The sequence below is a fragment of the Lycorma delicatula genome, chromosome 6 (assembly GCF_047948215.1).
Source record: "Lycorma delicatula isolate Av1 chromosome 6, ASM4794821v1, whole genome shotgun sequence".
NCBI lineage: Eukaryota > Metazoa > Arthropoda > Insecta > Hemiptera > Fulgoridae > Lycorma > Lycorma delicatula.
The window spans coordinates 4031972-4176150 of record NC_134460.1 but is presented as its reverse complement, the minus strand read 5'-3'; the positions used below and the strand labels follow the sequence as shown (position 1 = coordinate 4176150).

The following is a 144179-nucleotide window of genomic DNA, read 5'->3' as shown; positions in this document are numbered from 1 at the left end:
AAAGTGCGTATCTGGGGATCAGAGAATCCTCACTAAATATTGCTGCTGCGTGAACGAGATGCGCCAAAACCTAAGGTTTTTTGTGCCGTATCCCGACGACAAGTATACGAGCCGTTCTTTTTCGCGGAATTAAGCGTGTCTGGAATGAACTAACTTCATATGCTACAACTACGGCTCTTTCTTGAACTGCACTTCATTTACATTCATACATGTCTATTTTTTTCTGTTTAGCCTCCGGAAACACCCTTAGGTATCGCTTCAGAGAATGATATGTATGAATTGTCTTGTACAGCCTCATGTCGACCGTTCCTGAGATGTGTGGTTACCAAAGAACACCGGTATCCACGATCTAGAATTCAAATCCGTATTTAACCTTTACTAGGATTTGAACCTTAGAATTCTTGACTTCGAAATCAGCTGATTTGCGAAGACCAGATTCATACTCGTCATCTTCTGAAGTAATACCTTACAGCGGTTCCGGAGGCTAAACAGGAAAAGAAAGAGTTTTGAGACTAAATACAGGCCTACATACAAACTTACATACGAGAATGTACAAATGTCCAGTCTGACAATAACAGATTTTTTGAACTTAGAAGCACTGGAACAAATTTTTTTGCAAAAAATTGTTTACAATCTATTTAAATTTTTTTTCAAAATAATTTGTTTTCACCGTCTCTTAATGCAAAAAATAAAAAAACAAATTTTTATTAATTTTATCTTTTTTTTTGAGCTTTCTACATATACTTTCCTGTTATGGTTGCAGCTGCTGTATATTGCTATAGTCGGGAAAGTAAAAACTGAAAAAGGGTTACATAACTTTTCCGGTTTGTTCTTGATAGATTTTTATTTCAAAGAGTTTTTGACGATAATTCACTAGTTGATTCAGGGTAATAATTACCTCGCATCGATTTGTAATTCTAATTACATAATTGTAATTATTTGTAATTTAGCGAAATATTTTAGTTAAATTTCGAGCTTTATTGTAAAATCCGTTTAACGGTATCAGAAGAAAACTAATAATTAGTGTACCATTTTACCCGGTTTCTGTAGAAATCTAACAACACGATTAAAATCTCATACGCAGAAATACTTTGGCCTAATTTCGTGCTTAACAGTTAAGCCGGTTTAGAAATATTAAGAAAAATCTAAAAGAGAATTGTTTTGAATATGACCTCTTTTGAGTATCCTCTTGGCGGACGACGCCAAAATTTAACAGATGTTTGAATTTATGTAGACTAATATTTTTTCCGAGTTTCCTAAGTTTTTAATAATCCTTTTTGTAAATACGAGTATGTAAATAAAACAATTAAGCTAATTATTTCTACATCTGATCGAATTTAATTTACAGTACTTTAAACAACTCATATACTATTTACCGCCGTATCGAATTTTGACTTCCCACGATTCTCTACAAAAAAATTTAATTTTAATATTACGGTAAACACCCACCCCACTTGTCCAATTAAGTTCAAAATTTAATGGCACAATGACCCTTGTATAGAAATATTTGAGCCAAATTTCAAGTTTTAATATCCAGGCAGTTTATATCAAAATATCAGGCAGCATTTATCAGAATACTAGGCAACATACATACGAACGTATGTATACATGTACATCCTTTTATTTGGAATTTTACATTCGTTTTTTTTATGTTTACCCTTATAGGGGATCCTGAAACTTGGAATTTGCAAACCTCCTACACCCAAAATTCTGACATTTCACCGTACTTTCCCTTACATCTATAGCTACTGAATCTTTCGGGGGCGGGGGTAAGAGAAAAAAGATTGGGTACCAAGATACTCTCTGGTCAGATGGGGGTCTAAAATCAGGCTAAATCTAGGATATATAGCCATTTCAACTTTTTTTTCGACGGTTTTTTTTAAATATGTGAAAAAACTGTTTACCTTCCTTCGGTGTTGATGAACTGCTTGATAAAACTTTAAAAGGAATTATTTCTTTTTCACAAAAATTTTAACGATTAATCAAAACTAGATGAAATCAGCTCTAAATACAATAATTTTCTTTTTAATGTAACGGTAAGTCCATCGTCTAGCGGGCTTAATTAAATTTATCTATTAATCGGATAATAAATTAATAAAATATTTTATTTTTTTCTGTTTAAGATATGAAATACGTATTATATTGTTTGCCTTCAAAAAATATAATATATTAATGCTGAAGTCTATCGGTTAACTTGTCGCAAGTTGTTTTTTAACAGCTGATTTTCGAAGTCGAAGGTTCTGAGATTCAAATCCTAGTAAATGTTAGTTGCTTTTATACGGATTTGATTGCTAGATAGTAGGTATACTTTTTGGTCGGGATTTAATTAACCACAAGTCTCAGGAACGGTCAGTCTGAGTTTGTGCAAGACTATATACCTCATTTACACGTCATACATATCATACTCATCTCATCGGCCCGTGGAGATTGTTCGCTATGGAATGTACACAATAGAGAAAGATCTTGCGCTTTAAATTTCGTTTTAACTAATAGTTTAAATTTTTTTAAATTCATTAACCGTAAAGGAGTTGAATTTGCAATAGCTGATAATAATTAAACGGAAGGTAGAATTGGTACTCAATATTGTATCGGTATCCTTGAGCCGGTTCGACCAACTACTTTCATTTTTTACTGTGGTGCTTTTTGAATAGTAATGTAATCTTTCAGAGTTTGATTTTACGTTATAACCCGTATTTGAATCTTGGATCAAATCGCATTTGTAAGCGATACACCTTTACAGTGAAAAATAAAATTAATCGTTTATTTCAATTTAAGATACCGATAAAAAGAATATTTCCACGTTACGAAAGTTTCAATAAACAATATTTTTATGAGATGTTTATGCAAACGATATAGTATTTCACATTTTAAATACGAGTAGAAAGCGATAAAATATTTTATTAATTTACTATCGAATTAAAAGATAAATTTAAACGTTAATTATTTTTCATCGTTTGAATTTCTTGCGGTCTAAAATGTCTACAGTACAAAGAGGACAAATTTGAAATGATTTTGACATATTCATAAGCGTGCAGAAGTAGTTTAAAATTTTGTTTGAAAGACATTCTTGAAATATTATTCTTAACTGTTGCTAAACGCTACTGCGATTGCGAACGAAGAGGATTCACAAAATATATTTAGATTAAAAAGAAATTTCATTTTTTGTACTTAAATAATAGCCGCTAATTATAAATTTGTAAAAGAAATTACTTTTGTTAAAAGTAAAAGTAATTTATACAAAACGGAACGTAATTATCGGATGCTCATATTATTAAAAGTGTTAAAGGGCTTATATAACGATCATATTATAGCTGCATACATTAACTACATTGAAAATGGAAGTGTACTGCAGCAGGTAACTGGCCAAGTTAACATGTCGCTTTATACAGTAAGTAAATAAGTTAGTAAGCAACAGTACTTGTGACACCCCCGATTTACATTCAGGTTGGACACAACAAGTGAAAACGTATGTGTAATATGAATGACGGAACGAATGCTCTTTGTCTTGACTAATAAATAACCACCGACTCGGCCAAGTACGTGAATAGATTCTATTACGTGTTAAAGAAATTCATTTATTTAATATAATAGCCAAGTTCGTTGTCGATATTCAATATTTTTCTACCGATATTTAAATTTTGGCCGTATATTTATTTAAAATTTAAAAGGGGGTTCCATCCTCATTTTACAATGAAATAATTATATTCCGTTTTTATTTATCCCTTTGATGTATTTTGGATTAATAATTTCTCAGACGAGCTTAGAATCAAAAGAATATTGGAGCAAGTGTCTAGCTTCCATTATTTAGAGTGTACAGTTTCCTTTATACACGAGAGGTTGTAATAACAAAATTTAATAAATTTAAGTTTAATAGTGGAACTATTCAAAGAACCCTTAAGCACAAAACCAGGAGAAAATCTGGATTGATGCTCTTTAGTACGACGGCAGTATCAGTTTCCTTCTGTAGAAGTGATACGTGGACATTGTATAAAAGAAAAATATCTGGTGTGGACACATGACTTCCTTCTACCCCTATTAAATTACTCATATACATTTTTTTTTTTTTTTAATGAAAAGTACATAAAATTTTATTATATTAATAACTTCTGATATTTTTATATATATATATATATATATATATATATATATATTATTGAATTGTTATTTATTGTAAAAGTCTTTTTAAAATCACGGGTTAATAATTATTAATAAATCAATATATTAAAATTAAAAAAAAAATTAAAAAAAAGGAGACGTAGTCGTACTTGAACCGATGTGCCTCCCCTTGTAACATCCGAATATTTCATTAATTAAAATTTTATTTGTCTATAAGTCCGAAACCGATGAAAATAAGTACCACTTATGATATATCGTTGAAAAGCTTTCAATGAGGGTTAAGAAAAAATCCAAATCCAAATGTTTTTCGATTTTGGGCTTTTTTGGACATTTTTGATTCAGTCGATCGCATTCAAAAGGTGAGGTGCACAACTAGATGTTACAACAGTCCTAAATCCAAAATTTCAACATCCTATGGCTAATCGTATTTGATTTATGCGAGATAACATACGTACGTAGAGTCGTCATTCCAAAACTAGTCAAAATGGATTCAGGAATGTTCAAAATGGTTATTTCCGTTGAAATCTGAAAACCGAAATTTCGCGATCACAATACTTCCTTTACTTCGTACAAGGAAGTAAAAAGATCAAGTCAGACCGGCAGAAATGAGATTCCATAAAGCAGTGAGGGTCAGCAGGCTATTGGAAAAAATCTACACCATTAAAAAAATTGACTTTGTAGGTGTGTGTGCGCGTGCACGCGCAACGCTAATTTGAAATCAAGCAAGAAAATGTTATGTTCTAATAGAGGACCTGATGACATCGATCAGTACTTTAAAACAAAATTGAAAGCTTTAGAAATAATCGAGGTCAAAGGTCAAATAAAATAAATTTTATAGCGCTTATTTCATTTATTTTAGTTTTTCAGTAAATTTTATATCAAATAATTATATATATAAGTGCGAAAGTCTGTCTGTTTGTTAGCAGCAGTATCACGCGAAAACCAACCGACCGATTGCTTTCAAATTTACACGATACATTCGCGTTTAATTAATCGTTTTACTTCATCATATTTCTGTCACTATGGTAAAACAAATACAATGAAGGAAAAGAACTGTTATTATTTCTTTAATGATTATCTGAAAAATAAATAATATTCTCACAATCATGAGGTTAACGAAATCGTCGGCGTCCAGGTGCCGGAGTCCTTCGGCTAGACGGTCAGGCGAGCGAAGCGAGACCAGACTGGCTAGTATAAAATGAAAATATTAGACAAATTTGAAGATTTTTAATCTGAAGAAAAAATGAAAAAATACAAATTAAATTAGTGTGGACACCTGCACAATATAGCATAGTATGCAGGCAGATAGATTACCTCACCTGGCTTTAGAATATTGGCCAGAAGGTTATAGAAGCATCGATCGTCCGATGAGAAGATGGTTTTCAGAACAGGCAACATTTCCTAATCCTTAAATTAATGAAAGACTTAAAATCCGTAAATTTGTTGAAAATTTAATTTTTAATGATAAAAAATAAAGCTTATCAAACAAAATTTCGATATTTTGCAGGCAGGTTAAACTTTATTTATCTTATTTTATCTCTGAATAATTCTTTTTAATGTAAAAATTAGATAAGCTTAGATTGTTTATCGTTTAATAATTCAAGCTTAATAATTTAATTCATAACGATTATAATTAATTCGACTGTAAGCTGAATTTTAAGTAAAACTATAAAACAGGAGAGTAATATAAATTGAAAAGTAGCTGAATGTGTTATACCGCAATCAATTTTATGATAACTTTGCAATTTTATTTCATTAGCAACATCTTTAAAAAGAAACGATGAAAAAATGAAGAATATAACATTTTTTGTAATAGTTTTAATATTGTTCAATTTTACAGCCGAGTGGAACGCGTAAAAAGATGTTAAAGATATTTCATTACAACTACCAAACAAATAACAGTTTTACATCGCCCCCGCCGAATATTTTTTTTTTAATTTAAAGGAAATTCATGTCTTTTATGTAAGTTGTATAAGAAAAATTATAGTAATTAAAAAAAGTCATCATTACATATAGTATTTGTCAATAAAAAAATATTAATAATTAGAAAATTATAAAAAAATTAGATTATTTTGCGTTAATTCGGATTAGATCGCAAGGAAGTTAAAACGGACACTTTTCTTTACTTTTATTAAAGATAAATATTGTTAATATTATTTTGCACCAAAAATAAACCATTTTTATTAAAAAAATATCTTTAAAAAAGAAACCGGCAAAACTTCCCGACTACGACGTCAGGTCTTACTTAAATCATTATTCTGGTAATCGTTACCAAAATAAAGATTTAAACATCAAAATTCCCAAATTTTGTAAAAAAAGGTTTTTAGTTTAGGGAGTTCCTTACTCTGTAGGGAAAATTTAGAAAAAAGTTATTTAAAAGAATGATCCCAAACAGAAATAAATTTTAAGAAAATTGTTAAAAATTATTGAAAAAAGTACGCGTATTACTTTTATTGAAAAGAATCGCTTCTCATTTTAGGTGCCAAAGCTACTTTTATTTTAATAGCCCTTTAAGTGATGATGACAAATAAAAAAAAAAATTACAATAAAAATTAAAAGCATTGGAGACAAAAAAGAACAATACATATTTTTTTGAGGTGGAAAATAAATTTTAAGAAAAACCCTTCTAAAAATACCCTTATATAAGATAAGATTAACAAAGTTGATTAGGTAAAGTTTTTTTCTAAATTTAACTCCTTTTTCAATAGGGGCTAAAGTAAGAAAATGAAAATTTTCAAAAACTTTTCTGCATTTTAGATCTGGAGTTTATCATTTAAAAAATTGTAGATCCTTCTTGGTAATATATGAATTATATATATATACGAATTCAAAAAAATTTTGAAAAAATTTAAACCGCAGTGAGATAGAGCAAAAGAACAAAAAATATATTTTAGTTTTAAAAATTTCGGGTTGATTTTAGATTATTTATATATACTTAGTACGTAAAAAACTTTCTTTATCAATTTTTCTCTAAAATGCTTCTGAAGAAAATCGAAATTGTTTTTTTTACCCCTTAACGAATTTTGAATAAAAAAAATCAGTATGATCAATGACTCATGTATACCTGAGCTAAATTTGAAGAGAATCGGTTGGATTAAAAAACAGTGCGATACACGTATGTACTTATATAAATACAATGTTTCTTTTTCTGTTTACGTGGGCTAGTTGGAGCCTAAAACGTAATGATTTGCAAAAAAAAATCACGATACTCCATTTTTGATATGATCACCGTACTTTCCCCTTTCATATAGCTGTTCTAGCTATATAGCCGAGAAAGTAAAAATGCTTGAATGATTGCGGTAATACAATGCGTTCAGAAAGTTGCTGTGAAGTGTGCTTCAGAATTACGCGGAGCATTCTGTACTTTCGGCGTTAGGTTGGTTGCCCGTGGGTTCGTCGGGCGTTGCTCAGTAATAAACCAAGACGTCTGCTGTCAAGTCGACGATTGAACGAACGAACAAGTACTTCGTGAAGGCGACAAGTATACTGATTTAGTTAAGTACACGTTCCCTGAAAAGTTTCCTTATGATCCTTTCTCACGAAAATGAAGTTCGAACTCTTATCGAATAACAGGCTTTGTTAAAGACGCTCATCGAGGAGGAAGACCGCCTAAACCAAACGAACAGAAGCCGCTTGATATTTCGGATCTACGGCCAAAGGTACATCAAAGTCAAAGCGTAAGTTAGCACGATGCAATATACCAGGATTCACTAATTTATTTTAGTAGATATCTTTGACATTACGTTTCTTACAGATAAAGCGTAGTTCTTTTGGGAGGGTATATTAATTCACAAAATACACGACTGTGGTCGACAACTAACCCCGTGAATTACACGAAAAATCTTTACATAAAGCGAAAATTAGAGTCTGGGTCGGTGCGATTTGAACGCGCATTGGTTGTTCAATATTTTTTTGAAAAAAAAAAAACAGTTATTAATGATTGTCATCGTGATGTGTTAACAAAGTTTATTAATCAATCCCGGTTTTTTCAAGCTGTTGGCCGCAGCGCAAACAGCTATTAAGTCAATGACTTTTTTACGAAATGTCTTCGGTGAACAAATCATTCGTGGTCTGCACGATCACCCGATCTGATTTCCCCAGATTATTTTTTACGGGGAGCAGCGAAACAAGCAGTATATCGCATCAGACCACGCACGATTGACTAAATAAAACCCGCAATAACGGCATACGTATCAGATATACCAGTAGTTCAGCCGGTTAAAGTGTTGGAAAACAAATCGAAACGTTTGAAGTGCTGTATTGACGTTGAAAATGTCATTTTCAATACCTATTATAAACTATTCCGGTTGTTATAACATCCGTTTTTATAAAATAATTAAGTAAAGATACAAAGTAATAATTAAGAAAGCTTACCGTCATTACTCTTCCATAATTCTACTGCACAGCAACTTTCTGAACGCTTGGTATAATGAAGAATTAAAAATTCTGCTATTTGAGAATATAACTTTTGTATTCATCTTCCGATATTAGCGGTTCAAAAATTGTTTTATTCGTTATCGCGAGTGAAGTATTTTAAAATTTATAAAAGAAGAAGGAACAAAAGAACTAAACGATGAAAATTAATTTATTACAAATATAAATAGCATTTTATTAATAACAGCGTATATTTGTTTTAAAACGTTAAGAACGAAAGTTAACTTGTTCCCCAAACATACGTATGACAATAATACGATTACATATAAGTTTTTAATTAATTATATTAATTTTAATTAATTAATTTATTATTTTCTATTATATTTTAATATGAATTCATAACTACGTAACTATTCTGAATGAAATTTTACTCTTTTGATATACGCGTAATATACATACGTCTATGACACGGCAGTTATCTGTAGCATTTTCTAATAATATGTATTTATTTTTACATCAAACGTACAGAAGGCTCTTTGTTTATGAAAGTTATACAGGTTATGGTCGTAAAAGCAATTGAATACAATTTTTAATTAGTTTATTACAAAAGTGATCGAAAAAATTACGTAACTAAAAAAAGTGAATCGTAATTAAAGCTCCGAATCTACCCGTAAAATAATAATTAAAAAAAAAGTTTTATTCGATGACAGTACAAATCCTGAAAATTCCAGTGAAAATTTCTTAAAATTATATTCTAAATGTAACTGAGAGAAAAAAGTAAGCGCTGTAAAAAAGTAAAAACGTAAATGCTTTACGGTACATTGTATTTTTATTTTTCTATATTTTATTTTATTTTATTTTATTCTCATTTTTAACTGTAACATTCGATAATATTTTAATCGAGCTACAGTATTAATTCGATCGGTATTGTTTTTTTAATTAATCCCTTTATGTACGAAGTAACGTTTGCTTATAACGCGCGTATAACAATTGTCTTGGGATGAGCGCGTTGTAGCTGGGTTTTATTATATACCGAGTAATTTACGTAGTGTTACCGGCGCTTTCTCAGGTCATTCTGCTGTCGAAAATTATGAAAAAACGCTTCGTTAGTGTGTTACGGCTAGCGAAAGATGTTGCCCTGATTCCTATGAAAAAAGTAAAATAATACAGTACTGAAATTCTACGCAGCCAAATTAAGGAGTAAAATTAATGGTTTTTGTGGCTTTTGACCTGAAAAATGTAATAAAACAGATTTCAGAACCGTTTCTCTAGTAGTTTTCATAATAGACGTAAAGAAGAAAAATCCGTTGTCTAAAAACATACTGCTTTTATTCTTTTAATATAAAAAATTTGTTAAACGACTAATAAATCCGTAAAATTTATTATTAAAGTTTGTAAAAAATTTAATTTTGAGAAAATTGACTAAAATAGCCCGATAAAAAACAAATACAAGTTCCAGAAATTTGATTCTATTCCTAACACTTACCGTATGAAGACGAAGGGATTAGCCCACAAAGCAAGTTTGCTTCCCTACAAAGGTTAACGATACAAAAAATGTGTCGTATTAAAGATAAAAATAAAATTAAACAATTAATAAAATAAGAAAACCAGTACTGATGTTACTCCGACAATAATGTTTACGTATCTTTCTCGAGTTCACTATCGAATTCAAAATTTGTTACAACAGAGTGATTTACTTATTGAATCGCAATAACAATTTAAAGTTAGATTTATCTGGTCCTTCATTCCACTATTCCAAGAATAAATAATTAAACTAAATTTTCCTACCGTATTTCAAAGGCTCTAAAACTAACTAACATTTTTTTAAAGAAATATTATGTAACTGTAGAAGCTACATATTACAATCGATTAAGTTTTTTTTTTAATTTTTTTTATTATAGTCTCAAAGTTTATTTACAATCGATTGCATTTATTTATTCAGTTTACCTTTAGTAAACTGAATCGCATTCCTAATCACACGTTAAGGAATTATCAGCGAAACATCTCAAAAGGTACACGTTAATATTGCAAAGAACTTTTGTGGAAAGCAACGCTTACTCTAAGTAATCATGAACATTTAACACTTAGCAATAGAACAAGAGAAATAAAAATAACAGAAGTTATAAATATAAGAAAAACGACGAGAAAATAAAAAGAAAGAGAAATGAATACGAAATAAATTTGAAAATAAAAATCGAAGAGATAACGCGTAGCACTCACACTTGAAGTTAACTTAGGACGCTATAGAGTAACTAATTGAGTGAAACTTAAATTAATAAACTCATATTATTCAAAACGGCGAATACCCGGGCCTAGGCGGATACTGGATCTTTTTCGATTAAAGTCGTAATGGAAAAATAAAATTGAAATGTCGAACTTATTACAAAAATAGTAAAGAAACTGATTATTTGTATAGTACAATACACCAAATGCAATAAGATATTAAAAAATTATTATTTAATATTTTTACATTCTCGTATTAGATTATATAACCACCCGACCGATGATCTCGATCAAGAGAGGAGTTACATGTATTTACATTTCCTATCGTTATATTTTATTCGTACATAAATCACGCAAGAAGATTTTTGCAGTTGCAATAAACGATAAAATTTATTTTAGAAAACGATAGGTTTCAATAAAATATTTTTAAAAAACTCATAAGATTCTATGTAGGTAATCAGTTGATTTGGAAGTCGAGAGTTCCAGCGTTCAAGTCCTAGTAAAGTCAGTTATTTTTATACGGATTTGAATACTAGATCGTGGATACCGGTGTTCTTTGGTGGTTGGGTTTCAATTAACCACACATTTCAGGAATGGTCGAACTGAGGAATTACACTCATACATATCATCCTCATTCATCTTCTGAAGTATTATCTGAACGGTAGTTACCGGAGGCTAAACAGGAAAAATAAAGAAAAAGGTAAAAGATATTCAATAATTATACGTATTATTAAATTTCACATTTCGACCAAACAGTGGGAGAGACGGTACACACGTTAGATATATAAATTTCATTTTCTCTTTTTTTCAGTTTTTATTAATTCATAAAATTTTTGTAAGAAAGCAAATTTCATATATAAAAGGAAAAAAATGTAACAAACAGTAAATTTAATAATTTAATTACATTATAATAAATAACATTTCCGTAATTTCTTATTATCTTTTAAAAATGTGACTTCAGAAGAAAAACGTGAATTAATTGTGCTAAACAGTTTCTTTGCGATTAAAATACAGTTGAAGAATCCTTTTAGGAATCTGTATCTTTAATAAGTGTTAAAAAACAGAATACCAAAGATAGATTATATTTATATCGATATGTTATTGGACAGTTCACTTACTACATCACTTAAATAAACAGCCGGCAAAGGAATGCAAATTAGGGTAGTAATATTTATCAACAGTGAAAATAGTGTTTTTATTGGATCGCCTGAACGAGTGCAGGAAGCAGAGTTAATTCACAATTGCGAAAAAAATCAAAACGTTCAATTAAGAAAACTGGGTCCGACTGGATCCCCTTGATCAAATTTTTGTTTTTATCTTAAAAATTATGCACTATTACAAAGGGCAAATGTAAAATAATTGAGAAAAACACAAAAAAATTCTTTGTAAAAAATGAGGGTCAAAAATAATGATCGTTTGACTGCCTTTACCAAACGACATTTTCATCATTCAAATTATATTTATTTGGAGTATAATTACTAAAAAAAGAAAAAAAGAAAATTAAGCAAAAAGTTTTGACAGCTTCCTCATAAAAAAAAAATAATAACAGCCACTACAAATCAGAAATTAAAAAATTCGAAAAAAAAAATGTTTAAATTGTTTAATTCAAATTAGATTCAGTGGGATTTTAAATTTTGAAAACAAAGGTAAAAAATGTATATTTTAAGTAAGGGTTCCATTCAGGCCGCTTCTAATTTTGAGCTTAATGCTTATTACCGGAGTAATTATTTATTTCAAATGAAATGGTGAAATGTTATTCAACAAGCCGAAAAAAATCATAGTTTACTAAAAAATTAACTACGGATACCTTGATGTCCGCTAGTCCGATGGGATCGAAAATCGAGCCGAAGTTGGGATATTTGTACTAAATATTTCAGCCAAATTCCATTTTTTTTTTTGTCTACGGATTTTCGAGATACGAGGCAAAAATTCTTTAGAATTATTGTTGAACATCACCTCGAATATTAATTTATAAACACTCTGGTGTTTTAAGCAGTTAATAAATAAGCCAGAATAGATTTCATCGTACTAAAGCTCAAATTCTACGACCTGTAGATAAAAATAAAGGATGAAAATTGCGGAAAAATACTATTTTAATCATGTCTAAATTTTAGTGCAATCAACGTGCGAAATTTTGAAAATTTCTGGATCTTTTTCGAAGAATTTGTATCGAGCCGGTCCGAAAATATTAATTAAAATTCAGGGCACCATAAAAACATACGTATGCTTTTCGAATATTTGCATAATTCTTTTGTGTTATTTGGATTAAGGGAATCTTGAAACGTTGTCGTTTGCAAAAAACCCGTTACCCAAAATTTAGAATAATTTCAGATATAATTTTATAACAAGATATAGAGATCAAAATACAAATAAATTCCATACAAATCAATACGATTCAAAAAATTTATTATCTAAGATTAATTCACGGACCGCTTGTTTTGTACACAAAAGATACAGACTTTTTCAAATTTCGTAAAAAAATTGGACTTTAACACGTTTCCTTTAATCCGTACGGGCCTAGTTATAAAAATATAATCCTAAAATTTTGCTTTTCCTAGCCTCCTGTTATTTTTAACAATATCGTTGCTTCGGTTCTATTAATCGGCCATTACTTATTAGACTTTAATTAAACATATATCATATTTTATTACTATTGTATACCGTATCTGTAAGATTTCAAACGGTAGCGATGTACACTATCACATCGCGAACGGGAAACGTAGTCGCTTACGGTTCCGACCGACTTCAGATGTCAGCAAATATCAAATTATCAAATTGAATTATTGTAATTTTATTTCTCATTTTCGGTGAGGAGCTGTCGAGTCGAGTCTTAAAAAGGTAGAATAGTATCTTTCTAAGACATCTGAAGAGAGAAAAACAAATACAGGAAAAACAAATAGTTCAGTTTGTACGCAGTATTGAAGAATCGATTTTAAATGTTTTTATTATAACTAGGCCGTATAAATGATTATGTGCAAAATACTAAAAACTCACTCGTATTTAGCTTAAAAATAATTTAAATTCTGTTTTAGAAAGGAGTTGATAAAAATATGTTTTAAAATAATTTTTTTTCAGGCGGGTTTATTTCAAAAAGGTTAATTTAAGAAAAAAAAACTTAAAAATATAATCTTACTTTATACTTTTAATAAATATCTTTAATCGATTTCTTCTTTTTATGTCGTATGACACTTTAAAAGGGATTTAAAAGAAAATGAATTTTAAAGTTAAATTAAAAGTTTGTTATTTCATTTTATTATCGATAAAAATCATGAATTTATAATTTTTTAATTAATAAATATTGAAAGCGTTCTGTGATACCTGTAACATGACATTTTATTCAAAGTAATGTAGTTTTGTTTATTATGTATTAAGTATATACTGTTCAGTTACGTAATTGTAATATGAAATAGATAAATTAAATTTAAGTTAAAACTAAATCGAGTAGTAAAAACAATAATAATAGCGACAATATAGTAAAGAAATGTAAATTACATGTATTCCTGCACATCGTGAACTAATCCTTTCGTGTATTTTTTCCTTTTTTTTTAAACTTTTTGTCAGGCTACAATTTATTCATTTAGTTTTCAATCTCCCTCTTCTTCTAGTTTACGTTATGTAATAAACGTTTCTAGGTTAAATTACTCAATTTTTTTTTTTAAAACGAAAATATCGTGTTTTTTTAAATTACTAATCTTTCGTTTTTTTTATTATATAATAATTATTTTCTTTGCGAGATTTAAAATTCATCGGATAATTTATAACATTAATAAAATACATTTATTACGAAATGATAAATGTATCTTGCTATCTTATATTAATACATGAGGTTCAAGATTCGGGTTTAGTCATAATAGGAGCTTAATAAAGCGATCGGATAGGAAATCGATTTCCAGAGAGATGCGTAGACAAGATACATTTACCAAATTTCACAGAGGACATACCTATCCTAAAGGTCCCGCATATTATCGAGATCGCTCTAACGAGGGCTCTTCAGACTTACAGAAATCAAACCGGGGGTAAAAGTGACGGATGGTGATCGAGGAAAAACGAATTTCGTACACAAACTGAGATAAAAGCAATCTCTAGTCGATAGCTTCAAAAACCCCTGCTGGATACAGCCGTTATTAACAGACATGACTTGTGGAACCGCGAAATTTGCAAGTAAAAATTGTGATGATGTGCTGTTGCTATTATAATTTACAAACTTTTTCGGCGTCCAGCTTAAATATAATACGACGGTAAACTGCTTTTCCTCTAAAAAGGAGAGTGAACCGAGAAACGACTCGAATTTTGTACAGAGATTCCCTCTCTCACTCCCACAAATGTTTCCTAACTAAAAGAAAACACATTGTACGGAGAGATATTTTCCTTTTGTTTTGAATTAATATACGATTGATCTTACCGACGATGAAAAAACAAAAAAAAAATTAGCGAAATAAAAATCGATTACTCCAAATCATTTTCGTGAGCCGTCCTCCGTGACGCGACTGGTAGCGTCTCGGTCTTACATCCGGAGGTCCTGGGTTCGAATCCCGGTCAGGAATGGCATTATCACACGCTATAAAAATTGTCACTCATCTCATCCTCTGAAGTAATACCTAGCGGTGGTCCCGGAGGTTATAAAAAAAAATAATTTTCGTGAAATTGTAAAAAAGTAATTAATAATTTCCCTAGTACAATCTTCTCTGTAGGCTTCTGTGTTGAATTGATTCATCAAGCCGAAAAAAATAAATCAAAATCGTAGCTTTGAAAACTTAACGATTCATCTCCCGTTTCGAAGTATCGTAATAGAAGTTTTATAAAAAGTAAACGCACCATAAATTCCTGAGAAAATGTAACGTTTTTTTTTTTTACTTTTTGAATTAATATTTCGCTATCAATTAATCGGACCTACTGTTTATTGTTTATAGGATGTCCTTTTTATTTCCTTTTCTACTCTCTCATTCTTATCGATTAATACTTTTTACGAATAATTCTTTTGAATATATCACCCGTTCTCCTCCTGATGCGACCCAAAAATGGATTTTAAAAACCTCTTTCTATCGGCTTGAAATTTTGATTTACTCGATTTAAATCTCGTATAAATACTTGAAACTTTCACCGTATTCTACGTACTCGTTAGTGTATTGTATCTATTCCTTTTTCATAAATGTTTTATTTATTATACCGCTACAAACATGCTTTTGCACATATTTAAAAAAAATTACGGGTGAAATGGGAGTGAAAAGTACCACATCCTTGCGAATCAAACCCCAGACTAACCGATCAAGATAGTACAGCATTCTAATAATTATACCGATACCGACTGAACGACCAGTTTTTTCTAACATATATATATATATACAATTATATTATATTTTATGTAGCATACGTACTCCCACACAAGTGTTCTGATGATTAGCTCAATTTTTTTCCAGTACATCCGTTAAACCGACTTACTTATAAATTTGGTATATATCTAAATGACTAAAAATTATTATTGAATTATTCACATATCTTACGTAAAAAAAAAATACAAAATATTACGAAGCCTTTTTTAATCTTTTGATGGGATTTGCCATTTTTTATACGTATAGTAGTAGAAATATTAATTTTTCGTCACAATCGAAGTATTTATGTTAGGTGTTCGGTTAAACAGATCCTGACATACGAGTATAGTACTACCGAAGAATGATAAAACTGTTCTTAAAAATAGTAAGAACTCTGTACAAAACTTAATAAGAAAAGTAAGAAGTAAAGCAGTTTTCAATCGGATTTTTTTTAGGCTGTTATATTACTACATAGGCATATCCCTACACATGATATAATAAATAAAAAGTAGTTTTCTTATCTATCCTAATTTATATAATTCGACCGGTGTTTATTTACAATCGGTCCCGCAAAAGCTACTCCAGCTTTTATAGGTTTACTCCATAGAAAACAACTCTAATCGTAATGCTTTGTACATAAAATTCTTTAAATGTGCTACGATGAAAACAAATTTTTTGCAAAAAATCTGTCTGAATTTTATATGAACTGTTCCGATTTAATTATAAAATTAAAAGGAAAAAATGTGGAAACAAAAACAAATTCAGTAAAGGGGTAGGTTGAATCATGTAGATTTATTTTTTATAAAGTTTCAGATATCAGTTTAGTAAAGTTTTGAATATATCATTCAGAAATGATTATCGGTTGATCATACGCACAAAAAAATAACATGAAATACCAAGTTGTCTGTTTCTGAGAAAAATGTTTTGTTAGGTCAATAATTCTGTAACAGATGACCTGCGTATTTCTGTGTAAGTATTTTATTCTAGAAGTTATTCTAGAAGTAAGTTTATTCTAGAATCGGTGCCTAGTATGTAAAAAACTTAACTAGAGGAACAATAAGACGCATTTTAAATATAAGAAAATTAAATGAAAAAAGAAAGAAAGAATATAAAAGCTTATTTAACAATAAGACAATCTGTGGCCGGGTGTGAAAAAAAAATACACAATTCAAAATTCAAAGAAAAAAAGTTTGAATGTTTTTAGGTATAAAAGTGGACAGTATTATTAGTAAGTAGTAGTTGAAGCAAATCCGAACGAAAAGAGAAAAATAAATAGTAATAATAATGATACGACAAGATTAGTATACGTAATTTTTATCAACTTATTTCTTAAAAAACCTTACCTGAAATAATACTATTCTTAAAAGTATATTATTATTAAACTTAAAATACATTATTCAAGTCCATTTATTAACCGATCGTGGCAAAAATAATACGATTAAGGAAACACGTTTTTTGAGTAAAAAACAACATCATCGTAATAACTGTGCCCCCAGGGCGGCATTCGTGGATTGCCAAGAAGCCGGATGTGTCTTAATTAGAATTTAAAATAGAAGGGTTTTGAGATAACACTGAGGAGCCTTTACCGTTAAGACATAACTAGACCGGTCGGGCATCATACTGTCGGCTACCATTACGGAAAAATAAGTATTAATCGACTGCGCCATTTCTATTAACAAATTTAACGAATCTACGTAATAAAAAACACGCAGAGTATTGCACGACTTTCCCGGCGACACCTTGCACAGCTTTTTCGTTGCAAAATCTCTCCGGCATCGAATGAAATACAAGAAACAAAAAACCTTTCCGGATTTTTAAATATTTTGACTCGCCGTGAAAGTAAAAATTGCATTAAAATGTCGATTTCATCAGTACTATTCATACTATAATCCAATATTACAATACTTACCGAAATCCAAAACTCCGGTTTATTTTATAATATCTCTCTCCTTAAGGACTCAATATTAAGTATACAGGATCCAAAAGCTACTCCTGACCCACATCTATTAAATTTAATATTGAGGGCATAAAGGAATCCTTAATGGAGTAAAAGTATTTTTTAATTAAAATTATATATAATAATACCCCGAAATATATCCATGAACACTGGCCTGAGTTATGATTAAAATGGCTTACCGTTAAATAATGTTGTTTTCTGCACCTAAAAAAGTATATTTGTTTCAATTATTGTGTCGTAACTAAAAATTTTCCTACCTAAACAAATTATTTTTTAATGCACGAGTATAAATGTTAAAAGAAACTTCCTAATTTTATTTTAGTTTATCCTGAAAACAGTACTGAATATTTTACGTAAAATATAATCAATATTTAAACAAAATAATTACAAAGTGATTATGTTAGGATTTATTTCTACGACTGCCCAAAAAGGAGTGTAATGTATTTAGGGTTAATGTATGTATGTTTGTTCCACCGTACCAGCTCATTGGTTAAACCGATTTAGATCTTGGAATCCTCGCGTTGGAATCCTTACGTTACCGGGAGTGTCATAGGACACTCCAGGTAACGAAAATGGTATATATATATATATATATATGTTTAAATAAATTATCTTTAAACAAGTTTGAAAAAATTATACTATATACAACTACTATATGTAAAATTGCCACCCGCACGCTCTTTAATTACCCCTTGTCCTAACTAGTTTCCTTTTCTTACTTCCTGCATAGGTGTTCTTTAATTTTGTTTTATTTGAAAAATTAAATCATAATTTTACCCTTATAAATTGCATCCTCGTAATTCCATTTCCCCGTTGTTTTTATTTTTAACGTAAAAGAATGTAACATTTAAAAAATTATGACGACTTACCTCAAAAACAAAACGTTTAAAGTTTTCTGTTTATTTTTGTAATTTTTATCGATTTAATACACCGATAAAGTTTATCAGAAGCTCTCGCAACAATCTGTATATAGCCTAATGCCAAAAAGATACTCGAGGTATTTTTAAGAATTTAAAAATTAATTTTTTAATTAATTAAAAAAAAGCTGACCTCCGTGGCTGAGTAGGTAGTCTCTCGACATTTCGTGCAGAAATCCCGGTCAGCCATGCGCTATCAATTTCCACCGGAATAATGATCATAATTGTTGTTGCTCGCTCTTTTGTAGAATAAAAAAAAAAATAAAGAAATTTGTTAAAAGTTTAGGGTAAATAATATTTTCTCAATCCAGAAGCTTTAGCTTATTTTTAATACCGGTCGTGTACAAAAATACCTAATTAAAAATGCTTTCACTATACCTTTCGATTCAATTTATCGTTAGAAGTGTTTAAATTTTGTATTAATATCATTACTTACCGTCATAAACAAAAGTTAGAAAATTTATTTTAAATCGTTACTCTTTATTCATTTTCTTACTTTCGTAATGAAACGAGTTTCTTCCTTTTTCAAAAGGGTTTTTTCTGCATAGACAGTATATGTTTTATAAGCCTGCCTGTATTTTAATACAAAATAAAATAAATCTAAAAAACCTGCACTAAAAAGTAAAAAGAAAAGAACACATTTAATTCTTATTTAAATCTTGACTTTTTGAACTCGGCGCAAAATTAATGGGAATACGTTTTGCTTCATTTTTATTTATAATCAAACTCGAAATTTAGACACTATATATATATATTTTAATGTAATAGTTTTTTACTTTTGCTGAGGTCATTTCTTTGTCGGTTTTATTATCTTTTTTGAAGTTTATTTTATTATTTATTACGACAAGTAATTTTAGTGACATATACTTAGATTTTGCAAAACTAACTTAAATAGAAAGAGTAGGTCAAATAAGATTTTATCAGACGTAAAGAATTTTTATGAATAACTAAAATTAATAAGCAAACAGGCATTTAAAGTAAAAAATTCCATTTTAAATAATATACGAGTAAATTGTAGATTTCATGTAGGTGCTGAACACTTATAAAAATTAAAAAAAAAATTACATAATAAAACGTAACATCTGTACGTACCGATTCTTTTAGTGTGTATTTACGTAAACGGTTTTCTACTTTACCTGAAATACCTGGCATAAACAGCAGTTAGTAAACCAAAACTCGGCTTGGCACGGTAAAGAATGAATTACAGAAAGCTATACTACTTAATTATTCTGGGCGTGGATGTTGGACATAACATTTTTCGCTCACGCACGCATATGCACGTGTCAAGGATTCTACGTAACATGTCTTAAAAAGTCGGCTTACTGTTTAAAACACCATCCCCTATTCTTAAACCATTATTCGACTGACAGTATAAATTCGCAACGTTTTACCATTATCATTACAGTTGATTCATCAACAGCAAAGAAGCACCGCAACAAACACCATGTACAAGCTGGTCAGTTTCAAGTTTACTATTTTTATATTTAAAAAATATTTTTAGTTACATTTTTTTTTTTAGCTTTCAGTAATTATCGTAAATTTAATTATTTAATTAACTTTATTTCCATACTAAACTCACATTGCCGGTTCAATTTCAACACCAAAGGTGCTGAGTTCGATTCTCGGCATGGGTCGCCCACTTTTCCATTAGTAAATATTTAATTTTAAAGAAAAATCACCCGTTTAAATATCATAATTTTCTCCGAATTCAGAAAAAGAAAACTTGAATTATTAAAAAGAACTACTTTCTAAATTAACGAACGGAAAAAATATCTTTCTGATACTGAATATTTTTCTCAATTATAACAAATATCATAAGAGACATGATTATAAAGACGTGATATAAAAAAATAATAATTTGGCAAAAATTCATTAAATTTTTAATAATCCATTTGAAAAAAAAAAAATCGTTTGAACAGTTACTCGTATATATTTCAAAACATCATTCTCGTTCAATTTTTAAAATAATTTAAAAAAAATATTTATATATATATATATATATACATATAAACAAATTCTGTATTCCTAGTTGACAGTCAATTCGATTTTCAATATTTTAATTAAAATCTACCAACAAAAGATATCAAAGCGTTTTTTAGTAATTATTTCTAGAAGTGTGTTTGACAATATAATTAACGATCGGTTTAAAACAACAGAAATAAAATGTCAATCAATATTTTTTTGCAATAAAATAGCATGTTTATTTTCTTTGCTAATAAGAGGAGGTTTGTAATGATAACACACACACACACATATATATATATATATATATATTGATCAAGTTAAAATAAATGTATAAAAAATAAACCAATACAGATCATGGTTTATTCTTTAGTACTGTTATTAACAAGTTTTACAAAAGATCTAGACTTCACTAAAGAGGTGTACGACAAGATGATATATTTAATTTTGTTTAATTTGTTTAATTATACCTTATTTATTTATACATTTTTTGGTTAATTTTGTATAAATTAAACCGATTATAGATATTTGGTGACCTGAATATCTTCTCCATAACGGTTAAGGTTTATCACAACTATTAGATTAGGTTTTACGTTTTGAAAATTATAATATATTAAACAACAAAAAACTGTAATGGTCTTTCTGTCACTCAAAATAGTAGCTGAAAAATTTTAATAAATTATTGGTAAAAATTAATCTTTCTTTTTTTTAATATTGCCGGCCTCCATGGCGCGAGCGGTAGTGTTTATGACTTTCATCCCGAGGTCCCGGGTTCGAATCCCGGTCAGGGATAGCGTTTTTCTTACGCTAAAAAATTCTACTTCCACACACATTATTTTTCAAGCTTATGTGGCGACCTCATCAAGCGAAAACAAATTTTTACATCAAATTTAATAATGAAATTTATAAAATGTGGTCTTTTCATTTTGCGATAAATTTACAATAATTTGTTACAGTGGTGCGATTAAATTGCTTATTTATAATAGTTTTCGTGTAAATATTTTTTAATAAAATAGATTATTCAATTTATTTTATTATATTTATTAATATGTTCATAATTGTTTCTAATAATTTTTCAATCGTAGCATTGTTTAAAAAAAAAACAATTGTATTATATGAAACCTTTTTTGAATTCAATTTTCCAAATTTTTTTATTATTTCTTACACACTACCTAATATGATTTTTTTTTTTTCAAAAAAATGTCTTTATTTAAGTAAATAATATATACCGTTGATAATTTTTTCCTCAAACTGTTACATAAACCCTAGAGCTTGAAAAATTAAAGCGATCCATTTTATATCTAATAAAAATTACTCCGGCCGTTCTAAAGTTAATTAATATAGAACTTAATTAATAAAGGCTACACAAATATTTAAATCGCTTCAAATAATCCACCTTCAAATTCCGTTAAAAAGATCTTTATTTAAAAATTTCTTGCGATCAGCTTTGCTTATAATAATCACAGTTTTTTTCTTTTAATTTAACATCATTGTAATTTTTTGAGCGCTGTACATCGTACGTAAAAAACAATAACAAGATTTAATAGACATTTTTATAAAAAATAAATAATGTTTTGAATATTTTAGAAAAAGTTTTTTTTTTGTTAAACGCTTGGTAAGAACCGATAATTCAATTCTATAGTTTAAATATTACCCCTTAGGGTAATATTTAAACTATAAAAGATACTTATATCTTAAAATCATTCAAAATTTCGTTCCTTTCACGTTTTTATGAATATTCAGCTGGTGAGGACAAAACGTTTTATCTGTAACGTTGGGTACATGCATATATATTGATTAAAAACAATTGTTGAAATTGTTTCAGGCATTCTAAAAGCGAAAAAAATCATTAAAAAGCCAATGCAGAAAACTTTTATGTACACATTACATCGTTTGACAAAAAAAGTGATATTTAATTTGTTACTTTGCGCTATCTGTACCTGTCTTCCTTACTGTTGTAACGCGTAAAGCGCATGAGCTTTAAGGAATAGTTGTCAGATTTACTTTCTCTGATAGCAATGTTTTTAATTGTAAAGCCGATCCCCTGTATTGAACAGAATAGAAGTGTTATTTGTGGGACTGAATATTGCCATCATTGCAACCGAGTTCATCGACTCAGAGAAAAATATAATGGTAAACCGTTTCGCTTCAATTTTTCTGATAAAACCTAACGTGAAATGTTTGTTCTGGAAGATGATTATGTCGTTTTCGAAACCGACTTGTGACTCGTATCGGTCTTCCATTACAGTTATGCAACTTAACATAAATTTTACAGTTTATTTTCTCACTTTACGATAAGAAAGCCAACGATACATAATATAATAAGGTAGTAATTCTGAAAACAAAATTACCCAGCTTCTGTTGTAACGGATAGATTGCATTACAACAGGAAAAAAAAATTAGTAACGAAATCTATCGCTTCCAAACGAATAACTAATGTAGGAAAGTAAGAAAATGCGTAATCTATATTCCTTTAATATTTTTTCAAGTAATTTAATCTTTAAATACGCCGATAATTAATTTTTTGTTATTTAATTTTACCAGATCGTTGTATTCGCACTCATGGCTTTAGCCGCCGCCAAACCGTCACCGGCAGCCAAACCAGGATTTTTGAGCGCACCACTCGTTTACTCGGCACCATATGTTAAAGCAGCACCGGTTGTAGCATACACAGCACCAGCCGCCCCAGTAGTTGCAGCAGCATACACCGCTCCAGTCGTCAAAGCTGCCGCACCGATAGTGGCCGCACCAGTTGCATACACAGCTCCTGCAGCTCATTACGCATACGCCGCTGCACCGTACTTCAAATACTCTCCATACGCCCCCGCCTATTACTATTAGATTATTGTAAATATCAAAGAAAAAAACTTTCTGTAAATATTAATTGTATGAAATAAAAAAAGGAATCAATGCATATATGACTATTACTATTTATTTATTTCTTTTAACTTATAACCAAACTAAATATTTATTATGTAATATATATATATATATATATATATATATATATATATATATTAAGCTGCCTGCAGATATTACACGTACAAGTTACGATAAAGATAAAATAACTGTATATTATAGTATGTATATTATAGTATGTATATATTACGGCATCTCAGCAACTCGTGCCTTCGAAGAAGTTCATCTACGCATTGATTTACAAGCGGTAGCCACACGCAAACACCGCCTTGTGGGGGATTTCAATGCTCATAATCCTCTTTGGAGATCCAATCGCTGGACCCCGCTGGAAGATCGGTTAAAGGTTTCTTATCAAACTCAAACTTTGCATTATTATATACCGGTACAGGAACCTACTTTAATGCCAGGGATGGTTCTTTATCCTGCATTGATTTAGCTTTTCCCAGAGCCGCAATAGCGCATAAATTAGATCGGAACGTAAATGAAGATTTACAACGAAGCTTTCAAATCACGGTGTCATTAAATACACCCGTTAAATTGTATCTCGTACATATGGAGTTTTGGCAAAGCTGACTGGATTAGTTTCACTATAGATGTCCATTTTCAAAATCTACCTGGAGACATCAACAGCGATGTTGAACATGTGACAAATGTCATCGCTGCTGCAGCATCACGGCACATTATTCAAACTTCAGAGATGATGCAACGTCCACCTGTTCCTTGGTGGTCGGATGCTGTACGTGAAGCTATTAAGAAGAAAAGGGCTTTTCATATTTTTTAGAAAAGCCCTACGCAAAAAAAAATTAATAAAATTTTTAAAATGCAAGGCTAGTGCCAAAAGAGTTTTAACCGAAAAAAGAACCGTCTTGCAAAAATATGTCTCCTCGATAACAGTACAGACAACTTCGACAGAGGTATGGAGTAAAGTCAAAGCGGTATCTAGTGGATCAACCTAACACCTTTTTTTTTCTCTCAGCTCCCCTGGGCCGGACCGACTTGTTGGTATAACGCCACTCAGGGGAGTGTCTTTAAACTCAGATAGGCCTCCCCACCTTGGGGGCGGCAATGAACATACAGCGAAATAAAAAGAAGTTGAGAAGTGTCCATAGACTGGCATTGCTGCGTGTAGCTGCTAGTTACTGTACGGTATCGTATTACGCGCTGTGCGCACTGACCGGGGTCCTACCCGTAGACCTTCAGATAAAAGCCAGAACCCTCAGACACAGCGGTATGTCGAAAGAAGAGATGGAAGGGATTATAGAACAAGAATGGCAAGAAGAGCGGACAGGGTCCAGAGTGGGAGAATGGACCAGACGCCTAATCCCTAATATTAAAACCTGGAATAACAATAGACTCGGAGATGTCAATTTTTACATGACACAATTACTGACGGGGCACGGCTCTTTCGGTCAGTATCTGTATAGGATCGGGAAGAGAGCCACCCCGCAGTGCATCTATTGTCCAGAGAACGACGATGCCGAACATACGTCGTTCATATGTCCAAGATGGGCCGTTAACAGAGGTCAAATATTAATTAACGGTCTTACACCAGAAAATCTCATAAACCGGTCGGGGTACAACAATGAGAACCGGGAATGGTTCCGCAGGTTCGCCGGGGAGGTCCTGCGGGCCAAAGAGGATGAAGACAGAAGAATGGGAGTATAAACAGTAGGGTAGGGCGGACAGTCACTCCATGGAGGGCCTGTACGTCTTGGTGTGCGGGTACCTGAGAAGGGGGTGAACTCCAGGGGAGTTTGAGTTTGGGTTAAAATAAAAGACCAAGTCCCGGTCGGCGGGGTCGTCCCTGCGGGAGCCTAGGCTCTTTGTGGGGTCGGCGCTGTCGATTAGAGGCCAAAGGCGTAAAGACCGAGTCCCGGTTCCCTGCTGAGGCGCTGGGGGACGGCATAGCCGGACCTTGGCTCTAAAGCGGGGGATTACAGGCAGGCGATGTAAAACAAAAGATCCGAGACCGGGGAGGCCAACCTGCCGTGCCGGACGTATAGCCGGCGGGTGGGGGACGCCTCCTTTGAGAGTAAAAGGACACTCTCCCCGACTGAGTATACTTAATTGGATATCCGGACGGGGAGAGTAGGGGAAATAAAAATAAAAAAATAAAAATAAAATAAAAAATAGGAGAAAAAACCGTTTAAACTGTCGTTTTCAGTTGACCTATATAAAAAAAAATAAATAATACAAATTTTAAGTTATACTCAAATGCTGGGAAATTTCAGCAACAACATTGCCGGATTTTTTTTATAGATAACAATCTACAAGCACGTAGATTGTTATCACCGACATCTATAATGACCCTCGTCTAAATCAAAGATAAAATCAAACAAGGTAAAATACTTTTAAAAAAGTTAGAGGAAAGAACGGTAAGGATCTAAAATTTCTTACTTTTAAAAAATAAATTAAAAAATGTATTACTTTTAATAATATACCAAGTTATGATCAATTTATAATAATAATGACGATAAAATCAAATCCGATGCTACTGTAATTAATCTTATAAAAAATTATAAATTTTATGGTTCAAGACTTTTTTTTCATTTAGCCTCCTGAGACCATCAATGACTCTCCTGGGATGACATAAAATGACAATTTTGTAACGTGTGAAAACGACATGCCTGACTGGGATTCGAATCCGGGATCTCCGGATGAAAGGCCGAGGCGGTACCACTCAAGGGACAGAAGCCGGGGCATAGGTTCTTTAGGTTCTTGACCTAAAGAGGGCGAAAATAATTATAATAATCGTACATCGGTGTAAAAAATTAAATTATTTTTCTCTTCAAAATAATAACAAATAGGTTAATTTTCAGAAGTAAAACATCAATTTAAAATAAAAACAGATGAAAATTTTAACACGGAGTTTCCATAAATATTTACGAACATTAAATCAGCAAATTTTCAGATTACCCGTCGGGTCTGTCGAGTGGTAAAATTCGTCATCTTAAATCAGCTGTTTTCAAAGTCGAGGTTTAAGATTCAAATCCTAATAAAGGTAGTCGTTTTTATTCCGATTCGAGTAATAGATCGTGGATACGGTGTTCTTTAGTGGTTGGGACCACTTTCGAGAACGGTCGCCTTTCGGGGACGTTTACCCGTACCGACCCAGTACACCCACTATCGACGAATGGCGAGGCCCGGGAACGGCATAGCGCCCGGTTACTCCGCCTCAGTGATTTGGGGCAGGCGAATGAGGTGAATAAAAGATACGCTCCCTGGGTTGAGTATTGCTTGAATGCCGATCCGACCCGGTGGAGCAGGAGAAAAAAAAGGTATTTATTTGAGGAGTATTCGCAAGCCCAAATTTACTAAATATTTTTATTAGTATAGTAGGAAACGGAGAAAATTTGCAAACATTATTTAAAATTTTTAACCTTTCTTCACTCCTTTCAAGGTCGAATTTCAGAAAAAATAGAAATTGGTTTTTAGATATTTACATGAAGATTACCCACCAAAAATCAAATTGATATGTTTATTTGTTCTCGAGAGATTAAAAAAATATAATTATAAATTTCATTATTACGCCATTTTAACAGTTAAAATTCAGAATTTCAAGAAATCTTTTCTTAGGGTACATTTATTTACACTGTAAGAAGAACGTGTACAGAAATTTTCATCAATATATCTTTTGTTGGGCGTTGATTATGAATCACCCACGACATGTTCTTATATATACATATGTATGTATAGATAGATGATAACGAAAAGGCTTGGACGGACATTTAGTTTTTTTTATGCCCTATATAAAATATTATGTTCCCAGATTATCCTAGATAAGTCCTAGTTTATTCCACCGTAAGTTTAAATAATAATAAAAATATATATGTCGCTACAAACTTTCAATTTCTTTTACATTATTGATTAAATAAAGAATTAGGAAAAAACACTTTCGTTTGTTTTAACATGGAGTGTGTATATGAACATACATGGGCGTGTTCATTCGCGTGTGCGCGTGCGCACGTTGTTTGTGTGCGTACGTCACAACATGCAAGTCAGATAAGTGATGATAAAAATCTAATCAAAGTTTCTTATTTATTAACACCAACCTTATTAAATAAACGTCTATTGTATATTAAAAATAAAAACGTGTTAAAATCTCTTTGTATTTATAATTAAAGATGAATTATATAATGATAAATTAATAAAAAAGTAAATAAAAAGGACGTATGAATGACTAAGAGTACCCCGGGCGTAATTATCTTCTTCAGGGATAGAGTACAACGAACTTCAATGAAAAACTAGACCGTTGGGAATCACGTGACGCATGGTAGGGGTTTATAAATGTAATGACCGAATCGTGGATGAGCAAGTACTCTGTCAATATCAAGGACATCACGAAGGAAATCGGGTTCCTCATCCTACATCATAATGTACAGACTGGTAAGATTGATTTTATACATTAACATTAAACGTTAGTCGCTTTCATAAAACTGTAATTCTATCTATATGTTTATTTTTATGCGGTATTCCCCACACACATGTTTTTATATAGCTGAGAAAAAACACTACTGTCCTCATTTAACGATAAAGACGCTACACGGTTTTGTTTAATATATTCTTACATATTTTTGTTTAATAAAAACTTGTGCAGTTCAGTTCTGCGCAAGAAAACCGACATTTTGTTTCCGATGCACTATTTCGCAATCAGAAACGCACTGATTTTCAAGGTACAACGCGCTACATATGTTTGATTAACGAGTAGATGCTGCACACAAACATCAGGTTTTAACTCACTCACCCCTGTCACTCGCTGCACAAGCGAGTGTGATTGATACACCTCTATACAGTCAACGTAAACTAAAATCGAAATTATTTTGTTTATTGTCTATCTTAAATTTAGCCTAACTCAAAAACCATTCAACCACCCTTCGTAAAAGTTTCACAAGCACAACGTCAGATAAACGACTACAGCGTATCTAAATTTCAGTGAATTTGATCAAGTAGTTTTGAAGATTTTTGACCGAAAAATTTTATACATATACCTATATAAATAAGAAAATTATATTTGGTGAATGGTATTTTTATATTCCTCACATCTGAAAACGTAAAGAAAATTCAATTTCACCTCCCAATCCTATTATGCGACCAAAAGTAACAATCGAAAAGTCGGTAAAAACTCGAAAGAAGTTATTTCACAAAAAAAGCATCAAGTAAAAAAAAAATATATTACTGAATTTTAGTTAAATGTGTTTCAAATAGTTTCATATTATTAAACAAACCCGCCGGTCTGGTCTAGTGGTAAGTCAGCTGATCTCGAAGTCGGGAGTTCTCGGGTTAGAATCGTAATAAAGGCAGTCGCATTTATTCAGATTTGAAAACTAAATCGTGCTACCGGTGTTCTTTAGCGGTTGGCTTTCAATTAACCGCAGGTCTCAGGAATGGTCGTTCTGAGTCTGTAATAGACTATATATCTCACTCATACGTCATGAGTAAAGGACGCGGCTGCCTACGGGCCCCGAATCCAGGTACGGGTTATGTGAAGATTTCCGGAAAATCCATAAAATAACTAACTATAATTAAGTAGAAAATCTTATATGCAATAAGTGAAAAAATAAAATTTCTAATATGTCAATTTGACATACAATTTTTTTAAATCTGTGTTTAAAATCTTTTGCAGAAATATGTTCTGTTAATACAGAAATAAGAATCACATGTAAATCTTTTCAGGTAGATATGAGCGTTTTTTAAAGTTTATTTTTACTTATAAAGATGTTGAGAATTTTTAATGACTACCTTGCGATGTAGACTTAATATTATTCTTAATGTATAACTAATTTCTTTTTACTCTTATTTCACACTGCAACCGGTATTTTAAAATCTATTATTATTAACGTGAGAAAATATATTTATATGTTTACGGGATCAATATTAGTTTATAAGAACGCAGGAACAATTTGCTTCCCCGATCTCAAACTAGCACATATTTCTCAACAATTCCTTACATCACGTAACATCGAGTTTTGTATGTGACAGTTTGTATAAAGCCCCCTTTCCTCAAGAAACAACAGTTTCAAAATGACAATTTCTGGATAGTTATCTGTCTCCTGCTCTTTTTATTATTTTTAAAAAAGCATTTAATTGTTTAACAATTAACTACAATTTTTGTGATCTGACACCAACGTGTGACATATTTGTTGTAATGAAAACCACACGAGGATATGGAATGGAATGGAATGCAAAGTTGGCGGGAGTTTATACTCCCTTCGGATCGCAGAACCTGGATCGCAGTCCCTTGCTGCTGGATGATTCTAAATCGGGCGTGTTTTTAAAAGGTTTATTTTAAGTGACGGGTCTAATTTTTCAAGTTTTGTTTTATTTAATATTTAGTATTTTTAAGGACGGATTTAATTGCATTCCAATCCGTCGTTAAACCGGCGTTATCGAACCCATTTTTATGGGCCGACCGCGGAAGGCTAGGCTTATGCAACCTGTCCTCTCGACGTAATTCCCCTTCAGATCGTCCACTGAAGTCCTTTCGGTGCTAACGCTTCATAGGCAAGCAGGAATACGCCACAACGGGGCACTAACTATATGGAGGGAGCAATGCGCCCCCTTCTCCGGAGGAGTCGCAATTGCCGGTTTAAGTTAATTTATATGTAAGTTTTAAAGGAGAGGTTAGATAGCAGTTCTTCATCCACTTCTGTTATAGCTGTCTTTCAGAACGCATCTCTGCTGGGCTCCTTTCCGGACTCCAGTCCGTGATGTTGGGACGAGTAGAGGGTCTTCCTGCTTCTTCATCTTCTTCTTCTCCCTCTTCTTCTTCCGATGACCTCTTCATTCTTCTTTGGCCTGCACTTTCCGAGAATTGGCAGTAACCGAAGTTACATACCATTAACCTTAGTATTCCCGTGGCCCCGAGGGCTGAACGGGGGAAAGTGCAGGTTTCTTCTTTCTTCCATGCTGTCAGTGGCTGCTGGGCTCGTTCCCTCATTCTTCTTTCTTGAAAGGAAAAGGAATAGGGAACTTACAATTTGGTGGTACCTATTCGCGATCGCGGTTTTGGGGCGGCGATTGCCTTTTCAGAAGTAAACAGTAGTTCTTCACTCTACATAATATTAATCTCCAGACACACGTGTGTATGGGAAGGGGTTGGGGGGACCGCGTGGCCGCAGTGAAGAAACCATTTGTTTATTGTGGTGGCTGCGGGTATCTGCAACAAAAGAAACAGAACACAAAAAAAAAAATGAATTTTTATTTTTTCGGATGACAGGATTAAAGGAAGGCCGTTTCCCTCTCTATTTCGGTGAGTGCTTAATCAGAGACCAAGACGAGACGACGAGTCGTTCCACACCCACGTCTCTCCCGTTTCTGAAACAAGAGAAACAAACACATGCACGAGAAAAACCGCGTTTTTGGCGGAGCGGAAGTTGCGTCTGGAAAAAAAAAAAAAACAACTTACCGCATTTTGTTAGCCTGAGACCGTATAACTCGCTGAATTGTACAGTTTACACTCGAAAACCATTCACTCGCGACCCCGGAAACGTTTCTGACGCGTTTTTTCTTTTGTGGCTCATGCGATATGGAAACGAGGATAGAATGAAATTAAAGTTGTATACCTACAAATAAAAAAATTCCTAATACTTTATTTTATACTTTTTATTTTAATAATGTTAAAAAATTAAGATTTATTTAGTTAACGGTTTATTTATATTTTTAGTTTATTTTTTTTATACATATTTAAGAAAAATTATTTTGTATTTTATTGATAGCACTATTTTTACCTCTAAAAATTTGTATCTTGGGAAGTAATACCTGATTTAATTTCACTCATATTAATACAATATTTATGGACTTAAGTTTTTTAATTTTTAAAAACTAAATACCAGGAATTAACGCTTAAATTTCAGTTTTTGTTATTTACTAAAAAAAACAAAAATAGTTAAGTTAAAAGGGATCGTTTTTTTTATATTACAAACAATATTCCACCAATTTTGGAAAAAAAGTATGCTCAGTGACTTTCCATAGCAAGAGCTCAGTAAGTTTATCTTCTATTGCCAAAATTGTCTTTTTACGGAACATAAATTAAAAAATGGATATTTTTCGGTCAGTTTTTTTTTTTTCTTGGTAAATATTATTATTACATAGCCTATCCCAATACTATTTATATTTTACACGTATCATTTAACGCGTGGAAATTTTTTTTTAATTTTCTTTTAAATTTTTAACGTACAGTAGTTTCTTAACTTTGTAAAAAGGTATATTTAGATAAAATGTTTTTTTCTGCCGGCCTCCGGGCGTGAATAGTAGCATCTCGGCCTTTCATCCGGAGGTCCCGGGTTCGAATTCCGGTCCTCTGAAGCAATACCTAACGGTGGTCACGGAGGTTAAAAAAAAAAAAACATTTTTACTCGATAAATCTATTATGTTTTTATACGTCTGACATTATTAATTCGTAAAAATGTAGCAGTTATATATTAGAATTGGAGCCGAAATAAATACAAATCAATCGATCCTGTAGAAACCAACCGGCAAAGATCTCATAGCAACGGGTAAATTCTAACAGATTTTAAGTAACAAACCGTACGATTAAGTTTATTTAACCAAAAAAATATCAAAATCTGTAATTTATATCTTATTTTATACGTTACGTTATATTCCTATCGGATGGAGTTATTGCATTAAGAAAAAATATGCGCCACTGGGATGCCGTGAAATCCTTCTTGGGATCTCAAGAGCTAGGGCCATAAAAATTGATTATACTATTTTAAGATGGTAAAAATAACTACATAAGATATCGAGTTAGTATTTGCCGAAAACGTGTTGTGGCCAATCGGAAATCGTTAGATTTTTTCACGTTACCTATTATAAACATTAGGTGAGATACAACATGAAATCTCACGGAAGTAAAGTCGTTAAGATTTATTTGAAAACTCGTCTAACTTGTTAAGTGTCTTAACCACAGATCGGTATTTTTTCCCCGCCGTCGGGTAAATAACAGTATTTCCGGTTACCTCCGTCGACAAAACAGTTCTCACCGATACACAAAAATCCTATAAATGTAGTACGTGAAAATTCTTTCGCAAATTTACCGAGCTCTTTGAAAAAAACCCACACGATAACGCAAGGGAGAATGGGATCGGATTAGTAAAACGGACGGGTCGTGTGAAAGGAAGAGTCTACCCGCAAGATATCTTGAAACGAACCACCCCGAATACAGGAGTCGCATATTCAGTCTTATCCAAACGCCGAGCGACCATCTTGCTTACATTTCTTTGAGAGACCGATATATCTTATCTACGATAGGCACACTGAATTGTTGATAATAGATTTTGGGATTATCGATTTAAATAAATGCTCCGACAATAAAATTTTCTTCAATAACAAAAAGCCACTGATAAGGTATTATTATTTTTTAAGGACAACCTTCACAAACCCCCAAAACTGTACGATGCGAGACAACAACCGACTTCCTCAGCTCAGATTTATTTAAACCGTAAAAAGCCCCGTCGTAATTACATTCTTGTTTTAAATGTTAATGAAAAAAATATATATATTTTTTACAAGTACGGCAAAAGCTTATCGTAATTTAAATTATTTAATAAAAATATATATATATTGTTCATATTAAAAAAAGAATCATAGTAAAAAGTAAGCAAATAAAATAGAATAAAGAAGCGTAAAATGCGACCTCATTCTGAAGGTCAAACTTCTTGACGTTAATGGTTACATGTATTGTTTACGACTACTAGTAATGTTTGTGGTCGCACTACATAAGGTGACGTCAAGCCAACTGTCGTATTAAGAAATTTTACAGCTATTCAATGTTTATTCAAAAAGGCGTTTGATACCGAATTTAGAAATTTTTTGTACTAAATTTTAGTATAATAATCACGTGAAGACATTCGGGTGTTTATTAAACGTAATAAAACATTATTTTATTACTTGACAACATATTAAAAATAATTACCGGCATTAATATAGAACATAAAACCACTTTCATCGATTCACTTTTCATCAGCGATCCGAAGTAAAATAATTAAAAACATACGAAGTTTAAGATTTTTATGCGTAGCCTAAATTTTAAACCGTTATGGCTTTTAAAGGTTAAATGTAATTTACCTCCTTTTTTGTCTTTTAAATATCAATCGTCACCACTGATGACTGTAATTTAAAACATCGTTATGATATTATACATAATTTCTTACTACATAGTATTTCATGTAAAAGAAAAATAAAGTAGAAGTTAAGAAAGGTGACAACGATAATGCAGAACTTACCCACAATTTTTATAGAGCTTAAAATATAACTCGTTCATCATTGATAAAGTTGGAAATTATTGATACTTTTATTAACTAATTAAAAATTAACTAATTTATATTCAATTCTTACTCTTCATTAAAAGGACCGATTTTTACGATTCTTTTTTTATTTTATCGAGGAAGTTTTTTTGATAGCCAGATAATTTAAAAAGTTTTTATTTTATTTTTTTATGTTAGTCTTTTCTTTCTTTCTTTTTCCTGTTTAGCCTCCGGAAACTACCGTTTAGATAATTCTTCAGAGGATGAATGAGGATGATATGTATGAGTGTAAATGAAGTGTAGTCTTGTACATTCTCAGTTCGACCATTCCTGAGATGTGTGGTTAATTGAAACCCAACCACCAAAGAACACCGGTATCCACGATCTAGTATTCAAATCCATGTAAAAATATCTGGCTTTACTAGGACTTGAACTTTTATGTTAGTCTTGGATTACTATAACGTAACGATTCGTAGCTGATGTCATCCTGGTCTACCTCCTTGGCGGAGAGGTAGCGTCTCTGTCTTTCACCCGGAAGTTTCGAGGTATGAATCCTAGTCAGGTTTGGCATAATTCATATGCTAAAAATATTCGTCTAGCATTATAGGGGAGAAGGGGAAAGCCTGGTTTAAAGTAATTTTGTGCGGAATTTCAAGAACAAATTAAGCGAAAAACTTAGAATGAAAACGATGCATATTCTTGCATTCCAAAGAGTTTAGCTCATGCTCGGTAACATACGTACTTTTTTAAATCCTTTTTACCCGTTCTTTTCTTTTTTTATCAAAATATAGCTAAAAAAAAAAATATTTTCCGGCTATTTTAGGAAACAGAAAACTTTAAAAAACTTATTCTTGGTATATTAACATTTTAAATAGAATTATGAAGTAAATAAAACAACATAATAATAGCACCGACATTAAAAACACTTATTTAAACGGCGCCGTATTAATTTTTTAATATTAGACTTAAATGTGTTGGTTTTATTCTTGTAAACCCTCATTATAAATTCTTCAGGACATTTGAGAGTATCACTGCTTCTATATCATACAATACGACCGAGAAAAAATACTCTTCTGAAAGGTTCAGGTGGATGTAACAGAATTCAAAAACTTTTAATACACTGCGCGTTTTCTTATCTTAGTATTTAACATATTTTCCTCTATTTTTATGCATTCTATTATCTCTATTTATTCAAATTTTTTTTCAAATTGATTTTCTAAGTAATACCATACTAGTAGCACCACTCAAGTAGCATACCACTCGTTACTTCTGAATCGTTTTTAATTTCAGCCAAAATGAGGATGAATTTTTGTCCCGTTTGATTAATTTTACTCAGCTCTTTTCTCCTTTTTATACGGATTTGAATATTATATCGTGGATACCGGTGTTCTTTGGTGGTCGGGTTTCAATTAACCACACATCTCAGAAATGGTCGACCTGAGACAGTATAAGATTACGGTGATTCCAGGAGGCTAAACAGGAACAAGCTCTTTTCTTCTCCCTTTTAAACTTAAAATGAGATAAGGCTAAAATGACACCGATTTCTAAATTTCTTCAGTATTACAGTTAGCGCTTCCTCACTTCCTCTATGTACTCAAACATTTATTGAGACTTCAGAGTCCGTAAACCAAATTTTTTTTTAAACCAAAATTTTATTTATTTGTTCGTTTTATCAAATTTAAAACCGGCTGGAACCTCAGTTATTGGAGTGTCACTATCAAATCTGCACCATCATTGCTACTACTAGAGCCACTATTATTGATGTCCGTTTCTCGTCTACTTTTGTTAGTAATACACTGTTCTCGGTCCAATAGAGGATAATTTCTTTCTTTGCGGTTGTAATTTTCTAAAATCCCTTATTCGAACGAGGAAAGAATTGCTATAACGAGAGCTTATGTGCTTTCTGGATCCTTTCAAGAACGGAGTCAAATATTTACAGAAATATTTCCAAATGCCAGTATTGTAGCAAAGAATAACATATTCGATTCGACTAAAAAGTGCTTTAACAGGGTCGATTTCGACTGCAAAACGAAGTAGGCAACCTTCCGTTAGGATTTTTTAATAAAATAGCCGATATTTAAAGAAGAATTTCAGCCGATCCGAAAAAATCTACGCGTAAGTTATCACACCAAAATCGTGTCAAATATCCATCTTGCGCCATAAGATTCTTCACGATTTAAATTTGAAACAATGACGTATAACAACTTAAGAGAACGGATAAACTGAAACGTCTTAATTATTACGACTGGCTTCTCTGTCTTTTTTGATGGATAGATAGATCCGATGCTGTTTTTCACATAGGAAGAGGTACGATTTCATTTTACTTGGGAAGTTCGCATACCAGTTATCGGATGACTGGAAATCTTCACTAGATGTTTGAGCATCCACTTTACGATAAAAAATCTCTGTGTGATATGCTGTTTGTGGTAATCGTATCGTAGGAACAATATTTTTTGACCAGACTGTTTGCCAGAAGTGTGTAGTACAACCTTTTGAAAAATTCAACGATCGGTTAACAGACTGTAAAAAAGTAGGTTTATTCGAAAAACACGGAACGACAGGTAGTTGCAAACCATTAACTAAGCCGCATTCGTGAGGCTTTTACAGAAGAACGAATTTTCAGCAGAGGTTCAATAAATTTGGGGAATGCCTCTGATTTCCCCAAACATGTCTAATTGCGATATTTTCCTAAAAATAAAGATTATGAAAGGTAAAGCTTACTGTCGATGAACCGATTGTCATTCATCATTAATAACAACGTCTTGCGTCAAGACGTGATCTAAATATGATCGCTCGACCATTAAAAAAGGAACATCGCTGCGCCGGGCGCTCACTTCAAATATATTTTTCTAAAGATATGGAAAATATATGAACTTTTGTGTAAATAATTTAAGTACACAATTTAAGTTACATATTCATTTAACTCATAAAATGTTATATGATGCAACTGCGTTTAGTATGTAGCGGTTTGGTTTAAAGTCGCTTACCTACACAATAAACCATTTTATTCTATCTTAATGAGAAGTAAATATTTTCAATGCTTTTCTCACGACTTGTAATCTTATAAATATTAAAAATATTTATAATATATTATAAAATATTAACTCAATCGATATATACTCTTATTTTAGACCGGTTAATAGAACACTTTCTTTAAGGTCAGAGTTCTCAGATTACGATGATTAAGTTGAGATCGGTTTGATTATCAAATTTTTCGGGACGTAATTAAATGTGAATGCGATACACCGTGTTTCTTGAACGAAGAAACTAATAATACTAAAAAACTTGATAATTTTTTTTTAGGTCTTCACCGGGCACTATAGCTCCACGTTTAATAGAAATTATTCCTACTCTTACAAGTTTTTTTACACCATTTTCAGGCTGTGCTGTTTGTTTCTCTTTCTGATCCTTTTTTTATTACTATACTGTCTGTTTCCTTTCTGGATCTCTTCACAGTCTTCCGCATTTTTCCCGAATATATTTCTGTTCTCTATGTCTGTTATGTTTTATACCGGCGATTCTAAAATATTCTTCTATTTATTTGAACTATCTGACGTTAGTTTTATTTCCATTATATTTATCGAAAATCCCTTTGGTTATTCCGTTAAGGTTTATTTTTGTCCAATATCCATAATAGTCTACTCTTCGTTTATTATGACGTCTATAAGTCTGTATTTTTTGACGTAAACTTCATCGTTCTTCTCAATTTTTCAACCCTCATCAGTTCTTTGGTGCAAAATCTTTCTTACTATACATCTCTTGATAATTTGTAATTCTATCTACTTCTTCCTGATTTAATGTTATGCATTCTGTACTGTACAGGACTTCAGTTCGGATTAAAGCATTGTTGTGTTTAATCTCAGCCATCCTAGATATTCGTGTTTTTCTGTTTACAAAAAAATTATACTTTATATATCCCAACATATCTTATTTACAAACGAATAACATCTATCATAGTAAAAAAATTAACATTTCATATTGAACTTTCGTCGCTCAATATGCGATGAAAAAAGAATTAAATTAAAAAATGTATTAATAAGACAATAGAGTACGAAACCGACTTGATGCAGGTCAGAAATTACAATAGATATTCATTCTTTCGTTAAAATAATTGCTTTTTTTATTCCTAGAGTAGCTTTGTGAAGTACAATAGCTGTTCTATTATTTTTTAAAAAGGAACAAAAATCTTCAGTAATAATATTTAAAAATACGCTATCCTATAATAACGTACAATAATTTAAAATTTAATTAATTTTTTTACGCATTACAGTAGTACATACTTTTCTGAGAAGCGATTATTTACACATAGCCCTCAATTAATTAACAATATTGAATCGGATCATCCGAGTTTGTATAGAACTGAATTATATATGTAAAGATACATTTGCAAGGACATACGAATACTTATTCCTAGCGATTCTTACTTTTTTGCTATAAATGATAGAAATGATTTCTATATATTTCAGTACAAATTTTCATTATTTCTCAGCTAATTTCCTTAACCTATTTCCCGGATGACATTTATAATTTTCATCAATACGCTTCAGAATGTATGATTTGTTCCCATGTACAATATTTTTTAATTAACTCCGTGAAAAAAAAATTGTATTAGATAAATCTACGGGATATTAATGATCATAATCCTGTAAAAATGATTCTATCAAAAAAATACTAGTGTAGTTTCTTCGCAACAGAGCGAGCAGTAGGATCATTTAAAATTCTGCTGGAGCCGGTAGAATACTCAACATATTCTAAATAAATACTCTATTCGCATCAGAACGTATTATTCGTTTCTTAGATCTCACGATCGATAGATAGGATAGGATAGAACGATAGGTTTGTTATTCCAGGGGTTTGTTATTCCACAGATAAAAGAATGACTGTTCCGGCTTTTATAAACAAGAAAGACGAAGGAAAACTACGGGAAAATTTTTATCAAAGCAGCGTCGGTTAGATTTAATCGTTAATAAGTTTGTATTAACAAATAAGAATCTTTATTAAATGAAATAACGATAATGAATCTACATTAATAAGATAAAAAAAAAACTTTTATGCTGATCGATGCAAAGTAATAGATTATGCAGATCGCGGGACGATCGGGTAGACGTGCTGCTTCATAAAGTAGGAACTATCCCAGAATTTGCCCGGATGAATCGAGGGAAATAGTACCGCAAGACAAGCAGCTGATTATTTCATAAAAAAAAGATAAAATTAAAGTCTAAATTAATTAATTACAACACAAACACATATAATTATATGTGAGGTAAGGTGAGGTGTGTATGTTTATAAATAATCATGCATGTAACTAAACATAAATAATAACTAAAAAATAATACACGATTCAGAAGGCGTTATTAAAAATTATTTGATCGCGTAGTTATACACGTTAAACGGAATGCAGGTCGTTTTTTAATTATCGAAACACTAATATTATTTTTGTAAAAGAAAATCTTTTACTTGCAATTTGAATAAACCGGCGAGAATAAATTAATTCGGTAATTTATTAAAAAAAGACAACAAAATCAAAATAAGGCTCTCACGAAAACTGAAATATTGTGTCGAGTTACACGAAAACAGTTATGTCGTCTGGTTTGAAAGGAGCGGGTATTAATTTTTAAAAAATAATCGTTTATTCTTTTCAGAAAAATTGCGCATCGGTAAGTATAGACACAATATAAAATATTCTAATAATCTAATATTCTAATAATTTATTATAATCTTACCGTATACGTTCATATATATATATATATATATATATATATATATATATATATATATATATGTATTTCCGACAAGAATACATTTTTTCCTACATTTTGCACCACATGAATGCATCAGGAACCGAAAATTAACCACATCGAGTTTCGTTAGTCTTACACGTAAAAACACATAACATCATGTCACAATATTACATATTAAAGTATTTATTTACAAAACGAACAGAAAATTGTCATGTTATCCGGTCTGAGTTTAGGCCGGATACAAACAAACTAAATCAAAAATCGATAAAATATCGATTTAAAAATATTTTTATATGCGTTTAACAACACATCAGATGAGGTTGTAGAAAATTAAAATTTATGTAATTAGTATTTTTTTAATTTTTACTAAAAACACATATATAGTATTATTATCGGCATCATCAGGGAATGAAAATTATCCGCATCACGTTTCGTTAGTTACACAGAGTCGAGGGCTAAGCCGGGCCTGGTTCTTCTCCTTCCCGTGGTTAGAGGCAGGCAATGCTAACGACCGAGACCCGGTCTCTGGCGGGCGGGCTGGGAACGACATAGTCGGGCCTGGTTACCGTCCGCTGGGGATTTAAGGCAGGCAACAGAAGATCCAAATGGGGGGGCCGACCTGCCGTGCCCGATTTTTAGCCGGTGGTGGGGAGGCCCCCTTTGAGTTAAAGGACACGCCCCCGGGCCGAGTACACTTAATCGGATGTCCGGCCCGGGTATATAGGGACATAAAAAAAAAGAAAGTTGAGGCCTAAACTCAGACCGGATAACATGACGATTTTCTGTTGGTTTTGTAAATAAATACTTTAATATGTAATATTGTGACATGATGTTATGTGTTTTTGCGTGTAAGACTAACGAAACTCGATGTGGATAATTTTCGGTTCCTGATGCATTCATGTGGTGCAAAATGGAGGCAAAAATGTATTCTTGTCGGAAATACATATATATATATATATACGATGAAATATACTGATCAAAAAGTAACCAAAAATTGTTATTTAAGAACTTATGTTAAAAACTCAATATTATATAACAGGAAGTGAAATAATTTCTTAGTAAAATTCTAAATTCCGACGGGCGTAAAAGAACAAAAGTTTGATTGTTTGTTTCTTCTGTATTTTTTTACATATAACAAAACTATGAGGGTTTTCGGTATTTCGGTATACAACTACAAAAGGTAAACGAGACTGACAGTAATGAGATTATTGGATATCCATTAACGTTGATCGACGAATAGGTCATGGATAAAGTGGATCTAAAATGGCAAAGTTGACACAAATTATGCTTCTAAAACATTAAAAAACGATTAAGTCTGTTTACTGCCACCAAGAATTAAATTCGTGGAAATATTTGGTAGATGTAAAATGTCTGCAATCTTCATATCGCTACGGAATAGATTTAAAGAAATATTGTTATTATTGTTTTTTTATTAATTTCCTCAACAATTAATGAGGAGTTCATTTTTAAAACGCGCATTTCTTATTCAAGAAAAAACTGTTTCACGGAATGTTTCAACCGGCTTCTCGATCGCACTTATCCCTAACGTATCTTTTAAAAAATTCTCAAAATAAATTTTTGTGAAAATGAACATAAGAACCCTTATTTCAAAACATGAAATGTGAATACATAGTCGCCGCAAGAAGTTTCTTTTTCAACGATTAATTTTCGGTCCTAATCCATAATGTTGATGGCGTTTTCGGATACTAAACGTTACGCTAAGAATAATTACGAGATATTTCTTTCTAACATTTATAACGCTATAATAATCGATATAACTGATTACCCGGTAGATGTCGAAAAGGAATTAACGTCTCTTATTTCCTAAGAAATATGAAAAATATTTTAATTTTAAAGCTATATTTATATAAAGCGAGGATTGAATTGTCTGTAACTCAGATGTAAATTTATTTTTATACTTCTGAAAATTTGTAATATAAATTTGAAATCTTCCAGAATTTATCATTCTGTACCTACGCGATGCCGCAATGTTTGTATAAATAATTCACGTTCACCGTGGATCGATTGAACTAAGGGATTTGATAGAAATTACATCAATTTAACTTGATCTCAGGTCTTTTTTCTCACGACATTTTTTCTTTTAGATAGTTATAAAAAATAAATCGCATGCCATGAATCGACTTTGCGAACAAAACAAACCTATTTTACTTGGTTTCAAAAAAAAGTTCAGAAGGTAAATATGAAAATGAAATATCTACTACATAATACTTCTATCTTTAACGGTGGACAGGTATTTGCTGGCATTCAGCGGCCTAAGCGTGGCAGTGAATCGCTGTCTTTGATGAGATGCAGTTAGTAAACGTTAGTAATCGTTATAATCTTTAATTACCAAAAGCATTTTAAAACAGAAAATCGTTATAATCTTTAATTACAAAAAATATTTTAAAAGATAGGAAACATATTTTTAAATTTTTTTAAAAAGTATTTGCGACTGACTCCTTTACTTAGCAAACTGGATTATTGTCTACTTATTTTGTAAAAAAGTAATAATAACCGTTTTTACGACCTTCTAAAGGAAAGATGCAAAGTTGTCAAAAGAAGAAAAGGCAACAGTCAGTCACTGATATCTGATACCAAGACTACCAGAAAGATGCCTAGGTGGTAGACGATTTACGAGTATGAAGCTGTTAAATATTAAAATTTGTCACGTTAAATAATTCGCTTAATAAAATGAAATCGATTCCAAATAACACTAAAACTAGTAGTTTTAATTACTGTTTTGTTTAACCGATAATCTTATACGCTGAGAACGACTGTGCTTTAGAGTGAAATTAAAGAGAAAATAATCTTGTGTTGTCTTTATATAATAAATTATGCGCAACCTGTTATGCACAAATTTAAAAATATGTCCTTCAACAACTTTCAATTTAATAAATGAGAAAATTCTCGTATCCTATTTACGGTAAGTTACTGTGTGATAATACACTTTTTATCTATTGTAATAAAGACTAAGTACCGACAAGTCACGATTATTAAGTCTACTGCATTAATGACTGTTACCTTTATAAAAAGTTACTGTACGAAACACTCGCTAGTATGCACATTTTAGCATCACGTTAAAAAATTACGACACATAATGCGCTTTTTTCAAGTTTTATTTTTTACTACAGGAAATTGTACAGCTATGTTTGAAACGGTATACGGGTAAGCGACTTAAAACCGAACCGCTATTAACTAAATACAATTACGACTCGTAATAATTTACGAATGAAATGAAAACGTAAATTAAATTAAAAGCTTTTGTATTTAAATTAGCAAATGATTACATATTCATCATATTTTTACGAAAGATGTTCAGAGTGAGCGTCCTACACAACGATGCACTTTTTTGCTCGTATTCATATTGAGAGTCATCCGACGCAAAATTTTGTCGTCAATGTCGTCTATTTTTAGTCGAAAGATCACCTTAACTCAATTGACAGTGTGGATTCGTTTCATTAAGTCGCAATTTGACGCTCGAAAAATCGTAAGTACACAATCTGGGGAACGCGGAGACAGATCGAATGCCCTCTGCTGACAGTTCGTTCTTCTGTAAAAGCCGCATGTAAACGTGCTAGTGAAATGTTTAATGTGTGACAAGTTGTTTCCTCTTGTTAAAAAAGATGTAGTTTTTTACACGATTTGTTAACAGAGCGTAGAAGTTTTTGAAAAATACCTTCAGAATTCAATACTTGAAACAGAACCTTCGGTACTGATAATCCTATTAAAAATAACGGTCTTGATATACGATCACCAGAAACAGCACGCTTTCCCAAGATTTTGTAAACGTGAAGTGGACGTTCAAATATCTGGTAAGGATTTACATTTATCCGTTACCTGATGTTGTGAAAATTAACACGGTCGGATAAATGAAACCGTGCCTCGTTTGACATGAAGTACAGCATCGTGTATACCTACCTATCCATCGACAATGTTTTTAATAAGCCGTTCGCAGTAATTAAGACGTTTCAGTTTGTCTTTCTCTTAAGTTTTTACAAGACACGGTTTTAAATTTAAATCATGATGAATCTTATTGCACGATGTGTATTTTACACCGTTTCTGTGATAACTTATCTGTAGAATTTTCCGATAGGCAGAAATTCTTCTTTGATTATCGGCTACAGCCCCTGGAGTTCTAACGGTATTTTGCTTACTTCATTTTGAGTTTGAAACCGATCCTCTTGCCATCTTTTAATCGATTCGTGTATGCTAATCTTTGCTGGAATATCGGAATTTGAACATTTTTCCGCGAATATTTGACGCGTTTCTTGAAACGATTAGAATGCAAATAAGCAAATAAACTCTAAAGAACGAAACTATTTTGTGCTGAAGCGTGAAGAGTTTACAACTGACAACAGTATACGAGTAGTTACGTACTTTGCCAATGGTGACGCTAGTAGCAGTAGGAACGGTAATAGCGTTATAGATTCTGTCCGGTCAACTTGCTCAAACTATAAATATGGGCTACTTTAACAAACTATAATAATATCCCGGAATTATTCCTTGTTTCAACGAATTATCGATCCCTTTTCTCTAGTCCAGAATAGCTCGACACAAATGAGAAAGTTCATAACTTAGAGAAAGCTCAAACTTACTCGTCGATAAAGCTCTTATTCGTGGATAGCTAAGAAACTTTAATTTAGTAAAGTTATTTTTTTTTAAAATGGGATGTTTAAGAAATAATAATTTTAAGTTACAAACTTAAAAGGAAGTATCGACATCAGATCTAGATACTTGAAAACTGACAGTGTGTACTAAGCAGTAATCTATCACTTAAAAGGAATTTCCTTCTTTTTTCCTTAAAGGATGAGTGAAGATATTTATTAGAAACACCGGCTCGAATATTACTGAAAGCGTTTTTCTTCCAGGTTTATAATTTTACCTTAAAAATTTTATGATAGTTAAACGAAATAAAAGTTGCATTTTCTAATCGCGAATAAATTTTGATCTCAATAGCATTCTACAAAAGGCATATCAACTTTTCCTTTAAATGATCCCTTAAAAGGAGAAGTCGGATATTTTTTTTTTTGTCTTCAGTCACTTGACTGGTTTGATGCAGCTCTCCAAGATTCCCTATCTAGTGCTAGTCGTTTCATTTCAGTATACCCTCTACATCCTACATCCCTAACAATTTGTTTTACATATTCCAAACGTGGCCTGCCTACACAATTTTTCCCTTCTACCTGTCCTTCCAAAATTAAAGCGACTATTCCAGGATGCCTTAGTATGTGGCCTATAAGTCTGTCTCTTCTTTTAACTATATTTTTCCAAATACTTCTTTCTTCATCTATTTGCCGCAATACCTCCTCATTTGTCACTTTATCCACCCATCTGATTTTTAACATTCTCCTATAGCACCACATTTCAAAAGCTTCTAACCTTTTCTTCTCAGATACTCCGATCGTCCAAGTTTCACTTCCATATAAAGCGACACTCCAAACATACACTTTCAAAAATCTTTTCCTGACATTTAAATTAATTTTTGATGTAAACAACTTATATTTCTTACTGAAGGCTCGTTTAGCTTGTGCTATTCGGAATTTTATATCGCTCCTGCTTCGTCCATCTTTAGTAATTCTACTTCCCAAATAACAAAATTCTTCTACCTCCATAATCTTTTCTCCTCCTATTTTCACATTCAGCGGTCCATCTTTGTTATTTCTACTACATTTCATTACTTTTGTTTTGTTCTTGTTTATTTTCATGCGATAGTTCTTGCGTAGGACTTCATCCATGCCGTTCATTGTTTCTTCTAAATCCTTTTTATTCTCGGCTAGAATTACTATATCATCAGCAAATCGTAGCATCTTTATCTTTTCACCTTGTACTGTTACTCCGAATCTAAATTGTTCTTTAACATTATTAACTGCTAGTTCCATGTAAAGATTAAAAGTAACGGAGATAGAGAACATCCTTGTCGGACTCCCTTTCTTATTATGGCTTCTTTCTTATGTTGTTCAATTGCTACTGTTGCTGTTTGGTTCCTGTACATGTTAGCAATTGTTCTTCTATCTCTGTATTTGAACCCTAATTTTTTTAAAATGCTGAACATTTTATTCCAGTCTACGTTATCGAATGCCTTTTCTAGGTCTATAAACGCCAAGTATGTTGGTTTGTTTTTCTTTAATCTTCCTTCTACTATTAATCTGAGGCCTAAAATTGCTTCCCTTGTCCCAATACTTTTCCTGGAACCAAATTGGTCTTCTCCTAACACTTCCTCCACTCTCCTCTCAATTCTTCTGTATAGAATTCTAGTTAAGATTTTTGATGCATGACTAGTTAAACTAATTGTTCTGTATTCTTCACATTTATCTGCCCCTGATTTCTTTGGTATCATTACTATAACACTTTTTTTGAAGTCTGACGGAAATTCCCCTTTTTCATAAATATTACACACCAGTTTGTATAATCTATCAATCGCCTCCTCCCCTGCACTGCGCAGTAATTCTACAGGTATTCCGTCTATTCCAGGAGCCTTTCTGCCATTTAAATCTTTTAATGCTCTCTTAAATTCAGATCTCAGTATTGTTTCTCCCATTTCATCCTCCTCAACTTCCTCTTCTTCCTCTATAAAACCATTTTCTAATTCATTTCCTCCGTATAACTCTTCAATATATTCCACCCATCTATCGACTTTACCTTTCGTATTATATATAGGTGTACCATCTTTGTTTAACACATTATTAGATTTTAATTTATGTACCCCAAAATTTTCCTTAACTTTCCTGTATGCTCCGTCTATTTTACCAATGTTCATTTCTCTTTTCACTTCTGAACACTTTTCTTTAATCCACTCTTCTTTCGCCAGTTTGCACTTCCTGTTTATAGCATTTCTTAATTGCCGATAGTTCCTTTTACTTTCTTCATCACTAGCATTCTTATATTTTCTACGTTCATCCATCAGCTGCAATATATCGTCTGAAACCCAAGGTTTTCTACCAGTTCTCTTTATTCCGCCTAAGTTCGCTTCTGCTGATTTAAGAATTTCCTTTTTAACATTCTCCCATTCTTCTTCTACATTTTCTATCTTATCTTCTTTACTCAGACCTCTAGCGATGTCCTCCTCAAAAATCTTCTTTACCTCCTCTTCCTCAAGCTTCTCTAAATTCCACCGATTCATCTGACACCTTTTCTTCAGGTTTTTAAACCCCAATCTACATTTCATTATCACCAAATTATGGTCGCTATCAATGTCTGCTCCAGGGTAAGTTTTGCAGTCAACGAGTTGATTTCTAAATCTTTGCTTAACCATGATATAATCTATCTGATACCTTGCAGTATCGCCTGGCTTTTTCCAAGTGTATATTCTTCTATTATGATTTTTAAATTGGGTGTTGGCAATTACTAAATTATACTTCGTGCAAAACTCTATAAGTCGGTCCCCTCTTTCATTCCTTTTGCCCAGCCCGTATTCACCCACTATATTTCCTTCCTTGCCTTTTCCAATGCTTGCATTCCAATCTCCAACTATTATTAAATTTTCATCTCCTTTTACGTGTTTAATTGCTTCATCAATCTCTTCGTATACACATTCTACCTCATCATCATCATGGGCGCTTGTAGGCATATAGACGTTAACAATCGTTGTCGGTTTAGGTTTTGAATTTATCCTTATTACAATGATTCTATCGCTATGCGTCTTGAAATACTCCACTCTCCTCCCTATTTTCTTGTTCATCACGAAACCTACTCCTGCCTGCCCATTATTTGACGCTGAATTAATTACTCTAAAGTCACCCGACCAAAAGTCGCCTTCCTCTTCCCACCGAACCTCACTAATTCCTACTATATCCACGTTTACCCTATCCATTTCCCTTTTTAAATTCTCTAGCCTACCAACCTTTTTTAAGCTTCTAACATTCCACGCTCCGACTCGTAGAATGTTATTTTTTACTTTTCTGGTGACCCCTTCCTTAGTAGTCCCCACCCGGAGATCCGAACGGGGGACTATTTTACCTCCGGAATATTTTACCAAGGAAGGCGCCTCCATTATTGCTTTTGAAAATGCAGAGCCACATTTTCTTGGAAAAAAAAAGCAGCTGTAGTTTTCCATTGCTTTCAGCTGCGCAGTACTCAGAGGACTGAGTGATGTTGATACGGCCGTTTAAGTCGTCCTGACTCACGCCCCTAACAACTACTGAAAGAGCTGCTGCCCTCTTTCAGGAATCATTCCTTAGTCTAGCTCTCAACAGATACCTCTCCGATATGGTTGCACCTTCGGTCCAGCTACTTTGTATCCCTGAGCACTCAAGCCCCCTCACCAACGGCAAGGTCTCATGATTCATAGAGGAGGAAGTCGGATATACGAGAATTATAAGTAAAAAAAAAAGCGTAGGGTTGCTACACTCCTAACCGAATTGGCTGCCATTTATGTTTTTCCTAGCTCTTAAATAACTGTTCAACAGCGAAACAGTAAAAAAAAGAAAGTAAGCAAATACTCCGATTCAAAACCATCTACTTTTGGTATGATACGTAGTTGAGGTGTACAGTAAAAGCTATCTGTGAAGTGAAAAGTATATAATAGCCGCCATTTCGGTTAGGTTTGTCGTAGTTTCTTAATTAAATCACTTATTTTTCTATGCTCTCTAAAATGACGTCACAACCCTACCCTTACTTTTTAATTTCAGGAAACGTAATTTTTGAGTCTATACCCTCTGGCGCCCTAGGGTTATGATTGTCTCATACCGAAAAATATGTTTTGAGGTAGGAACATTTGCTGTTTTTAATAGTAAAAATGTTATTTAAGGGTTCTCCTACTCTTTCTTAATAATGTGTATATATTTATAAGTATACACTCGCGGGCGTACACATAGTCAGGCAAAGAGAAAGAGAGAGAGAGTGAGAGAGAAAGAGAAATGGAAAGCCTTCAATTCCACATTCACCATTAATTCTCTTATTTCCCGAACAGCTAGAAAGCTAAAATACGGCAGAGTCTTCGGCGAAACTGGTTTTAAAAAAGTAAGGAAAAATTATATATGTTATGAATTTGTAAGAATTAAACAATTTTCTGTTTGCAAATGCGTAGAACGGCTAGGAGTTTAATAATTTTAGTAACTGCCTATTAATAAAGAAAAAAAAACGTATATCTTTACGAATAAGAATTTTACTTAAATTTATAGTTTTGAAGTTGATTTCCACACGTCAAATTATCCCCTCTTCTACAATAACAGAGGAGACGGTCGAGAATAAAAATTATAATTTGCCAGTGACAACTATCCTAATGTAATATAAATCTAATTGTAATGAAGACAGGTTACTTTTCGCTTGATCCAATTTTGTTGGACAATAATTCTGAATTTAGTATGTAAATAATACACTAAAAATTTATGTTTTTATTACGTGACAAAACAAAGCTATTTCTTTTAAGATAAGATTATTTGAAAAGTTTTAAATTAGATAAATCTTTAAAAGTTTTGAAATAAAAATGAAAATTTAAAGCCAAACATGATGGATCAAAAACAAATATTGATTTCGGAATGATAATTGTGATACGGAACAAGAAGGTATGTCTGTAGTTCAATGTTACTCTACAATATCAACGATGAAATGTTACTGAAAATAAGATATATTATGTACTAATATTTATTTAAGTTTTTATGATAGCAGTTTTATTTACGTTTTTATCAGTTGTAGAAAAAAGAATATCGATGCTTTAGTTAGTAATAGTATCTCTTAGGTAAGGTGTACTGTGTTGATTTAAGGCTAGTATCAAAGAGAAAAAAACAATTTTAATTGCTCGCACGGCCGTAGATTTCCGCTTGGCAGCGTTAAACATGACATGCTAAACGTTTCCGCTAGACAGAATGGTTGGTTAAAGTACGGGAAGATCTCTTAACCGCACAAGCCGCACATATCCGTTGGATATGTGCGGCTTGTCGTATGGAAAAACTGAAAGCGTTACAGTTTCATTTTAATTTCGATTCGGTATGTAAATCAAAGTTAAGAGATATTTAATAGCTTTATAACAACCCCGGTATTATTTTTTGTACACCTGTGTATCACAGGTTTCAGAATTTTATTACTTAGCGAGTAAAATTGTAAAGAATGGGTGGAAAAAATAAAAATATGTATTACGTGCAAAAAACAAAAGCAGGCATAAGGAGAGAACCTTTCACGCAGGAAAGTGGACGGTTAGTATCTAATTTAAATCTAAGGATTAAATAGACAATCGTAAAAATAATTGTGAGGCTTGTAAATCTCTAACGAAGGGAAATATGAACAATATTAAAAGCAGAAAGGAAAACTGTGGTGTTTCTAGAAGATGTGAAAATTAGACGGTTTGGTAAAGTGCAAATAAAGTAATTTTTTTAAAAATAGGAAGGAAGAGAAATTTTTAGCAAAATCTTGTCAAAAAAAAAACTAAACTAATGGACCCCGTATGGCATCTCGGTTTAGTAAATTTGGTTACAAATGAATGTATAAAAGATAAAAACTACAGACAACGAGAAAGATCAAAGTTCAATAAATAGATTGAGAATTTTTTTTTATGTCGGTTAAAAATAGAATAATATTAATTTATTTAGCAGTACATTTTCAATCGGAAATTGAAGTTGTAATTTTTAAATAAAATGTTAATTTGTAATAAATATTAATATCCTTTTTTTAAGTATGATATTCGTTTAAATATTACGATAAAATTAAACGTTGAAATTCTTTTTCAAACTCTTAAATGTATAAGATTTAAATTGCGTAACCTGTTTGGAATAGGATTCCTAATAATTACAAGTTTGCGTGATAATAGACTTGTTTTTCAGTTAACGTTATTGTTACACGTGGATTAAACTTGTGATTACCTTTAAAGCAATAAATGTGACAGTTAACCGTATTTTTCACTAACCGTATTCGGTGAAAATAGGTATAATAAACAAAAATGTATTATTTATTTTACTATTAATATTTTTTTAAAGTTTAGTTTATAATATTAATAGAAATTAACCGAGTTTTGATTTTTTTTTTTTTTTGTAGACGGTAATAATAATTTTATTGCTTACTACATATTGTTTTATTAAATAGGTAAGAGAATTTCAAGTTTCGTTTTACAGTATTGTATCTATGAGAAAAAAAGTAAAACGTTTACGTAACTCAGGTTTATATATTAAATATAAAGGGAAAGTTGTTGATTTCTATTGATTTACATTTTACACGGTTCTACTATTAAGGAATAATTTTTCTCGCTTTGTTTGATAACTTGCCGATTTATTATGTACTTTATATTTTTTCTAGATAAATTATTTTATATTTCAATAAATAAATATATATCGGATTCTTTAGTCCGTGTATAAAATATTAAAATAATTATTACTCTGTGGTCTCAGTATTTTTTTGTGATCAATATTTGACTGGCTTGATGGTACATCATTTCATTTCTGTTTTTAATTATTTACCTTCAACATTACTATTACGTCGGTACATTCTCAGTTATTTGTATTGTGCATTCCGGTTTTTCTCTTTATCTATAGTTTTTATCTTTTATACTTTTATTTGCAACAAAATTAACTATACCAGGATGTCACGTGAAGCAGTAATTTAGTTTGAATTAAGGTTCTGCTACAAATCTCTTTCCTTTCATATTTATTTTTATAATCTCTTAGTCTTTTATTTTATCACCCCACCTAATTTTCACATCTTTTAGAATCAATGTAGTTTTTATTTTGTTTTCAATTCGATGAGTTTGTTTTTTTGTGTACACTGTTTTTTTTTTTTTTTGTCTTCAGTCATTTGACTGGTTTGATGCAGCTCTCCAAGATTCCCTATCTAGTGCTAGTCGTTTCATTTCAGTATACCCTCTACATCCTACATCCCCAACAATTTGTTTTACATACTCCAAACGTGGCCTGCCTACACAATTTTTCCCTTCTACCTGTCCTTCCGATATTAAAGCGACTATTCCAGGATGCCTTAGTATGTGGCCTATAAGTCTTTCTCTTCTTTTAACTATATTTTTCCAAATGCTTCTTTCTTCATCTATTTGCCGCAATACCTCTTCATTTGTCACTTTATCCACCAGTCTGATTTTTAACATTCTCCTATAGCACCGCATTTCAAAAGCTTCTAATCTTTTCTTCTCAGATACTCCGATCGTCCAAGTTTCACTTCCATATAAAGCGACACTCCAAACATACACTTTCAAAAATCTTTTCCTGACATTTAAATTCATTTTTGATGTAAACAAATTATATTTCTTACTGAAGGCTCGGTTCGCTTGTGTTATTCGGCATTTTATATAGCTCCTGCTTCGTCCATCTTTAGTAATTCTACTTCCCAAATAACAAAATTCTTCTACCTCCGTAATCTTTTCTCCTCCTATTTTCACATTCAGCGGTCCATCTTTGTTATTTCTACTACATTTCATTACTTTTGTTTTGTTCTTGTTTATTTTCACGCGATAGTTCTTGCGTAGGACTTCATCTATGCCGTTCATTGTTTCTTCTAAATCCTTTTTACTCTCGGCTAGAATTACTGTATCATCAGCAAATCGTAGCATCTTTATCTTTTCACCTTGTACTGTTACTCCGAATCTAAATTGTTCTTTAACATCATTAACTGCTAGTTCCATGTAAAGATTAAAAAGTAACGGCGATAGGGAACATCCTTGTCGGACTCCCTTTCTTATTAGGGCTTCTTTCTTATGTTCTTCAATTGTTATTGTTGCTGTTTGGTTCCTGTACATGTTAGCAAGTGTACACTGATGACTCTTTAATGGCTGGACGGATTTTAGCGTATTTGGTCTCATTGAAAGGGGATGATCTCAAGTTAGGTTTACGTTTACACCGTTTAGGTATTTTTATAATATTAAAGCCACTCAGAATTCAAGATTGTAAATCTAAAAAAAAAGTAAAAATATCTTACGGTTGTTTTAATCTCTGCATCTCTCTTAATGTTTTTTCATCGTGTTATTTAACGAGTAAGATATCTCTTACGAGCAGGCTGCTTTGTTGCCCTGTTCTTATTTCAGCTTCGACGAACTTAGAAAACTAAATGAAATAAAAAGATTTTTTAAAAATTGAACAGACTCAAATTTCGTTATCCGAACCTCATTTACTCGAAATTCATTTAAAATTTGTCGCCGACTTCAAAAAATAAGTTTCAAATAAATATTGTATCGCGGGCGTTACAGAAAAAAATTCTTTTTCCTTTTTAGTCCATTTTTAAAATTTATTTTATTTCTTTATAGTCTAAATTTAATTAAAAAATGTTCTTAAACAACCGTAAATAAGATTTCCGATCACCTGTTAACCTTGATCTAGATCAAACGCGACACTTCTGAGTTAAGAGTGTAACCATTAATTTGTCTCTCTATTCAAAAATTCGATTACACGTTACCTGATATGAGAAATTCAAGAAAATCAGCTACTCCTGAAACGTAAGGATGATTTACAAAAGTAACAAGCACCCTAAACTAAGCTTATTATTAGTTTGCTTGGCATTTCTCCCGCCACCAACCCGTTCGGTCGCCCTAAAGCATAAGACCGAATGTCTGTGCCACAAACGGCTATTGAGCCTCGAAACAGTTTAGCGACCAGGTCCTAACCAGCTCCTAGAGCTAACCTAAAAGCGTGAGCGGAATAAACGTGGTGTCATACACCACTCGCTTGCGTGCCCTAACGCACACTTGTCATATATCAAAATGGGTAGGCGCACCGCGTAAACTACTATATGACATCCGTAAATTAAAATTGATTTCGTTTAGATAGCAATTCCCTGCCACGTCTAGGTCGCTGAATGCCACCGAATACCTGTTCACCATTAAAGCGCTAGAAGCCTTAATCTGGTTGGTAGCCAGCCATATCTCTCGGTTAGCTTTCTACAGCAGCGCAGTAGGAGTCTTTTCCCTTAGGTAAACTACTGATGCCGGTTGAAAAAAGCAACCGCATCAAGGAACTCCCACACGGTCCGACAATGAGGCTCTCGCCACATCGACTAGCCACTTGTGAGTGGCCGATTTTCCCCTTGACCTCTATATTCCAGGGTGGCCTAAGTTCTGGGTGGCCTTGAGAAGCATAAACTTCGTCTTGGGCACAGAAATCTTTACATTTTTCATGTCCATCCTGCCCACTGCGGCCGACGAGGCCGCCTGCGCCCGGTCTTGTAGCTGAGGTCGTGAATTATCACGAAGCAAAAGGAGACAGTCATCGGTAAAAGCACGGGCTCTGATTCCTTCTGGAAATGTCAATCCCAGAAATCCGTCGAATACCAGGTTCCATACCAGGGGACTGAAAAAGGAACCTTCGGACTTCCCTTGGTAACGGATTTTTCCACAACTAAATCCCCATCTTTAAATAGAGCCGTACGATTAACAAATAGTCTCTATTGTACCACTGTTGTTAATACAAGGCTAGTTGTTAAAAGTGTTAAGACTAGCGGCATACGAATATCTTCTGTCAATAGAACTGAATTACGGTTTTCATTATTTATCTACCTGTGAATAAATCCTGACGATTAGTAAAATTCTGTTTTTTATGTAATCACTGTCTGTTATTATTATTAATTGTTTTATTATTTCCGTTTATTATTATTATTATTATTATTATTCTTATTATTATTATTATTATTGATTTGTCTTGTTTTACTTATGTTTGTGAACCAATAAATTATAATTATATAAACATTTTCAATTATCAATCTGATCGAGCCGCGAACACGCGACAATACTTATGTTAAAAACAGCAAATATTTACTTTTTATATTAATAAATTAAGCTGCGCAGTCAAGTTGTCACGTATATTACTTTTTTCTTTTAATTGGAGAAAGATACCTCGATCACACGTTTTCAAAAATAAAAAGTACAATGAAAATTTAATTTTTACTCGTGAAACTTACGGACATAATAATAAAATGATCCTACGAAAATCAGCAATGTACGGATAGAATTACAAGTTCAGTAACATCATAAAATAACAGAATACAGGAAAGAATAGAAAGCAGTAAGAGTCCTTGAACAGACAATTAATCTAAAAATACTACTCCTCCGATATTCACACAAAAAATATTATCATAAGTTTGACATATGGATATTAAACCCGATAAATTTGATTTTCACCTATCTGTTTAAAAAAATCAATAATAACAAATTTGTGTAAACGGCACAAAAGTGACGTTTAATATGTTTTATATCTATACAGAACTAACTGAAAATACTCGTACATATAAAAAATAAAGGTATCTTCTGGAATATTTGTTCGTTTTCAAGAAACGCAAAATAATCTCATATTACATCCGACATTTAATGAGAAAGACAGGGTAGCAGCACAATATCTAAAAAAAATATTTTCCTATTGTTTGAGAAGTTTAAACCGTGATTCGATCTAATAAAACAAAAATTTTAACTGCCGTTTGCAGCGGTTCGGTTCGGTTTTAGCGAACTAGTATGATGAATTTAACCCACCGGGTTGGTCTAGTGGTGAACGAGTCTTCCCAAATCAGCTGATTTGAAAGTCGAGAGTTCCAGCGTTCAAGTCCTAGTAAAGTCAGTTATTTTTACACGGATTTGAATACTAGATTGTGGATACCGGTGTTCTTTGGCGGTTGGGTTTCAATTAACCACACGTCTCAGGAATGATGGACTTGAGACCGTACAAGACTACACTTCGTTTACACTCATACACATCATCCTCTTTCATCCTCTGAAGAATTATCTGAACGGTAGTTACCGGAGGCTAAACAGGAAAAAGAAAGAAGAAAGTATGACGAATTTATTATAGAAATTTTAATTAGAATCTTAGCTGTGTATCAATACAAAATACTTTTAAAGAGTACTACCTCGTTGATGTGCATTACGTAAAAATACGAGCATATATTTCTTGTTACGAGATCAGAATTCGTTTGATCGATAAAATTAGCGTTACAAAATTGAAAAAACAAATATTAAAAAAAAAATACGTTTTTGAAATCTAATTCTTTTTGTTTGTACTTGACTTATTAATCTATTTATGTTTCAGATCATCCTAATGTCAGCGTTAACTATGTCAGTTATAAATGGCGCACCTGCTCCCGGTTACATAGCCGCAACACCGATCATACACGCTCCACTGATAACGACAGTTCACACCGCACCGGTGGTACAACACCATATAGCAGCGACTCCGATACTACACGCAGCAGCACCGATTATACCGGCTGCGACATCTTCAGTCGCCTACACTTCCGTCGTTAAACAATCTGTTTTACCTGCCGCTATTATTCATTAAATAATTGAATTTTGTTTTTAAATGAATTAAAATCTTTAAACGTAACTGTATAAAAAAGAATAAGATAAGATTAATAAAAGAAATTCAGATCAGTCTAACGTTTTTTTCCTGTAAAAAAGTACATACGAGTATACATTCCTCGTATACTAAACGTATTTTTAACCGTAGTACTTAAAACATTAAAACAAGAGAGGGCACTCTTGAAACATTAACGATAAGTAAAAATTTAGAATTATTTTCTCGTTATAATTGTTTGTAACTATTATTATCAGTAGTTACCGAAAAAAATTACTAAACAAAGTATTAATAAAAACGTGTATACATATTTATATATATATATGTATGTATGCATAGAGCGATCGAAAAGGTACGCAAGCCGTTTGGAAAAAATATAGGAACCGGTATATGATATACCGGCTTTGTAAAACGATTTCATTATTGTTTACGTGTAAAGTTGTAGCCTGATTTCGCGAACACCCTTTCATATCATGCGACCCCCGTGGGGGCGCTGTAAGAAACGCTGCCCTAAACGTTAGATACATAAAAAAAACGTCAACAATAGACAATAATAATAGAATATTAACGAGTAGTTTTTGTAAAAGTAAAGATTAAATTTTAAAAAGTAATTTTTATAAAAACGGAATAGATATCACTGATAGACAAAAAAAAACGTTTTTAAATGTTTCTCTAAGTGCGATACAATTTCTTGAATTGCTTTTCTGCGTACATTACAGATCTCTAAATCAAATTTTTTATCACCTTTAGTTTTAAATAAATTACGCTTCAAAAAAGAATAAAGTTAAAATATAGTTAAAATCTGTAGAATTTATAATTTTGTATAGCCGTACCTATGTTAGAATGATTTCACTGATGCTTTTATTTTATAAATTTCCTCAGGCACATCCCGAGTTAATGTCCAACAGTAATCGGCTAGCATGTTAGTATTTCTCTTTATAGCAGTTTTCCATCACCGAAATGTCTTGGTGGAAACGTTCTCCATGTTCGTCACTTACGTCTCCGAGGTTGTTGGGGGAAAAATCCAGATATGAGTGGAGGAAATGTATTTTCAAAGACATATTACGTCCCACAGCTCTGTATGAAGTAAAAAGTTGATTAACAATATCGCGGCAATTGTCATATTTTTGTTCGCCGAGAAAAGTTTTGCAAACATCTTTAAATGAAGGCCAAGCTGCACTTTCTACATTATTTAACATACAGTTAATACATCATCTCACACCATCTTTTTTATTTGAGGACAAACAAACAATCCTTCTTTAATGGTTTCTTCACCTACATTCTGCCTGATGTACAAAAATCTGGAACCTGCCTTCTTCATTGCTTTTACAAAACTTTTCATTAGCCCTAGCTCGATATGGTGAGGGGGTAAAAATATTTTTTTTGGTTCAACTAAGGGCTCGTGAATAATATTTTTTCCATTTTTTGTTAACTTGTCTCGTTTCTTCCACTCTTTGATAACATAATGTTTATCTCTAGCTCGGCTTTCCCACTCGCAAAGAAAACACGTGTACTTAGTATAGTCTAACTGTATGCCTAACAATAACTAGCTATAACTTTCAGATAACCACATATGTTCCAGCTATGTTTTTTATAATTTATTTTTTCAAGAACGTTTTTCATCACATCGTATGTCTCTTTCAAATTTATACCATAAGCGATCGGTATCGAAGGATATTTGTTACCGTTGTGTAGTAGAACCACTTTTAAACTGCAGTTAGACGAATGTACGAAAAGGCACCAGTCCTCAGGTTTATGAGCTTGTCTGAAGTACAACATAAACTCATCAGTATTTGCGTAATAAACCAAATTATTTTCATCAATAAAATACTGAGAAATTTCTTTTTGTCGGCTTCGAAAGCCCGAAATTTTTGTATTTTTTTGAAGTAAATTCCAACCTTACAGTCTTAATCCTAACAGTTCAGCTTGATTTTTTGATAAATCTAAATCCCTAACCGAGTCATTTAATTCTTCTTGTGATATAAGATGTGGCTTATTGGAAGATAATTCAAAATCACAGTTGTCTTCTTCAGTACTGCCTGATTCTTCATCGCAGCTTTTGAAACATACATTCATAGATGGCTTAGGAATTGGAATAATTTCACTGTGAGGTACAGAACTGATTGCAGATTGCAATGGATGTTTTACAGTGTGTCTAGAGTTTTTAGAAATTCCAGACACACTTGTTAAACAAAAGTAACAACCGCTTGCATGATCCTTTGGTTCACGCCAAACCATATCTACATCAAACGGCAAAGTCATCGGTGTACCTTTCAGCCATCCTCTTAAATATACAGAACAATTAGTGCATACTATATGAGGAGCTCACTTCTTATCCTGATCACCAGTTTTACACTGAAAGTACAAACGATATGCTTTTTTAATTATAGGTGTAATGTGTTTTATATTTAATTTTACGGCAAATTCACTACATAGTAACAAAAGGCAAACACATTATTTACACAATTTCGAGGTATTATGACACTGCACTGCACTTCAACAAACTTAAGACAGCAAAAAGACTGAACAAAATTAGTTCATTCCTAAATCCAGTGCTTAACACAAACAACACAGCTGTGTTTTCAGCTACATGTTTCAATCTGCACAGACATGATTAATCTTGTCCATGAAGGCTCACTCTTCAGTGTTAGATGTGATGTCATAATATGTAACTATGATATGATTTAATTCTTTGTTTAGTATCGTTTGTTTATAGCTTACAAGTTATGTTAACGAAGTTAAAAAATAAAAATTAGCTAACAAAATACAATATAGGAGCTTAAAATGCTAACTATACGTGGAAAAATGAAAAAAAATCCTTTAATTAAAATATATAAACTTTTAAACGGTGGGTGATAGAAAGATTCTGAATTCATATTCGCTTTCAGCATCAAAAAACAGATTAAAATCATATATCGCATGTTAGGAAACAAAAATTATATTTATCAGTGTATTCTTTTGTACCGGCTTCATCCTATTATTATTTTAAATGTTAATAAATTTCTAAATACACGATAAAACGATTAACAATAATTGTTTGTACTCGTAGCAATTGTATATAATAAGATAATCACCGTTTTGTTCTACTTCTAGGAAAATCCCTTTTCGTAAAAGTATAATATATTCCATACACTTAAAAACTCAAAAGCACTGAGTTTTATTAATTTCTTTATAAATTTATTTATTTATTCTCTTTATAGATTTTTTATTGACTTCTAATTATCACCGGTGGTTCCAAGGGGATAATAAAGATTATAAAATGTTATAATATCATGATCTTTTTTTTAACGTAATTCTGAACAGTCTTTCTAAAGGTACCGAGCAATAAAATTTCACTTACCCTAAAAATATAATTTAATAAAAACTTGTTTCCGTAGTAATTAACAAATAGAAAAATATTTACTTTATAACCCTAATTCAATAGTTTTTTTTTTTTTTTTTTTTGTGTTTTGATAGGCGAAAACGCCCTGGCGTTATCATCGCCGGGAATAAAATGTTTTAAAAGAAAGCAAATAGTAAAAAAAAAAAAAAAAAATACTGCCTTATAAACTAAAACATTAAAAACTTACGACTAATATCACAGCTGAAAAATTTATTTTTAAAAACACTTAAAACTAAATCACAGCCGTAAAATATAAAATTTAAAAAAGCTTAAAACTAAATGTAAAATTTAACAAAAATAAAGTTTTAAAAAAAAAATCTAAGAGGGGTGTAAATAATCCCTACTCGGATAAGGGAAAGACTAGAAAATTCAGATAAAAAACTAATCCTAGTTAAAAACTAAAATATTAAAAAGCTAAAACTTAACAATAACATAAAATATCACTGAAACACTTAAAAATAATATCACTAAAAATAAATTAAACTTCTATCACAGATAAAAAACTAAAAACTGCATAAAATCAACTATGTATATTGAAAACAAATTGAAATAAATATAACGAACTCCGAGAGGAGTGTAAAACGCTCCTTCTCTGATAACAAAAGAAAATAAAATAAAATACATAACGCTATTAAAAAGCGTGTAACATATTAATAGTTCTAAGAAATAGAAACACTAAGATTACTTTATCATTGCTCAGGATTTTACGAATGTTCCTGGGCAATTTAAATTTACGTTGCGATGCCGCATAACAAATGCAATCCACACGGATGTGGCGCACAGTCAAGCGGCAGTTGCATCGTACGCATGTTGGTGCATCCACTTTAATCATTAGACATTCGTGGGTGACCCTAATATGGCCTAACCGCAATCGACAAAGGACTACTTCCTCTCGACGGAGTTTTCTAAAAGACCGGTCCCGTGGCAACACAGTGGTTTTAATGTATCGAAGTTTATTATCCACTGTGGCAGTCCAGTCATCTTGCCGCTTCATTTGAAGAGCGTGTTTTACGCGATCGCTAAAATCGCATGAAGAAACACGATCGGTAAAGGAAGGTCGACTACGAGCTTTCCTAGCAGCAGAATCTGCGCATTCATTGCCTACAATTCCTATACGGCTAGGGATCCAGCTGAAACTCACTTGTGCGTTCCGACGGTTTAATTCGGCGATTGCGTTATAGATTTCGATGACCGACGGATGTCTAGAGTAAAAATATTCCAAAGCTTGGAATGCACTAAACAAATAACGATATGACGATATCTTGGGTTAACGATATTTAAAGCCTTATTGTTATGGCGTACAGTTCTGCAGTAAATGTACTTGTAACCTTAGGTAGACCAAACATATAGATTCTGCTATTAACAACAGATGCACATCCAACGGTATCATTCTGTTTCGATACATCTGTGTATACTATTGCGTCTGGGTTTATTCTGGAAAGGATATCGTGAAAGTTTTGCTCAAAGACGATATGGTGGTGTTCATTGTTTCTTGTATATGGTGAGATCAAAAATAAAATTTATAAGGCTAATTCGCCACAGTGAATACAGGTAGGGATACGTTGGAAAAATAGCAGTTATGTCTACGTTTAAAAACTGTAGTAACCGCCGGATACGTACACCCATAAAGCAGTGGGTCGTGGATGGTCCTCATATCTTTGTAAATTAGGATTCGCAAGAATTGCGGTAAAAGCCGGGTGATTCGGTTGCCCTTTAAGGCGGGCAAAGTAAGATCCTGATACTTGGTCATGTATATCCGAAAGTGACGGTTCACCGCATTCAACAAGCATGCTAGTGACAGGGCTTGATCTAAAAGCCCCCGTAGCAAGACGGAAAGAAGCGTGATGTACAGCATCTAACATTTTCAGCGCGGTATTACGCGCTGAAGAGTAGGCGATACAACCGTAATCTAAGCGGGAACGAGCTAAAGAGTAATAAAATCGTAACATACGTGATCTTTCGGCTCCCCATTTGGTGTTGCTAAGAACTCGCAGCATATCTAACATTTTGGAACATTTCGTTTTTAGTTCTTTGTTGTATCTGACCCGTGTAAGACGATTGTCAAAAATCAAACCTAAAATCTTGATAGTTTTTTCTATCACTCACTCAGAAGTGATATAAATATTTGCTCTCCGTTGAGATAAACTTGCGGAGTAGATGGGTCCCGCAATCGAGAACAGACTACAGATTTTGTTTTCTCAGGTGAAACTGTGAAGCCGGTCACCAAGCTTCAAGGCGAGATATTGTGTTTTGTAGTAGTCTCTCTGCTGTGGCTGTTGAACGGTACGCAATATATACGGCAAAATCATCAGCAAATAACGAACTTGAAACTGGAAGGGGGCCCACAATCAGTAATATTGTTGATGGCTATAGCGAACAAGGTGGCACTTAATACACTTCCTTGAGGGACTCCATTCTCTAAAGTGACGCTACCCGATAGAGAATCTCCAAAATGAACTCGGAAAGTTCGGTCGTTTAAGAAACCTCTAATAAAAACGAACATGTTGCCCTTTACTCCCCATTCTTTGAGAGTATTTAGGATACCACGTCACCAGGCCGTGTCGAACGCCCTCGTGATATCAAAGAAGATAGCGATGAGGCGCTGGCGTAGCAGAAAAGCGTTCTGAATAGCAGTTTCCAATGACACTAAATGATCGATGGATGATCGACCTTGTCGGAAACCGCACTGCTCTGGAGATGAACGGCCATTTCTCTTTAAATACCATGTAAGCCTGCGGTTGATATTATGGTCAACCGCAGGCTATTATTTTATTTTGCATAAGACGCTTGTCAAGGAGATAGGGCGGTAGCTTGACGGGCTTTCTTTGTCTTTATCACGCTTAAGTACTGGTATGACAATGGCTTCTGACCAGATCGAAGGGAAATTTTGTGAGGAGAATAAACCATTATAAATACATAATACGTGTTGTAGCACTGAATTTGAAAGGTGTGAGATCATACTGAGACGAATTTTGTCAGGTCCAGGGGAGGTGTTAGGAGTTTTTAAGTGCGTTTGATAGTTCGTTGAATGAAAATGGAGCGTTTAATTCACCTACCGAATCATTAATGTTGAGTTCTTCCTTCTGTATTTTGTACCTCTGAAAATCAGTACTGTATGATGAGGTAAGAGACACCGAACGGAAAGAATCTGTCAAGTTACTTGCCGCTGCAGAAGGTGATGTAAAATTCCTTCATGAATAAGTCCGAGAATGGATTGTTTTACTGATCCGCAAACTGTACGAATCTTCTTCTACACAGCAGACGTGGGAGTAGTGCGTGAGATGGTGTCCAAATATTTGCTCCATGACTTTCTCCTAGCGTCCAAAAATACTCGACGATATACCGCTCTAGCCTTACGATATAAATCTAAGTGTTCATTTGTAGGCCTGCGGTTAAATTTGCGCAGTGCCTGTCGTCGATTACTAATAGCGTTTCGGCGATTATCATTCCACCAAGGAACAGAAAGAAGTCTTGGGTTTCCCGATGTTGTGGGATATATCTATTAGCATTTTTAAGTATCAGAGACGTAAGAGATGAAAGTTCGTCAAGGGCTTCTACACCATCGTCATACTATGATGGGAAGGCTTTATGATAACCGTTCCAATCTGCCTTTTCAACAATCCATCTCCGTGGCCTTTTATTAGTTTTGCGATCGACACCAGTGTTTATAATAATTGGCCTATGGTCACTGCCGTGAAGATGATCACAAACAGACCAATTAAGACGAGGGAGTATATTCGGTGAACATAAGCAGAGGTCGATGTTTGACAGTGTACCAGATGATGAGGACATAAATGTGTATGACCCATCATTCAGAAGATAAAGGTCTAAGTCTTGTCTGACTCTGTTTATCATATTTCCTCGAGCGGAGCAGAAAGATGATCCCCTGGAAATATGGTGAGCATTGAAGTCTCCTACTATTAACAATGGCGATGGAATTTGCGTGAGGAGATTTGATATTTCTAGAGCATTGAACTCAGAGTTCAGGGAGAGATACAAACTGCAAATATTCAATTTAAACGGGACTGAGATTTTTACACCCACAGAAATGTGGGTGGCCACAGAAATGTGGGTCGGCCTTGTAGCCGACACCTCATTCCCGATGAAAATTGCAACACCACCACTCTCTCTACTATCTACAAGACAATTGTATCTCTCACAAGTATGGCCTCTGAAAGTTATAGAATCTTGTTCTAATAGATGCGTTTCTTGAAAGCACATTATTAATGAATGGTTCATGTGAACGCATCAACAATCTAACATCTTCAATGCGGGACCGAAGACCTCTAACGTTCCACTGAATAATGTTCATAAGAATAGATTTATAAATTCAGAAAAAGTATATAAAAATTAGTCGTATTTGATTCAGTTTTCTTTTTGAATTTTTGATTTTAAAGAACTCCGATGCCCTAGGTGCTTCTTCAACCATATCCTCCAGTATACGGGGTGATGGAGGAGGAGATTTAACAGAATGGGATGCCGCAGATGACATACCAGAGGGGGCGGTTCGGTTACATGGGTTCCCTTAACAGGGAGTTTATTAGATTGCTTACCGTCAGCTGTGACTACTCCTGCCCGTACTGTTTACAAGTATGTAACGTACTGTTTACACAAGATTATGTTTGGTGGTTTTTTCAGATCGACCACCAACCATCAAAATATTTGTATCGGAACTGAAATAAATGTTGGTCGCACGAGTACCGGCGATAAACCAGATCACTCCAGCAGAGCGCACGCGTACTGGAGCTAGAGAAAAATACAACTGGGTTCGCCCTGGTGCCCAGAGGACATCGTTCGAGACTCACTATGTAGAGCCATTCACCCATCGGCACGATAGTTCCCACCCTTGGGTTACGGTCGCGTATCGTGAGATGTCGCAACACCACCAAGTGTAAATGTAAGAAATCAGTGTAGGATGTTGTGTATTTGTGTAAGGGTATATGTTGTAATTTGTGTAGTGTTCTTGGTGTAGTATATATATATATAGTGTAAAGTGTTCTGCAGCTCAGTGTGTAGTGAGAAGAAAAGCTGCAGAGGCTAGGCCCGTGGGGACGCCAACCCCCAAAGTCTTAAAGAATAAGACTCCCCGTCGGGGATCAATAGTATTAAAGGTTTGTAAATATGTAATAATTTTCACCGAATAAATGTAACACGCTTCGATACTACGGTACGTAATACGGTACAGATTCGTTTAAAAGTGTATACGATTATTCATGAAATTAATAACAAAAATTTATAAATATATATATATATATATAAATTAATTAAAGTTAGCGCGTAAGTAAAAATAGATAGTAATAATAACAACAATAATAAGTAAAGATATTATAATAATTATATTAAAAAGAAGGTGAAAGATTTTCACAGTGTTATGTACAATAATACCTGATTAAAAATTCGCACTTCGTTTTAGGTCACAGCTTCAATAAATATAAGAAGAATAGCCCTCAATTTAATTTCTTCTTTGTAAATCCTGATTTTAATAAATAAGCCATTTAACAACATACGATCTATATTGTATTCTCTAAGTCGGTTAACGTGGCTGTTGTATATTATACGTAACACTAAACGAGACGATTATTAATCGATGTCACCTACTAGTCGACATTCAAGATAACCTACAATCTACATTAAGAAAACTTAATCCATTTTTTTTTTTGCAGAACAATCATCGTCATTACAGTGATTAGATATCTATTCATAATTATCAAACTTTCTATTTGAAATTTAAATAACACACAAACACAACTACTCTAATTGTAAAAATTTATGTCACCACTTGTTGTGACATAAATTTTTACAGTCTATTGAAAGTAAAAAAAAAAAAAAAAAAAAAACAGTAAATGTAAACAAAGAGAATATGGTAGTTGTATTTAACACAAGGCTAATTATTACAAATGAATGGGCAGCAATTTATTACAAAGTAAAAAAGAAGCTATTAATTAAAAAATAACGATAATTATTCTTTCAGCTGCAATAACTAAAGTTCTGTAAAAGTGAAAATTTGAATTAATATATGAATCTACAAAGTGAGATTAATTGTTGGCGCACGTTTCCACAGCAGCTACATCTACAAACGATTTCAATCTTCAAGATATCCCGCATATAATAGTGTTGTAATGTTATTTTATCGATTATAGTACACGCAGTCTGTGTAATGTGGAAGCAGTATTTCACTTGTTGCACCGTTGTAAAAAGAATCCGTAAAAAAAATTGTAATTAAACCGTTTCTTTATGGTGTACAAGGAAGTATTATAATCGCGAAAAATTTTGGTTTTCAGATTTCAACGAAAATATCCGTTTTGACCATCCCTGAATCCACTTTGACTAGTTTCGGCGTGACGTCTGTACGTACGTACGTATGTACGTATCTCGCGTAACTCAAAAACTATTAGCCGTAAAATTTTAAAATTTTGGATTTAGGATTGTTGTAACATCTAGTTGTGCACCTCCCCTTTTGATTGCAATCGACTGGACCAAAGTGCCCAAAAAAACACAAAATCCAAAAATTTGGATTTTGGATATTTTATTAACTGCAGTAATAAGCCCTCGTTGAGAGATTTTCAACGATATATGTGGTACATATTATAATAAGTACCGCTATATAGTGGTACTTATTTTCATTAGTTCCAGAGATGTAGCCGAATAAAATTTTAATTAATGAAATATTTGGATCGTAGTTTGAAGCACATCGGTTCGAATCAAAGTTCAACTCCTTTTTTTTCAACTTTTTTTTAAATTTAAATATATTGATTTAGGTACTTTTCAAGAAGATATGCTTGCAGCTGATCTGTAGTTAGTCAGTTGTGATAGTTAGTTATTAGTTGTTAAATGGCGCCACTGAAAGGAGAAAATAAATAAATAAAAATTATAATCTAACTTTTTATAATAAATAAATATAATGTAACAAAATTTAATCTACGCTCGCTAGTCAAGGTGAGCGAGCGAAGCGAGCGTAGGTTACGTTTAGTTCTTTTAAATTTATACTTTTAGATTTATTTATTATATATATATTTAGTTAGTTATATAAATTTATTATACAGTGCACCTTCAATTTACGCGACGTTCCGGAAACTTTTTCGCGTTTTTAATGTATATGTAAAGGTTAGGTTTTTGATAGGTTATACAGTAAATAACCGAACTCAAAAAATACTGTACTTTTTTTTGATTACTATTTGTGTGGATAAAAAGATAAAATAGATAAATTCAAATAGAATCCGACTGTAGAATAAATTAAACAAACACGCAGTAGGGGATAAAATAAACGTTCACAAAATATAAATAACGCTATTATAATTTATAAAAGAATTATTTTCTGCAAGCTCCATAATCAAAAACACTAAATGAAGCAGGTGCGGTGTAGTATTAAGTTATATGCCGTATATATATATTCTATGTAGATTTATAAGCCAAGACATACTAGAGGAAATCAGCGCTCAAATAAATCAAACACCCGACAGTAAATCGGTAAATAGAACCGGTTTTTACTATAATTTATAAAATAAATTTACCAACACACGTATGAATTTACCGGTTCTGGATGCTCAAGAACCCACACATTCTATACGCTCTAAAAAGTATTTATATAACGCGCATATATAGGAGTACTATACAATATTTACACAAATAGAATTATGTACACAGTACATTGCAATGATTATTTCGTGTCAAGGATGAGAGTAAAAAAAAAAGTACGAAAGAACTAAAGAACTAAAGAACTGGACTCGCGACGCTTAACAAAACAAGCGGTCAGCCTACCTTATTAGAATATCAGGCAATAACGTTTCGAAATAAAAAAAACTGGTGTGGGCGTTCCTGTGAGAATATCCCATTCACCTTAACAAGTAGACGCACTGCGTTTTATAATACTGTAACAAACTTACGACATAATACAAAATTATTTATAATCGGTGCGCGGTGTAGAGTTTCATACGACAGAGATAATTATCCCTCTTTTTTGTCTTTTTTTACTAGGTAATAATTACAAAATTGAGATTAGAATATTATTCATGCGTTTACATAATTAATACGCGCATGTTAACCGTTATACTTTCATTATCGTTATAAATATTGATCGACAAGAGGTTTTGAGATTTTAATCGATTTATGTTTTAGATTCATGCGAGGCAATTATAATGAGAGTACTTATAAATTAATCTACACGAATAATCTTTAAAGATTTTAATATCGATTTATTTACGTTTTAATATGTTCCAAATGTTTTTACACTGTTTTGTGATAAGTAGTACATCACAGTACATAATCCAAATGTTAAAATTCTCAAAATAAAACCTCATTTTAATACTCGATAAACTTATTAAAATTGAGAAATTTCAATTTTTATTTGGCCATCAGAAGTTTGACCGGTATTACTTTCCGGTCTAGATAGCGCTATAATTCTAAAAGGAAAAATATTTTAATCGGTCTGATTTGAGAATATGCGGTTTTGACACCTAATATCCGGATGGAAATTTTACGCATGTTCGTGTGAGCGTTCGGTGCCGCCCTGTAAATCACCTTATATCTTCAAAAGTACTGAACCGATATTGAGCAAACTTGTTCAGATTACTTCTATATATGGGGGCTTTGATGACGTAAATTTTCAACTTAAAAGGTCAACGGGGTGTGACTGTAGAGCAAGGTCACCCTCAGTACCTCGAGATTTCGCCTAATTAAGGTTATATTTTTCTTAGGCGCATTTGTTAACGATTTAAGAAATAACAATATTTGCAACAACAAAAATATTTTCGCAAAGTTGCACCCCTACCCCAAAAAAATGCTCTAAACTAGTAGCAAAGTGGGGCGTACTGCGTCAATAATGCCCCCCTTGTCACCACAAGGAGCACTAGTGCAGTGCTGACGTGCGGTTGCTGTAGTCGACTGCTACGTTGTGACGTCACAGGTAAGCGGTAGATTAAATAAAAATTGAGTATAAAAAAGTAACTCGTTTGGCTAAGGTCTCGAACTCGAGACCTTGCGGCTACATCTGTCTGCCGACCGCGCAAGCGAAATTTGTTGTATGTAAGTTGTGAAATTACATTAGTTTAGTTAGTATCAACCGTCCCCGCTACTACCGCCACACCCGCGCGAATTAAATACGGTATGCGGACGCGCTTTAGTTAGAATCATTAAATTAAATAAACGAAAAAATATTATATTTATAAAAATTATAAATACTTTAAATTAACTTGTGTATGTATGTGCGTGTAAGCCGTGAATCAAAAACGACCCACAGTTGTACCACTTTACCCGTCAAGCGGCGCAACTACTAATTTAATAATATTAAATAAATAAATAATATTAATAAATTTTTAATTTTATTAGTGCCGAGGTTCTACTCAAATCTAGATATAAACAACGATAACGCGCCTAAAACGTAATTCCAGATACAGGAAGGGATTAAATGTTTGGCTTCAAGTTCCTACTGTAAATCTATTTTTTTTTTTTTTTTTAATTTAAATATTTTGATATATTACTAGTAATTAACTTGTATAAAAATTTTTGAATTAAAATGAAAAGTACATAAAATTTGATTTCGCTAATAACTTTGATTTTTTTCATATATATTTTTTTTATTGTTGTTATTGAATTATTATTTATTGTTTTTTTTTTTGTTTTTTTTACAATCAGAGATATTAATCTCTGATTAATATTTATTAATAAAGCAATATATTTAAAATAAAAAAGAAGTTAAAAAAATATACTTGTAGGAAGTCTGATTCGAACCGATGTGCCTTCTACTTATAAAACCCAAATATTTCATTAGTTAAAATTTAATTTGGTTGTAATTCTAGAACCAGTGAAAATAAGTACCACTTACGATATATAGTTCAAAAGCTCTCAATGAGGGCTTATTACTGCGGTTAAAATTAAGTCCAAATCCAAACGATTTTGGTTTTTGGGCTTATTTGGACACTTTTGGTTCAGTCGATCGCAATCAAAAGGGAATTGCACAACTAGATGTTACAACAGTCCTAAATCCAACATTTTATCATCCTACGGCTAATCGTTTTTTAGTTATGCGGGAAACATACGTACATACAGACGTCACGCCGAAACTAGTCAAAATGGATTCAGGGATGGTCAAAATGGATATTTCCGTTGAAATCTGAAAGCGGAGATTTTTCGCGATCACTATACTTCCTTTATTTCGTACAAGGTAACAGTAAAAAAGCAACTTTTAGTACGATACTTAAGTCAAATAACGTCAAGTCAATACTTAAGTCAAATAAGTTAAATACTTAAGTCGATCATACTAAACACTTATCGCAAAACTAATAATCGATATTAGTGTAGCCTAAATTATAGCGATCTAATAATATTACCTTGATAGATTTTATAAGTTATTCCTGTTGTTAAACACACATATTTGTATTTAAAATGATCTTGAAACGTACATAACAACTTATTAGTTCTTTATCGATTATATCAAAACGACCTTTCCACCCGATAATTAAAGTCTCCAATTTGTGTCGTAAGATGGCGTCGTAAGTATTACAAATATACAGCACGTTTGTAATACATGCGCTATTGTATGGAAATTATAAGTATTACGATAAATATTTTTTTTAAACTGCTTATGATATTTCCTACCGCTACACACTTTACAATGATAATTTTAAACGTGTTATTTTTATCTTTCTTTTAAGTGTCACGGTTATAAAAATACATACTTTTTTATTATACCATACTAGATGTGAGAATGTAACTAGTATTACCTAATACCCTAATATATAAACTAAGTATCTTACAAAAAAATATTTTAACCGTTTTAGTTGACAAATTCCACTTAGTTTTATTTTTAAACTATTTAAACCTGTTTGTCCTTTTATTCGGATTTTTATTATAAATTAAATAACAAATAAAATTATACGTAATAAAATAGTTATTTATAAAAATAGAGATTTAATCGCTTTATTATTATTTTTGTTCTTCATTACATGTTTGTTGAGTTGCCTGAATTAGAGATTTTATATCGGTGAGGAATACTAAACATAATTCTTGATAATTTAATATGTTTAATTGAAAATGTACGATTTAAGAACTGCGAAAGCGCAGAGAACTTTATTTTGACAGAGGTAAATTATTATCGTTTATCGCAGAGAAAAACATGAAAAAATCTGACAAATTTGTAATACTGCCCTTACATCGGTTATTTACCCTTACGCATTTCTTTATTCTTTTAATAAAATTAAAAATTTAAACAAACCAAAAAACGTTTTAAAAAATCGATATTTTTAAACTTTTATCCTTCTTGCAGCAGAATTCTAGATCTACGATTCCGTGAAAGAAAAGATAATAAAGTGAATGACGATTAATTAAATAATTATATTCTGCTGTTAGGATTCAATTTTCTAAATTATTTACGAATATTAAAATAGATATATACAGAATGTTAATAAATTACGGTAACTTTTAAATAACTTTTTGACCGTTAAACATTTCAACGTTGAACATTAAAATGAAATTTAGCAAATTTTTCTACTAAAAAACTATCTATTTTTCCATATGAGACCACCACACTACGAGCACCCAGGAAGTTCCCGTGAAAAAAAATTTCTCAAAGCTCTTTAAAATTATCACACTCTTTCACTTTTCTCTAAAAAAATGTGAAAGAGAGCTTCGAAAAACAAAGTTTATTTTTTTAAAAACTTAAAACTACGACATTTAATATTTTTCTCAGCTACTTTCAAAAGCGGCCTACAGTACATCCCATGCGCTGATTCTGAGATAGAAACGTTTCCTAAATTTTACTTTTGTAGTGTTTAACCGTTTCTTTAAAAGGTAGAACTATCGTAAACCATTTTTGTAACTAACGGTGTAAAATATTACATATCCGCCGTTTAGGTTAGAGTTACAGTATCTATATTTTCTATGAAAACGTTTTTGTTTTTCAACGGTTTTAAAATGTGTCACGACCCTATCTTTTCCGTTTAAAATTTTTGATTTGCACCCGCAGGGGGCTTTGGGTACGACGGTCTTATACCGAAAAGTAGATCGTTTTGAGGGAGAAATATTTGGAAAATATAATTTTTCTATGTTTAACGGCAGAAACGTTATTGCATATTCAAATGTTCCCACTCTTTGTGATATTCGTTAATTAATTATTCGTTAAGGACTAAGGGTAAAGGCTCTTTTGCTCGTAACAGGGACTTACCACTAGGAGTCGTTGCCACTATTTTCGCCGCGATGAGGCGGGTGCTCGAATAAATCGTGCGCCAGAACACTTTGAATCCCCGTGAAACGGAGTACTATGGTTAACTGGCATTTCTCCCGCCGCCACCCCATTCGGTCGCTCTAGAGCATAGACCAAATGTCAGTGCATAGATACGGCTACTGTGCCTCTAAAACAGTTTAGCGACCTCGTTACCTAAAAGCTCATAGTGAGCTACCTATCAGCGTGAGCGGATTAAGCGGGGTGCTATTCACCTCCCGCTTATGTGTCCCAACCGCTCACTTGTCAAACTAAATCTAGATCGGGGAGGCGCACCCCTTTTTACTAATTACTAAAAGACAATAACGTTAATAAAATAAAATAAACAGCAATTTAGGTTGTCACGCTTCGGTCGCTGTATGCCAGCTATGAAATGGAGTACAACTAGATTATAAACTCAGATACGCTACTATTGAATTAATTGTAGAATTAATTTACGGATTAATAATTATTGTATTTTTCGCCCGCATACGTTAAACAATCTTATTAATTGAAATGCTTAAGTAGAAAATATAAAGAATAAATGGAAGTTTCCGTTTTAAATCTTGTTAATTGTTTATAACTGAAAACCTCCTTGGAATACAACCGATCGATTTTGGAATTACAAAACCATTTAGAAGGTAAACTTGTCAGTAATTAATTTTATTATATTATATTACATTCAGTGCGAATTTCAGTACGATACCGCTGATCATAAAAATTATAATAATAGCCCTTAACTGTCAAAAAGTTGCAATTAAAAGGTTTTCCAAAATAAGGACGCAAATTACGTACACCTGTTTTAGTTAAAATTTTAATGAGTTCTTTTGAATAGCGTTTATGCGTTCTAGCAAATAATCAGCAGCACAACCCCAGCTTGTGACCCCGTAACGTAGCGGTCACTCCAAACCGTGAAATATACAAGACGTCTATCTCGTAGTGGCAAATAAAAATTCGCACGGTAAAGTTTCATCGATGTAACTTGTAATCGTCTGCAAACAAGAAACATATGTCTATCCCACCTATAAAAGCGATCAAAATGAACACCTAAGTACTTATAATCATTTATAGTAATCAACAGAACATACGAACGATCTTTAAAATTACTTGTTATACATTACATTCGCAGATCTCTAACTCCAAAATAAGGGAGAACATCACGACCACAGTCTTATCAGCATTAATAAATAATCAATCCGCGATCTATGAATACAAACATAACTAAATTATTAAAGTCAGTCTGCAACATATATTCAGCCTCTGCCAGGGTTTTATGGGAAATAGCTAACACTCAATGATCAGCATATCGGATTAATTTGCAAAATGTAATGTTACGGCGCATATCGTTGACAAACGGCACATAAGTTAAACAAAACCGGACCAAAAATCGAACTTGTGGTACACCGTTAGATATAAACTCTGATTTAAAAAGTCATGAATCTTATCGTAAGTTTTTCTGTTACTCAAGTAGTTGGATAATAATTTTTTGAAGTCTATTTAAGCCATAATTAGAAATAATATCTAATAATTTAGCGATTAATGGCGTCAAATAATAATAATAAATATTATAACAATTTAAAAATTTTAGTTTAATAATAATAATATTAATGCCCTTTCTTTCTTTCTTTTTCCTGTTTAGCCTCCGGTAACTACCGTTTAGATAATTCTTCAGAGGATGAATGAGGATGATATGTATGAGTGTAAATGAAGTGTAGTCTTGTACATTCTCAGTTCGACTATTCCTGAGATGTGTGGTTAATTGAAACCCAACCACTAAAGAACACCGGTATCCACGCTCTAGTATTCAAGTCCGTGTAAAAATATCTGGCTTTACTAGGACTTGAACGCTGGAACTCTCGACTTCCAAATCAGCTGATTTCGGAAGACGCGTTCACCACTAGACCAACCCGGTGGGTTAATATTAATGCCCTGAGGTAGATAATCCCCACGTCTGGAACATACCACGTATTTTCCACGTACAAGACGGTAAGAGCTGTACATAAGGACAATCCTGACTAACGGGGTCAGAGTATTTTTCGCACTCGTGATCGCTGTTAATAACAACGATTCCGAATGATTAAAAGACTGGACTCTTTGGTCACCTGCAGATGATGTTTATTACTAAATGATTTTGGATACGGATTTACACCGTCATTAAAGCCTGGCGTTGCGGCGACCCTTCCGTTGTCCACATGATTTCCTTAATTGACAAGTATATAATAAGGTGTCCGTGTTTGTCGGTGCACGGGAGCCCCGACTAGGAGCCTGGAGTCGGCGAAGAGATTACGTATCTGCTCGAGAGATTACGTATATGCCGAGACATATACCGGTTTCACCGGAGTACCCGGTTTTACCTCTAAGGTTAGTAGCCTGGAGTCGGCTAGTCTTGCAACAGAAGGGATCAACATTTCAAGAATCTTGAACAACCAAACGTGGTAGAGGGTTCACGTAAACACCCTCGTTTAGAAACAGCCGATTGCCAGAAGCGAAGAGGAAACCGAGTAATGATACACGTAAACTCAACTGTAAGGATACAGATAAGAAATCGACAAGCTCTTTTTTAGAAATAGTGGGCCCAGGTCAAGGCATCTTATTATTACCAGAGAGAAGAACGGTAACTTATAGAAAGTCAGCCAATTCTTGATCGCTCGGGAGATAGTAAACTGTGATGGTGGTCCTGTCAAAGAAATGTATAAGACTTTAACATCTGCTCGTCGAAATTGTGAATGATGGTTCTTAATCGAACGGAAGAAAATAGTAGAGGAAATGTCAAATCAAGGTGTGGCACAAAAAACAAAAAGAAGAAATAAAACAAATCACGGTTGACCGTGGGGAGAAACGGTGAGATCCTCCCTTTTGCTTCGCGTTTGTTAACATTCAACAAACGTAACCTGTCCGAGAAAGTACGTGCTGGCATACATCATCTACATAAGCGTGCATTCATACCCCAATCTATACGATATTTTAAGTGCGAGCGTTTCCATCGAGATCAATTTCCATCTAGTGCCATCTAGATCGGTATTACCGGATGTCGGCTGCAGAACTTCCTTGGTATTGGAGAAGGATGACGATATCATCTCCGAGACCTCAGATACCCTGTCATGTCAGAGATGAAGGCCATCAGGAGGATGAAGAAAAGAAGTAAGAAGGGATGGTCAAGGAAAAACTAAGTAACGAACAAATGTGATATGTTTTCAATATAAATTTTCTAAATTTCCTGATATACTTTATTTTTAAATAGTTGTTTTAATTATCAGAGTGGGAAAGTTTCTTCTTTCTTTTTTTTGATCTGGAAAAATGGCTAATAACCAAAGTAAACGATGCCCGTAACTCCCCCCCCCCCCCAAAAAAAAGTATAATTACTTCACTAATCATCTGAATAAAGAAAGGAGTAACAAATAGTTTAATTTTTTAAGCAGAAGAACGACAAACATGAATTCATTCATTCTCATATATATGTTCATAAACAAAATCTAATTAATAAATCCATGCTTATACTCAAATTTTATGTATATAAAAATATAAATTGAATTAGAGACAATTTCTTCAAACCCTTTCATCGAACATTCTTTAATGAAAAAAAAAAAATCAATAATAAGAAACTTAAGAAATATCCAATTTTTTAGTTTAATTAGAAAAATCAGTCTAAGATTAAAACCTAATTTTTAGTAACGTTTTACGTGCAATTTTTTGCCATTTTGCTTCTGTTGGGACATTTCAACAATATCTTTTGAGATTCAGTCACCTGTATTCAGATGACTACCTCATTATCGCAATATCTGCAGTAGTCATGCAAACTACTGAGCTCAACTACGCGTTTGACAGTTGAGTAGTGCTTTGTACGAGTACGTATGTATAAGTTCTTTGTAACCTAGATTTAGTATTTTTAAATTCAGGAGACCTTAAAACGTTAAAAAATATTAATTCCCAGGAAGAGTAATTTTTTTACCTATAATTAAACATGTTGTTTCCTCTTCCTTCAATATAATATCTCAACAATATAATATCATTTACTACAATATAGTAAATGCGGTTGGAAAGTACACATTTATACTAATGTATAAGAAATAAAAATAATAACAACAAAATTAAGTTCATTTTAACAATTTTTAATTCAACATAAAATTTTGTAACGGTTCATATAAAAAAAAATCGAAAGGCTGAGGAAAAATGTTTATCGGTCATCCAAAGAAGAGAAATCAGATCAAGTAAGTACCGTCATAAGCGACATGATACGCAGCTAAAGGTGCAGCAACTGGAGCGGCTGCAAGTGGAGCAGCGACTGGAGCGGCAGCGAGTGGAGCAGCGATGGCTGGAGCGGCGGCTACAAGAGGAGCAGCGACTGCAGCAGCAGCGAAACCGTTGTAATTTCTTGCGACAACCTGAGAACTATGTGCTGTTACAACACTGGGTGGTGGAACGGCGAAGATTGCTGCAGAATGGATATTTGAAACACAAGACAGCAATACAGCTGTTCCGAGCAAGAAGATGCACTATAATAAAGAAAAAAAGAAAATTATTAGAACGTTAATTTAGAAAGTTTAATTAAGGTTAATTATAGATGATTATTGCTAACCCTCTTTATTTAAAAAATAATAATAATTCAATAATCGAAATCCAAGATTTAGATTTTGTAATAAATTATTACGTCAGGGTTCGCTTCTTTCACCCTTCCGGTCAAGCTAGCAGATGGAGCCCCCTGGACCCCCGCTAGGTTACTCTCATGGTTGTAAGAATAATACTCATAAGTAACAAATAAAGTATTTAGACTTTACAAATACTTGTTAATGAAACTAAATTACAAAAGACAGAATAGTACGGACAGAAAACTACGGTAACTAAAGTGCACAGACTTCGGTCGAGAAAATCTTTACAACTTTACTCCAAAGGAGGCTACAGCGTCAATTTATGACCTAAAACCTTCTCTGGGATAACATGAATGTATCCTTAAATTTGAAAGCAACGTCTTCCGAAATCAGTTGATTTGGAAAGTCGAGAGTTACAACGTTCAAGTCCTAGTAAAGCCAGTTATTTTTACACGGATTTGAATACTAGATCGTGGATACCGGTGTTCTTTGGCGGTTGGGTTTCAATTAACCACACATCTCAGGAATGGTCGAACTGAGAATGTACAAGACTACACTTCATTTACACTCATTCATATCATCCTCATTCATCCTCTGAAGAATTATCTAAACGGTAGTTACCGGAGGCTAAACAGGAAAAAGAGAGGTATAATGTGAATGACAATCAGAGAGCGCCTTTTACATTTACTATTTTTAAAAGTTTTTTCCAATCAAATCCAAATTTAAACTGCAATCTTTAGGTTAAAAAAAATCAAAAATCATTGCTTTATCGATGAAACTGTAATTCCTATTTATTTTCCTACAATTCAGAACATTAATTGATCTTTTTCGATATGAATCGTAATACACATATCGATTGTAAAATCTAATTTTAGGTCAATGCAGCATACAGACCAACAAAACGAGGTTTTGGGTATTTTATCTTATTGTACATGCATATAGAAGGTGTAATTCTTCATCATAGATTAATTAATTGCAGTCCTCTGTTTAATTTTTTCCATCCCGTACAAGAACTATACATCAGAAAAATGTTGGCTCTAACTCGTATAAGTAATTGATTTAATTTATTTATTATCGTTATTTTTTTTATATTATGTATTAAGAGATTATTTTAAGATAAACGCGCGCGCACGCACACCCGCATACTCGCTCACTCTCTCTCTTTCGCGCGCGCGCGAAAGAGAGAGAGAACGCACCCAAACACACATGTCGAGAGTGATTCATAATCAATGCCCAGAAAAAAAGATAAATTGATGAAAATCTTTATACACGTTCATTCTTAAGGTTAAGTGCACTAAAAAAGAATTTTTTGAAATTTTGAGAGATAAAATACAGTAAAAATGGAATTAACAATTTGTTTAATTTCTCCGTAACAACTGAAGATATCAACTTGATTTTTGTTGTATGTAATTTTCATTTGAATATATAAAAGCGAATTTCTAGATTTTTTAAATTCCGAGTTTAAAGCGTTAAAATGGATTTTTAATTATTTGAAACCCGGGTATTTTTTGAATTTACTGGTAACAGATGAAGATATCAACTTGATTTTTGGTGCTTGTAATCTTTATGCGAATGTCTAAAAACCAATTTTTAGATTCTTTGAAATTCAACCTTGAAAGGGTTGAATAAAGGTAAAAACATTTTGTAAAATAGTTTTTCCATTTCCAACCGCACTGAACGAGATATTCGTTCGATTTCGGTTTCCTGATACGCTTCGTATAAATATGCGTTCGTAAAAACTACATGGGTTTTTTGAATTTTAATATTAAAAAAGGTAAAAAACATAATTTATTTTTAAATTTTTTGCCGTTTTATGTTACTCGAGAAATTACAATACAGTGATTACTTTTATAAATTGAACAGACTTTAAACTTTAATTTTTATTTATCATTATTATTTTCATAACCATGAGTTTAATGAAAACAGGGGGCAGATGGCTAGATGGGAAGGCGAGCGGACCGAATCTTGACCAGCTAAACTCCCGTGATTACGACGGGAAACGTAAATAAATAGCCCGGTCAAAACCGCAAAGGGGATTCTAGTATATATATATATATACATCTTTAATTTACATCTTTAATTATTGTCTACAGTACTTTTATTTCAAGTAGTTTGAATTACTAATATGTAAATAATAAAAATAAGATAGAATATTTTACAAATACTACCTCCCTGTCGCAGATTCGCTCAGGTTATACGGTTAATTCCGTTTCCCATAGCACCCAATCTTTTTATTTTATGTTTTTAGTCAAGTAACCGGAGGCAGGTGCAGCCGGTCACACATACAGTAACGGTGGCAGTGGCTGTGTCTGTTGAGCCACAGTGACGAATACCTTCGCATCCCTTAAAAAAAATCGGATTTAAAAATAACCCGATAATGGTTTTTAAATATTTATCTGAAGTATTTGCAAGCTCAAATCTACTGAATATCTCGTTTACTATAGTCGGGCTTGGAAAAATTTACATTAATTGCTCAAAAATCTTTTACCTTTCTCCATCCCTTTTAAAGAATTTAAAAATCGGTTTATTGACGTGAAAATTACACTCACCAAAAATCAGGTTGATTTCTTCATTTATTACCGAAAAAAATATTAGGGTTTCAAAAAAAATTCAAAAATCAATTTTAACCCTTGAATTTCGGAATAAAACTCAAAAATCTATAAGTTGGTTTATAAATCTTTATATTCAATCAGTTCAAACCCAGCTGACACAATGAGAGACACTCACACCTCACAGTTCCTTAATTTAATGCATTAGTTTTTTCTTCAACCGGCATACCTCCAACTACTACATATATATATTTTTTTTTGTTTGAAATGAAATATATCAAAAAGCCTTCTTAGTCTTGCCTAGAAACTTGGGTAAAAATTTAGTAGCGATTGTCGAGTAGTTTTTTGTTCAACCCGAACAAGAAAAACCCCCCTCTTCTTCTTTATATAATAGTATAGCAGTTTTTTTTTTTTAATATTTCAAATAATTTGAATAAAGATTGTAAAAGAATATCTCAATAAAATATTATTAATTAGTTTTAAGCTTAATTTTATTATAAGACCCAAATAAAATTTACATATTATTTTTTTAAGAATATTACATAAAATATAACCGAAAAACAAATTTCTATAACCGAAAATAGTACACATTGTATTCAATTTTAATTTTTATTTCTGTATCAGATATTTAAATTACAACTTTTAAAAGGAGTACGGTTCCTTGAAAAAAATTTAATCGATGAAAGAATTAAACGAATTCCATGTAAAAAAAGACACAATAAAAGTAGTAAAATAACTTAATGCTACTAAGTTTTCTACTTTTATGTAACTTTTCATCTATTTTATTATAAAATTAATTCTGATATTTAAGTTTTGTTAAAACGATTAAGATTTATTTGAAATATTCACGCAAAATGAATATGATGTATGTACCGACGAAGGGTTAGCAAAAATATCTTGCTTATAAACAAAAAAGTAAACTAATTTTACTATTGAATAAAATAATATAAAAAAAAACTAATTTTTAAAAATAAATATATATATAAATATATATCGGGTACTTACCAATTTTGAGTTCATGTTGGAGTCGGTGGTTTTGGTTGCTGTTGTTGAACGATTGTTAAACAAATGATATCACAAATGAAGTTATTGTACGGTTTTATAGTAGTCAATAGTTGATTCGTCTTGAATTATAACTAAGTATTCTTGCCAAATTACAATACCATTGACCGCATTTTCTCTACGATATTGTAATGAGACCATTAATATTGGTCAATAATGAAATAAAACTATCATTTATTGGAAGATATAACGTAATTATTGTATAACCGTTCCCGGAAATGTTAACAATTTAAAAAAAAAACAAAGATATTTCGCAATTAGATTTAATTAAAATTATTCTATTATTGAATAAATACTTAATTATAAAGTTTCATTTCGCTGAGAAATGAAATTAAAAATTTAGTCAAAACTTACGTCGTTAACGTTTTCTGTTGTGGAAAATAAATTCCATATTATGAGCGGGTTTCACATATTTTTACTTTTCCGGTTGAGCATAGCTTTAAAAAAAAAATTTTGGGTGTACGAACTTTTGCAAATATCGACGTTTTAAGAACTCCTCAGTCCAGTAAACACAAAAAAAGTTATAGAAATTTCCGGACGATTTATGTTTGTACGTGTATTGGCCTGTATTTTTATTAATAAATCCGTACTGGCTCCACATAAATTCTTAGAAAACGGTTCAAAATGTTTTTATATATCGGGCAACGGTAGCAACAAATTTTGGATCAAATTAAGAAAGGAGAGGTAGTTTTTGTCATTTTTAAGTTTTGAATTGTTGTGTGGCGATCGTAAAAATTAAGCTTTGGTCCGACAAAACTAATTATTAAGTTATTTAATATTCCAGAGTTTTAAGCCGGTCGAAATAAGGGATGAAGGGGATATTCAACATGATTTATAAACTCTTTTGCACATACCTTGAAAACCCGTTGACCAAGAAAAGTTGAAATTTTGCAAAAAATATTTGGTTATATATGTATTCCAATTTTTAATCAAATTTTCACCTTAACGGGAGTATCACGGTATTTTTTTTTTTTTTTTTTTAGTAAACTATAATCTTTCTATCCTTGTTGAACAACGTTTGCATCAAATTGGGCCGACTAATTAATTGAAATAAATAATTATTCTAATAAATAAACTTTTAAGCTCAAAAAACTCAAGATGTCGGAGCGGAACCTATTGTTAAAATAACAATTTTTATTCAAATTTAATTTTCAAAATTGAAAATTCAACTGTATTAATAAATACGGCTTAAGAATTATTTATTATTTGTTTTAATAAGTTTTGATACTTATCTTCTTTTTAAAACTGCGGCTGTTAGTAAAATGTTATATGAATGAGCTACCAAACAAGAAGTAAATGTGACCCAATTTTTTTTTTTTTTGCAATTACACTCTTAATACAGATTAATTTGTTAAGTTCTACTAAAAAAAAAGATAATAATAATTTAGCCTTTTCACTAAATCAGAAACCGACTAATTAAATGCACAGATTAATTAATTTAATTTGAAGAGTTATACGGAGGAAATGAATTAGAAAATGGTGTTATACAGCAAGAAGAGGAAGTTGAGGAGGATGAAAAGGAAGAAACAATACTGAGATCTGAATTTAAGAGAGCATTAAAAGATTTAAATGGCAGAAAGGCTCCTGGAATAGACGGAATACCTGTAGAATTACTGCGCAGTGCAGGTGAGGAAGCGATTGATAGATTATACAAACTGGTGTGTAATATTTATGAAAATGGGGAATTTCCATCGGACTTCAAAAAAAGTGTTATAGTTATGATACCAAAGAAAGCAGGGGCAGATAAATGTGAAGAATACAGAACAATTAGTTTAACTAGTCATGCATCAAAAATCTTAACTAGAATTTTATACAGAAGAATTGAGAGGAGGAAGGAAGTGTTAGGAGAAGACCAATTTGGTTTCAGGAAAAGTATAGGGACAAGGGAAGCAATTTTAGGCCTCAGATTAATAGTAGAAGGAAGATTAAAGAAAAACAAACCAACATACTTGGCGTTTATAGACCTAGAAAAGGCTTTCTATAACGTAGACTGGAATAAAATGTTCAGCATTTTAAAAAAATTAGGGTTCAAATACAGAGATAGAAGAACAATTGCTAACATGTACAGGAACCAAACAGCAACAATAACAATTGAAGAACATAAGAAAGAAGCCCTAATAAGAAAGGGAGTCCGACAAGGATGTTCCCTATCTCCGTTACTTTTTAATCTTTACATGGAACTAGCGGTTAATGATATTAAAGAACAATTTAGATTCGGAGTAACAGTACAAGGTGAAAAGATAAAGATGCTACGATTTGCTGATGATATAGTAATTCTAGCCGAGAGTGACAAGTGAAGAGGTGTTGCGGCAAATAGATGAAGAAAGAAGCATTTGGAAAAATATAGTAAAAGAAGAGACAGACTTATAGGCCACATACTAAGGCATCCTGGAATAGTCGCTTTAATATCGGAAGGACAGGTAGAAGGGAAAAATTGTGTAGGCAGGCCACGTTTGGAGTATGTAAAACAAATTGTTGGGGATGTAGGATGTAGAGGGTATACTGAAATGAAACGACTAGCACTAGATAGGGAATCTTGGAGAGCTGCATCAAACCAGTCAAATGACTGAAGACAAAAAAAAAAAAAAAAAATTAATTTACGTTGTGTTACGAACTGGTGATAGAAAAATAATTATTAAAAGTAAATTGAGCTTACAATTTTTTCCCTGTTATAATATTACGTAATAGAAAGGAAAGAATGACCTACGGATTACTCAGAAACTAAAGATACTAAAATGTGATTCTTTTATATTTTTTTTAGAGGTGGAGGAACCCCCATTTACGGGCGCCTAGGCAGTGTCGGGCCCGCTACCAGCTTCCACCAGATGTTATTAGGTGCGTATGTGTTCCTGCGCACTACCGACTAAACCTCCACCGCTGGCTAACCACTCCTCCGGGAAACAGCTTATTTCTGGAAGAGGGAACACCCGCTCACACAATCGGACCGCAATAGAGGAACACCAATACAATCACACACTCGACACAAAGATACAAAACAGAAGCAATACTAAGACGCAGCAAAGCACAATTACGCCCACACACACACACACACACACACACACACAGTCGGCCCTCACAGGCAAACACCAAACGCACACAACAGTCAAACAAATTACAGCGCACATACACGCCAACATCATCGCACACCCTCAGTACCACATACTTACACAGAACTTATCAGGACGTCGACAGTCTAAGCTTCAGAAGAGCGGAACTTACCTACGGTTCCGTGCCAGCGGAGTAACCACGGCTTCATTGCATCCAGCCGACCCCCACAAGGTCGGCGCCGTCGCCTAGACACTCGACCGCAACCCTGTCCGTCGCACAGCAACCCTTCGGCACGTAACCCCCTTCGGCCTTCTTCAGCGATACGCAGTTTGTCTACAACTACTTTGGCAAATCTCGCCACTGCGTTCCGATTCTCTTCTTTTGCTAACATAATTTGCTCGAAGTCTTCAAGTAAGAACATATCCCTTCTGCCCGACGTGTACAAGACCTCGCCACTTTACTACGAAAGTATTCGAGCGTTCATGTAGTCGCTCCTAGTCTTTTCCAGTGGACGAGCGGCCTAATAGTAACAAAAAATCGATATTAGAGCACGAATTAATTTATTTCGCAGCGCTACAGACGGTGATTAGTAATCTCTAAAGAAATGAATACTCTGTGTACGGTTTAAATGTTTCTTACAAAAGTGGAACGCCAATTTTTTGGAAGGTTAACTACCCGGACATTTGGAAGTTTAACTATCCGGAGGAATTTAGTCCTGTGTTAAACTAATCGTAAAATTAACTTCTGAAAATATCGATGGAAACATAAATCGGTTAAGCGTGAACCACGATGAAATGACGTTTGTATTTATTCTGACGCGTTTATGCAGTAGATCAAATCAAACGACATCTTTTCTGTATTCTTTGCCTTATATGTTTCATAACTTTACCCGGGGAAGGGTGCGTAATTTTACGATGTCGACTAGAAATCGGTTTTACCCTTCGGGATATTTTAAGCCTAAACCGTTCATTAAACCTCTATAAATTCTACGATCTTAACAGTCCCGTACGCGTAAAAATAATTTAACTATTCGTGTTAACATAGATGTCGATATCGTTACAATTGAGAGTTGTTTTATCAAGGAAAGAAATCTTAGAAAAATTACAAAAACTGTTCATCGGATAATTCGACAAACGCATAAAACAACTAATAGAGGTCTCCATTATTTAAACGGTCTCCATGTAAACGGTTCAATTTTGAAAAAAGAACAAAAAAAATGTTAAACTTCATACTGAAGATTTCAACTACAAAAATTCGGTTACAAGTAGTACTTTTATTTGCTTAGAAATCTGTATATTTAAAAAAAATGTATATTGATAATTATTTCGAATGTATTAATAAATTAAGAAAAAATAATAATTTAATAAAACAACATTATCGCTGATCATTTAATAGAAAATCAATCCGTAGTATATACTTATATAGTAGTATATAGTTCTATGTCATCGTATATATGCCCTATATCAACGGAGATCCTAAATTTTACCCAGAAAAATAAGAAAAGTATTATTAAATTTAATAAAAATTAATTATGATAGTATATAATAAAATTTGGGAACACTTAAATAAATAACGTTTCAATAGTTAAAATTAGAGATTCGTCAAAATGATCCTACCATCGTCTAATTTTCGATATGAGACCACCACATCTAAGCCCTTAGGGGATCCTCATGGAAGGTGCAGCTGAAAGAATTTAAATTGAAAGTGGGGTCATAATAATTAACCTGTTCAAAATAACAGTCATTTAGTATTTTTTTACAGCTTGTATCAAAAGTAGTCTAAAAACACCTCAAGCGTCGGTGTTTTCTACTATATTACCTTTTTACCACAAATTTAAAGCTTACATTAGTGTTTTTTTGTAAAAAATTTAGGTAAAAATTAGTTTAGAACTTTTTCTATGTTTTTAAATTTAAGTTTGCGTATATGTTTGATTTAAGTATATTGAAAGCACTTTCATTATGTAATTTTTTTGCTTCTCTGCTAAGTAACGTCGGCTATTACACACTCCAATATGTTAAAGTTAGATTTACTTTAGAATAACGCCGAGCTCTAGATTTTGTAATATAAATATCTTAGTTTACAAGACAACTGTTTGCTAGGCCTATTATATATGCCTATGTTGCATCCTTTTCTATTCAAAAAGTACTCTTTATATTTACAAATGTAATCGGTAAATCGTTGGTGTGCAGTCTTACGTATCGATAAGAAATCATTATTCTAGAGTTCTTCAAAGAAAATCCTTCCTTTAATTATTCCATCGGGTTATTTTTATTACCTTCCAAAAATACAGTTACTTCGTGCATGTTTATAGGATCTGTTGAGAGATAGTTCTCAAGAGATCGGAGATAGAGATTCTATTTCCGGTTCTTTAAGCATTTCATGTTGGAGCGCTTTCATAAAACTGGTCGCTCTACACAAAATCTTAATTAAATATAAATTAAAAAAAAAAGTAATTAATGTCCAAGAAAATTAAAAGGTGAGAGCATTTTTCCCTGCTAATTTTTTTTTTTAATTAAGAGGAAAACTTTGCCGAATTCGTATAGTTTTAATGTCATAGAACTGGAAGTAGAATCCACTAGAAACTACTAAAGAAGTGAAGCTCATAAAGAAGTATGAGGTAGCATTGAGCTACGCAAACTAATTTTTTCATTCACTGATGTGTAAATAGTATATATTCTTTTATTTTTTAGTCGGTATTGAAACAGATACAACTCTCAACTGAACCCAACTGTTTGTCTGGGCGAGTACAGCATGTAAACGGTTCAATTTTGAAAAAAGAACAAAAAAAATATTAAATTTCATACTGAAGATTATACTACAAAAATTCGGATACAAGTAGTACTTTTATTTGCTTAGAAATCTGTATATTTAAAAAAAATGTATATTGATAATTATTTCGAATGTATTAATAAATTAAGAAAAAAAAATAATTTAATAAAACAACATTATCGCTGATCATTAAATAGAAAATCAATCGATAGTATATACTTATATACTAGTATATAGTTCTACATCATCGTATATATCACCCATATCAACGGAGATCCTAAATCTAACCCAGAAAAATAAGAAAAGTATTGTTAAATTTAATAAAAGTTTAACCTTTGGATATCGAAATTATGAACGAGTTACCGAGGAAAAAAGACAACAAAGGTTCAGTGTTGACATTTATTTTTCGCATTCTACTAGATTTGAGGTCATACAACTTTGCAATCATAAATTTATTTTTTTCTTTTTAGTTTTATAATAACAGTAACATACGTATAAAATCCAGTTTACCGATACATACGAGTGTAATCTTCTTTTTTTTTTATTACACGATCTACTTCAGTACAAGAATTAGGATTTTTTTGATAAATTATGAAGAAATATCTTTTATAAATTCTAGTTTTTCAATTAATTTTTATTAGTTCATATAAAGATATAATTATTACACTGAAAATGATCAATTAATAAATAAAATTAAACTTCAGTAAGTTAATGTTGCTTTTAGACCCCGTAGAAACATAAGAATCGGTTAAGAACATTGTATTTCATTTACGTATCGTGCGGTAATACCTTTTTATTTACAACCTTTTTCGGTATTAACTTGGCAGGTCAAAGGCAAACGATCGAAATACTTCATTGCTAATTAGGCTAAAACACTTAATCGTTATTATATACCATGCTTCTCACAAACGCAAGGAAAAGTGATTAAATAAATTGAAATTCTGGCTACAAAGATGTAAACTCAAACCCACCGCGTGACTTGTCGATGGTTAAACAAAAAATCTAAACTTAAATTATATAGATTTCATCTAATAAATGAAGTAAAGTATTCACGAACGCGTCTGAATAAAATATCTACTTGGAAAAATCATGTGACATAAAAAGGGACGAGTTTCTTGTTAAACAAAAAGGATTTATTAGGAATACTGGGAGTAATGCCATTTAATAATATTTTTTTGTAAAACAATCTTTAAACCGATTTAGACTTACAGAATTCAACTATAATGATTAAACAGTAATACTATTAGTAACCAAGGTATTTTATAACGGCGTCTAAACAATGTCTTGAGAAAATCTGATAATCTCTGTACTTTGAATGGAACATTGAAATCCACCTATATCTCTTGCGTCTAGTTTGACAAAATTTTATATTCAATACCATTACCGTAATAGTTGTAGGGCATCCGAAATGGATTAAAAATCTCTTCCAAAAATGATAGAATCATTCTTAAGCATAATTCTAGGCTTAAAAGGGACAATGAGGACTGAATTCCCGTTGCCTTCTTCACCTATAAATATATAGATACATAAGAAGCCCACGATTACATCAAGCGATACCTGCATTCTGTTTATCAAAAGGATTGGTTGTATAATGGATATCATTTATTCTAGAAAAAATAACTTTGATCGGTATCTCTTAAATCTCAAGCTCCTTTTACAACCGTAAGTAAAACTGAGGTAGACGGTATAAATCAAAGCATTAATGTACCCGTTTCAGTATTAAAACTATTTCAACAATATACTCGTATGCTGTTTAAACTCAGCGAAAAAAACTGATAAGTTAATTGTTAGTACGCGAAATCTGACAAACTTATTAGTAAAATTATTTTATTCTAAATCTAGTAGACCGTTGCAATGAAGTTAGAAATCTCAAACGTCAATGTGTTTTAGAGGTAATATTATAAATAAATAGAGTTTAAACTAGTTACTAGTATTAGTTAACGATTAATTATTAACGTTTTCATAAACATATAATTATTAATTAAGCGAACACTTTCAACAGCGTACGATGAAATTACTCTCAGGTTTTTAACTACGATAATATACAATAACCGATATATTAAACGCGTCTACAACCGTTGGTATTTTATCCTTACTACACATAGTTTAACTTCTAGGATTTCCTATGATTTTTAGGATTCTAACCGACAGTTTCAGAAGTGGCAAATCGTCAGTTTGTAAAGGATGCAGTTTACCAAAAGATGCAGATTACCCAAGATACAAAATATTACTTACTGTTTTTATTAATATAAAATATACAAATTCGTTTTTTTAAGATTTTTTTTTTAATATTACTAATTTATTTAGTAATTCGTGCTGATTACTACAGGTTGTCGTCCGGTTACATCTGTCATACCATTTTTTAGATTACAGATAATTTTAACATACGAAAATACTAAACGTAACCAGTATTCGAAACTAGAACCTACTAGATGAAAGGTATAGAAAGTAACACGATGCCGTGCAGGTCGGTAATAACTAGATTTCCAATGGAGATGACACAGTTAGGGCAAAGTATTCATTACTCATTATAAAATATAAAAACAAAAAATAATAGTAGCATGCTACTGTGGCGGGTGGCGTATTGCTGTTCACATAGGCTGACGGCTGGCTTACCGCACTATTAACTATATGAAAATATCTTATACTAACTTATACTATGTAAGATTACGGAGCTATACGATATGTTTTCCTAAAGGAATGACTATCTAACGTTCCACCCGTCCTGTTTAATTAGTCTATCTTTCTCGCACGCAATGTGCGTGCGTGTTTAATTTCGATGCTAGTTTTCACAACATTTTTAACTTTTACTAATAAGTTACTTTTTATTTAGAGTCTTTCAATTACAGCATAAAAAGTAAAGTTGCAATAAAACAAAAAGCGTGTGTAATATTAACTTCTTTTTCTAAGTAATCTAACTAACAATATCGTTTATACGGCCAGCAATGGCTTTGCTTGACATATTCAAGCCTATAAACCAACATTTTTCATCAACTTGTATTTGCACAAATCAACTTGTATTTTCTGTTTATTGCCGTAGACTTGTGACTTAACATAATCCCAGAGAAAAAGTATAAGGGAGTCAAATCACACGATCTTGGTGGCCAATCGGCATTACTATTTCGTAGAATTTTCGAATCACCAAACTTTTGGCGGAATAACTGAACCGTTTCAGCAACTGTACGCAATGTGGCACCGTCCTGTTGAAAACATATCTTATATTAAAACTTTCCAAATTTGCAAACTAAAAAATCACGGATCATAGCTAGATAGCGTTCACCATTTACTGAAACAACATCTTGTGGCACATTTGAAAAAAAAAATGGCCCACTGATAGCACCAGCCCATAATCCACACCATAGAGTGATACGGCAATTTTGCTTGTTTACAAAACCATCGACTCAAAAATGACTTTTAAAAACATCCATCTAAAAACATGATTTTTTAATGAAAATTTGGATCCACTTCGAGCTGCTCCAGAGACAAGTCGACAAACAGACGTTCCGTGAGATTTAATTCTTGAGTTAGTTGAATTTTATATGGGTTATCCAAGATCTTTACGCAAAATTCGCCTTGTTGCTGTTGATAAAAGGGCCAACTCTTGTGAACGAAATCGATAAATTTCGATTTTTCCGAATACTTATAGCAGAAATATTTTCTTGACTCCTTAAATTTGTTTTATAAATCGGTGTTTTGACATAAAGTAGAGAAGAATTCTCGTCGAATCTTTTAACCGATCGATGAATTGTGCTTTTGCTTAACCGATTATGCAGAAACCATAAACATCACGAAGCGTAGCTATATCAGATTCAACATTTCGATAATAAATTTTTATGATTTATAAATGTTGTAGATGCGTGTAGCGTTTCAAGATGATTTATCTTAAACTACTGAAAACGAATGACGCTTGAAAACGTTTTTTTTTTTAAATCAATGTCGTCTCTTCAATCGTAAATTTCTTGCGCACATCTAAAAGAATCTTTACATGACTTTAAATGTCACTCGATAAATATTAGTCCGAAAAAATAAATTTAACTGTAGCAATATTATTTAATTATTCAGAATTTCTGAAACATCTAAAGCCATTTTTGATCGTTTATAAAGTCATAAGATTTTTTCTACCTTCCTTTTTCATAGTTAAAAAAAAATGTATTTATTCTTTCAATGGCTACATGCGTTGACATAATTTATTGGAGGTTGTCTTTTATATAGAATTTTATCGCAATGTTTATTTATTTGTTGAATTTTTAACGTTTTACTAGTTTTATAAATCACCGCCTCATTCTTTAAATAAAATTATCAAGAAAAATACTACAGAACTAATGTAAATTCTCAAATAATAAAGAAAATCGTTAGCGTATTCCATTTTGTATTTTCCCGTAGGTAGAATAATATTATTTTAAATGAAAAAATGTAAGTAAACAATGGCGCAGATGCGTGTGTGCGTGCGCGCGCGCATTGTAAGTTGTGTGTGTCCAGATGTGCATTTGTAAATTCTAAACTCACATTTATATTAAATTTTATAATTAATTTCTTCAACAGTCCATTTATGTCATGACATATTCCAAGTATTGATAAAAACGTATTACTAGAATCTAATTTGGGCCCGCGCATAAATAAACGCTAAAAAAATCTTTGAATTTAATTTATTTTTTAAAATAATAAATTATAAAATAATAATAAATAAATAAACTAAAACGATATACATATTCAAAATAATTAGAGTAACATATATAGAAAAATCAGAAATTAAACTCCTCTTTTCAAAAATCTGAAGAAAAAGGTTTTCCCAGGATTTTTATATAAATTGAATGGTATTGTTGACTTCCTTCACCCCAAAACACATGTTAAGAGTAAACGATCGGTATAATCGACCAGAAGTTATGACACAATAATCACTATCTTGTAAATAAGTACGTGATTTTAAAAAAATATGCAGGAATTGTTAAATGCAGCCGATTAGATAATTTTTTAATAATATAATGCGTAAATAAAAAGAATTATATTTGCTTATAACCGTCCTTCAAAATTAAAATTCCCTTTCATTCTGTATAAAAACGCAATGCTCTGTCTTCTTTTGTAATTCTTCTCTTTCTCTTATTAACTGTCATTCAATTTTTACATAACGAATGATTTAGGTTTATATGAAATTCAGTAGACGTTATCAAGAATATAATACTAATAACACTATCCTTGGCACTAGCCAGGTTATTAGAGGTTAGTGCGTGCTCGGGCGTAAGTTGTTATTACGTAATTTAAAACTATAAAGTGTTATAATATTAAGCAATGTATCAGACACGAACACGTAGGCTGGTGTAACTTAAGACGACTATCATTTCTTCCACGGGCTGATTCGATCTTATCCTAACAACATTTGTAGTCTATAAATATAACAAAATTAAAAATGTAAATCGTGTCACGATTTGAAAAGAAAATGCATAGCAAACTTAAGTATAATTTTTTTGTGTCTGTAGGCTTCTGTATTATACATCAACAAAACGGTTACGCCTTCAAATATTTTGAACAACTAGAGCGTGATATGTTTATAGAACGATAAATACACCTGGTACAAGAATTAAAAAATTTTTAACGCTCGTGTAATCACATACATACGACCGTGCACACATATAAGAACGCAACACTCACAAGATGTAAAATAATTTTTCGTCAGAGTGAACGCAGCGTAAAAATATTTGATCAAAATAAATCTTGATCTTATATTTTAATAAATAATAGTAAATCGAAATATTGAAAATGCGATGGAAGTTTGACCGTCGTTCAAAGGCAATATCTCAGTTTTAAAGGATCTGTTTCTATTAAAAAATTATCCTACTTTAAAACAATTATCCTACATTAAATCATAAGCAATCTTAGGTTTAACTTCCTCGACACAATTAGCTCGCAATTTTTTTTTTCCGAACATTAAAACGAAGTTACGTATCGGAATAGAATTTATTTATGACGTTAAGTTTTTCATAATGTCTTTTTGACTCAGGAATCGAAATCCTTAAGACATTTTAAGCTCATTAAATTATCAGGATTACCGGGAATCACACCTAGAAATCAACTTTCTTTGGGAACAAGGGAATATCAAGGTTAGTTAAAAAAATGCTGAATTAAGCAAGCGTAATAGATGGAGATGGAAAAAAATGGGGTCCCCATATTTCCGTAGGTCAACGATGTAGAACTTCATGTTGGTAGTATATCTTACCGCTGGATCATCATCAAAATCAATTTTGTGATGTGTAAAAAAATTTTTACATTTTTACACTACAAAAAATTTGTAGGGTAAAAGTGCTTAGCCTGAACGGGATTCGAAACCAGAAACTTTCGGATAAAAAGTAGAAACGCTTATTTTAATACGAGGATCGTTCTGAAAGGTTCCTGAAAAAGAAAACAGAAGATTTTCAGAGTTTTTATTTTCTATTTTTCTACTTAGTCACCTTACAGTTTAATACATTTAGATCAACGACTTCCCGACTTTATAATACTCTCAGTATAATGTGATCTGTCCAACTCTCCAAGATAAGTTGTTTTCTCAGTTTTGACCCGATCATATGAAATGAATCTTCGCCTAGCGAGCCGTTTCTCCAGGTTTGTTAAGAGGAAATAATCGTTGAGAATCAAATCCGGTGAAAGCGTAAGTCAGGGATTTGTCACAAACAACCCGAGGCATGTGTGCAGGCGCATTATCGTGATAAAAAAGCACTTCCTTTTTGGCCAGATGTGGACGTTTAGCCTGAGTAACATCTTCAATTAGTGAAAATTAACTCCCCAGACTTTTGACGGTTCAGCTTTTTTCCAGGCAGTCTATAGGAACCGCATCACGAAAATTCCAAAAAACTGTAAACATTTCTTTTCCTGCGGATGGAACCGTTTTATTATTCTTGGCGTACTTTTACCTGCTTCCACCCACTGGTCGGACTTTTCTTTGGTCTCTGGCGTACAATGGAAAATCCATGTATCATTTATTGTTATAAAACATCAAAGAACGTCAGTGGAATAACATTTGAAACATACTGAACACCCTTGAGCAGTGTTTAGTCGAATGCGTGTTTGATTGGCTAACAAACGCAGCATCGAGCGGAAAGCGTTTTCCTACCCAAAACATCATGGAAACTGTAATGACAAGATCGATCGAGATGCTTGCAATGTCTTCAAGCTCCCGTATCTTCAGTTGGCGATTATGTAATACGGTATTTTGGACTTTTGTGACAATTTCTTCAGCAGTAGCGTTCATTAACAAGAATGGATGTACGACTACGTTTAAATTCAGTAACCCAATTTTTAACCATCGTAAATATGTAACGAATTCTTCAAAATGAATATCCTTTTTTTTTGTATATGAGTCGAGGATAAACCTTTTAAAAGAAATTAGTTTATAAGAATTCGTAATTCAACTTTATCTGAAAGTTCTAGGTCTGAAACAGATTGTACGACAAAATTACTATGATATTTGTCAAGCAAGTATAATCCTTTAGATGTGCGCGTTTCGTTGCTTGTTTCTGGCGGTCGAGTATACCAAACGTTTTTAAATTTTCTGAAAAATAGATAAAGTTGAATTACGAATTCTTAAATTCATTACAAATTGGACAACTAAATTTAAACGTGGTCATACATTCTTGTTAATGAACGCTACTGCTGAAGAAATTGTCACAAAAGTCCAAAATACCGTTTTACATAATCGCTAAATGAAGATACGGGAGCTTGAAGACACTAAACGTTTGGTATACTCGACCGCCAGAAACAAGCAACGAAACGCGCACATCTAAAGGATTATACTTGCTTAACAAATATCATAGTAATTTTGTCGTACAATCTGTTTCAGACCTAGAACTTTCCGAATGATCCTGCCAATACAGTAAGATTGCTACCGAAGGCCTGTTGATGTTATTACCCTTTGTTGTTGCCATTTATTCCCTTAATCTCATTTCAATTTTAAGTATCATCCAAAATTTATGCATTACCAATCGATTTTTTCCATCAGCACAAAATTATAACATGAAGAAAGTATTACACGGGATTATAATACAAATATAAAACAGTTAAAAGCAAAATGTTTAAAAATTCTAGCTATACTACGAGATATATAAAAAAAGATGTATTACAAGACCTTCGGAACACAAGTGAGGAGCCAACCGCTCATGTACGTTACGTTTTTATTATTCTTTAGTTTGGTCTCACTTATTATGGTTGTATCGCCTGCTCTTCAGCGCGTCATACAGTGCTTAAGATGCTGGGTGCTGTACACCACGCTTCTCTTCATGCCTTTAGATCAACCCCTGTGCCAAGTATACTTGTTGATCGCATTGAGTCATCAATTTGGGACGGACGGAATATGCTGCTAACATCTTACTCTACTCGTCTTGAAGGATAACCAAATCACCCGGTTTTACAAGCAGTCCTTGCAAATCCTCATTTACAACGTTATAAAGACGATCCACGTTATACAGCACCAATGGGTGCCCGATGAGCACCCATTGGTGCCCGATGGGTGCCCGATGAGCACCCATTGGTGCCCATCGGGCACCAATACTCGTTATGCAGCACTAATGGGTAAACGTCGTACCCGTCGTTTACATGTTTTTTAAATTTTGACATACACAGCCCAACCTATCCTTGTTCACATCCTCCGTGGAGACTTTACCCCATAAATTTTAATTATGACCTTACCATATATAATAAAATATCTATAATTTCTATCGTCTTTCAGAAAGTGTTTTACCAATTTCTTTCCAAGACAAACCAAGACGCAACAGTATTCGTAGATGTGTCGAAACACAATGATACTGTTGGATCCGTTTTTGTTGTAAATGAAAAATCCTACCATATATATGTACGGTCTACCTGGTATTACAAGTGGCTCCCATGCTGAACTGTACGTCATCAATATGCATGTAACCAATCGTCTTTCACCACTTAATTTTACAGATTTTTTTAGTTCCATTAAACATACTCTTCGAGTATGTTTAATACAGCAGCAAGGTGACTGGACTGCTGCAGTAGACCATAAGCTCCAATAAATCAAGGATACTGTGCTGTCGTGGAGCTCATCGATCCGGAATAACCGTTGCGACGGTCGAGAGGAAGTTATTATTTGCCGTTTACGTATAGGGGATACTAATCTTACATATGGACACCTAATGAATCGGACCGATGCAACCCCTTTGTGTTTTTTGCGACTGCCGCTTGACGGTGCACACCACATCCCTGTGGACTCTGTGTGTTATACGGCGTTGCGTCGTAAATTTAAATTAGGAGCTAACACCCAAGATATTCTAGGAAACATATGATGTTGCTATCGAATGTCTTGTTTTTCGAAACTTATAACGCGAAAGCGTTTTTTTCCTTCCCCCCCAAAAAAAAAATGCAAATACTGCAGAGCAGTGGCAGAGATGACTACAATTTATATATTTAATTATATTCGAATCTTTACCTCCTTTTAATTTTTCAACTTTTTCCTTTTTGCAAGACTCTTAATACCAAAATAAATTGATTTATATATCTTAAAGCAATGTATGACCCACCTACCTTGTTCATTTCTTTACTAGAGTTTGTTACATATACTTTACGTAATATTGTTGTTTTAATTTCAAAGGATTTGGATTACCCCAGTAACATTCAATTAACTTTATTAAAAGAGATCCTTTAATGGAAAATATTAAGTATAAATATTTTCAAAAGCGAAAATAAGGTTTCAGATACTTAAAGTAGATTAATCGGACGAAAACGTGATAAGAAACAACGTAATGTCATTTAAAATACGTATTTTAAAATTGATCTACCAAAAGACAAAATATTACGGTTCATCCAACTAGATTAACGGCTGATTAATTATTATTGACAGTTTATTTTGTGAGACTTTTATTTTAGGGCGTTGCAGCATGAAAACGACTGTAGATTTGGAAGACCCTATTATTTACGTAGAATAACCAATAAAGTCCATTTATTGAAGTTTCTAATGGTTATTCCCAATTTCACATAGTAATTGATAACAAGAATGTTTGCTTAGTCAGTATAATTAATTCGGTAAAGAATTTTAAAATTACAAGAAAATGGAACAAGCCTCTTATCTGATTCAAAAAAGAATGTTAAAAAAAATTTATGGAGTTTTTTTTTAACTTTTATTCTCATTACTAAATTGCATTTTATGACGGATCGGATAAATTTTTTAATAAATCTTTCGTAGTGCAGTATAGAAAATAATCTTTTAAATATAAAAGAACGATAAAAGTAAAGTGTAAAAATATAATTAAAAATATATAAGTGTAGGATCCGGCAGAATGAGCCTACAGTTTTTATGTAAATTAAAAAATATATTGTACGCATATCCAAACTTTGTACAACCTTTTAAAAGAATAATACGTTTTAAATTTTTACTAACATTTTTCTTAAAACTAAATAGTTCAATCGGTTCTCTTTGTTCACAAGCTAATTTGGCCTATCTCTGAAGATTATGATGGTTCACCGAATCAATTTTTGATATCGTTTTTAATTTCCTCGTTAGCTAGTATCATTAGGTACAACGATTGAACGCAATCAAATTTTTAAAAAATAGTACTGACTGCGTTTTCAAAGTTCTGAATACTAGACCTGCACTTCTTCGAAGAGAATAGACGAACAGTGCGATGAGTTTCAAACGATATTTGATAATTTTGAGCAGCGTTTTAAGACGCTCAAGGAATTTGAGGATTAATTGGTTTCAGCAAACCGGCACTACCGCCTATCGGCAAGAGCTTCTACGGTTTTTGCCAAGTATTTCTCTCCAGGACGACTCGTTTCAATTCACGATGATATTTACACCCGCAAGATCACCTGTCCTTGCCGAATGTTTTTCCTTGAAATTATCTTGCGCGCGCGCAAAGAAAAAACTAAAAAAATGAATCGTCGAATCAAAAAATATATCTAAACGGGTGTATGAACAAAGAGGATATTGGACGACTTAATTTTAATGACGAAATAAGTAATTTAGTAAAATCGTAAAGAATCATTTTTTTAAAACGCATTAGAAATTATTAAATTTAATTTAAAATTTATTTTTTAATTTATTGTAATTTCTAATTTCTTTTCTTTACTAACATTAAAACTTTCAGATCATCTGGTTGAACATTCTATATAAATCACATTACCCGATACGCATGCTTAAATTTAAAATTTAAGTCCTCTCTCTAAAGGGACAAAAAATTAATAAATATTTTTAACGAGGATTATTTATCATTTTTATTTAAATTAAATCTTCTTGAAAATATAAGAGCTACAGATGGCTAGTTGTTGATGGGTACGGTCGGGTTTTCCTTTGTCCGTGTATTTGCTGTTATCGCGTTTTCTCTTTACTATTTTTTTAGTTTTTTGTTTTGTTGTTCTTTTTATTCCCTTTTTATTTAGTTTTTGTGTTTCGTTACACTTTGTTTTGTTTACGTTAACCTTTATTTGGTTAAGCGTACTTTACTCGTTTTTCGTATTTTTTAGTTACGTCTAGTTTTGTTATGTTAAATTAATTAACCTTTACTTTGTAAACTTTCTGTTTTGTCGTTTGGTTTAAATTAAATAACGTATTTTACATTTTTATTTTTTGTTTGGCCAACGGTTGCTAAGGTCTGTTTCGTTAAAATACAACCGTCGGATCTTTTTGTTTGTATCGAATGACGAATTTTTTTGTTTAGTTTGGACTAAGGAAAGTTTTGGTACTTTTTCTCGTCGTGTCACATCCTGGGGAGATCAAAGGGTTCGGTCCCGCCTGCCGAAGATGATGAGCGTCCCTCCCGTGATGGTTTTCCCGGATTTCGTTCGTCTGCGGGGATGAGGAGCCGTCGCAAGACAAAGGCTGTACAGGAGGCTCCCCTAATAGCAGCGAGACTAATAGCGCTGCAAAGGCCGAGGTTGAAGAATATCTGCGTGTGGAGGAGTCTAGTTTGAAGTCCAGTCGTAGGGAGAGGAAGACGAGATCGGATGATAAAATGCGGGGCTTCAAAACCATCGGAGAAGCGGAGGCTGCGGCTTTCCTCCCTTGTGCTGAAGAGAAGAAGAAGCCGAAGGCTAGGTGTAGGGGCTTCTTGTCCTACGGTGAAGAAGTTTCTGATCAAGAGAGACGCGGTTTGTCACAAGTAGCGTCCAACATGAAAGAGGGAAAGACAGAGAAATTAAGAGGAACTGATAGCGAGTGTAGAAGCATTCAAAGGCGGGCAAGATATCTAGTTTTTAATACAAAAGTTCTACTTAAATACGCGAGAGAGATATGTTGGCTTATCAGACAGAATGCACACAAACACGGAGATCAAAGAATGTTGCCTGAACATGTACGGGATTTGAGGACCTGGCTTCCAAGTCTAAGGAAGTTACAGCGGCCCGGAATTCCGCTCCGATCTCGGTACAACCGAAACAGTATACTGAAGTGGTCAAGCGGAGGCGTGAGGCCAGCCACGCTACTAAGAATCCCGATTATTTTTGTTAATAAGGTGGAGGGCTGGACTGTACCCGGTAGTCAGTTAAAGAAATACCCTCAAATCGCCCTTCGCGACAGCCGAAAAGGACTTAAGATATAAAACATCAGAGAGTCCAGCAACGGATTAGTTGTAGTTGCAGATGACAACGGGACAGTCCGGTTGATAATGGAGTCTCCAGCCGTTAAGCGATTGAAAAATCCATACCGTGCAAATTAATTAATCGTAACTTAAAATTTGACTTCCATTTTGTATCATTGCTCCTCCGGTTTCTTACCCCATCTTAACTTCAACGATCTAAAAATAAAAAAAAATTAAAATTGTATTCCTTTTGTAAAATAAACGTTTGAAAATTTGTTCTTGTTGGCTAAGCCGTTTTAAAATTTTATCGCAATAATTACTGTAAAAGAAAACTTCTATCCGAAATTATTTTTCTAATGTGGTTATCAATTTTTACCTGAGACTACGCCAGAAAAAACGGATTTATTTATTTATTGTTTTTTAATTTGTAATTTATCAGAAATAATCGTGAGATAATATTTTTGTGATAATATTACCAGCAGTTTAATAGCCGATTTTCGAAGTCAAAGGTTCTGATGCTCAAATCCTTGTAAATGTTAGTCGCTTTTATACAGATTTGAATACTAGACAGTGGATATCGGTGTACTTTAGCGGTCGGAGTTCAATTAATCAAACACCTCAGGAACGGTCGGTCAAGTTTATACGTAACTGCACCTCATTTATATCTCATATATATATATATATCATTCTCATCTCATCGGGCCGTAGGAAGGTCGTTTATTGTCACTAGTTGAACGTACTGCAACATATACTTTAGGAGAGAAAAAGAAGGATATTACGACCTCCTTTACCTAGCCACGTCTTTCCAGTTCGATTAGAAGGTTCTGATTTTGAATCCCTCGGTAGGATCACCAATTTTTACACGTAAAATAACTCAATCTTTTATTAAAAAAATGCGTTTGATATTTATTATAGAATGTCAGTTTGCAATTAATTCACGACTAAATAATCAAAAGTAAGATAATGTCAACAAATAGTTAATTCAAAATAAAGTAAAATTGAGAATTTTGTTATATTCGTAAAAATGATTCAAAATAACAAAAAATTGATTTTTCAACTATTAAAAAAATGTTAAGTACTTGTTTACCACAGCGAGTAACAATTCCGTATTAGCCAGTTTAAATAATAAAAATTTTAACTGATAATTATTATTTAATATTAGAAGTTCCTTCATCAGAAATCAAAACGTTTTTCCTCTTTTTTAAAATAAAAAAAAAATATTATTTTTCTTTAAATAAATATATAGACATAATTTAGAAAAATAAAGTCTAATGTAATTAAGATTTTATTTTTTTATTAACCTGCTTCAAAAAAAGGATTTCTCAATTCAATTTGTATCTTTTTCTTTTTTATGAATATTCAAGATTTATTTATTTCAAAACGCAATTATTTGACGATTCTTTTTTTAATTACGGAATATTTTCTAGTGAACCCGTAATATATTTCATCTTCATAATCTAAGATAAAATTATTAAAAAAAAATTACTTTAAACTTGAAAAATTGTACGGTCTACATAAAAGATCCGAAGCATTTAAAAAAAATTATCTCCCGTTTTTGTTACTTAGAAGTAATGAATTGTCATATCGTAATGATATTAACCTCACACATTTCTGGTTTATTTATTTTATTTCTTTTAAAGTTAAGATAACATATAATACAAAATTGTAAATTTTTGACCCCATTACCTCATCCTCAACAGCAGTTTCTTTAAATGGAATTCTCTTTTTCAATAAGACGCTTTAAAGAAAACAATTAATTTCAAGCACCGCAAAACAAGTACAAAATAAATGCTGCTATCGATAGTAAACTTCGACAGGTTAAGTGCACTGTGACACTCCGGAGCTCTCATGTAGGAATAACCGTCGTAAGGAGGTTATTATTTGCCGCTTGCAAATAGGGCAACACTAGGTTAGCTCCTGGAAATCTTATGACGCAGACGCATCTTTTTGTGCTCGCTGCGACTACCGACTAACTGTGCACCGCATCTTTGTGAATTGTATCTGTTATCCGGCATCGCATCGCAATTTTAAACTAGGGATTGAAATGGGAGCCGGAACAAAGCAGTGATGTTATCGAATGTCTTATAAAAGCCGTGTATCTTGATTCAAAAAGTGATTATTCATACGGCCCTTATCGTCTGTGTATACCGTTAGGCGCATGACGGTTGTTAATTTTGTTCTTTTAAGTTACTTTTTTAACGTCGTATTACCGAGGTTTTATTTCACTTTTAACATACGTCATGGACTCTTTTCATCTGCGTTTATATATTACTGTTGTTTAGTTTTGTAATTCTTTTTTTAAATATTTATATTTTATTATATAAATATCATATCCGGGCGCTTTAATCTAGTTTCAGTTTTTGTTTTGTTATATGTTTTTATCCGGGCGATGTTTTTTGTTTTTTTTGTCTTCAGTCATTTGACTGGTTTGATGCAGCTCTCCAAGATTCCCTATCTAGTGCTAGTCGTTTCATTTCAGTATACCCTCTACATCCTACATCCCAACAATTTGTTTCACATATTCCAAACGTGGCCTGCCTACACAATTTTTCCTTCTACCTATCCTTCCAATATCAAAGCGACTATTCCAGGATGCCTTAGTATGTGGCCTATAAGTCTGTCTCTTCTTTTAACTATATATTTCCAAATGCTTCTTTCTTCATCTATTTGACGCAATACCTCTTCGTTTGTCACTTTAACGCGAAAACGTTTTTCGCAAAAAATATATATATTTTTTTTTATTTTCAACTTTCAACACTAACTTTAACTTTTTTTATTTTCAACAGAAAAATTAACGATATGATAATCGTTTATTTTTATTTTAGCGCCGAAACTTCATAAAGCAGAAATTAAAAAAAAAATTATAAGTATTATTTTTACGTTTTATTCCTTTAAAATGGTTTTAAAGTTCCATAAGTTAACGATACCATCCTTCCAGTTTATACTCGTTTCATATAAAACCTTTGCGACCGTGCGAGCTAGATACTTCTCACTATCTTCAGGAAAATTCCAGAAGACGACTCAATAGAAAATTATGTAGACATTTTACGTTAACGCGTTAAAAATGTTTTTGTAAACAGATTCCTTTCTATTATCTTTTTTTAATTATTCTTACTTATGTAATTAGTTTTTACCGCTTTTTCAGACATTTACGTAGAAGTTTTCTATTGCTTGTGTTGTTCTTTTCGTCCCGTTACATCTTAACTCGTCTTTCATCACCTATTTGACCGGTTATGCTATCGGCACGGCTTCAAATTTAGATAATAAAGTCAACCAAAAGCTACGGCATTTTATTTTTAATCGTTTTTATTAACTTTTTCAAATTTATTTCCTCGTTGTCGATTTTTAATATTACGCTTGTTTTATTCTGTTGAAATATAAAAATGGAAACTAATATTTCTTTTTAATATACGAGTAGTTATAAATAATTTAACGTAAACCGTTTATAAATAAATCTTTGCGTTTATAATTCGATATATAATTATAAGTACTAGTCTGTAATATATTTATTTATTAATCCGGAGGGATGCCATAAAATCTGTAGAATTAGAATTAATCTAAACGAGAATTTTTCCTAAATAATAAGAAATGAAAAATATAAAAAACCATTAAGCGTAAGCTAATGGATTTCAATTTTTATAATTTATTCTAAACTTATTTCAAATATGAAAAACGTTTATTTTAAATTTATCATCACGAACTTAATTATTATTACTTTTATAAATTAAATTCCTTCTCGATTTCTCACGGTGATTTTCAAAAGTTATTTATAACTTTTATTGTACGTAAAACAATGTATACGAATTCTTAACTCGTGTTAATGTAACTACTTCAACCGACCGATAGCTATTTCTGAACTGCATGAATGGAGGTAGCTATAAAGAGAAATACTGTAATAATTTACTTAAAAAAAAGTTCATTATTATTAATCTAATAATAAGATAACAATTCAGTTACCGGTAAAGCAATGTGCTTTATAAGATAAAGAGAAGAGGAAACGAATGGAACTGAATCTGTTTGTGAATGACAAGAACAGACGTTTTAGTTACATAATAATAATATTATATTACAAAATATAAGTGGTAGTTACTATTAATAATATTAACGACTGATAAGTAGCCAGTAGTACTATAATTGAAATTCAAAGCACAAAATTATACTACACCACTTCGTCCAAAATTAATTAGAAAGCCAGTTTTAAAGTATTGTCAGAATAGTATATAAATAGCGAGTGAACGAAGGCAAATCATCAGCTATTGTTATCCAGTAGTAGAAACACAAACAACAATGTCTTCAACAACCTTTGTAGTAAGTATAATAATAATAATAATAATATCTAATTATATTGAATCAATTTTCCAAAGAAAATGGTAATAGGCTAATAATAATTTTATTTAAATTAGGATTAAATTATATTTAAATAAATTAAATATTACGATTCGCTTAATTAATATGATAAACAGAAAAATGGAAATCGGTAGGGAAATTCTCAAAGATCAAAAAGCCCGCTAAGAACATTTATTGAACTTAAACCGGTGTGTGTAGAATTAATATAATACTACCTGAAGAAAAAAAACTACAATTAAATTACGGTTTTCTAATAAGGATAAATAATGTATGTTGGCAGAACTGTATTTTTTCAAAAGAAAATCGTATTACTCGATCGATATAAAATAATATATAAAAAAAAAATATGTTAATAGACCTATAGATAAAATTCAGGATGCGACTATTTGGCGGGAATTTTGTTGCCGACGAGGTAGAGGGTATGGCACCCCTCGTAGCCGAGTTTACGTTTAGTTGTGGATCCGTCAACGGGAGGCGGGGAGAAAAGGAGGAACAAAAAGAAAAGAAAGCGAATACATTGAGTAAAAGAAATCAAATTGTTTTCTTTAGGTTATCGTCGTTACAGTCCCGTTTCGCACAACACTGCGCTTGGCACTGGGCAAAGATGTCCCCCTCAGCCGTCAACAAAACCGCCTCTGATATATATCAGCTGCCGTTTCTCTAGCCTCATCGGGTAATTTTACGCACGGTCTTACGCTCGATTTCGCCTTCCTTTGAGATTTTAATCGCCTAACTCTTCTTTCTTGCTCATCTTGGTCGCGTCTTCCTTTTTCTTCGCTCTTCTTACTACACTGTACGATCCCGTTTACAACGTTTACTTACTTCTATGTAGGTCATCATTATTTTTTGTTTTTTATTAGAAAGCCACACCCTTGATCCAATTTTGAGGTAGATTGTAATGATTTAATATTCGTTTTTCGTTTTTGTTATTAAACAAAAACTGCGTAATATATATTTGCAAACAAAAAAAGAAGGTAATGCTGTTGATGTTAACGATAAGTTCGTTAAAAATTAATTAATAAATGCGTGTTTAAAATATTTAACTGCATATAACTTCAATTTAATCCTATTTTTGTAGACGTAAATTACTAAGCGTAATTGTAATAAACATATTCCTCAAATATCTTAAAATAGGCTATGAAAAATTGCACAATTCACCGATTCATATTATCATATAACTTAAAATTCAATTCCTACATCATAATAAAAATGACAATAGCAGGACTACCCCTTTTAGAAAACGATCCGTATGATCTCATTCGAAAAAAGAATATTTGTATATAACTAAGAAAATTTCACGTTGATAAAATTGATTCGTTTAAAATTTAGAAAAAAAAATTATAAGACAACAAAATCTTAGAAGTGATTTTTATTGATTTAACGGTATACTTTTAATAAGCCAAAAAAAAAAAAAAAAAAAAAATACTAGTAAAATTATTATTTAATCTAACCCGCTTTCGACGTATAGCATCCCCACTATATCTCTCCAATAACTAATCTTATAAAAATCGTAAAATTAATACCCCCTTACAGAGAAACTAGTGTACCGAATTTCATCTCTCTTTTAAATTATATTCATAAATACAAAGTATAAAATAACATAAATATATATAAATGTTATTTTATAAAGATTTAAATATTTTCGGGCATAAGGGATCTCAAAACTTTGAGAAAGATAAAAACCCTGTTAATTATTTTCTTAACATTTTTTTTTTTCTTTAAGCAAAACTAAAACCGAGAAGAAGATTTAAAAATAAAATTTTATCTTTTTAAATAAATTCTACGACAAAATTTAACAAATCTTTTTAATTAACGATAAAAATTTGTTGTACTTTTGTTGTGTAATAACAAAATAAGAGTAATTTAATTTTAAATGTCTAGAAAAAAAAAATTAAAAAGCACGTAAAATTATTTTTTTTTAAATTACAAGATGATTTTCTATCGTACGAAAATTGGTCGAAATTCTTTATTTCTTACAAACCTTTACATAAATTGCTTGAAGTAACCGTAGTAAATTTGGAGTTACCTGGTTATTATTAAAATACATAAATCTTAACATTAAAAAGGTAATTATTATGTTTCTTTTCAGTTATTCTTCTTCGCCTTAATGGCAGCTTTTGTAAACATCGCTTCAGCGGGTGTTGTTGCAGCAGCTCCAGCAGCCGCCTATGTTAACGCAGTACCATACAACATACCACCTCATGCAGCAAGTGTAAACATCGTTCAGAGAGGTTTAGCTGCACCGTACGTCGCAGCCTCACCGTACATTGCCGCGCCAGCTGCTTATGCCGCACCAGCAGCTTACGCAGCACCAGCCGCTTACGCTGCAGCAGCTGCACCATATGTTGCCGCACCGTATGTTGCATCTCCGTACGCTTACCCGGCAGCCGCCGCCGCCGCTTATCCTTACACTGTTGCTGCTCCGATCTTAAAGTAAGAAAATTAGAAAAGGAAATACAAAATAATGTTATGAATTTGTTATGAAAAATAAAACAATTATATCTATAAAAAATGTTTAAATTTATTACCTTTATCCAAAAATTGAAATTTTTTGGGAGGAGGAATTTGTTAATAATCAATAAAGAGGGTCAAAAATTATTTTTTAAAAAGAGAAAACGAAAAACTTAAATGAATTAAGCTTACATTTAAGATTTCAAATATATCTTGAACCAAAAAAATTTAAAACCTTTATTTATTCATTTAATCCCCTGAAATTTATTTTAATGACATTTAATTATATCGAATTAAAATTTTCTGAAACTTCTTAAACATTTGAGAGAACACGTAAATTTATTAATCGTTTCATGTGTTTTTAATTTTCCATCTAACCTACATTAAAAAATAAAAAATGAATATATAAAGTAAGCAAATTTAATTTTTATACCTTGAAACCCGTTGAAAAAATTAGAGCAAAATTTATTAAAAAATAGACAAAAAAATTGAACAGCATTAAAAAGTAATTTTTCTTTTCAATTCATCTGCGAATTCTAATGTTTTCAGTCGATGTAAATTAAAAAGTAATTAAATACGTAACCAACCTTTTCGATAATATTCAAAATTTAGATAAAGATTGAAAAATTAATATATTTTTACCTTTAAGCTAATATAATATTAAAGTCGACTACGTATAATAAAGTTTGTTTTATTAAAACCGATTTTAATTTACGCAAAATTTGCGTAGTTTATGCAAATGTAATTTGTTAATAATAAAAAAACGCTGTCCTTATATACCCATCTGCTAAAACGCAGAAGCCAAGAAAGACGTCTTAATAAAAAAAATATACGTAATGGAAAAGTTACTACGTTCTTATCTGCGGTTCTCTGGGACAGAGGAATATTAAAAATATAACAACGTTTATATTTATAAAATAAAATTATTATAATAATAATATTTATATTATAAAATATAGTTATACTTTTAAAAATTGTTTTAAAAATGTTTATATTTCTCGTGAAAACTTCAGATGTATAATTATGCTGGTGATAGTAAATAAATTTGTTGTATAAATCTTCAAATTGCCTATGTGACACGCAATTTTTCGTTTTAAAAATCTTCCATTAAAATTATCTCGGAGAAATTTATTATAAGAACTTAACGGATGAAATGGAAAACAATCATCAAACCTGGGCTTTTAGTGTAAAATTTAAGGCTCAATAAAACGCATATGTAGGTCGAATTTAGTATCTCCTTCAAACTCGACTAAAATTAATTTCTATAAAGATTTTTTTCTATGTAAATAGTGTAAATTTAGTTCGCGTGGAAATTTCTTCTGCTAATTCATTTGCTAATTTTTCATTTTTGTTACTTAAAAATATACGAAAGTTTTTGTTTTCATGATTTACAATAACTTGCGAAAAGATTTCTGTTAATAAACATTACATTAAACTTAGGTCGTAAAAAAATTAATATTACTAAAATTTAACTACATGTAATTCCCAGTATAATACCGATTCTCGTTAAGTAGGAATGAGATCGATTACAATATGAAAACTAAATAAATTCGATGAAATCCCATTCGCATTGGAAAACAGATATCAGCCATCTTTTTGTCCAGAAAAATCCTTCATACAGATTCTTGTATTATTTATAAACAGAATTTAACAGATCTTTACAAAAATTTAAAATAAATCCAACTTTTATAAGCAAACATTCAAACCGTGCCATGCTGTAAATCTAACATCATTAATTTCACAGAAAATAATTCTAATTCATGCTTATTGTATCCCAGGTACTTTATATGCGTCACAGCCCGATAAAGAAATCTACATTTCGCTAAAGAAACCGGTGCATTATAAATAATTCTTCAGCTTAGCCGGCTAAAAATTGGAAAATTATAAAAATAATGTTGAAGGAAAACAATAAAATATTAAACGTTTTCTTCAATATTTTTCATTTTTTAATATAAATTAAAACATATGGATTTTTTTATAACTAGTTTCTTTAACATCGGAAACTACATAAACGGGTTTTCTAATCAAAGTTAAAATATAAGTCTCACAGTTTCCCGTTAAAATCTATAGAAGCATTTTTTTTTTGTCATCAGTCATTTGACTGGTTTGATGCAGCTCTCCAAGATTCCCTATCTAGTGCTAGTCGTTTCATTTCAGTATACCCTCTACATCCTACATTCCTAACAATTTGTTTTACGTATTCCAAACGTGGCCTGCCTACACAATTTTTCCCTTCTACCTGTCCTTCCAATATTAAAGCGACAATTCCAGGATGCCTTAGTATGTGGCCTATAAGTCTGTGTCTTCTTTTAACTATATTTTTCCAAACGCTTCTTTCTTCATCTATTTGCCGCAATACCTCTTCATTTGTCGCTTTATCCACCCGTCTGATTTTTAACATTCTCCTATAGCACCGCATTTCAAAAGCTTCTAATCTTTTCTTCTCAGATACTCCGATCGTCCAAGTTTCACTTCAATATAAAGCGACATTCCAAACATACACTTTCAAAAATCTTTTCCTGACATTTAAATTAATTTTTGATGTAAACAAATTATATTTCTTACTGAAGGCTCGATTAGCTTGTGCTATTCGGCATTTTATATCGCTCCTGCTTCGTCCATCTGTAGTAATTCTACTTCCCAAATAACAAAATTCTTCTACCTCCATAATCTGTTCTCCTCCTATTTTCACATTCAGCGGTCCATCTTTGTTATTTCTACTACATTTCATTACTTTTGTTTTGTTCTTGTTTATTTTCACGCGATAGTTCTTGCGTAGGACTTCATCTATGCCGTTCATTGTTTCTTCTAAATCCTTTTTACTCTCGGCTAGAATTACTATATCATCGGCAAATCGTAGCATCTTTATCTTTTCACCTTGTACTGTTACTCCGAATCCAAATTGTTCTTCATTAACTGCTAGTTCCATGTAAAGATTAAAAAGTAACGGAGATAGGGTACATCCTTGTCGGACTCCCTTTCTTATTACGGCTTCTTTCTTATGTTCTTCAATTGTTACTGTTGCTGTTTGGTTACTGTACATGTTAGCAATTGTTTTTCTATCTCTGTAGAAGCATAGAAGCATATAAAGACGTAAAATCCAATTTACGGGTAGATTGTCATTTATCCCTCGTCTCATTTCGGAAATTAGCCCCTTCATTTATTGTGTGATTCAATGTCGCACAACAGTTACGATCCACAAGGATGTAGTATACAGTTAGTTGGCAGTTGCAGCAAATACATGCGCATCGGGTGCATCGGTCTGAGCAATGAGATATCCATGAGTGAGCCCTGTACGAAAACGTCAAATAACAATCTTCTCTCGACGGTTATTCCTGCATGAGAAGCTTCACGGTGATGTAGTATTGCCAGCACAAAAATTATAGTTGTTTTCTCTTCAGAAAACAGACAAGTTCATTAGAAAGATTATTGTAAGGGGGCTGTAAACAAGCCTCTTTTGCCGCACTATCAGCGCGCTCATTGCCTGAAATTCCATATGGCTGGTGATCCAGCAGGAAGCTCACAGTTTTGTTACGCCGAGTCATTTGAGAGATAAAAGACTGCATGTCACAGACGATAGGCGTCTAGAGTACGTCTCTAATCGTCTGTAAGGCACGTACAGAATCTGTGTCGAAATATTGGACTAATTTAAGGTTTTATTAATAGCAAACAGCTCTGCTACGAAAACATTGACGATGCTGGGAAGGCCAAACTGAGAATAGAGGTACTCCGAAAAGCGTTAAATACGCTTGGAACTAGCTAACTGCTAGGAAAGGCAGAAAATAACATTCAAATAAATTATGATAATCTTAGCGGAAATATTAAATATTGCGTTAAATTAAAAATAGAATTTAAACAACTTTCAAACAAAATTTATTGTCATTTCAAATTTCAGTTCCTTCTCCCAACTTAAGGTGAGAATTTTGTTTTATTTACTCGATGAAAATATATTTTAATTAAATAATTTTAAAGGTCAATTTAAAAAAATGGACATTTTTATTAATTTCGGCCATATAGTTAGTTATACTATACAGCTAAAAAAAACACAACGTAATGGAAAATACGTTACTCGGGTGAAATTTTGCTTGACGTAGTTTTAGCATATCTTGAAGTTTAATGAATCCTAACCGAAAAAATCGTTACCGTTGAAAAATTCCAGAAAGATGTATATATATATTCGTACATAAGTACGATTTAAATGAAATTTGACACGATGATTTCTGTATATGAACGTCTGATGTCATTTAATTTCGCTATCCGGACCTGACATATCCCGTACTGCAGATATTTACTCAAAGAATAGATAATTTTTACATTCCCAGCTACAGTTCTATTTCTGCTCGGCTGTATATATAGCTACTCAGGAAAGTACGGCGATAGCAAAATGTTGCGTACTGGAATTTTTTCACTTAACTTAATGCTTTCTAGGTAGCTTAGTTAATTTTTTATCTTATGTAAACCGATATAAAATTTTTTTTTATATAGTAAATGCGCGAATCCAGATTCTATAGTTTATACAGACGGCTTTAGACACGATAATTTTGTCGGTTGTGCTTTTATGGTTATCAATAGAAAAGACATGTTTGGCCTTCCCGGCAACGCCAGTGTTTTCGACGCGGAGCTGTATGTTATTAACAAGGACTTAAATATACTTAGCCCACCATTTGGATACACTTGTCTGTTCAAGTTCCACGAATACCTTACAGGCGATTAGTGACGTGTACTCCAGACGCCCTATTGTCTGTTATCTCTGAAATGACTCAGCGTAACACAACCGGAAGCTTCTGCTGGATCCCATACTCGAAATTTTTTCTGGTAATGCCTGTTTACTGAAGAGGATGGTTCAAGATGAGCGGCAAAGTGATCGGAATGCTGCTATAATTAAACATTATACTTCGTCCAATAACAACACTGTGTCGCCTTGGAGCTCTTTGTACTGGAATAACCGATGAGATGCGATTATATGCCATTTGCGAATAAAGCATATTAGGCTCATTAATGGATATCTGATGTCTGAAACTGATCCACCCGTTTGTGTTCGCCTCGTCTGCCGGTTTTATCTTTTTCTTTTACTTTTACGTTCGGTAATTTTTTTGTTTCATACTAGATCATTATTGATTATTATCTCAAAATTTTACTCGACGAGTGGAATATTTTTATAGAATTTTTATTCTCATACTTAATTTAACGTTCTTTATAATTTCTTTCTTAAGTATAAGCGTTTAGGACGAAGACTTCAACAGCTAGAGATATAAATTACCCAGATTTTCCGGACAAGTTACGAAAATTTTTGCCAGTTTAATTTTTTATATAAAACGGTTTTTTAATAACTAATACCCGGTAACAGGAAAAAACCGGATAATTCAGAGGGTGTTAAAAGTAATACAGAATATTTACATTCTGCCCCAATTTCCTTGGTTCGTTATTTAATGTATAAAAAAAATAAATTTACTGGAAAATCCAAAGGAGACCATATTTTTAACCCCTCCCCTTCACTATGTGTGTTTTCATTGAATCCTTTTACTAATAAATTTCTCAATAAACGCATTCTCATCATCGGAAACATTCGTATACATTCCGTCCCAATTTCCGAGGTTTGTTATTTAATGTATTTTATTATATATACTGTCGAAGATGTCAATCATTGCACTTACAAAAAATAAAGTATTTTTAGCGTTAATGTAAATAAAAATTAAATTATCTAACAGCGGCCTTGACGATAAAATTTATCTGCGTGTAGTTCATTCATTCCTCTTTTTATATGAATTAAATAAGATAATATTACTATATTTGAGCTACGATCTATTCAGCTACGGGTTGTTTTATTACATTACCAGTTAATGGTGAGTAAGCAACTAAATTGTCATATAGCAATAAACAGTACGCGATTGTATCGGGCTAGAAATTCTTTTCGGTTTCAACTTTAATTTTGAAATCGACGCCTATTTTTTATAGATTCATGTTGCCGCGAAAATCAATCGCATATAACGGATACTTGCTTTTATAATCTGAAAATGTGTACGGTGAATCGATATTTTTATAATAGCTTTTTGAAACTCCATAAACATATTATACGTCAACATCCGATTCGCCCGTAAATCTTCATATGGATATAGAGTTGAATTTATCATTACTTTAACATTTTTCGAGTTATAAGAATCAAATTCTGATGCGTTTTCAGTAGCCTTATCGTTCATATCGGTTTGAAAACCTACAATAACATATCGCGGTTTGTCCAATTGTGATGATTCTTTCACGTTCCATGTCGTAGAATTTGTTTGAGGAACGGCTGGATTTTTATGAAGTTCCCAATATCTAAATCCCGTACGCAGCTCTTCATTTTTATCTTTCAATTTAACCAATTCCAATCGATATTCAGACGCCGCCTTCAAATACAGTTCAACCCATACGATTTCTGTTAATTCGATTTATGATTTGAAATTGTAGTACGTATAGCGTTCTAGTCGTTATTAACACTAATTATACTAACACTAATTATCTTTTCAACACTAATTCTTGTCTATTGTTTATGATTATTCTTTTATAGTCTTCGGAAAAACCCATCAACACTGACAATGGTACACATGAAGTAAAATTACCATCATCATCTAAATCAATTTTATTTTTACCTTTAACCCATCCGTGTCTTTCAGTCGATGAAATTAAAGAGTTTGTCATCGAAATCGCATTTTTCATAATCGTTGTCGCGCCTATATTTCTTGTGCTGGCTACTTCTTGCGCGTTTGTAAGATACTGTATCTCCTCGAACAAAAATGCACCCGGAATGTTAACTAATTCTGATGTTGATTTTTTCCCGTTATCGCCCACAAGCTTTCACAAACAACCAAAAAACTATCGCCACGAACAGTATTCACATCCGGTTGATTTATAAGATTCTTATGTCCTTACCCACATCAAAGTTATCTATAAACGGTTAATGTTTGTGACAAAGAAAGGGTGTTCCGAAGGCCGAACTATACCCAAATGTCCCTAGGAATCGCCGAAAGGACCGAGGAACAGAACGGTGCGAGTGATCTGCAATGTAGCTTAGCTTTATCAAAATATGATTGTATGATGGTTTAAACATAACCCGTACGGCAGAGCATGCAGTTTTTTAATAATATCATATATATATATATATATTATTAAATATATATAGTGTTCTGTTTTTTTTATATACATTTTTTTTTCTGGTATGTATGAATATATATATATATATACGATATAGCGAACTTTTATTTTAAAATATAACACTATTAATTCTTTTTTTATTTGTAAATTGCAAAATTTATTAGTAAAAAAATGTATTCAAGGAAAAACATAATGAAGAGAGGGGTTAAAAATATGGTCTCCCTTGGACGTTCCAGTAAATTAATTTTTTTATACATTAAGTAACGAACCACGGAAATTGAGGCAGAATGTAAACATGCTACACTATTGTTAAATAAAGGCAAATATTAATTAAGAAACAGAGGTTTAACAAATATTACCCGATAATAAAGAGTCAACGAAGCTATAAAAAATATTGATAGCAATAGATCAGATAAATACGCTAATAATTAATGTTTAAATTGCCATAATAATTTTTTTCTTGAATACTAAAATTGTATTGTACTCAAATTTATGATAATTATTTATATATATTTATACATAAATACAATATTTTATTTGATATAAATATTTATTTATTATTTTTCTTTGAATTATTCATTGCGGTAATAACTACAAAGAATATATTCAAAGAATAAATGTTTAAAAAAAAAATCACATAAAAACTTATATAATGTCAGTCCAATAATGACAAAATATCGAAGTATAAATTGATCGGAAAGAGAGAGTCAAAATTATTAGCGACATCATTATTAAATAAAAAACTAATAAGGCTTATATACCACACGGTTTTTTTAGAAAGTATTACTGCCACTTTTGATCTATTAATTGTATCAAACTGAAGTAATTACTTTAATCTTCAATTAATTATACGCAATCGCCTTTTATAATTGCACGTGTCTGATCACTCGTGCAAGTAATATCACGTGCCAAAAAATTATATCACGTGAACCTTTATCTTCGATCACTCCCCCTCTTTCTTCATCGCAAACATTCCTGACGTACACCTTCAGATTTAATACGGATATCCTGTAAAGTTATTTAATAGATTAATATATTGTATACTTACTGAAACTTTATAATAATTAATATTATAGCATACGTCATTTACAGTATAAGATATTCGCCCACACTAATTACATTACGTACCGCTTATACGTATGTCAATGACAAAATTCATACATTGGAATAACCCACAAAAAAATAACTACTAGCAATGATCCTATTATTTGTTTCAAATAATATCGTAAACCTTTATCTCTTTCGTTTTAATTTTTTTCTTTAAATTTAAATACGGTCTATTAAGTCGGTTTCGTGAAAATCAGATGACCTGATATCAGACGTAAATCAGAACCCAAAAAATTCGTTCTAAAGAATAATAAGTAGCCTGCAATTTTTTATAGTTGAGGTGGGGAATTCTATTACGAACACTCGGATAGAGCACGTCGGACTCGCAACAGGTTCGCTTGTTGTCTGTGCGAATATGTGCCTGTGCGTACCGACTAAACCACTATCCTGCCACCCTCCTTCCCAGAATTTCCGCAAAGCATTATTTGGGGAGAGAAGCGGCTTTCTCTTCGTTAGATGTGGCTACCTACGGCTGCCATCAATAGAGATGTAATCACCGGGAGTACTGCCTGCTCGATCATTCCAGGACGATTTCAACGGGCCGGAAGCATTCAGGAGCACAGGAGATGGCCTGAATCCAGATTTTAGCGCCAAGGCATCATTGACGATCATCCTTTCATAGCGTTTTATTGGGCTCGTAGGTTTCGACATTATAGCACCGGTCCGGTCCGACACTGCTTACCAGGTTTCAACCGAAGCGATAACGGTCGCTTCGGTTGAAACCTCTTCGAGATTCTCAGACGGGAACATTTTATTTATTTTCACCTCGGTATTTTCAAATATCCATCTCGAATATTTGAAAAACACACGGTACGCCGTTTCCACGGCTTCCTCGACATCGAGACAGAGATTTGAATGGTTAGTCCAAATCTGAATAACTATGCTCTAAACCCCGCATTCCCACATAAAAACCGGCTCAGGGCGTAGTTCATGTCGCCATGCCTCTACGCGTAGATATCCATAAGTAGCCTATACCAGGCTAGTAACGAAAAGTCAAGTGAAAAGTGAAGTTTTTTGCCGCTTTCTTCTTTGTCGCATTTAATATAATATTGTAAATCGGTATGAGAAGCTAACAAAATGCAGATTACAATCAGCTTTATATGTAATAACATCAGTCTATTTGCCAGGATTACAATGCACGCCCTAATGATCATCACCATTGTAAAAGAAATAAAACTAAGGATCGATTTCTTTTTGAAAACAGAATAAGTTCTTTCTCCTAACACAGATACTTTATGAATGTGTCACGATTATAAGATGAGTGCAAAAAAATTTAGTAAACTATTAGATGAAACAAAAGTTGGTTTTATTCGTAGATTAATTTATTTAATAATGATTTCCAAATTGTTATTATTTTACTTAGTTTTTATAGAACTGTAAATCGCTCCATTTTAATGAACCCATATAGCATAGCACGTTTACTTTACATAAAACCGCCATGATATACGTTATTTCTGAGACGGGTACTCTCTATTAAATGTAATACATACATATATATATAACATTTTTGCTTAAAATGGTTACTTATATTTAAAAAAAAAATAAAAAAATAGATTGACATTTCAAACAAAAAGATACATATATCTTAGCTCCAAATTTTTCTCTAATTATTACTGTACGGACATTCTTCTCCATCCGATATATTCCAAGCTAATATTTTGATGGCAACTGACATATTACGCCAAACTTCTGTATTATCGGTTTTTTTAGTGCGTCGATAATTTATGCTGTAATATATATGAACAGGAAGTATCTGAAGTGGACAAAAGTTTATCATCGATAAATGGAAAGTACAGAAAGAATTTAAGAAACGAAGATTAAATAATCGACTACAGTAAATGAACTTCCTACAAAATTTTATAAATGCTTAAATGAGTGGGTGTGGAAGAAACAGTTGAAGCGTGTAATAAAATATACCGTTCGGGAGAATAGCCTGAAAACTATAATGATAATGATTCCGAAGAAAACTCGTAACATACAATGTAGAGAACACAGAACAATAAGTTTAATAGACCGTGCCGCTAAAATATAAGATTCCTAAACTAGAGCTTGATAAGAATGCCGAAGATATTGCAAGAGAGAAACAGTTTGTCTTTAGGAAAGGGAAACAAATCAGAGATGCCAACGGGCTACTAAGAATGGTCGGAGAGAGAGCTATTTAGAGAGAGGAAGATGAATGAGTCTGTGTTTCATAGATTCGGGGAAGACATTTAACAGAGTCAAATGGGAGAAAATAATGAAGATTCTTAAAGAGAAAACAGTAGAATGGAAAGACTGCAAATATTATTTTTCATATATATATATATATATATATATATATATATATATATATATATATATAAATTATCAACACACTCTTGTTTTACTGAAAATTTTATTAATTAAAGAATTAACATGAGACAAACAGAGACAATGAACATAAATAAAAAAATATGACTGGCTGGGTGCAGATATTTGGCAAAGATGCTGACTCTCATCGACATATTTCAACGTTAACATTGAAGATACTTTGAGAATATATTAGAATAAAGGGAAGAAGATCTTTTTGCCCATTATCAGAAGATAATCGCTTCTCGGCCTCTGGCCCCGTATTGCAAACTTGCATTGCATTACCGTTTGCTGTTTCGGCAATAGCAGTGTTCTACGTTCTTGTCGTCGGGGCTGTACAGCGATCGGTGGCGGTTAGTTAACTTACGTTACTGCGCAGTGTTACCCAAAACAGCGGCGTACTATGATGCAGAAGTGCCACCGTCAGGTAAATAAGGACGATTCCTTTTGAATTTCAAAGTCCCCAATTTCGTACTTCGTGAGGCCAAGTAATTTTTCAGATCATCTGGCAGATTCGGGAAGCGATTTCGCTCCGACCTCGCCGGTGGTCTAAATTAGGAGGTTTTTGCTTTTGACTTCTCGAGCGGGTTGTATGAGAACGGACGGCCCTGCTCGAGGAAGAAATTGTGAATAACACCCACCCGGGTTAACCCTGTAGTGGAAACCTTTAAAAAAGCGAAGGTCAGACCCGGTAGTTCTGTCCCGCTGGTTCTGGCAGCCCAGGGAGAAGACCTGGGCTACCTTTATAAATTTCTGAATCTGCCCAAGAGTGTCGGCACGGGCGCGAGGCAAAACATCCTCCCGAGGTTCCAAGAAATCCAGGAGGCTTTCTGTGCAGTAGCGGAAGGTTTTGAAACTTTGGCTTTTCAGCCCAAGGAAGCCAAAGTGGTTCCTAAAGTAATAGTACAACAACATGGACAAGGCTGTCTAGCGGATGACAGCAGCCAGACTTTTAGACGAGTTGACCACAGAAGCGGTTATTTATGATAGCCAGTTTGGTTTCTGGCGTGGTCGTCCGATAAGCGATTAATAAGGTTGTTAATTGGGCAGCGTTGGTCCGCAGCGGCACATGTAGGACAAGGTATATTGCCGCGTTAATACTCGATATTAATAACGCGTTTGGGTTCCTACGGTGGGACACAATGACGACCCTTTGTGAAGGCATTATTAACTATTTGCAGAGACAAATACGTGAATCATGAGTGACAGATGGATAACGGCTGACGCTCAGAGCGGGACTCACACATTTCAGATTCACGGCGGTGTACCGCAGGGGTCTGTTCTTAGCCTCTTGTTGTAGGTTACAGTTTATGACGGGGTGCTTCGGCTCCGACTGTCAATGGCGTGTGAAGCCATAGCTTACGCTGAAGATCTTGCTATTTTGGTTAGCGCCAAAACAGAGGAAGAACTGGAGATAAACGGTAACATCGCACTAGCAACAATTAAAGCTCAGACGGTAGATCACGGTCTGGAATTATCTCCTAGCAAATGCGTTTACACAATACTGGCTGGAAGAAGACACATTAGCCCTGTTAATTTTAAACCGGGAGGGCAGCTAATTCGACACAGGATTAGTGTCAGATATTTAGGAGTGACGATTGACCGTGTATGCATATTCAGTGAAAGTGTTAAGGAATGTGTCGACAAAACCGAGGCCACAATGAAGACTCTTCTTTGTTGATATCACCACAGTCTGCCCCTAGGGTCTCCAGGAGAAGACTTATTATGTCAGTCGTCGCCTCAACTACGTTGTACGCTGCTCCAGTCTGAGGCACTGCTATAAACATACAGTGGAATTTGGCCAGATTGAGATGGGTTCAGCGATTGTCGCTACTGGGAGTCATCTGTACATACACAACCGTCTCCTACGACTTGGCGTGTGTGCCGGTGGCTGTCCCTCCCATCGATGTTTTACTACGGGGATGTATGAACGTCTATGAAGGCAGTAGTAGATCGGAGGCTAGGTTGTTAACTTTTAATAACCGGAACGAAAGATGGCGGGTAGGGTTCAGATCTACGTGGACTAAAAGATTGTTAACAGATCTAAACGCGTGTTGTGACAGACAGCACGGAGAGATTAATCATGGAAACTTCAAGGCATACTTACGTCGAATAGGCCGGCGGGAATCTTCCCGTTGTATGTACTGCGATTTTGATGACACAGCTGAACACACGTATTTTATCGGACCGATTGGGTTGAGCAACGGACACTGGCTGGCATAACAGGCTTTGATCCAGAACACCTGGTCGAATATATACTTGCAACTGCGGACAACTGGAGGCTCGTTGAGAAGTTCGCGGAGACAGTTTTATGCAGCAAAGACGTGGAAGAAGGGGTTGTTAATTTAGGGATGTGCGGACAGCCCCAGCCGCGAGGTCCGGTATGCTCAGATGTGCCAGTCGCAGTGAACGGCTGGGGACTCTAGAGGGGATTAGGAGGGGAAAAATTTAAGACCGAGACCCAACCGTCGGATGGGGCTCGGGGATGACATAGTCGGACCCGGTTACCTCTCTTGGCGGTTTGAGGCGCCTCAAATAAACACTGAGACCCGGTTCCTTGGGGGGAGACTAGGGGGCAGAACTGCCATGCCGAAGCTGCCGGTAGCTGGGGAGGCCTCTTTAAACTAAAAGGACACTCTCCTGGGCCGAGCTCTATTTAATTGTATGTCCGGCCCAGGGGAGTAGAGGATAAAAAAAAAAAAAAAACATTAAAAATTGTTGTTCGTAAGATAACCGGATTCGTATCCTTTTTTTGATATAGATCGAGACTAAGGCAATAATTCACGAGGGAAGGCCGCCAAGGGGAGGTAATATCGTTGAGTAACAAGAGGAACTGGAAGTACTTGTATATTTACAGATAAGAAAAACCAATGAGCTCTGATGGCTAGAGAAGCAGTAGATCTTGGCAGTTCCTCATATCGGTTAACATGCTAGTTGGAGAATACCGCATCAAAGTTAGATCAAAATTAATCAATTAAACTTTCAAAAACTATACACACAACATTTCATTTTAAGTACGTCGACTAATTAAGTAATAGTAAAATATACTGGTAATTTTACTCAATTTCAACGATAAATAAAAATAAAAAATGATAATTCACCTACAATACCTGTTTCGGTATATATATATATATATAGGGAGAGAGAGAGAGAGAGAGAGAGAGAGAGAGAGATAGAGGAAAAAACAATAGTAACGTATATTAAATAGACACCTTTAAAAATAAAATTATGATGTTAGAGGTTTTTCAAGAATACCTTGAAAGAAGATCTGAAAATTAAATTGTTGTTAAGAACACAAAGAACAACCTGCGGAGAGAATGAAGAGGTACTGGGAAGGAAAAAATAGCAATGAAGAATGAAGTGAAGGAAAACGGTCCTTAGTGGCCAAAATCAATCACAAAAAAAATAATTAAGAAATAGTTGTTACGTAACAGTACAGTACTAGAAATAGGCAAACGAAAGTTACATCGATGGTCACACTATTACATTATGTCATGCATAAAGACATTATTTTGTGCCAATAAATAAGCTATATAGGTTTTTAGTGTCCATTATAGCACGATAGGCTAAAATACGTGTGTATAATATAAAATAATTCGATAATGATAACGATAACATCATGATGAAACTAAAAGAGGGGATGTTAAATTCATATATATATATAGTACCGCAAAACAATTCCAAACGTATCAAATTTTATTCGCAGGTAGAAGAAACTACAACAACAAACCGACAACAAACATGGCAGCAACCAAAATTGTTGTAAGTAATTTATGATTTTTATTATTATTCAATAAATAATATATATAATAATTATAACGATAATAAATAAACCGGTGTTTTAATCTTTTCATGACTCGTTAATAGTAATTTAACGTTAAAATAACATAAATATAATACAAATTAAAACGTGGTAAAATGCTTTAAAAAAAACCATACAGATAAAAAAATAAATAATAAAAATTACTAAAATTATTGTGTGTAGATTTGACTATCAGTGTGACGGATTTGCTTATTCGTAAGGATTAACTTAACGGCACAGTTTAACAGTATCGAACTATAACTGGATGTAATCAATTTTGTTACGAAAATTGGACTATCTGCTCTATTGTATAGTAATATTAAATAAATAAATATGCGTTAATCGATTGATTCGTGCGATATAATCATAGCCTCAAGATATTAACTGCAGATTTGCTGATATATTGGAGCCCATAGGCAGCTGCATCCCTTATTCATATTAATTAGTTTGCTTGTAGTTTATTAAAATTTATGGATATCCAACTCGTGGTGTGTTATGTTATTAATTATAATTTACAACAGAATGATAGCGGCTGGAAGAAAATCCCTAGGAGCTGTTTGTTAGTAATTATAACTACCCTGGCTAGTTTTAGTTTTAGTAATTATATAACTAGCTTGACTGAGCCTCCTCTCTCGCGTTTGGGAAGACGTGCGCCTAACCTTCTGCGCCCATTCAATACCTATAATAATATTAAATAAATATACAGGCCGACTTCAATTTTTTGTTGGAAATTTTACTGCTGACAACTTTGTCGTACTTCGATTTAATTCAAAACTCGTTTTAATACAAAAAGCCCTTTTTAAGTAGCTTAAATAGAAATCATACTTATTATTTATTCTTAATCGCTACAGAGCATACATGTGTTTTTAATAATAACTTAGCCATGACATAAATTTTAACCGCGACTGAAACATTATTAATCGAGACACTTACTTAAATATATCCTGTTAATTAGCTTATCGACTTCGATTATACGTTTTTTAAATACGGAATTTATTTATATAAACTTATAAAACTTGATAAAAAACGTAATTATTATACTATAATTAAAAATAATTATATCATTTCGCGAATGGGATCCGAAGCTACCAGGTGTCTGCCCAGAGATTATTTTTTTCAAGCTAATTTTCATTCGTATAAAAGAAAAATAATAGAGCTAGTAGTTTGCCTTATTAGAAATTTTTCTTACCATATATATATACTGAGCCCACCACCAGCCATAACGCGCAATCATTTGTTTAACAACTGATTTTCGAAGTCAAATATTCTGAGGTTCAAAACCTAGTAAATATGTTAATTGTTTTTATACGGATTTGAATACTAGACACTGGATATCGATATATTTCGATGGTTGGGGTTCAATTAACCACACGTCTAATGAATGTCGGCCGAGTCTGTACAAAAGTAGTTCTACAGATTGCAAAGTACACATTAGTAATATATATATATATATATATATACAACAGTACAAATTGATCTTTTATAAACAAAGACGTTAAAAATTTGGTAAATCACGTAATAACTGTCTAAAAAAATCGATATTGATGTAGACAATGATCTGTATAGACTATATCTATCGAGGTAGATAGTGATGTTGGATTTACTAAAAGAAGTTTTAGTTTCTTTATTTATGATTTACATAGTAGTGGGTCACTGAGATTTGCGTTGTGATAATCATTCCTAGGATCGTAACAAAGCTACACTTAAATTTTATAACGACTGGCTCAATAGTCTTCGCGGTTATCGGGGACAGACGAAAAAGACGATGTCTCTATACGGTAGTGAGATATTATTTATAGAATTGATTTGTTAGTTAAAAAGAATTATCCGACATATTCCCCTTCACACTGTCATTTTTTTATTGAATCGGTTCTTTTTGTATTTACTTTTTATCGTTCCTTATAGCCTTTGTTCTTATACAGCATGTGGTTTTCAAAATTAATTTTACTAGGAAAACCAACAGCGATTTCCGGTATAACTTCTGTAAATAACTCAGCAAAATTAACATTTCAGCCTTTAAAAACCTAAAATTAAATAGGATAAATTTAGACAAAAACGAAAAACGTTTATCATTTCATTTACCCGTTTAAGAATATTCCATAAGATCATTCCAAAAACTAGATAAATCAAATAGAAATATTTTCTAATACTGTCCCAATATTAACACCCGAAATATTAATTCCATAACTAGAAAAGATTCTTTAGAATCAAGACCGATGTAATACTGTCTTATTGACGTTAAACAGTTTCTAAAATTTCTTTCTGCTCAAAATTTAAGTTCTAAGCTTTTCTTATTATGAATTTATTAATTAAGAATTTCTCTGAAAATCTTACAATAGAATATCGGCATTCTACTGATGTAATGTGCAACAATACAGTCGAAATTTTTTAAATATTAAAATTATTTAACAATTTTTAATCGACTGTGAAAGTTACCGAGAACTGAAATAATTCTAATAATGTAAGAGGTATAATTTTTAAGAGGTATAATAAAATACCTTTTAAAACGTTTTTTATTATATATTAACGAAGTAAAAATTAAATTGTAAATCATATAAAATACATCGTAATTCATAAACAAGTCTAATAATAGTAACTGTACAAGATATGTTTAAATTTTATACGACATTACTTTTATTTTAGTCATTTTTCTAGTAAATTTAACTATTACAATCAGTAACCTAGACATTTTTTCTTAACAAAAATTTATAAATTTAGAAAAAATCTCAACATAAAAAAAAGGAAATGACAAAAGCATTACTAATATATTTTCAAATAATTTTTGTTCATTTTATTGTTTCAAACAAAATACACACTATACTTGCTTATTTGATTATTTATTAAAATAAATTAAATCTTTTACTCCAATCATTAATAAAATAATACATTATGGAAATCCCACCTTTATAAATTAAATTATAAATATAAAAACAAATTAAAAAAAAAAAATTGATCCGATTAAAGTACATAATTTATTAATTATGTAAATACAAACACTTGAAATGATAATGTTAATGAAAACACACTAAATATAAACAAATTAAAAATGTATGATGTTTAAACAATAGCAATATGCTTAATGTTTAAACAAATTAAATTAATAATGCACGGAGTACGTGTCGAGATCTGAGATAGTGAAGACGTCTTCTTCGAGCATTCATTTTTTAAGAATAAGTGACCGTTTTTTTTGGTAAAGATTCCGCATTCATAAATATAAACGCAAGGATAAGTCAACGTATTTAATTTTCTAATACGGTTCTATAAAAGACTTACGGAAATAAGACGATTATTTGACAATCCAATTTTTTTTATACTGAAATAGAGTTTGACTTTTTGAGGGAGTCCAGAAGATGAAATATGTTTCACGCGGGAATATACGTAGTTATAATAAATATTTAACAATGAAGACAAGTTTAAGAGTTCTACACGGTCCTTCGAAGCAAAATAAATCCATCATCTTAATAAAGAAATTTCTTTAAAAATATGTATTTCTTAAAAATAGTGATTGAAGGGTAGCGATAAAGTGGATCAGTCTATTTTTGTAACGTGCATATTAATAAAATCAAGATTCTACATATGGAAAATACTCGTATATTTAAATAGCACAAACATTGTGTTTATTGTAATTTGAACAGACACAATATTTAATGAAACCTAAATTTAATAGAATTTTATTTGTTTATAATGTAGTAGAAGCTTTTATTTATAAAATAATAATAAAAACAAAAATTGCAGAAAGCTTTACTATATATATATATAAATATATACCCATATAATTAAGTAAGGAAAAAATAATCTAATAATTAATCTTAAGAAAACCATAATGTGGTTTGCACATTCTGTTCTTTATTACCTTATACGTTTACATATATATTATATAATATAAAAATATTTTATTAGAAAAATTAATTATAAACTGAATTATTATTGAGAATAATTAAATTCATCTTTTTTTGACGTCTTTCTTTTGTATGATTTATTTGTATTAAACATATTATCGATTTTTTAAATTAAATTGAACATTTTAATTTACCCGAAAAAAAATTTAAATATTTCATAATGATATGGACATATCACTTTTTTGAAGAAAACGTTGGTTACCTCCAACTTTTTCTTCAGTACACGATTTCTTTAGGTGCGTTTCTAACACGGACAAAGTAACAATTTGTCGATCTAACACAGTCGTTTACAAAATCTAGAATGAATTATAAATTTGTTAACATCGGCTGGATTTCAGAAAAAAATTGATAATTCCTTTTATCACTTGTACACTTTAATTCTAAACAAAATCTCTTTCTCTCAAAAAATGTAGTAATTTCTCGTACTTTATGCGGTTTAATTTTTCTTAACGAAAATTTCATTTTTAATGATTCGTAGTAATTTTAAAATAACCGATTACGACAAAATTAAAAAAATAAAAAACTTATGATTTTTAATATAGCGTAAATTCGTCGAATTATATATTTTTTGGAACAGATCGATCAAATCGAAATTTTTTTCTCAGAAATTGAACTTAGGTAGGGGAAGATCAGCCGCTTTTGAGAGATATGCTTGTTTGACGGAATATTGGTATTTGTGTACGCGTGATTGCAACCTCAACGTAATAAACAAATAAATCGATTTTTTAAAACTTGTTTTTTCATAACACTCACAAAAACATAATAGTATTACTCTGAAACAAACAACAACAAAAATTAATCCTGATTCTTTCTTTGAATTACAGTTGGCCGTAGTCGCCCTTATTGCAGTAGTAGAAGGTGGAGTCGTACCAGTGGTCGCTCCATTCGCCAGTTCCTACACAGCACATGCCGTCAACCACGCTGTCGCTGCACCAGTGGCCGCTGCTCCTGTTGCTGCACCTCTTGTTGCCGCCGCACCAACAGCTTACCACGCGTATCCAGCAGCTTATACTGCCTACAGCGCTGCCTATCCGGCTGCCTACAGCTCTGCCTATCCGGCTGCCTACAGCGCCTACCAAGCTTATCCTTCAGCCGCATATGTTGCTGCATTCAAATAAATGTAATACTAAGTTGTTCGTGATGGAATAATAAAATTTTATGTCAAATTTTAATGTACTAATTGCCTATTGTTATATTACCAATTCCTTATTAGTTTACGCTGAAATAATTATTTAAAATGTTTAAATGCAGATACCGAAAATCTTTCCTTCCTTCCGAAAATCCTTCATTTAATCTTAACTATATAGTTACATAAATACCTTTTCGGTTTAATTATAAAAAAAACAAAAAACAAATACAATCAAGAGATTTTATTTCACGGGGAAAATATCAGCGTGAATGGTTATTAAAAGAAAAATCAGAAAGTATACTATTTGTGGTCAGTTTTTTTTTTTTTAGAAAGTAGGAAAATCGTGACGAAAATTTTATATAAGTAATAAACAACTAGAAATTATTATTTTTTGCGTACGAGAACTCTGGTTTTATTAAATAAAATATTTTAATTAAAGTAACGTATGAAAGAGAGCGGTTGTTTTGTTTATCTCATAAAAATTAAAAAGTAATTAAAAAACAAAACAAACGTAATTATAATAATAATTTATTTTAAATATACTGTAAATCCTCACTTATCCAATTTCCTTAAATATTTCTTTCGATATGGAGTACATCTATTATTTTTTAATTAAATCGTAAAAACAATTTGAATTATTTGGATATGTCATAACGACAATTTTAGAGAAATTGTCTAAAAGACCACTCTCCATTTTGTTGTTGTCCCGTTAAACAAAATATATCAAAAGATTTTTCCTGTTGCACTTATTTTGGTCAGTGAAAAATCGAATTGAATATTGTAGTATGATACAACAAAAGTTTGAGCGATTCATAATGATCGATGATGAGTTTATTGACTCATCCGCTTGACTCAACCGCTTTCAAACTTTATATTCACGTACCTTTTTCTTGTAAAATTATTTTCCACTTAGAAGAAAAATAATTTTATCTTAAAAAACGAACGCTATAAACGATTTATTTTTAAAACGATGGTAATCAAGACTCAATGCATAATGAAAGAAAGGTTTTAATTGGTCGACTACAGGAATACAAAATATCAATGACTACGTCTACTCATTCAAGTTAAATTTATAGACTAGGGGCATCAATGAATTCCAATTAGATAACGCTTTTAATTATGCTTATTTCATTGCAAGTCCGGTTCGAATGTACTTCACAGTAATTTAAAGTTGACCTTATTATACCGGTAGATAAGGTTATAATATTGCATGAATAATTTATGTTAAACTGTTTAAAAAAAAACGGTTCAAAATAATATTTTTAAAAAAAGTCTCTTATTAGTCGAAAAGTTGTTTCAACGTCATTTGTCTTACAGCATTTTTAAAAATATTCTTTCCTAGTAACTTAGTTTAGGTTCAGTTAGAAATTGGACTTAAATTTATTTAAAATTTTAAGGATTTTTAATTTTTACATCTATTAGTATAATTTTCATTTAAAATATGGATGGTGTACAAAATACGCTAATTATATAAAAAAATGTTCCCGTGAGATAGAGAAACTTGCCTTCTGGAAAAAAAAACGATGCAGAAAACTGAGCTTCAACCGAGGCTCTTTAGAAATCTATAATAATTATTAATCCTAAACTACCTATGTTAATTTATCCATAATTTGTTTACGTGAAAATATTTTGAATATTATTATTTTATCGGGTTATATTGTTACGTTATAACAATCCAATAAAACGTAGAAAAATTAACCCCGGCTCCGGATTACATAGGAATCAGTTAATTTTTTGGAAAGACCGGTCGACCATTCAAGCCCTCCTAAAGGTCACATCTTGGACGAATTGCGTGAAGTGAGGTATTTGGTGAACGAGACGACTGCCAATACTAATTTTATTGGATGTCTGCAATGCTTTTGGCTCGGTCTCATTGGACGCCATTCTTGACGCTCTGCGACGGAAAGGAATCAATTCATATACATTGCAGCAGATTTGGGATTATTTTCAAAAGAGATGGGTCTCTGATGAGACGCAGCAAGGGGAACTACGCTTTCGGATGTAAGGGGGTCCCGTAGGGCTCTGTGCTTGGACCCCTCCTCTGGAATGTAGTGTTCGATGGAGTTCTCATCTTCCCTTCCGGTACAGTCGAGGTGATGGCTTATGCTGATGACTTGGCTATCCTCGTTGGTGGAAAGACCGAGCAGAACCTCTTGGACCGGGACAACGAGGTCCCTACTAGTACAGAGAGACGATTGATGGATAACGGACTACATTTATCAGCGGTTCTAGCCAGTCAGAGGAAGGAGGACCGAATTGACCTACGCATCGGAGAACATCTGATCCCGTCCAAAGCCACTGTTAGATATCTCGGGTTGACTATTGACCGGTCGTGTAGATTCAGCAACCGCATCATCGCGGTCTGCGAGCTGGCAGAGAACACACTTTCTGCCCTAAATCGATTACTCTCGAGCCAGATGGCACCTCGAGCGTCGTAACGGAGGGTCATCATATCTACCGTTAATAGGATCGTTAATTAGATCGCTTCTCGGCCACTGATCCTGTATTGTAAACTTGCAATTTTCATTACCTGTAGCGATTTTTTGTAAGGACAGTGTTCTACGTACACGTCGTCGGGGCTGTACAACGATCGATGGCAGTTAATCAATCTGCGTTGCTGCAAAGTGTTTCACGGAACAGCGGCGTAGTGTGTTGCAGGAGGGGCACCGTGGATTAAATAAGGACGTTTTCTTTGTATGTTAGTGTTCCCAATTCGTAGTTCGTGAGGCCAATAAGCTTTCTGGATCCTCTGGCAGGTTCGGGAAGCGATTTCGCTCCAATATCCCCAGTGTTCTGACTTAGATGCTTTTAGCTTTTGATGTTTCGAGCGGGTTTACGTGAGAACAGGTGCTTGCTCGGAAAAGAAATTGTTAAACGTTCACCTTGCCTTGAGTTAGGTGTTAGTTTTCCTTCAGGCTGTGAACGTAGTGCCTGGCGTCCCAGTAGATGCTATTTTCTTAAGCTGCGATGGAGCAATCCGGGGGAGATTGCTTGGAGAACTTGATTGGTTTTGCCAAGGACTTGATCCCTTCCAGACGAGAAGTTCAATTGGCAGGTCTCCGCAGAAGCCCCAGTCCTTCGCAAAACCCACTTTGCGAAGGACTTCCTTCGCAAAACCGGAGTTTTCCACAGGAAAGGTGCAGTGGCCTTGTGAAGCGGATTGCACAAAAATCCGGCCGAACCCTTTGTCACTAGTTGTGCGGGGAAGGCTGCGACCGGAAACACACAAGGAGTGCACGGCAAGGATGGGCGAGCCAAACCAGAAGGGCGGCTTCGCAGGGAAGTGGAGGATGGCGGTATAGTAATGGGTTCTAGACGGGAGGACTTGGGAGGTAAATCTGCGGGAAGCGGGTGAACTCCAGGTCCGAAGGTTTAGGGCGAATCGTGGAGATGCGGTCGGAGTGTACCAAAATCTCCTTAAAAAAGAAGTCGAGAGTGGTATTGGAGATTCGGCAGCTTGTCGACTAGTATTTGAGTCAATGTGCGTTGTTAGTCTCGGATATGGTATTAAAATGTGAGAGACTCCAAGGTGCCAACCTTGCCTCGGACTCGGTCGTCTCACGACTGTCCGGCAAGGTGGATCAGGTTGTGGAGGGAGTCAGGGGTAGTTAAGGTAGTTTCGCTAAAACCTGGTCCGAGGATTTCGTCGTTAGCGACGAAGGTTACCCTGAAGACGGTCCTAGACCGATGTGGGAAAAGATCTAAGTCTCCCGGGTCGCTAAAACAAAGGACCACAAACAGCTGCTGAACTTCGAAACAGTTTAGCGACCACTGTCCTAATAGCCCTTAGAGCTTTTGTAACAGCATCAACGAACTAAGCGCGTCGCCATACACCACCGGCTTACGTGTCCCAACCGCTCAGTTGTCATATATAACTAAAATGGGTAGGCGCACCCCGTCAACTACTAAAAATATATATGACTTCAATAAATCAATTTATATCGTCAAGACAGCAATTTGCTGCCACGCCTAGGTCGCTGAATGCCAACAAGTGTCTGTCCACCATTTTAAAGCGCTTGGAAATTTAGTCGGCTGGTGGCTAGCCGTAATTATCAGGTAGTTTCCCACAGCAGCGAGTTAGGAAATTGCCCCTTAGATAAACTACTGATGCCGGTTGAACAAAGCAACGGCATCAAGGAACGCCCATACGGTCTGACAGTGCGGCTCTCGCCAAGGAAGTCATAAGTGAGCGGCAGGCAATGCAGCTGTTGGAGGCCGACGTTCTGACAAGGAACGGGCTGAAGGCTCAGTCGCTGGCCTAGCGGAGGCTGCAGATATTGGTATACGATATGCCAAATGCGACAAGAGGGGAGGTGCCCAAAATCCTCAGGGCCATGCACGGGTAAAATCCTACATCGGATATATCCACCGAGAATTTCCTTCGAGAAACCAAGGTGATGAGGCAGCTGGGGAGAAAGGAAGCCCGAAAGAGTCGCTGTGTGTCGGAGACCTCGCTAAAGATGCGGCTGGTCTTGGTGGTCGGTGGACGTCTGGTTTTCAGGTGGACCTCATGTAGGGTCGTCGACCATATAGAGGTCACCCGATTCTACAAATGTCAGGGCTTTGATCGCACCTCTCTCCGCTACAGAGCTCAGTCGGAGATGTGTGGTCACTGTGCTCTTCCGGGGCACAGGGCAGCCAATAGCCTGCTCACTCTGCGCCTGCCAAGTGCGCCGTAATACTTGGCGTTTGGGTAGTTGCATTGGTTTGTTTATTGTAGAATCATTACTGCCGGGTATTAACAACGAATCTTAGTTGTGCACCCCGATAAAAAAAAACCCAAAAAGACGATTATGTTTTCGGTGTGAGACTACCACATCGCCAAGCCTCTATAAATAAAAATTTATTAACGAAAAAATACAGTTGTAGTATATTATTTTAAAGGACTATCAAAAAATAAATTATATAATAGCATCAGGCTACTATAACCCGAACAAAATAGTAATGCCATAGAGTGTTTTGAAATAGGAATAATTTAAATCTTATTTTTGCGTTTCACTGTTGAGCAGTTATTTAAGATGTACGACCTCTAGAACCTAGAAACTAAATGGCCGAAAGTTTCGTTTAGAGTTGTCGTAATTCGGTATTTTTTCGCAACATTTTTATTTTGTTAATGCTCTTTCCAGTGATGTGTCACAACCCATTTTTCGCCATGGGAGCCATTCGGAGCCTCCCGTCACTTTTCTTTAACAGATAAAAAATTATTTAATATTTCCCATACGTTATTATTAACTCCTCAATAAGTATATTTGTATGTAAGCCTAAAGATTCCAAAAAAAAGAAAGTATTTTTATTCATCTTATAAAATTCAAAACCTTCCGGTGTAAACCGTTAAAAATCGAGAAACATCAAATGTATTTTAACGGGATATTAACAGCTGTACAGAATATTTTTCGAGGTTTAGGTGTAAGAAGATGGTGAAAAACCGGAAAAACTTTTATTAATCAATTTTCCAGAAAAATTGAGACAACAATATTGACAAACTCTATTGAAACAATATTGTAAACGCTGTTACAGACTATTTTTAAAAAAGCTTTTTTTAATATCTTTGCAGGCTGAGGCCAATATTTATATTTATAAATACAGTATGTGCAAAAAATCTCTAAATACTCTAGTTAAACTCAAAACTCTAGTTAAATTGCAAATAACCCTATAGGTACTATCTTATCCTCAGATCCCCTTAGGAGTAGTCTTGACAAGTTTAAGATTTTTGTTTACAATATTTTTTAAAAACTGTAACTTTATTACTGTAATTTAATTACAGCATCTAAAGTAAAGTATTTAAAATTATTTAACATTGAATACATTTATTAATCGTTCAAATAGATAAAGCATGAAGATAAAAAGATTAAAAAACCGTGTAATTTAGATTAATCTGTCTGGCTGTCCTAGATCATTAACCGTGACCTAAAAAAAAGGTCGTTAAAACAAAGTAGGACTTCTTTTTAATAATTATTATTCAAAAACAAAAATTGTTTAAAAGTGAAAAATTAACATTTAAATAGTTTTTTTCATACAGATAAAGAAAACACATAGGTAATATTATATTTACGTCATCCATGTAGAATAACATGTTTGCAAAAGAATATTTATTTAACTAAATATTATAAAAAGACATATAGACATACGGTCAAAAAAATTCTAGTATTATTCAAACGTCAATAATTATTTTATTTTTAATTATAAAATTAGTAATATAGCTCTTTCCGTGGTAACGAGTTTTTTTATTTCAATTTTTTTAAATAAAATTTTTTTCGGGGGGAGAGATTTTGCAAAAAAATTTTTGCAGATATTGTTGTTTTTTAATTATCAGCAAATGCGCCTAAGAAAAATATAATCTTAATTAGGCGAAATCTTGAAATACTGAGAATTACCTTGCTCTAAGCCCCTACGATTTTTTTTGTGAAGTTATCTGAAAAGTGAGGTTTACCAACATCGGCCTGAAACCCTTGAACAACTTAAGAAAACGGAGAAGTTACCACCGTTTTCCTCGACGAACGCTGTAGAGAATGATACAAAACTCCAGGAACGGCTTCGAATGTCTGTCGCTCGTGACGGCCGCCATTTGCACGACACAATTTTTAAAACCTTAGTAAATAAAACTTCATTATATGTGCTTTTCAGAATTAAAAGTTTTTTCATATCTTTTATTAATTTTCTTTTAGTAACTTTTAAAATGTGGGATTCAAGTTTGTCGCAACCATATATCTTAATTTTATTTACTTTATTTATCCACCAACGAAAGAATTATTTATTACTGTGAAATTCTTCAATCGTATCTACAAAATCTGTTAACTTTTAATATCCCTTAAATTCCTGCTATCAATTACGTAAAAATGTATAAAGAAATTATACGTTTTTAATGATTAACAATAAAAACGTGTCCCAAAATAAACGCGTTATTAAGATCGTTAAGGAAAAAAATCAATATAAATCTTTATTTATAATATGTATTTTTTTAAATTGAGAAAAGAAATATTAGAAATTCACATTCGTTTCTTTAAAATATATTTATATTATTACAGAGGAAAGGAATTTAAGAACACAGAAGGAAATATAGAAATATATTACATAATTTTACCCCGAATAATCTAGTTAAAAAGTAGGTACTGTTTGTTTTGTAGATATACATTTCATATAAATAAAGTATTCAATTTGTCCACTGCAGGTAAAGCGCCTCCACTCTATGACGTAAATACTAAGTAACAGTAACTAAAAAAAATGTTATATGCGTAAATTCTTTGTTCTTTCAAAACTATTTTTTGACGCCAGTATTACACAACATGTATTTAAATAAATTAAAAGAAACGTTATTTAATTTTAATCGCTTAAGAAAGGTTAACAAACAATATTATTTAAAGAATACTGTTCGTGTCATATCGACTTGTTTTTTAATATTAGGAAATATAGTAACGAGTCGTATACCACAACCAAAAGGATTATAGGCACCTCACATGAAATGTAGGTAATTTTTGAAAATACCTTATACTGAAGAATTCAGGGTCTATACAGGTTGTTTTTCCATTTTCTTTTTCGTCGGGAAAAAATTTTAAATTCGGCCTTTTATTAGATAAGTTTTCACGGGATGAACAAATCGATTTTGTTTGTAAAAAAACCAAGCCGTATTGATTTGCCTCAAGTAGGCGCCCCAGAGCAAAATAATTTTTAAAACGAATTTTTGTTTCTGTTCATCACCAAACTTGTGAGGAACCGACCTCAAACAAATTGTTGTTGTAATTAAGATGAGTCGTGACAATTTAATGGAAAGTGTAGCGAAAAACATCATTCTTCAAGAATTAAAATTAAAAATGTTATTTCCATAGATACCCATTTTATTTCATTTACAGGTTTTTCGTTTCATAGAAAAAAAATTAAAAAGAGTTAATAATTATGCGATGGAAAAAGTATTATTAAATATGAGTAAATATTATTAATTTTGCCCTTTTTTTTATACATCAAAGTTAAAAATTTCTTTTTTTTTTTCTTTTTTTTTTTTTTGGGGGGTGAAAAACGCTTGCGCGTTATCATCGCCCGGAGTCTTTTTTTTTTTATATAAAAAATAAAAGGATTTAAAACTATTCTAAAATATGAATAAAACTTACGACTAATATCACAGATAAAAACTAATATAAAATCAAGAGTAAATAGAATTTTACAAAGTCCAAGATGGGTGTAAAGGGCCCATTCTTGGATAGCAAAAGACGAAAAAAACTAAAAACCATAAAAGATCTAATATAAAACTTAAAACTAAAACAACAAAATGAAATAAAACTTAGAACTAACACAAATTATATAATTAAAACTAGGTTAAAAATAAAAATTAAAAAGTTGAAATAAAACTTAAAACTAATATTACTAAAATCTTACAACTAATATCACAGAGAGTCTTTAAAATATAAAAAAAATAACTATATAAAATTTAACAAATTCCGATAAGGAGTGTAAAAGGCTCCTAATCGGATAAAAAAAAATAAATAAATAAAAAATAAAGAATAAAAAAAAAATAAAAAACTCAGAAAAAAAGAAACTTATTTAAAAACTCTTCTAGCATTAAAAAATATACGCAACGATATTAAATTTTTTGCATTAACCCAGCACTTTGAAGAAATAAAAACAACCGGGTTAAAATTTCATTATCATTGCACAAGACACCACGGATGTTTCTGGGTAGATTAAATTTACGACGCAACGCCGCATAACATATGCAATCCACAAGTATATGGTGCACAGTCATGGGGCAGTTGCATCGTGCGCATAGGGGTGCTTGTCCTCTTATCATCAGGTAATCGTGTGTGATCCTTGTGTGTCCTATCCGCAATCGACAAAGGACTACTTCCTCACGCCGAGTTTTTCTGTATGAGGTGTCCCATGGTAACACAGAATCTTTAATCTGTCTGAGTTTATTATCAACGGTAGCCGTCCAGTCACCTTGCCACCGCGCTCTCAGTGATTGTTTTACACGATTAATAAAATCAGAGGTAGCAATTCGGTTGGTGAAAGGAGGCTGATTACATGCTTCTTTGGCAGCAGAATCTGCATGTTCATTACCTGGAATCCCTACGTGGCTAGGGACCCGGAAAAAACTTTATTCTGTGTTGCGATTATTCAACTCGGCGATTGCGTTATAAATTTCAATGACGATAGGATGTTTAGAATAAAAATTTTTTAAGGCATGGAGAGCATTACACGAGTCACTGCAAATAAGAATTTTTCTATATTTAGGGTTAATGATGTTTAGAGCCTTATTTATAGCATATAGTTCAGCGGTAAACACACTCGTAATATTGGGGAGACCAAACATATAAGTTCTCTCATTGACAACAAAAGCACACCCAACTGTATCGTTTTGTTTCGATCCATCAGTGTATACAACCGCGTCTGGTTTCGTCTTGGAGAGAACACACTGAAACATCTGCTGAAAGACGATAGATGGTGTTAGTTAGGTAGTTAGGTAGTGTTAGATTATATGTAGTCAGGTCAAAATTAAAATTTATGAGGTTTATTCTCCATGGAGGATATGAGCAAGGGTACATAGGAAAGAATGACGATGTGTCAACATTTATATGCTGCAGCAGACGCCAGGTACGGACACCTACAGGTGCAGTACGACGTGGATGATCCCCATACTTTCCTAGATTAGGATTTTTAAAGACTGACTAAAGAACCGGGTGATTTGGCTGTCCTCTGAGACGAGCAAAATAAGATAATAAGAGCTGGTCTCGTCTATCCCAAAGTGATGGTTCACCACAGTCTACAAGTAAGCTTGCGACAGGACTTGATCTAAACGCGCCTGTGGCAAGCCGAAGGAAAGCATGATGTACACTATCCAGACTTTTAAGCACGCTTTGACGAGCTGAAGAGTAGGCGGCACAACCATAATCTAAACGGGAGCGAACAAAGGAATAGTAAAAACGTATCATACATGATCTATCGGCTCCCCAGTTGGTGTTAGTAAGGACTCGCATCATATCTAGAATTTTGGAACATTTTGTTTTCAATTCTTTTAAATGTTTGGCCCAAGTAAGACGGCTATCAAAAAATAAACCTAAAAACTTGACGTAAGTAGAGATAGTAATAGTCTCTCCGTTCACAAAAATTTGCGGAATAGAAGGGTTTCGTAGCCGAGAAAAAACTACACGTTTTGTTTTTTCGGATGAAAATGTGAAACCAGTAATCCTGGACCAAGCTTCAAGGTGATATATAGTGTTCTGCAGTAGTCTCTCTGCTGTAGGTGCCGAACGGCTTGCAATGTAGATAGCAAAGTCGTCAGCAAATAGAGAGCATGAGACAGGAGCCTGAACACATTTGGTAATATCATTTATGGCTACAGAAAATAAGGTGGCACTTAATACACTACCTTGGGGCACTCCATTCTCCAAGATGACACTATCTGAGAGCGAATCATCCACACGAACACGAGCCGTTCGGTGATTTAAGAATCCCCGGATAAAAGCAAGCATATTGCCCTTGATTCCCCATTTTTGGAGAGTGTTAAGAATACCACGTCGCCAGGCTGTGTCATACGCCTTTTTTATATCAAAGAAGATAGCGACGAGGTGTTGCCGATTGAGGAAAGCGTTTTGTATGGCTGTTTCTAGTGACACTAAATGGTCAATGGAAGATCGTCCTTGTCGAAAACCACACTGTTCTGGAGATAGAAAGCCATGTTTCTCCAAGTACCATATAAGTCTGCGGTTTACCATTCTCTCCATTATTTTACACAAAACGCTTGTTAATGAAATAGGGCGATAGCTTGAGGGGTTCGTCTGGTCTTTACCAGGTTTTAGTACTGGTATAATAAATGCTTCTGACCAGCCGGGTGGGAAGACTTGTTCGGAGAATAAACCGTTGAAAATATTCAAAAGTTGTTGTAGTGCCGAATTAGGAAGGTGTGAAAGCATGGAAAGGCGAATGTTGTCCGGTCCAGGGGAAGTGTCCCGTGAATTTTTAAGTGCATGTAACAATTCTTTAAATACGAATGGAGTGTTTAATTCACCAACCGAATCACCAATGTTTAACGACAACACCTCCATTTGTATCTTGTACCGTTGAAAATCGTTATTATATGATGAGGTGAGAGACACCGAGCGGAAAGATTTTGCTAGACTATTTGCCACTTCCGAGGATGATGAAAGGAGTTCTCCTTCATCAATAAGACCAAGAATAGATTGTTTCGGTGATCCGAAGATTGCACGAATTTTCTTCCATACAGTAGACGTGGAGGTAGTGCGTGAGATAGTGCTCACGTATTTCGTCCATGAATTCCTCTTAGCGTCCAAGAATACTCGACGGCACACCGCTCTAGCCCTGCGGTATAAATTTAGATGTTCTGTTGTAGGCCTACGATTAAATTTACGTAGTGCCTGCCGTCGATTCCTAATAGCATTTTTGCATTCATCGTTCCACCATGGAACGAAAGGACGTCTAGGATTATCCGATGTTTGTGGGATATATCTGTTGGCATTCTTAAGTATCATGGACGTAAAAGAAGAATATTGGTCGAGGATGTTCGCTCCATCGTTATACTGAGATTGGAATGCTTTATGGTATCCGTTCCAATCTGCCTTTTCAACAATCCATCTCCGTGCCTTCTTTTAATCTCGCAGTCTACACCGAAACTAATAATAATTGGTCTATGATCACTGCCGTGAAAGTCATCACAAACCGACCAATTAAAATGAGGGAGCACATTCGGTGAGCATATGGAAAGATCAAGGTTAGATACAGTACCAGTTGATAAGGACATGAATGTGTGTGATCCATTATTCAGTAGGCAAAGGTCAAAGTCTTGTTTATCAATCTGTTTATCATATTTCCTCGAGTGGAACAGAAGGTTGAGCCCCAGGAAATATGATGGGCATTGAAGTCTCCTACTATTAACGATGGAGATGGTATTTGTGTGAGGAGATTTGAGACATCTAAAGCACTGAACTTAGTGTTCGGTGAGAGATACAGATTGCAGATATGCAATTTGAAGGGAATAGAGATCTTTACTGCAATAGCAGGAATGACAGTGGTTAGTTGAATTCTTGTAGCTGACACCCCATTCTTCATGAAAATCGCTACTCCACCACTCTCCCTACTGTCTACTAGGCAGTCGTATCTCTCGCAGAAGTATCCTCTAAGTGTAATTCGGTCATGTTGTAGAAGGTGAGTTTCTTGGAAACACATGATTAGTGGATCATGTGTGTGCGCTAGTACTCTAATATCTTCAATGCGGGAACGAATACCTCTAAAATTCCACTAAATAATGTTCATAAGTGTAAAAAATAAATAAAAAAATAAATTTCGGAAATTATATAAAAATTAGTTGTATGTGATTCGGTTTTTCTTTTTTGTATTTTTTATTTTAAAGAACTCCGATGTCCTAGGGTCGGGTGGTTCTTCAACCATATCCTCCAGTATATGAGGTGATGGTGGAGGAGATTTATTTGAATGGGATGTTGTAGTTGACATCCCAGAGGAGATAGTTATATTGGTTCCCTTTATGGGGAGCTTATTAGGTGGCTTACTGCCAGCTGTGATAGTCGCTATTCGTGGCGGTACGACTTTGGGAATAGGAACTTTCGTATGTATCATACTGTTTGATTCACTAGCTACGACGGAGGACTTTTTCTTCATTTTTGTCAGCTCTGAGATAGTGGCTGTAAGTGAAGCTACTTGATCAGATAGCATCTGAACAAGTTTTTTAAGTTCATTGCAGGATCCGCACTGCTGATTTGTAGGAATTTGTTTAGATGTAGCGGTGGCAAAAGATACGTCTGGTTTGACCAGGTTCCGTGAATTGTTTATCTTTTTATATTCTCTACGTGCAGCCGGAAAAGATAGTTTTTGCTCCGTACAGATTTTGAGAATTGCCTTTTCTTCTTTAAAAGTTGGGCAATCTCGGGAGCGAGCTGTATGTGGACCACTGCAGTTTGCGCATTTTTCACTTTCTTCGCAGTTAGTGTCATTGTGACCTTCTTTAGCACATCGAGCACAGATCTCGGTTTTTGTACAAGATGTAGTAGTGTGACCAAAACCTTGGCATCTGAAACATCGCCGTGGGTTGGGTATGAATGGTCGTACCCGAACCGAGAGGTAACCCACTTTAATCTTCTCTGGTGGAACAGGGAGATTGAATGTTAATACAAGAGACGGTGTCGGTTCTTCTGTTCCGTTCTGACGTCTCATTATACGTTTCACCTCAACAACATCTTGGTGGCAAAGCTCATCAACTATTTCCGAGATATCTATATCTAGAAGGTCTCTACAAAAAATTACACCCCGGCTCGTATTTAACGTTTTGTGGCATTCTGCACTTATATTTATACCACCCATATTACGGAGACGTAAGATAGATCGACTCTGTTCATCGTTGAATGTTTCAACCAGAATCGATCCGTCGCGTAATTTCCTGATATTCTTCGGGGAGCCACTTGCACCTGTTATGGTTTTGTTTATTAAAAACGGTGAGACCTTTTGAAGGGAGCCACCTTCCTGACTATTTCTGAGAACAACGAATCCAATATTTTTATATTTTGATTCTAAGAAATTCTCTTTTGTAGGACTTTTATCCTCGTCAGACGAAGCTGATCGAGGTCTCTTCGCAAGACTTGAATTGGTGGTTTTTTCAGATGGACCACCAACCATCATTGTGTTTGTTATTGGAACTGAAATTTTGGTCCCACGAGTACCGGCGAAAAATGGACCACTCCAGCAGAGCGCACGCGTACTGGAGCTAGAGCTAAATACAACTGGGTTCGCCCTGGTGCCCAGAGGACATCGTTCGAGACTCACTACGTAGAGCCATTCACCCATCGGCACGATTTGTTCCCACCTTGGGTTACGGTTGCGTTTCGTAAGATGTCGCAACACCACCGAGTGTAAATGTAAGAAATATCAGTGTAGGTTGTTGTTGTGTAATTGTGTATGTGTGTATGTGTGTATGTTGTAATTTATGTAGTGTTCTTGGTGTAGTATATGTGTATAATGTAAAGTGTTCCGCAGCTCATTGTATAGTAGAAAGGAAAGCTGCGGAGGCTAGGCCCGTGGGGACGCCAACCCCCAAAGTCTTAAAGAATAAGACTCCCCGTCGGGGATCAAAGTTAGAAATAAAGTTTTCATAGACTACTATTTTATTCCATTAAACATGTTTCATTCTCTTATGTAACACTTTAAAAAATGACTATCTAATAATACATTTTTAAATAACGTTACGATTTAAGTCTTGGAAAAAAATTAAATTAAATAATAAGTAAAGAATGTACATAAAATTATTGATTTCGTTTTTTTTAATGTAGCATTATAATTAAAAAACGTAATTTCCTTAGACAACTATTATATTTAATAAAATAGCTCCCTGCTCTAAAATTTCGATACCATCTGCGCCGATATGGCACATATTTTTGTTACTGTGCAGAAATATTAATGCGATTCACCACATTTCTGTAAACTTTCTTGATACGATGATGAGTATCGTACGGTTGCATATTTCACGGCATCAGAAGATCGAATTATAGAACCCACTTCACACGCGATGCATTCTATATTTTCTTATGTATTTTAAACACGTAAGGAAACAGTAAAGTGTGAAGAATGCAGTGAAAACAAGCTAAGTAAATAACGGGTGGGGAGGAATGGAACCCGAGGATAGCGAGGAATTTATGTATCCACTACTAATCGCAGAGGCTGAACAACAATCCCTTGCTGCGGTAAATCTTATTATCGGGCGGGTATATGTTTAATTTTGTCGATGACACATTTAGTTTTGATTATGGACGGAATTGTGGATTGTGGATTGCGTTCCGATCCCTCGGGTTGACCTAGGGAGATGGCTGCCTATGTGCGTCTTTCTCCCGGCACGATTCCCCTTCAATCCGTCCGCTGAAGGCCTGTCGGTGCTAGCGCCTTCCATCATAGCAGGAATACGCCTCACCGGGACAGTAAAATTGCTGTCTTTTTATATTTAACCATATTAGTTTTATTAGTAACAAGGAGTGCGCCTCCCCGATGTAGTTTTATATTTGACAAGTGAGCGGTTGGGACACATAAGCGGGTGGTGTATTGCACCCAGCTTAATCCGCTCACGCTGATAGGTAGCTCGCTAGGAGCTTGTAGGTAACGAGGTCGCTCAACCGTTTTAGAGGTACAGTAGCCGTTTCTTGGCACGGACATTTGGTCTATGCTCTAGGGCGACCGAATGGGGTGGTGGCGGGAGAAATGCCGGTTAACCAATACCCCGTAGAACCCACAAAAATATTTAGATTCCACTTTAAAGGATTCTTCTCCTTCATTTCCGAAGGAAAAAGTGGGCTGCTCAATTTAAACGTGATCGTACATACGTTAAAAATTATGAACGATCGGGGATACCCAAAACCGCTACGACCGAAGAAATCGTCATATAAACCCGCGAGTTTGCTGACATCGCAGACGACTTGATATTATGTTTCTACTGCGTTTTACACGAAGTTTTGGTTTTAGTAAAAAAATAAACTTTCCCCTCGATTGACGTCATGTTTCTTAACAGTCCACCACAAAAATGCATCAGACTGAGCCCTTCTCAAGACCGGTTAGACTTATTTGAACGCGATTCTGCTGAATTTCTCTGACGTTTTGTCACGTTAACTGAAACACTGATTTATTACGTGTCAGAGACTAAACAATATGTGAGAACAGGTAAAAGAAAGAGCGGTTCCATCTGCAGGAAAAGCCGTGGCACGGTTTATTAAGATTATCATAGTGCGGTGCTCATAGACTATCCGGAAAAAGACAATATTTACCGACGAGGATTAAGCTTTACTACTGGACCGATTGAAGAGTAATCTTTAAACTAAATGTCAACATTTGCAAAAAAAATTCTGCTTTTTCATCGCGATAGTGCATGCATTTCTCGGATTGGTGCTGCAAAACTCCATAACCTACTCATTAAAGCGCTTCCGCGTGCGCCGCGCATTTGCTGGATTTGGCTCTCGGTGATTACTTCGTCTTCTTAAACCAGAAGAAATGACTCACCGGACGAAGATTCACTTCAAATGAGAGGTAAAAATTGAGAAAAACTCTTATTTTCCAAAGTTGGAGAAATAGCATTATACTGCGGGTATTAAAATATTGAAGTCGTTCGTTTTAATGTATCGAATTGTAAGGTGACTGCTTTGAAAAATACTTTAAATTACTTGAAAATCTTGTTTTCTTTGTCCGGCTGAGAACTTTCCTAATGACCCTCGTACTGTTAGGTTTAAATTTCAAGAGGTGAACTCGGTCTAAAAGGTAGTTCATGATTTCTGTATGTTTAAGTCTACTAAACCCAGCTTTATATCATCCTTAACTTTCTTAAAAAAAGTGACCCTACCCCGTTACAGAATCAAAGGAGAGAAGAAAATTCCAATGAAATGCGATCTTTGATTTCTTTTTTAACATATCGTTTTCCAAGATTAAATGCCCCTAATTTTACTGGGCTGTTGGGATAATCTATATCAAAGGTATTTTCGAAGAAGTTCCAAGTTTTAAACATTTTTTTCAACATATGCACCATTACGAATATACCTTCCTAAGAACTTCCGGTGTCGTCTTGTAATAGATTTAACAAACTCTATGCGGGATACTTCAATGCGAAACATTTAAGCTTTAACAGAGAACTGGTTCTTTCATCGTTATTAAATCATACAGTAACAATTTATTCGTAGTTAATAAAATTTCTCGGATATCGATTATTTGGATGTATTTTTAGGGAGTATAATTGTAACTGTAGATGCTAGCTCTGGTGAAATAAATTGAGTCTTAGCACCTTTTGACCTAAAGGTCAGTTTCCCATTAACTTCGATCTACAATCGTCCGCGTAACCAAAGGCATATTTATTTTTATTCAAATTTAAATTACCTTGTTATTCGGTACCGATTCTTAATCTCATTTGACTTGATCGATACTAATCTAAAATGCAAAACACAAAGTAAATATTCTAAACTATTTGGGAGAAAGGTTGTATATAAATCTAGCACATCAGAGAACCTCTAACCGCATTAAAATATTAGGCAAACCGACTAAATAAATAAGGATTCAGTGTACAAAAGGTTGGGTAAATATAATTTAACTAACGAGCATGAACATTTTTTTTATAAAGGTAATAGGAAAAATGTTATATACAGTAAAAAAAAGACGTACCCGGTAATGTTCGGAGAAAAATACTGTGCGCCGCATTCTTAAGAGGAAAAGAACATTAAGACCGGTCTTCGATTAATATTATATTACGACTATTTGCAACGTCATTTCCATAAAATAATAAGAGCTTACAAAATACATTACAATAATAACATCTACAGATAATCCTCTGCACGGATCAAATGAATCGGTTGTAAATATTATCGCCGTAAGAAAATATTTAACAAAAACTGAAACGACGCCGTAATTCTTTTACTCCGCGATTTGGCATCAAAGATTTATTTAGCGTTAAATATTTCGCTAATCAAACATAAATGGGAAAATTCCTACCAAATATAATTTACGAATAAAAATGTTTTTGTTTTAATACTTATATACGCGTAACCGGTACCGGTGAAGTATTTTGGACGTATTTCAACACCAAAGATTCATTTCTAGATCAAAGTACTACCAAGATATTCATAATCCACCGTAATATAAAATAAATTCCCATTAGAGTTTTTTGAATTTAAAGCGATCGAAAAGCATTTACAAAAGAAGTATCTCCAACTTTCAAGAATGATTTTACTAAGCCGATAGCACTGAATTTTTACGTACGGCTTACAGAAAGAAATAATGATTGTATTTTGATTATTCGGAGTTTTTTAATAGTATAAATCGTTTTGTGCAAGACAAGCTGCCTTACGTTTTAGAAATTAGACGAATAATACGAGTATTTTGTGAGGGAGTATAACCTCGAATAAAGATCGAATATAACGTTAAAAAAAAATTTATGTAAAGTAATTTTGCAAAACAAACCGTGAGAAAATTAAAAAATCGTTTAAGATCAATTATTATTTTAGGTAATAATAAATAAATAAAACGCAGAATTATTTTTAAATCTTTTATGTAAATTTTGAAAATTAATATTATCGAGTTACCTCATTACAATAACTCGATATGAAATGCTACTAGTACTTTAAAACTTAAAACGAAACACAAGATATTACTAATTATATGGTATTTGTAATTTGCCTTCACATTTATATTTTTTATTTCAGATAGGCGAAACACAATCAAATGACATTAAAAATTGCAAAAGTAATAAAATGTATAAATAATCTAAAGAATTTTAACGTTTAAATGACATCACGTAATATATCATTCCACAAAAAAAAAATAAGCAGTTTTATATATAAATACGTCTGTCTGTATAAATACCTTTCAATGAAAAACAGATAGAGTGTAATGTATTACGGACACGTCGTTACCTCAAAAAAATATGTCGAGTTGGTTGTTCTGGTCTAGCTGTCTAGACCTCGGCTAATGATCTTGAACTAATTTTATTAATTCTATATGCGGTAAGGACATCAGGCAGCAGCCAATATACAATTACTAATTAGAGGAAAGCGATTTAAATATTATTTATGAGATTTGCTAATTAAATGCAAGGAAAAAATAAATAACAAATATGTTTATTATTAAATTTAAAGGCTGTAATCTTAGTTTAAATTAAATAACTTAAAAGAATCATGTTATTGAATTCTATTTATTCACGCTGCCTTTTTGTGAATTCCATTTGTCAGATTCAAATCAGCTTCCGGACGGACCAGACCTGAGATCCTCTGGGATTATGTTTTTGGTTTGTTTGTACTCCAGTCACACAGTCAATTTATTATTGCTATCGTAGCAATCGGCGTTTTACTAAATGACTGGCTCTATAGTGGCGTATTTAGGTGGCAGAACGTTAGGTGTTAGCAAAGTTAGAAGCGGGGTGTTCGTGCTTCCGCGAGTTTGGAAGAGCAGAATAGTTCCAGAGGGCTACATGGTAGTGTTATCAAGGGTCCGATACCTTCGGAGAAGGTTAGCACATGGCGGAATTACTGATGGGAATGTCTTTCGCGTCATTCGCATCAGCGGTATCTCACCGAGGCCGACTGATTACTGTGGAATGTTAATCAGTTCGAGGGCTAGAAGATGTCCTCCGATTACTCCAATGATGGTTAGAAACGAGGGGTGGTGTGGCAACCGGCAATGTCACAAGGCGGGGTTTCTTCTCCCCGGTGGGGGGGGGGGAATTGAGTTGTCAGATACAAATAATACAAAATTTAAACTGTACATAGTCGTCTATATATTTTAATTAATGTTTCTTTCGGGAAAAAGAAAAACAAACAATTATTTTATCGAAGTGTGCGTCACTAGCCTATTGCCTTCCGATCTACTGCAGGGGGAGTCTCAACCCGTGTAATTATTTCCTGTAGAGCACCAACCGACATCGAGTTACTCGTTTGATGTTTACATTTTTTTTAAATTATACTTCTGCCATCTACCAGGACATTTTGTAAACGTATTTCTGGTTTCTACTTTCAGCATCTATAAAATATACCCTAATTACATGAGTTATAACCGTTTACAAAATACAGTCGTAAACTTCGATTAAATTAGTTATTGAAATATAGCCGGATTCGGTGGCGCGAGTGGTAGCGGTTTGGCCTTTCACCCGGAGGTCCTGGGTTCGAATCCCGGTCAGGCATGGCATTTTTCACACACGCTGCAAAACACTCATCTCATCCTCGGCGGAAAGAATTGCTTGACTGCGGACCCGGACGTTAAACAAACAAGTAAAAACAAAAAGGTATTGGAATATCAATCCAGCGTGTTGGTCTAGCGGTGAACGCGTATTCCCAAATCAGCTGATTTGGAAGTCGAGAGTTCCAGCGTTCAAGTCCTAGTAAAGTCGGCTATTTTTACACGGACTTGAATACTAGATCGTGGATACCGGTGTTCTTTGGCGGT

At 33.1% G+C, this 144179-nt stretch overlaps 3 protein-coding genes across 3 annotated transcripts; all 3 read left to right on the top strand.

Moving 5' to 3' along the window:
* The first annotated feature begins 20242 nt into the window (after positions 1–20242).
* On the top strand, positions 20243–23761 carry LOC142326764 (uncharacterized). Its single transcript, XM_075369456.1, has 2 exons — positions 20243–20352; positions 23403–23761. Exons 1-2 carry the CDS (start codon positions 20341–20343, stop codon positions 23697–23699), a joined length of 309 nt encoding a protein of 102 aa, XP_075225571.1. The 5' UTR covers positions 20243–20340; the 3' UTR covers positions 23700–23761.
* Positions 23762–64373: 40612 nt separating this feature from the next.
* Positions 64374–104858, top strand: LOC142326537 (uncharacterized). Its single transcript, XM_075369114.1, has 2 exons — positions 64374–64457; positions 104511–104858. The coding sequence occupies exon 2, from the start codon at positions 104529–104531 to the stop codon at positions 104856–104858; it is 330 nt and encodes a 109-aa protein (XP_075225229.1). The 5' UTR covers positions 64374–64457; positions 104511–104528.
* A 14215-nt stretch (positions 104859–119073) lies between these two features.
* LOC142326535 (uncharacterized) lies at positions 119074–124257 on the top strand. Its single transcript, XM_075369113.1, has 2 exons — positions 119074–119200; positions 123964–124257. The coding sequence occupies exons 1-2, from the start codon at positions 119180–119182 to the stop codon at positions 124255–124257; spliced, it is 315 nt and encodes a 104-aa protein (XP_075225228.1). The 5' UTR covers positions 119074–119179.
* The last annotated feature ends 19922 nt before the right edge of the window (positions 124258–144179 follow it).

Bases quoted from the DNA above. Each gene is read 5' to 3' on its own strand.
- LOC142326537 (XM_075369114.1), top strand. From the start codon at position 104,529: ATGGCAGCTTTTGTAAACATCGCTTCAGCGGGTGTTGTTGCAGCAGCT.
- LOC142326535 (XM_075369113.1), top strand. From the start codon at position 119,180: ATGGCAGCAACCAAAATTGTT. The intron at 119,201-123,963 runs GTAAGTAATTTA...TTTGAATTACAG, and splicing joins TGGCAGCAACCAAAATTGTT to TTGGCCGTAGTCGCCCTTAT.